Genomic DNA, 143885 nt, shown 5'->3' on the forward strand with positions numbered 1-143885 from the left:
AGGATGCTATTAAAATAGTACAGCAAATTCTCTTTCTAGTAAGAGTCAGGTGATTTAGGGGTCTGTTTGCACATCCTGAGCTTGGCCGGGCACATGAAAAGAGGAAGGTTTGCTTTCTCTCAGAGCATTATGTAGAGGCAGAGAAAACCTTCCCACATATACAGGAACACATAAAACAGGTCCAAAAAATAGATTCAGAAAGAAAAAGTCAGCAGTAATGCAAATTAAAGAAATCTGTATTAAATTGTATATATTTAAACATTTTCCTTAAAGAGATCTTTACTTGCAATAACATTTTAATATCTAAATTTACATTTGCAGTCAGCAGAAATATCTTTATCTAGAACAGCATTTGCAGTATCACAAGAAAGTATCTGTAAGATTGGACGAGTGATATATTACATGTCATATTTTACAAAGCAGTCATATTACAATCCTGTGGTAATCATAAGATGTCATAAAGATCTTCATCAACCAGGAGGCTTTATTTTAGACAGCATTAGCCCAAATGCTCTTTGTTCCCTGGTTCCAGTACTATTCTTCAGAAACCTGTCTCAGATGGTCTCTTTGCCTGCCTGATACCGTTGCTCTGGGAACTGGCTTCTCCAATGTGGCATTGAAAGAATGACAATTTGTTATGTTGCTTTAGCAATAATCTGATAAAAAATAGAGATCACGAATAATTGGAGAGTCCTGTCTAACTTAAGGCCTAAGCCAGATTTCTAGGGCAGCAATAAATCTAGATCTCTTTGAAAAGTCAGATATCTAGTCAAATAACTGGTACAGATCACAGCTCGCTGAAGCCTCACAAGGAAAGACTGTAATTAATCCTTGTAATGCAGCTCCTATCCACATGTGACTCCTCTGAAAAGCTCTTCTCTGGTACATGTGGCCACATCGTGTGCCATCCACAATCCTTTATTCTCTAATAGACCAGCTGAGAGGGGCAGCTGGCCCCAGTGACGTCCTGCTGAGCAGGGAGGAGCTGCTCTGGCTTGTACTGTCCTTGTCCCTCAGCAGAGCAAGAGACGATAGGCTGTGGTGAGTAGCAAGTTGGCCTTTTGTCAGTGCCCTTGTCCTAGTCAGTCTTATGCACGGAAGAGGAGAGTGACTTTTTAATTCATTATTGTAACTAAGTTCATGATCATAACTAAAGTTAAAAGCTTATTCCAGCTTTGAGAAAGTGAAAGGACACTGCAGACACCTGTCAAAATCAAACCTTGTGTGCAGGTGGCCTGAAACAGCCTGGGCACTGAGATGGAAATGTTTGGGCACATCCCTACCTGTCCTGCCTTGAACTGATCTGTCCGTCCTGGAAGGAATTTGGACTGAAGCTGGAGGAGCTGAGTGCTGCTGGGGCAAGTGCACAAGTGATTAAGAACAAAGGGGTGTGCCATTCTGTGCCCACAATGTACAGTGGGCTGTGCAATGGTTGTGCAGCTGCAAGAGGGCTGCCCACCAGCCAGGGAGAAGGGACCCACTGGAAACCTCACCCAGATGCACCCCGGGAAGCAGAGGGTTTGCACAGCCAGGGTAAAAATAAGTGTGGTACCTGGCATGTAGGGAGGGACTGAGGTGTCTGCAATCATTGGTGCAGGAGGCTGGGGCTTGTTCTCTTGGGTTTCGTTCCCTTTAGCTGAAATTATCTGGCAGCTGAAAATAAACCCGAGATGATGCTCTGTTCCCTTATTAGAGGCTGCACACCACAGCAAACTCTTTCCATATTTTATTCCAACTTGGTGTATGAGAACAGGATCCTCCAGCTATGACAGTATGTTTGGAGAGATGCAGCATATGCAAAATGTGTCTTTCTTTTGATTTAAAAGATATAATGAGGATCTCACTATCACTGATAAAGAAAAGTAAAATTTGCACATTGGGGATTGATTTAAAATTAGTTTTCCCTGGACTGAAATGTTGAAGCTTGATGTACTGGTGGATGAATGGTTTCCATTTACTAGGTTCCTAGAAAACATTTAAAGTCTGAGTTCTAAGTGGCCTGTCTGGTTTTGAGTTTATCTTTTTCTTGCCTTAAAAATAGTTGGGCTTGAATATTCTGGAGCAAGTTATGAGATAACATACTCTGCAAAAGGTGCAGAGTAACCATAACTGGCATATGCTCATAGCCTGGATTCCACCCACTACAAATGAATCTTCTAAGCTTCTGTGAAGAATTTAAACACAAGGTAAAACGTAATTCTACAACACGTGCACTCAAGACATACAGCCTGCAAAAAAACCCTGAGAAACGAACCCCATCAATCTTACCTGAATGTTGTTTTTATGATGCTTGGCTGCTTCATTAAATTACAATTTTTGCTTGGTACATAAATTCTCAGCATAAGTTTGTATTTTGTTCTATGTACATCTTAAGAATACAGCAGAAAATACCATTGCTTAGCACATTAACAAAAATCACATATGAGAGGTTTGTCAAAATACCTGTATACTAAGTTATATACAATTCTGGAAATCCTTCTTTCTTCGAATTCTATCATGTTACTCTCCAGAAACCCAATCTGTTTGTCTTTAAAAGCTGAAGTACAGAAAGTATGCTGATGAAACAACTCGAGCAAAAAATATTAACATTTCAAATTCCACTTTTAATTTCAAAATAAGATGGAATGGATCACTGCGTGATGGCAGCAATCTTTTTTTTTTTTTCACTTTTTTTTCTTAAACTAACTGTCTCTGATAAGGGAACATGTGAATATTGCAAGTCCTAGTTGGGGTCATATGCCCAAAAAGATATGGATGTGGTGTACTCACATTGTGGATAAGTGTTTTATCCCAAGGTGCACTATATTGTATGCTCCCATGTGCAAAAGTGAACATGAGTAGAAATGTGTGTTCTGGTGGTTGATACATAGCTTTTAGAACGTAGATATATTCACAATTCTCAGTTTGTGTTATTTTTCTCTGAGAAAAAGTCCACCTCAATGAGCAGCTCAACTGACCGTTGTGATGGCTGGCGTCTTCCCACCTTCCTCTCCTTCGGCCCCTTCGGCTCCTGCTTCCACCTGGTTGAACTTACCCAGCTTTTTCAAATTCTCCAGCGCGGATTTGAAAGTGTCCTTCAGGCTGTTCTCCAGGACCCACCCTTCGCTTTCACACTCGGGGTCTTCGGGATTGCTGATGCTTTCCAGGGAGGTGTGGAGAAGGCGCAAGCCAACCATCACCGACATCTGTGCCAGGCAATGGGAAAGGCAGAGAGCGTCAGCCACACCTGATACTCCCGTCCCATCCTCACTGTGCCCTGCTCTGGGCTGCTGGTGTGAGCAGCAGCTCTGAGGGGCTGTGTGCCCCAGGGGCCTCTCCACCTGCTCTGGCAGAGTTGGTGCCTCCTGGGAGGTTTAATGCAACCCTGGCTGCTGTGCACGAGGTGTGCACAAAGCAGTTTGTACATGCAATGACCTTGGCCACCATCCACTTAGTTTTAACTAAATATTTTTACTTTGCCTTGACCTTAATATGTTTGGTGAGCATATTAAGCTAATCAAGGAGATATTAATGAATCAGTGTCTCTGCAGAATGGAGCAGCATTAGGATTTGAGCCATCAGTTTGTCTACTTCAGATTCTGATTTTGTTTTAACACAGGTGTGTGCAAATAAGGAAACCAAGGCAGCAGGTGATCTCTCCCTGGTTCCATCTAAAACAAATTTATATTTCTGATCAAATATTACCTAGTCCCAGCAGCCCTGACTGAGACTTTTTCTACCATGTAACGCCCCTGACACTGGAAACACCCTGCACTTGCCTCCAGTGAGAAAGTGTGTTTTTAACCAGTCTCCTGCCTTCTAACACCATTCAGAACAATCTGACGTCACTGTTGTGGTGCTTATGAAGAAAAATGATAGATGAGTGAAGTGGAGAAAGAAAGAAAAGGCATCTCCCAGAAGAGGCAGCCTGGTGAGGTGGTAGAGTGTCCATTACCCTACCCAGTCTCCCAAGGAACTGATTACCTTTGGTCCTCCTAAACCCTAATGGCTAAAGAGGCTGGCAGATTGGAGGTTGGGATTCAGCCATACAGCATGGCCAAAGGCAGAATTCACATCTGGCTTTTGGACTGGAGGGACTGCTCAGGCATGTGCTTCCATGGGCCATCCATCAGCCTGTCCATTTTGGTTGTCCTTCTTGTGTGTGATCAGTGGCTTCAGACTCTTGGAAGACTAAAGCTGCATTTGGCTACTCTTAAAACTTGCAGATGTTCATAATACTCTGCCTTCACTCAAGATCAGAAAGGGAAAAACATTGGTCAAACAAACAAGCTTCATCAAATACTTACATATCCAAAGACAAATTTTCATACTGCTTAACACAGGAATGTATGACTAGCCCCACTTTGGTCACTAAGGAAGTTTCTAGTGGCTCTGAGTCTGGAAATAGTCTCATCTAGCCATGACTATGATGACTTAAACCAGTTGAAGCACTATTCTATAAAAGTCACAAGAAGTGACAAATCCCATCACATTAGTCTTGGGATTTAAAGCCTTTGACATCTTCCTTCCACTGTGAGCCCAGTTTTCCTGCTCTCACTCATGAGACTGTTGTCTTTGAAATCAGTGGCTGTTGCAAGTGCAGGTTAACAGGGCTGAGTGCAGGAAAAGGCCTCCATGTTGCTCTCTACTTATGCTGCCTTGCTGTCAGCAGATTTGTTTGGTGATTGACCCTCCAAGTGCCACTATTTGACAGCCAGTGTAAGTGGCCTGGCTTCCTGGATGGCTCTAAGTCACTAAATATGAGCATGCTTTAATAAAGGAAGGTGCTTGTGCAGCACTGAGCATCTGACCTGTCCTTGAATAAGAGTTTGGGACATTTTCTCTCAGTTTAAGGCTTTGTTTTCTTAAAAACCTTTCTAAGCAAGATTTTGAGTCCTTGAAGTTGAGATTCCTTAAAAGCAATGCAAAATGTCTGGCCTCTTATCACCTCCACTGACCTGAGCCTGCCTTCTCTGCCAGATGAGAAAAGAGTCCAGAAGGATGAGACAAGTATCTGGTAAATTAGTCCGTCTCCTATATGATCACAGAGAGTCTTGGGCCACCAGTTTAGCTGAAGTCTTGCACTAGGGAAGGCATAATGCCATGCACCAGGACATGCTGGGGGTGACTGGCTGACAGCAGCTTGGCAGCAAAGGGCCTTGGGGCTCTGGATGACACCAAGTTGTCCATGAGCCACCAACGTGCCCTTCTGGCAAAGTGGGAAAATGGTATCCTGGGCTGCATTAGATGAAGAATTGTCAGCTTGTTGAGGAATGTGATCTTTCTTCCCCTCTGCTCAGCCCTGGTGAGGCCACAGCTAAACCTCCAACCTTAACCAGTCTGTGAGTTGTGTATTTGGGGTGTCAGGGCCCCAGGGCGAGACCAGTCGTGCTGAGTGATGACTCCCCTGTCTGGAAACTCATGTCATTTTACAGCAACTTTAAATCACCAGAAGAGCATGGCCACAGTGTTTCTCCAGGGCTGCCCAGGCTGTATCCCCTGCACCACAGCATGCTCAGCCTCTCCATCTGGAGCAAACTGTGTCCATCTGGAGGGTCCCTCCTGCCTGTGGGCTGCGTTTGGAGATTACCAGGAGTTCACTCCTACTGTTCAATGCATCAGAGAGCTTACTCTCCACCTCAGGATATGCACTGTGCCTCTTGTGCGTGTCTCAGTGCTCTCCTGGAGCTCAGTGCCTGTGGCACATGTGGGGGGAATCCCAGGATCTCAGCTGTTGCAGCAGCTGTGACCCATTGAGACCCATGTGTTTGCACAGGTGGAGGACCTGGAGCATCTCAGGAACCAGCCCTCTATTCCTTTTGAAATGCTCTATTCAGGGCACCCTAGGACCTCTTTTTTCCTCTTTGCTGGCTGAGGCAGGTCAAGAAGACATCCAGGCTTGCTCTTCTTGACCTTCTGCAGCGCAGCCCATCTGTTTGCCAGGGTTTAGCCTGAGGCGGCTTAGCCAGAGCAGGGTGTGATCTTTTTTTGTCGCCCTCATGACCGGTTATCACTCATGGGAAGCCTAAAGCTTTTGTTAGGAAAAGCAGCTTCTAGATAATATATTAGCATTCTTTTCAAGTAGAAGTTTTGATATTTCAAAATATGTTCATTCTTCCTTGTGCCTAATATAGAAAGGTGAAACATAAATGGCTTTCCCTGAGGTTCCCACACCTGTTTGATACATTACCTTTTTCTGCATCTCCAAATAACAGCTGTGATTAGTATTTCCCTCCATGTTCTCTCCCCCTTCCAACACCTCAATTCCACCAACCCAGCTGGAAGAGTCCTCCACAGCCCCCAGAAGGGCTTTGCTGGAGAAATAAGCAAAGTCCACGGTGAGTCCACAGTGGCTGCAGGTGTAAAGCAACCCAGGATTTTGCTTTTGCATTTTTCTGTGACTTCCCAGGAAGTCAGAGGGGAAACAAAAAGCACAGAACCAGCACTGCCCACTGGGCTCACCCTGCTCAGACCCACATTTACCTTGGCTAGGAGTTGGGACCTCTGCTGCCCTCCTACTCGGCATAAAATTGTTTCCTATCCTGACCAGAATTTAAAGGAAGTGGTTATATTTCAAAAGTGGTTATTTTTCAAGGGAGACTAAATTAATGTCTGTTTCCTGCTTTGCTTCCTCCCTTCAAAGTTTGCCTTAAAAGCAAAGGGAATTTTAGACCCAAATTTGGGCCCTTAATGGTAGAATATCAGGCAAGTCATAAATATTCAGGAGGGCAAGTTACTGTAACCCAGGATCGTGTTGTTTCTTTAAAGCTTTGCCCTAGAAGTCCTCTGATTGCCCAAAAAAAGTCTCACCTTCTATTTTGAAAAAGACAAAGAAGGGAAGATCTTATTCTCATTATGCCACAGGCTGAAAAAAATCCAGATGTACTTTGAAGAGTTAGACATAAAGCATTTTTATCACTGCTATTAATGTTAACATATCACTGTCATTAATCCCTTGCAAGTTAGCAGAGGTATGTTACAGTTTCCTAGTCATGATTTTTTGCAGCTGGCATTAGTATTTTTGTGCAGTTTTCCCCTGAGTTTTTGAATTTCTTCATGACTTTCAAATACAATTGAAATTCCCCTTTCTTCAAGAACTTTGCATCTGAATCTGGGCAAAAATAAAGAGCTTCTCTTTCTTTTCTTACCAGAATAACAGTGCAAAGAGGTAGTACATTTCTCTGCAGTTCGGAGCAGTTATTTTTAAAACAACGCAACATGGAATAACTTTATGATTTTTTTTTTCAGTTCACAGATTTAGGTAGGTGTTTATTTTCTAAAAAGCATCTTCATTCCTGGAAAGCTGTAGGCCAGTGCTTGTATCAAAATGTAATTCATCTTTTTTTAATTTGCATGTATCTAAATTTTTAAAAAGGCAGCTTGAATAATTTAAAATAGGCAGTGCCATTTGCAGCAGCCATTTCAAGGGTTGGAAAGGATCTGCTGCACCCCAGGGAGCTGCACCCTCCCTGTTTTCCAGCAGGACCAGCCTGATATCCTCATCCAGCACCTCACGTTCCAGCCCCCGTGCCACTGCCAGCCCACGCTCCCTGAGCATTAGTTAAACACCCTGGCTAGAGAACTGGCCATCTCCCAGAGGCAGGAGGATGTGTTTGCCTCACATTGGATGAGTGGAATTTTATCAGCCAAGCTGCACTTCAGGTTATGCACTTCAGGTGCCCACAGACACTTGCGCTGGACAGTGTTGGCACCTGTTTGCATTTTCATCGTGGTTTTGGGAAGCAGAGTAAAATAAATTTAATCCACCTGCTTTACCTAAGCCAGTTTTTCTGACCAAAAACCTTGGTGGAGCTGATGAACGACCAAATGCTGCCCTGAAATCATTCCAATGTGCATGGCTTAAAGTCTTGCTTTCTTGGGCACATAACCCCTTTAACTGCCCTTTCTGTCCCCCTAATTATTGTCATATCTTTCTGATGTGCTGCTTTTTCGTATTTCTCATTCCCCACAAATGGTGACACATGAAATTAATGCATGTGGACAGCAGAGCCCTCGCACTCTGTTCCCTGCTCAGCACCTTGCCTTTGACAGAAAATCCCTCCCTTTTTCCCTCTTGCTGTGGGATACTCGAGGCTCTGGTCCCTTGCTCTGCCAGAGGAGCCTGTGATTGTCAGGCCTTACTCAGATTGTCTGGGACCTGTCAGGCCTTACTCAGACGTTAGCTATCAGATAATTTCTCAGCCAAGCAACGGGGAAATTTCTTTTAAATAGATCAGATTTTCACTCAGAAGTCCACGCTGGAAAATGCCACTCTCCTGCAGAGCTGGCACTTCCCTGGAGTGTGCCTGAGGGGAGAGGGTTACCTCAAAGAGCCAGACGAGGAGGATGACGGCGCCCATGGAGCTCATCATGCCGCTGTAGTAGTTGAGCAGAGCTTCCCGGCAGCCGCGGCGCCACAGGTTGAGCTCCTCGGTTTGGTAGTCGTAGCTGTAGTGGGCAGAGTTGTTGGTGACCTGGTACTGGATGCAGGGCCTGGGCGAGCTGGGGTTGCAGCAGCTGAAGGGGACGCCATCCACCAGGTACCTCCCGTCCACGTTGCTTTTGATCCGGCTGCGGGCGAGGGCAGAAGGAAGCGTGAGTGAGCACACAGACATGGAGCAAATTTGCACCAGGAAGGAAGCAAAGGCAAGGAGGAGTTTCCACCGTGCCTTTTCTCTGCGTCCCCTGTTCATACAGCAGTCTTTGTCCAGGATCTCCTTCCTCTCTGAAATCCTTTTCTATGTCAAGGCTACACTGAAGCTGTCATTAGCTCTTCCTGGTAAATGCGTGCTCTTGGGTCGCTTCTCCAAAGAAATTGATTTTTAACAAAAGTAAAGGGAAGAGACAGTTCAGGAGGGGCAGTCAGGAAACAGATCACAGCATAGTTAGGGTGGAAGGGAGGTGCTGGAGCTCACCTGAGCTTGAAAAAGAACCCAGAACAGCCTTAGGAGCCACCATATCCAGCTAGACCACCGATCCAGCAAACCTAACAGCTTCTTTTTGATGGTAATAGCTCCAGGGAGGGGTTGTGCATTTATTCTTGGCTTGGGAAGGTAGCCAGTATTGAAAACATAAAATGTGCTTCAGCAACAGGATGTTGCAAAATTTCCAAAGTCCTTGCAGGAGCTCCCAACTATTGTTCATCTGACACTGTGGTTGTTCTCCATAAATAGTCATTTAGCCTGGTGTCTTAGGAGATGTTTAGATGAGAGATAACTTAGAAGACAAATAATTCCACTGTCTCTCCAAATAAAGCTATAATAAAAGGACTGCAGTTCTAAACCAGGCCATTTGGTTAGAAAATGACAGCATGGGGAGCTCCAGTGGTCTAGAGAGGCAAAAAAAATCTGAGTGTCACTTGTAGCTCACTATATGTATGGATATTTTAAAACTGTGTCGTAGAGAGAGAGGTGATTCCAACTATCTGGTGAAGGAAAATTCCACTTTGCAATCATGACCTAAATATATCTAAACAGCAAACACAGTTGAGGTTTTCTCTCTAAATGTAAAGTGTGGTCTGGATTGGGTCAAATTCCCATTAATGTATAAATTCTCCACTAGTTTCAGAGAGACTGGATCAAGCCTTTGCTTTACAAATAATATAAAAATCCCATTGAGTGGGACAGACTCCCACCTTCCCTGGAATTAAAGAGAACTTTACTATTGACTTCAAAGGTGCCAGACTATCCCACCAGGAATGGGAGCCAGGATTGTGCACCACCACAGAGTACAAACCTTGAATTTGCTAACACCCATTTGTAGATTTTTAATGCCCTATTTCCTGCCTCAGTAGTACAAAGAAATTACCTTGAGTCTCAGTCCCAAACAAGGCATCAGTTATTAAGGACAGTATAACCTTGTTTTCCCTCTGTGCATTGCCCTTCCACTGCTGCTGGATTAAGTTACAGCTCTCAAATCTCCATATAATGCCGGCAAGGTTTTTTCAAGTAGTTATTTATACCCATGGGCATACCTTCGCAATGGAAACACCCCCTTGTTAAATAGTGAGTGTATTTGTAATAACCCTGCAGTGCAATAGGCTAAATCTGTAACAGTTTTCACTAAAAAGTCCTCCTTCAGAATTGCAAAACCAACCAGACCACCCAACAAGTCAAAAGAACATGCAGAGAGAGACACACAAGTGAAATACCATTTACACAGTCAGGCAGGGTTCCCAAGAGATCCCAAGAGATACACAAAGCTTTTTTTCAAAATTACTTCAGACATTTTTAATGCAGGCAGTATATTTAAAAGGCAGATTGCTTCCAGTTTACAGGACCCATTATACAACCACAGAGTATGAACATTAATGAATGATGTTCCCAAAGAACTCTGAATAACCATCTCTTTGCCCAGTGCTTAATTTTTTAAAAGGTTGTGGGTATTTATGCCCAATGCTGTTTTCTTAATTTCAACGGTTCATTTTGTTCTCATGTTTATTTTCTGCTTGAGCTTACTGCACCTAACCTGATTTTGGGATTACTGCCTCTTTGGGCACTGACATCAAAGCCATTAAGGTGTTTCTGGTCAACAGCCTGGTCTGGTTTGTATAGAAACAATAAATGAGTGCTGCTTTCATCCGAGGTTTTAAAAAATTAGGCACAGGAGAGAACTTAAAATCCATATGGCTACAAGGGCCAGTGTGTAAAGCTAGGAACATCAATGACTGTTGATGCTCAGTATTATCACAGCAGTGAAGCAATCCACTGCGTGAATACAAAAATAAAATTCTAAATCATAAGGATCTAAAACACATGAGTTATTGGCAAAGTGTTACTGCCTCTATTTATTTCCATGCAGCTGATTAGCTGCCAATATCTATGTGGAGTTTTAAAAGTGCTATCAACAGTATATCTCCAGGGAATTCTTTTTTTAGGAAATTAATAAATCACATTGACATCTGCCTTAGGATTAGTAAAGTTCTGATACTTTCCTGTTGATTTTGGGAATGTTGCTCAAGGTAATGGCTGAGTAATAAAGAGGTAAAAGATGGTGAAAAATATTAGGTCTACTTACATCACACAGAGTAAGAGTGAGAATTGTATTTTGGTGCTTTATATTTTATGTTATGGGTGACTTTAGAGGAATTTTTCCGGGGAGGAAGCAATCTAGCTGATTGTTGGGGATGCTTTATTCCACAAGACCTCATTTCATACAAACCCCCCTCCAGTCAGTGCCTGTCAGCACTTGAGGATAATATCGATCAAGTATCAATACCACCTGATACAAACCCCACTAAGTCACTTACTCTTTCACTTCTTTGGAGCTGAAGTCCAGATATCTGTTGCTGATCCACTGGATTTCAAACCAATCTTTGTAGCCGTTGTTGCCACAGCACTTGAACTCAATCTGGAGCATGTCGATGGTCTTCTTCATGAAGCATCTTCCGGGGGTGTCTGTGTCCCGGTAGAACTTCATGCCGTTCTTGAGCCCCTGGGCCAGGGTGCTGTCCAGGGAGCCCCGCATGAGAAAGCAAAGCAGAGCAACGAAGAAAATGAGGATGTTAAAGACGCAGCACAGGGCCAGGTAAGGTTTCAGCAAAGGCTTCCACTTGGCAAATTTAGTGGGATCCAGAGAATCGTAACAAATTTTCCCAGCAAAACCATTGAAGGCGCAGGATAATATACCCATCAATATCAAAGAATTGGGCACAAAGTGGCTTTCATTATTGTCCATCACTTCGCTTCGCTTCCGGAGCTCAATTTTGAGGAACAATCCCATGCTAAAAACAAGGATTCCAGCAAACACCGAAAACCAGTTCATGAGCCATAGTCCCTGCGCTAGTTTTACCCGTTTCTTCTGATTGAATTTGACTTTCAGCAGTGCCATCTTTGTAGTGGGAGATGTTGGAGGATTTCACAGCCTGGACCCCTATTCTCAGCGTAAGCAACTCGAGGAAGAACCATTCAGGCGTCGGAAGAGATCCCGAACGGCACATCGGGAAGCGAGCCGCTGCACAGTCCTTCCATCTTGAAGTCCCCTGGTTAGGATTCCAGCAAGTAAAATATTCGAAGGTCCCACTTAGCAATTTCACATTAGTGAGAATAAAGGGCAATTAGCACCTACAACTATTTCTGGTGGTTTCTTCCAAGCAAAGGAGAAACACTCTCAAGGTTTCAAATGATTTGATCTGGATCTGCAAGACGTCATTCTAATACCTTTAATCATTTGATCCAATTTGGAGAAATGTCTGTCAACAGATGAGTGGAAGTAATCCCTCATTTTACTATTTAGTAGATTTGTGCTCTCTTATGATAGGCTGCTGGGCAGAATATGAAACCCCAGAGATATAAAAAGATCTTTGTTGCCAGAAGAATATGGAACCTTTGAGGAAAAAGGAAGAGGGCTCTGGATTAAAAAAAGTGCTTGTATACAAACATACACTTCCCCACCATGATCCTGATATATTCCTATCAACAGCCAAACACACATTCTAGTCCTTATACTTCTGCGCTGACTTGAGATGACATCCTGTGGCTTATGTGTTCTGCAAGCAGATAAGTGTGTAGTTCACAGTGACCTAAAAAAACTAAGCTTGGCATTTTCTCTTTAGTTCCAGGGCTTGCACCATCTCTGGGTCTTGGCAGGAGAGGAGGAGAAAGGAAAAGTGCAGAGAAACTCAAGAAGTAAAACTTGGGCTGAAATCTAGAGATGCTTTTATAAAAAGTGAGCTGGCATGAGCAGCTTACTGGATAATCACCAGGCCAGGCAGGGGAGCAGGGCTGCCCAAGGAGACCGACCTGTGAGCTTACAGCAGGGAGGAATTCAACTCAGCAGCGGAGAGGGACCCTGGGGATGTTGTATCTGAGTGCACAGGAGGCACCCCGGGGATCCTTGGGCTCTCCTGAAGGACCTGCAGCCGGCTCTGCTTTCAGGCTGAAGTGGGCAGAAGGGAGGGTACAACCCTCTCCTGTGGCAGTGGTCTCTTCCTTTCACCACGGAGCTGCTTCAGGCAGGCAGAGAAGCTGGGCTTTCACTCATTCTGCTGCTTGAGGAGTCTTACTCACTTTGAAATATCATCTCCCACTCGCCCCACACAGGTTTGGAGCTACTGGGAAATGCCTGCACTGGCTCACCCCTGCCACCACAATGCACAGTGAACCTCAGGCAACCTCCAGCAATGGAAAATTATCCTGCAGGGGTGTGAGGGCATGGGTGCTAACGCTGCAGGGGAGAAAGGAGGAGCCCCAGAAGAGGGACTGGGAGGCTTCTCTCCTGCCTGCCAGCCAGACCTGCTGCTGCCACCACCCAAACACCCTGGGGGCATCCTCTAGTGGCTGCCAGCAGCATGGCCAGCAGCCCTCAGGGACAGAGAGGGGAAGGGATCTGCCAGGGGGAAGGCGAGTGTGAAAAATAATAATGACAAGAATTAAAAAGCCCAAGCACTGAAAAATAGCGTTTTGGTGGTCTGCTGCTCTGTGGTACCATGGATGCTGCTTAGTTACCATTTGAGATCCTGGAATGCTGACTGTTCCTTCAGGAAGGATAGAGGCTGGCAACTCACTTCTTCCTCCTGCCCTAATAGAAGGGGTTTTTTGCTGGACCTTTCCCAGCCTATGCTGGTGCTATTGCAGCGAGCTGCAGAGCAGCTGGTAACTGGGATTTTTCTAAAGCAAGCCTGGTTGTTTGCACTGCTGTTGCCCTTGCCGTGAAGAGCGAGTGTGTAAGAGGAGAGAAGGAAGGTGATTATCCATCAGGGGCTATTCTCTCCTCTTGCCGTGAAGTGGATGAGAAGTGCCGTTTCTTGAGAGAGATTATTCATGTTTTTGTGCAGTAAGTCATGGTGCTGAAATGACATCTCTCCTGGCAAAATATACTACTACCAATGCAGAACATGTTGCATCTCACTGACTCTTTCAGGGCTCAGCTAAGAAACTTGAATTTGGAAAATGTATTTATCTGACAGCCTGGAGTTAATTCTAGATAAAGGACCTTGAAACCATTTTCTTTCTTGTCTTGACAGTGACACTGTAGTTAAAGTGGAAAAGAATTCTCCATCAAGTCTGTGGGTCATGAGGCTATTTAGTGAAATATTTCCTGCAGGACAAAAATTAGTAAACTTGCCCACAGCAGATGTAAGCCTGGTGCTGCTCTGGATATGAGTAATTTCGTATTCAGGAGCACAGATGAGTCTAAATACCTGTCATCTTAATAATTTAACATTTAGATACCCATGATAAATCTGATGCAGCAAAATCATGTAAGTGTATAAAATACAGTGTTTCCTCTAAGTCAGGAATGTAAGTATTGAAGTAGAACATGCAGAACATGCTTCAGGGCTCACTGATCCCTCCACGTTGACTCTTCTGCCTACAAACAAAGGAAATGGGAGGGGTCCCCATAAATCATTGCTAAATTGCTAGTGTTAGCTGGGAGATGAGCAGTAATTCACCTGATGTTCAGGAAGGGAGACTCAAGTACTAATTAGACCTTTGAGACTTCGAGTGGTACCTTTAAAGTCATCACAGAGAGCAATTAGCACTACCAAAACAACCCAGATTAGGAAAAGTGCTGTTTATTTAAGTAGTTTCAATAGTTCAATGCCAGCTGGGGACTTCGAGTGGCAAAACCTGCCCCACCCATCAATTTAACTCGTCCTGTTAAAGTGGGAATTAATGCTTCCCCGTTATCCCAGACACGGACAAAACCTGTGAAAGCATCGGCGCAAGCCGGCCAGCCGAGGGCTGTCTCTAGCAGAGCAACCTGAGCGAGAGGAAGGTGATAATCGAGAAGCGTTTTGGGGTGTAGACAGGTTAAAAAAGAAAACTCTTTTTGCCTGGTATCTGCTTTTCTTAAAAAGGTTTTTCTTGGCTGCAATTCGTCGTAAGTTTGGCACTTACTACCGCTTTCTACTTCAAATAGAAAATGCTGAAACTTATCCATAGCAGGTAAAAGCTAATTGCTGCAAGAATGTTTGAGTTAATGGTTTCCTCAGAGGTTGTCTATTAAATTCAAATGTATAATTCATATGCCAATATTGGAGAAAAAAAAGTAGAATAAAATATTCAATTATTGATCTCACTATGAGTCTGTTCAAATTCAAAATCTAGTTAAAAAGTATAATGTGTATGTGTAACAATACAATATCGATACCTTACCTAAAAGCTATGCCTGCTAACCTGCATCTAAGCTACAAATTTATCAGTTAAGAGAGAGGAATGTAAACAATTTAATCTGGTATTTGTTAAACAGTCTGGTACTCAGCCCAGGACCGATCTTAATCTTTCCATCTTCAGGAGCATAAAACATAAAACACATAAATGCCTGAACTATGGAAGTGTCCTCAGTTGGTAAAAAGAATAATCTCCCGGCCCAATCTTTCTTTCACACTGTGATATGAAATGTGTGCCTTTCTGAGGCTTTTTTTCTTTCCTTTCCCTAGAAGTGGTTATGTTTCACTGCAAGAATAATGATGTCTGGTTTTACCTTTGATGGGAAGCTGTTGTGTAGAGAGGTTTGCTCATGTACCCTCGCTTATGGTTTTGCTTTCATGTGTAACTCACTGGTGTGTACAGGGACACTCCTGAGGAACAATGCGATAAAAACGCCATACCACACTGTACAATTGATTATCAGGTGCAGAAAAGTCTGATTTATGACTTGTTTTTTCCTCCTTGCACAGGTAACTTGGTAGGCTGTTATTTTTGTGGCATGTGAGGTGACTGCAGGTTCTGAGGCTGGGAACAGAGGCAAGTTCTAAATTCACTGCTGGGATTGTTGTAAATCCTGGGAAGGGTGATTTGACCTGGTGGATCCTGTGGCTCCTGAATTTGCTGGGGCACTCTGGGAGAGCTTTGGTGTGGTTTTGTTCTGGGTAGTTCCCAATATTTCAGTCATCATCCACGCGGTGTGTAGCATCTTCAGAAAACACAGTTTTTTTCTGACCCCCAAGATATTCATTACGAGTATTTATTTGTATTATTGTGATGCCTGGGGTGTAACATTCACTGCTCAAAAAATAAGAGAAATCAAAATTTATACTTGCAGAAGCAGGAAAGAAGTATGTTGGGAATTAAAAGAAGCTTACAAGAAGCTCACGATAGTCATTACCACTGGAAAACTTCTCAGCACAACAGGTGCATCCTCAAGTCAGTCAGATAGATCAGATCATGATGTGAATGGAAATGCTGAAATTTCCCCAAGATGCATAGATGCTTTTTCTTGCTATTCCCGTCTTTCCTTATGTGTGATGAAATTGGCTGTTTAGTAAAATCTGAAGCAATTCCAGGTAAAGCCACTGAGATTTGAACCTTGTCTTCATGCAGCTATTGCTTAATAAGAAACTCTGGGAAAAAAATATCCAAGGCTTCAAAACCACAATGCATAAAGTGTGTAGGAAATTGTCCTACCTGAAAGGACAGGTAGGACCTGAAATACCTAGGTATTTCCTACCTGTTTTTTCACACAAGCATTCTACTACGGCTCACATCAGAATCCATTTAAATGAAAGAGGGCTGGATAAAGAGAGAATGCAAGGAACTCCATTTCTGTTCCTGCTATTCAGAGAAGGAGGGGCAGACAGAGGGAAACGCCTGGATGACAGAGGGAAATGCTTGGACCACAAAGGGAACAGAGAGGGGGGCTGATCCCTCTCGGGACAGACCTCCAGGTGAGCTGATAGCCCCACGAGAAGCAGCAGCAAAGCTCCTGACTGCTTCTCTGGAGACAAGTTTTGGTCTGTGCTACCCCTCAGGGCCTCAACAAATGCCAGTGCTTAAAGCTCTGCTGTGGGCTGGAAAATGGTCTCAGTTTTCTCCCACGGGTTCAATGTTGTGTATCTTTGCACAGGAGTTTTTTATTTCCTCCACAGACATGAACTTTAAAATGCTGAATAACAGCCCTGTGGTGAGCTGAGGAACTTTCACTGGCTTTAAAGCTTTTGGTGTCAGCAAAACTATTCCCTTGCTTCCACACTTACAGCACGTTTTTGGCCTCTGGAACAAACATCTTGAGACAGGAAGTGATTTATCTGATGCTTTGTCAGTTGAGGAAAAACCTAACGTCATGGTGAAGCTACAAATACTGTGAACTAGACTTTTAGGCTTTTCATGTTCAGTAGTTACTTTGTAATTCGTTTGAGCAAAATAATCTAGACTCTATAGTATAAACCTCCCAAAATAGATGCTAAGAAATGCCATGAAACTAGTTTTAAGCAATAGCTGAGGAATTAAAAATACAGATTATATCTATCCAACTATTCTGTAAAACAGATATACATATAGTTACTCCTAGCATGCTTTCAAATACTTAAAAATTAATAAGAATTTAATTCTCAATACATCTGATTTGCCACTTTCCACTAGATTTGAGTGGAAAATGGACCCCCAAACAACTGTAATTTGGGGTTATCAAGCAGCATTCTCTCACTCACATGGCATTTTACCTCTTTCCTACCTAGAAGGGCTTGCAGAGTGCTGGGGGTTATGGTATTGCACTGTCTGCAGTGGTGGTATGAGATTGGAATGTTCTGGGACACACAAATGGCAGCCTGATAGTGCTTGCACTAATAGTGACTTTCTTTTCCATATTAGTTTAAAAAATTAAAATATTAGTGTTGCTATCTAGTTAGAAATACTTAAGCATTTGGTTTTTCTTCTGTACAGATCCCCAGAAGTTGAAATTTTTATACTAAATAGCCCATGAATGTGCTAGCAAACTTTTACTGGTGCTTAAGTTCTCATACTGCACTAACATCTGTTTAGAAATAGTTTTGTATTTCTGTTATGGTTCTACATTAGGAGAGTATAATTTAAAAAGGATGCATGAAAACATGTGCAACTCTGTGTGTATATACATATGAAGGTATATATTCAGAACTATAAATCCCATTTAGGTTATTTGCCTGACCAAACTTTTTTGGACTTGCTGTTCTCAAACTGAACTTCCTTGTTTCATGCCATGCCTGAGACCAAGAGTCAGTTACCTGTTTTGTATTACAAAGGTAATCTTTGTGCAAAATCTTTAAGGGAAAGTAATTGTCTGGCACTATGTTCCTGAAGAGTCTTACTTGCTGATTTTGGTTTGACGTAAGTATTTGAAGGAAAGAAAACATTAGGAACTGGGATGTCAATAACTGACTTGTGAAAACTGACTTGTCACCAAGGAAGCAATTTCAGAGTGAAACTGAAGCCTAAACTTTGGGCAAGTGGAACAAAGGCATTACTGTAGCTCCTATAGGCTGAACGATTTGTAGCCTCAAGGCTAGAGGATGGTAACAGCAGTGATCTGTCATTACCAGGACCTGTGGAGAACAAAATCAAGTTCTGTACTAAGATGGGTATGTTAAAAGATTTTTGAGAGCCTCAACTGATCACACCTATCATAATTTATAACAAATTGTAAATTATGTACATTAAAGCAAGACTGACGGTGTATTCTTTAAATAATTTTTGATATTGTCAGTGCAAAGAAGAATGGTTAATAAAGGGACAACTGTAACAATTCAAAACAAATATATTTGAAATGCAAAATCCAATTCAGTCCAAAATATACATTAACAGAAGTAAACAAAACTGAAAGTTGTCAGGAATATAAAAAAAAAATCCCTTTTCCCCATCCCTTTTAAATTAAATATGCTGAAAACAACTTATATAAAAAAAATTTTAGCTCAAAACCAGTCAAGCACCTAAGTGAAGTTTCAGGTACTTCTGCAGTGGGGCAGTTTTTGATGGTTCAGCTAGGATTTAGTGTCTGTTAGAGGCACATAGATGATGGCTGCACAGCATAAATACTTTGCAGTTTTAAAATAAAGCTTTATGCTAAGGCAAGATAAGTAATTATTTCTCGCAAAATGTCACAAGTTAAGGGGTTTTAGAAACGTAGAACTGCTGTGTATACTTTATGTATGGCCAGTGGTCACTTCTGCACCACTAACAGGGCACTGTAAGGACACTGCATTCCACAGTGCTGCTACTTTTTTATAATTTAGCAGGAATGAAGAGACTTATGCAAGATGACATGCAATTTTAGAACTGGAATATAGCACCTCATCTTTCTGTTTTACTGACTACCTCTGTCAACACTGCCCTTATGCAGTAGCAGAGTGCTGCAAATTAGGGTCACAGCACACAGAGCCTGCTGTCTGGTGAACTAGTGGGACATTCCTAAACACCTCTCCCCTGAGCTTCAGACTGCAGAGGAACAGTTAACCCAATTCTCTGCTGTTCACCTGCACTTGCTGCATGCCTCCGAGCTGCTCACAGAAGAACATCCTATCATGTAACGTTTACAGACTGTGAAGCTTTAGTATTTATATAGACTCTGAAAGATTGTTAATTTTGAGCAATCATTAATATATTAGGAAAGCATCATATGTTTATTAGAGCACTTTTTTCCTTTAGACTTATGTCACTTGAAATAAAAACCTAAGGACAACTTACAGATTTAACCTCTACCAACAGAAACTGGATCATCATTGCATCACAGCCCAGGATGAATTTCAGTCGGCTACGTGGTGCAGTTACAAACTCTTCCTTTAAATTAACCTTTTCTCCCTCATTACCTCACAGCAGTACTGTCCTGCACTCCCCATAAGATATAGTGTACTGCTGTCAGTGAGAACCACAAAAATATGAAAAATTGTGTATCTGATCTTTTCATTCCAATAGAATTCACACTACTTGCAGCTAATTCAGATTCTGCCTGGGTGAGTGAAAGCAGCACGACATCTTTAACAGAGGCTCACTGTTGTTTGTGTATCAGTGGCCTTTGCCTCACCTTAGGTAAAACTCTCAATGAGGTACTTCAGAAGTTGGCAAATCCCACAGTGATACATAAAGACTTTAGCAGCAACCTGTGTAAGAACAGTAAACTCTATTTGACTGGTATTCTTCAACTAAGAAATCCAGCCATTCACAATTTAAATACTCAATGGAATCATTTAATGGCATATCGGAGATTAAGTCCCACAGTTTGTGGATCAATGCGTTTACACCGAGATCTCTCGCACAGCAGAGCTGCCTCCACATTCAGTCCCAGGAAGTGATTCTCTCCTGCTCGGGGATCAGGCTCCAGTTGGGTGAAGGCTTGTCCGTCGCCAGCCAGTCAAAGTCATCCACCAGGTTCCAGTTGTTACTGTTTCTGTCCAGCCCAGACGACTCGAAATCTCCCTCGATACCTGGGTAGCTCCAGGAGTAGGGGGCGAAGGAGACCGCAGTGCAGGCCTCGATCACGGCGCGGCTGGTCACCTGCACGTAGACGCGGCAGTCGCGGGTGCGGTGGGTGCGGAGCTGCTGGCAGGCCAGCGCCAGCAGGCAGTCGCTGCAGCCGTCCACCAGCACGGAGGTGGAGACGGGCCCGCAGAGCACGGTGCAGCCGCGGCAGTCGCGCACCCGCAGCGTGTTGGGGTTGCCGCGGAGCCGCACCCGGCAGCCGCGCAGCTCCGACAGCAGCACGTCCCGCTGCAGCAGCTCCGCGGGGCCGAGCTCCAGCTCCTGGTCCTGGGCGCCGCTGAACCCGCACAGCGCCGGCCCGCCCGATTCGCCCTCGGCGAGGCCGGGGCCGGGCGCGGCGGGGGCCTCCGGGGCGGGCTCGGCGGGGCGCGGGGCGCTGCCCGGGGCCGCTTCTTTCTTGAGGGCGCGGAAGGCGAATTTCTTCTTGGGCTGCAGCTGCTGCCGCCGCGCCGCCAGGTCCCCCTGCAGCCGCGCCACGGTCTCCTGCCCCTGCCGCACCTCGTAGGGCGCCAGGAACCGCACGCTGCCCGTCAGCAGCTTCTGCAGCGCCTGCAGGCGGGTGGCAGCCTCCTCCAGCGTCCCCGCCGCCAGCAGCGCCTCCACGGCCTCCCGCTCCCGGGCGAAGGTGGCCAGGAAGAACTCGCTCTGTTCCTCCTTCACTACCTGCGCCTCCTTCTTCTGCCGCTGCCGCTCCACGCCCTGCTGCCGCTCCGCTTCCCGCCGCTGCAGGCGCTCCGGCAGCACCACGGCGGAGGCGGCCGAGCCCGCGGCCACCTCGGGCTGTGCGGGAGCCACCGCCGCCGCCGCCTCTCCCGGCGCCGCCATCTTGACACTCGCCTCCCCTGCGGTCACTAAGCGGCGCGCCGATTGGCTGCCCGCAGCCCCGGCTGCGTCGCCACCGCCGATTGGCGGCCCGGGAGGCGCGCGGCGGGGGAGGGCGGGAGGGCCGGAGGGAGGGGTCTCCCGCGGTCTTAAAGGGGCCGCCGCCTCTCCGCGGGATGGGGTGAGTGCTGGCGGCAGGTGCCGCGCGGGGCGGTTATCCCGCTTCCCAAATTAGCGCCCGGGATATAAATAACCCCCCGCCCCGCTCCCCCCGTGCCTGTGCGGAGCTGCCTGCTCCTTCCCGCTGCTGTTTACACTCCCCCACCCCGCCCGCGCCGCTCTCGGGCCGCGCCCGTCGCCGCTGGCCCTGGGCGCGGGGCTGCGGCGGGCGGCGGAGCCGGGGCGGCTGAGGCAAGGGGCGGCTCGGCTCGGCTCGGCTCGGCTCGGCTCGGTGCGGGGCCCGGGCGGGAGGCGGCGGGGCCGCAGCGCAGAGCTCCACCTGCCCTCCCGAGCGGGGCCGGGCCGCCCCCGTGGTGCGGAGGTGCCGGGCGGTCAGGCCCTGCCCGGGTGGGGTCCCTGGCAGCCTCAGCGCGCCGCAGCTCTCGGGAGGCTCCGTGCGCGCCTCTGTGTTAATAAACCTTCCCCGCTGCTTTCCTCTCCCGCAGTGAAATGGCTCTGGGAAAGGCTGCTGCTCCTTGCAGGTAACTGCAAAGGTGCTGCCAGGGGGATCGATTGCTTCCTAGCTGCTGATGTGGTTTGTGGAGTGTTTTGTTCCAGACGAGAGCTCGGTTCTGGAGGGGAAAGGTGGGAGAGTGCCGGTGGGTTGCTGTGCCCCGGAGGGAGGGCTGTGCGAACAACCCGCAGAGGCCTGTATGGAAACATGGCAAGGAAGGCTTTTCTCAGTAGGAGATGTGCTAGAAGTAAATTTGCAGCAGGAACCAGAATTTGAGTACCCTCACTACAAAGTAGAAAAGCGTCTGTCGTTCTGCTATATTAATTTGAGGATTGTTTTTCTATTCACTGGACTTTAATTTTTTGCAAGGAAAGTTAACACTAAGCACTCTTTTAGAAACAAGAAAACAAATTCAACTCCTGTCCATTTCTACGAATACCATCTCCTTTCCCTTGTCATTTCGACCTTGCTTGTAACAAATTAGCACAGGACCTAAGATTATCCATTAAAACAAAATGGTGGTAAAACCAAAGCAGATAATCTGAATTTTCTGCCCTCATTTTGGTAACAGCACGAGTTTTTTGCCTGATGTTCCTGTTTGGAAGTATAGGTTGTTATGCCCCTTAAGGTTAGCATTTGAAAGTACCTTTAGCTTGAAAGTAGCTGCTGTTTTCTGTTTCCTGAGAAATGTGGTTTAATTTCTATGTTAGAAATGATACAATGTTAAAATGTGTGGAGTACCTGAACCTTATATGTGATAATGTCAGCCCAGTTGGGATGACAGAAGAAAGGCACAGAAATGCCTTTAATCCTTGCAATGTATAGAGGACTTGCACTAAAATAGAGAATATTCTTTCCTTAACAGTGTTAACATATAAACTAAGGGGATTACAAGGGATTGTTATGGAACAGCAGCACTTTGGAGCAGGTTGGATGGACAGTAGGATAGGTAAAGTGTTTGATGCATTACAATTCTTAACATACCATTGCATCTGTTGCAATACTGCAATGTCCAGAATTTTGCTTCTGCAAAATTGGATTGAGTCTTAAAAAATTAAAACCTCTTACTCTGTAGAGAAGGGGAGTGTGGTCAGTCATGAAAAAGGAAGGGTATTGAAATATTCTCATTTGGTATTTTTTCCAACCAAAGTGTTTAAATGATGCATTTGGTAAGTCTTAGCCATTTTTTCTAATAAATAGTCAAATCCACTCCTGCAGTTATTGAAGCAATGTCCCATTATGCAGGAATATGGTGCAATTAATTCTCTGTAAGAAAAAAAAAAAAATCATTATTTCCCTGTTGTTGAAAGGTGTGAAAGTTTTATTTTAGCCAGCGGGATCTTTTTGCCTTATGTTCTCATGAGTGTAGCTAATACAGGTGGTAACAGTGATGGAAGTGCTTATTCCATACGTGAGAATATTGGCAGAAAAAGGTTTTTGCTGTTTTCAGTATGCACAAATGTTCCTGGAGTATGGCTTTGATACTGTTACACAGATGTGTGCCAGCAGATGGGTAAAACAACTTTATATATGGAAAGATCGCAGCAAACACTAGTGTACACAGCACAGAATAAATATGAAGTATTTTATGCTGTAGTATAATTATTGCTCATTATATTGGGGCACTTAGAATACTAGGTATTCGGAATTGTTTTTTCTGTAGGTGATTGGAGATTTACATTAATGAGGACCAAATACCCCTATGAACAGGAGCTTCTTGGAGAGACTGGAATCTTTTCACCTTGTTAATGTGCACAATTGGGTTTTTTTTTCTGGTTAAAAGCAAGAAAACCACAGGCACAAGAAGGTGAAATATATGACCATAATGAAAAATTAAAAAGGGAGCTGTAAAATTCTTCCAACTGTTTCATCTTGATGTTCCAAAATTACTTTCCACACTTACAATTTGAGGTTTTGGTATAATTGATATTGGCATGGGTAAATTTTTTCTTTGTGGTCATACGAAGACTGAATTTTCTTCCTGAGTTTGCTGGCAGCAACTTCTGTTTTCAGGCTGCTTACTGTGCCAAACAGTAACCACCTGAATAAAATGTAAGCCTTCTAGCTCAGGCTTGGACTCATTTGGGTAAGCTGCAATAAGGATTTTGGCTGTTTGAGGGTATGAGAAAAAAGTAAGGTACATAATTTTCTGTGTTGTATTTTTTTCCTATTTTGTCCCTCTTGAATGTGCTTTTGTTCCTCTCTGGTTTCTAAGTAGATAATAGTAATTTCAGTAAGACCTTTTGCCATTGTTTGCACTGTATAGTGTCATTTGTTTTATGTGAAGTTGGAGATTTCACTTGCTTACTTTGATCTAGTGCTGTGAAACTCTGAAACATGAGCTCTGTGCACGCTTCCAGGTTTAAATCTGTGTCCCATGGTTATCAGTCATGAATGTTATCTACCTGAAATATTTCATACTGATTTGATATAGCACAACAGCATTAACTCATAGCCTTTTAAGTGAGATGAATTGCGTAGTTCAGCTGAAAGTTCAAGATCCTGTCTTGTTTCATCATTATTTTAAGAAGAGTGGGGAGTAAAAGCAAGATCCACAAAGGCAACTGGGTGTTGTAATAGTGGATTCTTATATCTGAGGTTCCTGTGCTTGCAAAAGTCAGGAACCTCATAGTTGTGGTGTGATCTTGAGATGTAGATTTCAGTCTTTCAAGCAGAGGAAGGAAGGAAGGAAGTAGAGTTATTCCTTATTATCAGTATGTGTTCCCAACACTGACAATTTTTATTCCAAAGGGCGTAATGCATGTATGTTGCACCGTCACACGCAAGATGCTGTTTGTTTTCAAGAAAAGCAGCAGCCTCTGTGCCTTGCATGGAGCTCTTATCTCATAGATGTGATCTCTGCCTGTTAGATTGAGTTTCTGCAGAAGAGATTAGCAGAGCAACGTAATTACTTCTGGCTACAAAGTAGGTACTTCAGCGGCTCGTGCAACTAGCGTATTCTACTGATGGTTTTAGTAAGGGCTCTTTGAACTCCTCTGGCACTGTGATCAGGCATTAAAGATGTAAGCCATATTACGATTCATTTAAGATACTGTAGGCTGCACATTTTTCACGGTGCAGTGGGGCTTCATTAAAAGTGGATGTCGAGTCACTGTATCTCGGTTCATTTGGAAAAAAGAAATTCTTTGAACATTACGTTTGGCACAGTGATTGTTTTTTGAAAAGCTTTTGTTTGCACTAAAATGTTGTGCTTTATGTATCTGGCCATATGGAAAGGTAGGACAATGTAAAATACATGTGTTTTTAAATCACTAATTAGAGAGTTAGAGTTAAAACTATGAAACTTATTTGGTGCAACTTAATTGCTGTGAGTAATGCAAAAGCTTTGAAATGTAATCCTTGGGAATGCTTAAGATTCTAATTATATTCCAACCAGTCAAGGTGCACTTGTTTTGAAACTAGTCTGAGCTGGTCCCTTCTGAGAACCTGGTATTTCCAGTGCCAAAGGTGCAGAAACAGATTAATTTCTACAAAAATGAGTTAATGTGCAAAACCAGGGACAGACTTCAAAGCATAACATTTTATTAGAAGAGGTACTTCCAGATTAACAAAGCGAGCCCCAAATATGTTAAATACAAGCTCAAGAGCAGAAAATCACTTCGGTTTGGCCCAGCCCTAGCTGCTGACTGCTATTTAGAACCCTAACTTGCTAATTGACTGTAGTTAAATTCTGAAGAGCTGGCATGTAAGCTACAGTTGCTGCTTTATGGTCTCTCCCTTTGAGGCAATTATTCTATTAGTTACGGAGTTTTGGAGAGTTTTTTTTCAGTGTGTTGCTTTACACTTCAGATGCTTTTACAATTATTTTTTAAAATGAATTTCAGAAAGCTATGGTTATTGGACTAGCCAGTTCAATGGACCACCTAGGTTCAATGGCATATCGAAGTTTTCTGGTTTGGAATTGCAAATCTTGCAAACATATTCCATTTAACTTTCTGAGTAACTGAAATGGAATTAACTTCAAGTCATTATATCCAAGTTTTTCCTATTAACTCTCCTGTAGTGTATTCCCTAGTGGATAAAACTATACTTGTATTCTTTTTGCCATTTATTCATCTTATGAAAAAGTCTGTCAGCTATCATTTTGAATGAGGGTTTCCTCCTCCTTTTATTAGCATTTATTCTTCAGTCTAAATCTGAGAATAAATTCCATTCATATTGGTACACTTTCTAGTGATAATATGAAGACTTCTTTTACAGCAGTCTTCATTCATATCCAAATCTTACCCAGTTGGTTTTCTAGTAGGAACTCAGAAATTTCTAGGTAAAACTATTCTGTCTCAAAAGTTGTGACTTAGGTGGTGTTTTATGCATAATGTCCCTTCTGTTCCTGCATTTTGTCTTGTCTTTATACAAGTATAGCTTAGCATGTCTGTGTTTCTTTCAAGAACACAAATGCTTTTGGTATAACTTACTATTCCTCTGTGTTTCAATATCCCTATAACACCTCATTTTATGTTGTAGGCCTCCTTTTTTAGCTTAAATTCCTCCTATTACTTGTTTGATTTTTGGTTCTTTGGGGTTTTTTTTTTGTTTTTGTTTTGTTTTTTTTGTTTTGTTTTTTTGCATACAACACCTCAGTTGTGTTAGGTATGGTTCTTTTGTTAGTTTCATTGCCTGGCTGCTGTTTTTAATTGCTACTACTTAAAAAAAAAAAAAACCAACAACAAAAAAGCCCCCAAACCCTTGTATCCATCTATTCATTGCCATACTCATCGGTATTTCTGTATCCTTACTTACCTGATCTTTTCCCCTTTCATCTCTGCTAGCCAAATTAACAATTAACTGTGAATATGATAGAAGCTTGTCACAATTTCTGCCATCATTTTAAGTTTAAATTTTTCTATAAATTTTGGCAGTGTTAGTTGTGGAAGATTACTTCTCCATTATTTCTGTAGTAAGGTTCTGTCTCCAGAGGTGAGGGTTTTTTTCTGACACATTTCGGTGGTTGAATATCTTAAGATTATTCTAACTTAGAAGTGAGAGCTATTAATCTTTCAAACTTAATTCTCCTTTTTAAGGTCCTCTAAGCTGAAGAATACGAGACTATATTTAAATAGCTTAGAGAATGATACAGTTATTCTTGATCTGTTCCAGTAATAATTTTGAATTGCCATTTGTTTCAATGGGAGCTCCAGTCACCATGTTTTCTTTGGCTTTACTTGTCTGCTGTATGTCAGATCTCCATCCCAAAGAAGCACAGTTCTCTAAAATCTACTCTTTAGATTCACCACAGACCAGCCTTGCTGGCTTTCACACAATCTCCAGTGACAAAAACCTGTCTGTCTTCTGGTATTGGTGTAAATCTCTTGTTCTGAGGTTCACTCTTCATTACCTCCTCTTACTAGGTATGTCCTTACCAACCACCCCTTAAGATACCTTTGGTTAGGTAGTCCTGTGTTTGGTATGATGATTGATACTGGAGTCATACAGCTTTACAAATTCCATCATGCAATTATGACCCAGGTTTTGTAAGTACTGTTTTGTGTAAGGAAGGCATGGTATCAAGCTGAACATTGTAATGTTTAGGTAATTTTTACTGGTGAGTCATGAAAAGTTTGGTGGCAATTATTCAAAATTTGGTGGTTAATATGGTTATTGAACTGATTTTTTTCATGTGGTATGTCACATATTCCAAGTTAAAGTTCTTGTCTTCATGCCACTGTATTTGGGTGCCCTACTTTTCAAGTGACCTCTACCTCTCTATTGCTTGTACCCTTTAACGATGACCTATTTGTTTCTGTGCCTTCAAGCTTGAAGTTATTTATTCTTAATTAATTAATTAATAAAGCAGTGTGTAGATGGATAAACAGTTGACTGGTGATGAGCTGACACAAGGAACATGTTAAGGGATGGAGAAAGAAAGAAGCATGGGAGGAAGAAATGCCATCAATAGACCTGAAGCATTTAGTCTAAGGAAGTAAGGCTGCAGTGGAGTAAATGGCATTCTTTCCCATCCAACGCACCTCTAAAAGGATGCAGTGAGTTGAGGTTACAAACCATCTATTAATGCAAGAATCTTGGGATGGCTGTGGAATTAATTCCTCTAATGTACTAGCTTAGTCCTTAAATTCTTCATTACGAATCTACTGCTGCTTTATCGTCTTTTGGGGTACTAATTTATGATTGCACAGGAATTGGAATGCATGTGATGCAGACGTGGAAAAATAGGCTGAGAAACAAAGTGACTTGATATAGGAGAAACCTGGAGACAGAATAAAAGAGGGTGTTCTGTACCCCCTTATTTTCTCCCTCTCACTATCTAAACATAGTTTTCAGTCCTTCACAGTTTGTCATTTCAGGGCCGTGCATCTCAGATCACTCCAAATGTCACTTTGTGTCTTCACACACCTTTGAGAATGGTATTTGTTAAATAGCATGGTCACAGTTTGACAGCTGGTGTCAAAATAAAGCCAAGTGGTTTGTTGTGTGATGGGCGCACATGATGTTCTCAGTAGCTGCTCTTACACCACAACTGTCTCCTAAAGATTTCTCTTATTCCTTTTGACACTGGTCTTGCCTTTCTTCTCATGCTTATTTCCCCTTGCTCTGTATGAAGCTGCTACAGGAAAATGTATTAATGTGATTGTAAAAGCTTAAGAAAGACAGCAACTGATTATGCATTGTACGTCATTTGGAGAATAGGACTCTGGTTGAAGATGACAGCTCTGAGCAGGTGACCTTGAGGTAGAAGAATGTTGACATGTAAGAGTCTTTTGTATTAATGCAGTAAGGCAGTGAGAAGAGGGGCAACCTCTTGGGGCAATGACACCTTGTTCTGAAACACCACGTGATGCTCTTAAAAAAGCATGAGTACCTGCCAGCAAAAAGCAGTATTTCTTGACAAACATGATCTGGAAAATTCTGCAGAAAATGGTAACATTACAGCTGATGATTGCATTCAGATCTCTTAGTACTGAAGGTAACATTAAGGGTGCACTTCAGTATGACCTATAAAGTTACGTCCAACTCTTGGTTTTTTTTGGTAACCATTTCCTCCTGAGCCAGTTTTGTTTGTGAACAAATACAGCACACGTGTGTAGATACGGAAAAATCTAGTTGCTGCAGGGTGCTTCATTGTATAGAGGATGTTAGCTCTCCTTCTGTTTTTGTACTGTACCTGCTTAGTAATGCTTTTGTCAATGCTGCTTTGAAACATCCTTCAGGGAAAGTAAGTGTAAGTTATAGTAACATGATAGAAAATTTATGTGTTTCTTATGATAACAGAATCCATTCAAAATCATTTGTCTTCCTTTCTCCAGTTCCTTCTTTGCATCGTATTGCCTACTTCCTGTTTGTGGTTTCTGTTGGACTGGGAGAGTAATAATAATAACATACTGATCAGATGTTCTGCCTTGTAACCTCTGAAGCAAAGTTCCTTCCTGTTAACCAAATCAGAAGAATGCTTGTGGTGTCCCTCCATACAAGTCCTCACTTGAGCAATACTCTCTAAAGCCAGTGATGCTGAGAAGGCTTCAATTTAGGACACAGTTTGGCCTTGAAGAATTTACTGAAGTTAGGGATCTTGAATTTTGGTGCTTTGGATTTTCTAATGCTGGTGTCAGGGGTACAGGCTTACAGCTCTTCCAGAGCTCTTTGGCATGTAGTGTTTCTGTCCATCCTGTGGCTGTTGAGGTCCTTGCTGTACTCACAAAATGTGCAGTGAATGTTCTGGCTGATGGCCGAGGCGCTGCCATGGGAGTGTTCAGTGTGCCTGGGCTGCACAAAGGAGCTGCTGGACTCGTGCTAAGGCTTGTTTGCTTGGGCCCAACCCTTCCACTTAGGGAGTGATTTGCAGCTTCGCCTCAGTTTCTACTGAGGGCATGCATGTAAACAAGATTTGTAGGTCATCTTGGCTTTGGCAGAAGTTTAGAACTGGCAAGTTACTGAAAGAAATAATATAACCAGATTCTAATTGAAACACAACGCTGAGGTGCTGAGGTTTTTTCTTTTAAGATTAGAAACCTGGCCCACTGCTTTGAGAAGGTCCATTTAGTACGCTGCCCATAACCATTTTGATATAGTTGTATTTAAAAACTAAAACCTTTAAAGAGTTTTTTTGAGCTGTGTAAAGCTAATAAAGAAGGATGTGCTACTAAATAAAGTCTTCAAATCCTTGTCTCTCAGGAGTTTTAACAAAGTTACTTAGGAATAAAATAGAAAAGTCCTTGGGAATTACCATTACTAGCAGAAAAAGGGTCTTAAAAGAGATTTTTTTGGGTTGTTTTAAAAGTATTAGCATACATATCTCTGCTTGTGAAGAAACTTTTCAATCAAAACACTTTTTTTTTTTAAATAAACCAGGCTTCGCTGAATTATTGGCAAAAATAATTAGTTTTTTATAATTATTTAAATTGTTTTCAATGAATGGTGTAAGTTGGATTAATTTTCTATAACGAACAAGTGGTGAATAAAGTTATTAATGCTTTTAGCTGAAGTGAACTGTAGAATAGCGTCAATGAACTCTCAGTGCTATAACCTTTGACTTCCAATTAACATTTTTTAGGTTACCCCACACTTTCTTTTTTTAAAAAATAGTTGAAATACATGTAATTTGTTTCCAGCAAGGCTGATAAGAACAGATCTAAAAATACTTAAAATATTGTAGCTTGTCAGGGGATCAAATCTTATCTTTTTCAAGGTGACCTTGTATTTATTTTATGGGGAGCCCCTTGCCCTTGCATTTATTTTTCTGGGGAGCCCTCCCACCCACGAACCTTATAGTGGTTTAGAGCTTTAATATGAAGGAGACCAACCAAATTGTTGAAATTAACGTTGATTTTAATAGGATAAAAACTTTGTTTTACTTTCCTGTAACCCCAAACACACCCCAGTTTTAACCCAAAGCCAGCAGCTCAGGCTAGGTCCCCAGATCTCCGGCTTTCTCAAAAACACCCCCCGTTAAAAAGAAGGTAAAGTTTTTAAAGGGCCTGGCTCTACAATCGCGGAGCGAGGCTGGCGCTGGGGCTGGGGACTCATCATGCCAGGGCGGCGGTGCGTGTGCCCGGGCGCCGGGCTGCGGCGTTGTGTCCCGGCGGAGCTGCGCGGCCGCGCCGGGCCCGGCGGTGCGGTGCGGTGCCGGTGCCGGTGCCGGTGGCGGTGCGGGCGCGGAGCGGAGCCGAGCGGAGCCGCGCTCTCCTCCCGCTCGCTTTCTCTTTCCCCCTCTCTCGCTCGCTCCCTCTCCCGCTCGCTCTCCCCCCTCCCTCCCTCGCTCTCTCGCTCTCCCTCTCTCTCTCCTACACTGCCAGCCCCTGATGTGATGGCGAAGAAACCCCGTTGACAAGGCACTGCTTTTTCATGACGGTGAGTTTCCCTTTGAGTGTATTATAATTTTGTGATAAAAATTTCAAGGAAAAAAAAACACACAACCTCCTTCCTCCCTTCCTTCGGGGAGGGAAAAGAGAGGGGGGAAATCTATCTCCAGACAGACAGAAAAGAAAGAGGAGCAAATTAACAACCAGGAGTTGCCAAAACCAGGATATTAGGTTTCAGCCCAGAGAGCTATTGGCTCTGGGGCTATGTATATAAATATATATCTAGAGAGAGAGCGAGCGAGAGGGGAGACGAGGAGGAAGAAGAGGGATATTTTGTGGGTGGCTGTTGTTTGGGCAGATGTGGATTCACATGGAAATGAACTATATATATTAATTTTTTTTTTTCGCGAGGCTGGTGGTGGTGGCTGCTGAGGGCACTTAAAAAAAAAGTTGTTTCTTAAAATAAAGGCGCGGGGGGGGGTTGAAGGGAGAGATAAGGTTTCAGGTCCAGGCTGATAGCTGCAGAGAGGGGAGAGGTTTGGGGTGGGTTTTTTTTTTTTTTTTTCCCTTGCTGATGCCATGCAAATTCAGGAGAGGAGGGAAGAAAAATCTCTTTTAATGACTCATTGATTGAGCCGGTTTAAAATTAGTTGTTGTTGTTGTCTTTTTTTTTTTTTTTTATTTTCCGCCCCCTTGATGGCCATCAAGAGAGGGATGGAAAGAGGAGAGGAGGGAGAGAGTGTTGTGTGTGTGTATGTGTGAGTGTGAGAGAGAGAGTGAGAGGGAGAGAGGGGGATAGAGAGAGTGTGTGAGGGAGAAAGAAAAATAATCTTTTCAAATCTCCTCCCTCTTTTTTTTCCCCCCTCGTTTCTTTGCTTTTCTCTAAAGCTCTGTGGTCTGTGAAACACTCTTTTCTTCCTCCTCGTCGGGAAAATGGAGACACTTCGTCTCTCTCCTGGCTGTGCAGCTGGGAAGGATTTTTCTTTTCTTTTTTCCTTTTTCGCTCATGGCTCGATTTTTCCCTTTACCCCGTTCACTCGCCGCCACCCTAATTTTGTATTTTCTTTGAGCTCGTGTCTCAGATTTGTACCTTCTGGAGATTTATTTTTCATTTGTTTCCTCGTTTTCGGTGTCGCCACTCGATTTTATTTGATTTGTTTGGTTCTTTCTTTTCAATTTGCTCCGAATCGCTCCGTGCCTCCTGCTTTTTCCCGAGGAATGGAAACGGTGCCGCTTTTTGTGGGTGCGCGAAGTGCTCGGGCGGTAGGTTTGGGCTAATGCGCTTTTTTTCGCCTTTTCGGGACCGAGTTTTTCCATGTGCCTTTTGTTTTATTTATTTAAATTTTTCGTTTTCTTTTGGATAGAGAAGATATTTAACTGTAACGCCTCTTTAACACAACAATAAAGCGTCTCTTTCTGGAGTGATCCGTTTGGCTTCGCTGTAGAGTGGATATGAATCTAATCCTTTGTGCTGCCGGGATTATTTTCCGTAAAAGAAACAATGTTTTGTAAATAGATTTTTAATTTGTGGTTTAAAACAGTAATCAGTCTTGGAGGGGGTTTTTCTGCAATGCTCGCTGTTCACATTTATTGAGTCATGGGTGGTATTCAGCATGTAAATTATACTTTGCTTTTGGTATTAATTGCACAATTCAGTTACGAACTATGGCAGAAAACAGGTATAGAGATGTTAAAAACCGGGCAAAACCGAACGAGGTGCAGGAGGCACGTTTCTATTTCCTTAGAGCTGTTCCTAATCACTGCGGGGAGGAAGGAGACGTGGCGGCCTGTGCCTGTCGCCATTGCTGCTCCCCGCTCCGCTCCGCTCCTGTCCTCCCCGGGCTCGGCAGCGCGGGGTGGCCGAGGGACTGCAGGGGAGAGCGGAGAGCTGCTCCGGCGGCTGCCCCTGCCGTGCCCGGGCTCGGCGGGCCGGCTGCGCGGGGGAGCGGGAAGATGGCGCTGCCTGGCTCCCTGCCAGCGTTTGTTGCGCAGTTTCACCCGCTCTCCTCCCCCACGGGCGCCATTTTAAGGTCCTTTCTGCTGTCGCCGCGCAGCAGCGCGTGGGGCGGTGCCGTCGCGCCCAGCTCGGGCCGTGTTTCTGTGTCTCGTCCGGGCAGCGATCCTGTGTGGGGCTTTGGGAGCCTCTCCGCGAAATCCTAAAATCCTTGCTTCCCTCCCGCACCCCTCACTCCCTTCCTCGTCCTTGGTCACCGTCTGGAGGGGGAAGGGGGTGTTAAACAGGCTTGGCGCACAGGGGCCTGTGCTCGCAGCTTCAAGCCTGCCAAGCCTTACAAGCTTGTTTTCTTACTTCTAAAATACGTGTTTCTTGTCATTCAGAGTACAGGAATTAAAAAAAAATACTTGAACGTCTTCTGAACGATGACCAAAAAATAAAACGTGACATCAAAAAAGAAATCCACCTTTAAAATATGATCTGGTGTCGTGCATAGGGCAAGGTATTCCTCACTGAAGAGGCTTCATACCTTTAAAAGTGCTTGCAAAAAGAAAAGCGTAGGTAACTTTTTGGTGGGTAGGTTGCTCATTTTGTTGCTGTTACTCTCCTTGAAATTTATTTTTAAGGGATTAGCATGTTTTCAAGTTTTTATCACTCCTTATGTGTTACAGGAAGCTGTCTTTTCGAAATTAGTTGAATTACTTCATTTGGCAGCTCTACCTTAATGTATTTTTAAAGTATTGTTTTGGTGCTGTTTTTAGGAAGAACACTGAAAATACATTTCTTTCCTCCCCCCCCCAACCACCTTTTGTTTAATATTTTTGTATGATCTGCCCAAACCTCATGAGGCTTGAGTTTAATACCAACATCAGCTGTACCTGGGAAGAGCAAGGTGTGCTGCCAGATCCACTTACGCTGTGCCCACTAAGGAGTGTAGAATGCTTGTTATGTAGTTCTTTGGTTTATGTTTCTTGGCACATCAGAGGAGGGTTTCCCCATTCCCAATGCTCATTCCTGATGGCAGTGAGAGATTTTTTAAAATTCAGGAATATTTTAAGCCTGTTTAAATTTTTCGCCTGTTGAAGAGTTTTGAACAACATTTCTGTGAAGGACACACGCTTATTGACTGGAATATACTAAAAAATTGTCTGGATATAAACTGTCTTTTTAAAAGACTTTCATGGGGACAAACTTGTTAACATTTTAGCTTTGAAAGAACCACACTAGCTATAAAACTTTAATTGTTTACAAATACTTTTGAGTGTGGAGTACAGTACTTGTTCACATATTTCAGAAATGTTACCTCATTAAAGTCACTATTTTTTAAAGTGATTATATCTTTGTTAACAGGAATCTTGGGATTAAGATAGTGAATTCTTTTTTTTAATGGTAGTGTACTTTTTATAATAAAATTTCTCTAATATGCCTTAATGTCTGGAAGATTGTGTGTGGTTTTTTCATTAATTTGTGAAAATAGTGAAGAAATGACAGAGGTGGGATAAAAATGACCAGTTTATATTCTTTCTGGGCATAATACTTGCCAAATGACTGTATATAATCTGCACACTGGCTACTTGCATTAAAGCACAGTATATTCTCATCTTGAGTTGGTGTCTTTGTTGGGTAGTACTTAAATATTCCAGACCTGTTCTTTTTACATGTAGTTTTATCTTAAAAAACTTAAGACCTTAAAAGTTCATTCTTCTTGATGTTGCAAGTAGCACTTTGCATTGAGTATGTTGCTTGGAGGAGTGGGAAGCTCACCATATTGCTGCAGTAGCCTAGTTTTACTTCCATTGATACACATTGGCTTATTCACTGGTGTGATACTTGTTTAGGTTTGAGTGCTTATTTTGTGTACGATAAACCTGTATTCTCAAGCTGAAAATGCTCTCAGTGAGTGTGTGGATTCAGTTGAGGTCAGTGCTACAGAGATGGCTCTCCTGCAGCTAGGTATTTTACATCACCTTAGGGATGTGCAGTTTTCATCCCCCAGCTCTTTTTCCAGTGCAGTTTATAAATTTAGCTTAATGTACTGCGAGGAAAGCCCCAAAGTTCTGCTGTTAAGAGCTGCATTTCCAGTTTCCTCTAAAGACCCTGTCTGTATTTCTGAAGTTTTACAGCAGAGATAAGTCCATAGTCTAGAGCTGAAGACCTTTGCAGCCATGGATGTCTGGGTATGCCGCTTGGTGTCTTTTCAGAGTTTTGTACTTCCACATGGGTTCCAGAAAAGTTGTATCTGCATAACTACAGTTCGGTTTCACAGTGAGGCTCTAATGGTCAACGATTGTTCCTTTTCATGCTGCATTAGGCTTGTGGTAAATCTAATGGTTGGTGCTTTTTAGCGTAGACGTAGCAGCGAGAGCGTGAAAGAGTGTCACTTCTGTCTAAGAAGTCACTGCCGAGCAGGCCTAAGAGCCTCTTTGATAATGTAGTCACTCTGTTCAGAAAGCTGGCAGCATTTCTTACAGTAGTTCCGCTGGAATAAGCTGCATCTGTGCTTCAAAGGTTTTTTATTGTTGTATAACCGCCCAGCTTAGACATGGGGATTGTCTACAAAAACAAGTGTGTTTTTCTTTGTTATGGAAGAGGAAAAGCAGCAACAATAAGAAACTATTCTAACATTCATCGTGACTTGCCACTGTTTTAGTGTGAAAGTCAGAGTGAGCAGTTTTGGGAAGGCCCTTGTTACACCAACAAAAATGCATAAGAACCAACCTGAACTGGGGTTTTTTTCAAGGTCACCACATAGTTAAATTAATATATGTATTTTTATTTTCAAGTGTCCATTTGCTTTTGCATTCCTTGTTAAGAAAACCCCCAACTACTCTGTCAGTGTTATTTTTGCTTTCTTTGAAAATTGTTGAGGTTTTAGACAAAATAAAAATTACTGACATTAACTAGCACAAAGAGACTACCAAGTTTTTTTATTCGTTTGTTTTCTTGTACTAGTTTTAAAATTTTCTAGTGCTAACAGATTCCTTACCAAAAGAAAGCAGACAAACTCACTGTAAAAATGTAGTACAGTAACCTTTTTCTCATTGAAGGTATTAAGAAAGGGTGGTGAAGTGAAGAAGAGGGTAGGTCTGGGGAGAAAGATTTAACTTCATTGCAAGAGACTGATTGATTATTTTTGTAGAGTCTGATGTTACGCCTTGTCTCAGGTGGAACTTGCAGTAGTTTTACTGTGAACTAGATCTGGGCATAGAATTTCAAGATCTATGTTGCAGCTTGAATTTACCAAGATAAGTCAACTGGAGAAATTATCTTGGCCCCACTGAAATAGGTGCCAAAATCTCCATTGGACTTTAGCAAGGTATTGGCTTCAAGAAGGACAGGATGAGTGGCATGGAGGATTTTCAGCCTGGATTTGGGGGTGTTGATATGGACTGCGCTGCTGAAGTAATTCTGTCAATTTATCCTATTCAATTTTCAGTAGATTTCCCAAACATATTCACTGAAAGGCATATAAATGGCTGTTCAGCTAATTATTGCTAGTTGTTAGCATATACTAGCTTGTGTGACCCATGCTTGTGGCAAGATTTGGTTTTAAAATTAGGATGGACTAGGGTGGCAATGAAAAGATACTAGTCGGGCATTGGTTTATAAATCAACTGAAAAATGCTCAGTTCATAAAGAAGTTAAATTATGGGACTGCAGAATCTTTGAAAACTATATGCACAGAATGAGAAGTATGATGTATGAGTACTCTCAAGTAGAAACAAGGTAATAGCATGTGAGGGAGTGACTCAACATTCCTTGAAGTATTGTTTTACACAAATAGCATATGCTAAAGGTCTGCAGTATTGCATACAGTAGTTTGTAGAAATGCTTAACAGCAGCTAATATCCTTTGGGCAGGTGAATGTTTCCTTCCTAAGGAACTGTTGAGATCACGCCTCCTTTGCCTCTTTTGGGATGAAACCAGGACCTTTCAAAATGGTTTATGAATATTGAAATTCCTGAAGAATTGTGTATGTGCTGGAGCAGCTTGGAAGACAGAGCCCAGCACAGGCTGTAGCATAGTGATGAAGTTAGTCACTGCTGGGGGAAAGGTCTGAGCCCAGCCTTTAGCCTGAGGGATCCCATGGGATAGGGAAGCATCCTGACCCCCAGGCTGAGGTTACCCTGGATTTTCTCTATGTGGTTTAAAAAAATCTGTTCCTGATGAAAATCTTATCAAGATTTTGGTGTTGCCAAGAGCTGCTCTGGATGCAGCAGGAAAAAAGTGGTGTTGAATAAATTAAAAATTCTGTGCTGAACATGTGTGTCTGAGGGAAACCAGACTGTAGACGGTGACGCTGGGGTTCACATGTGTACTTGGTGTTTTGACTGTAGCTGGATTAGCCTTTACTGTCATACATGCTGTTAGTTTAACTGCACATTTCCTTTTTTTTTCTTGACATGCTAAAATACCACTGTAGTTTTTGGAGGTTTGATAAGTTACCACATTTGGCAAGCTCAAATCAATCTTTTTTAAATGGCATACTAAAGGCAAATAAAATGTAGGAGTTGGATAAAGAGCCTATTGTAGGTTGTGTTTTAGCATGTTGTTTTTCTTTTCCTTTCAGTGTGTGGAGCTGGTATTTCACAACTGTGTAAGGATCATCCTGCCTGTCCTCTTAGCTGTTCATCTGCCAGATCTTAAAAACCATGAAGAGGCATAATGTTGTGCCTATCAGTTCATGAGAGGAAGCACTTTTCTGTTCCTTTTCTTGTTGCTATTTTTCTGATTCCTGAATAGTTCCTTCATTTTGGAGTGGTTTTTTTATCATTCTTCTGAATTTTTAAAATTACCAATTACTTCTCATACTCTGTTGCATACAGATGTCTTTGAAATATTGATGATTAAATTCAGTTCCACAGCTAATTTTAAGCATTGTAAAATCATCTTAAAAGTACTACTCAGATTTAGATTCTTGGAACAAAACCACATTTTTATATATTTAGAAAGTTAATGCTTGCATAGTGCACTGCATTACTAGGTTAGAATTCCAAATTTCTTTGTTAGGTCTTTTTTAGAGCACAGTTCCTGGTAGATTTTGCAACAGTGTAGTAGTTGCTTTTTTGGATTACTCTGGAAAAGAAGGTATTCATAAGGAGTAATTTCATATTGTAGAATATAAGTACGGCATAGTTTGTAAGTGAATGAAGTCCTTGTGTTTTACAAAGCACATTTTAAAATTAATTTTGTTTCCATGCTCCTGTTGTCCTGTAATAACAGTTTTTGGATAATTATGACTTTCTTTTTCTCCTGACTGAAATTGAGAGTGAGATTTTAGTTTGCAGTGAATTTTTCAATGTTTACCTCTTTTCCATTGAGTACTGTGTCATTATTGTGCAGCATTAATTTTTTTTTTACAGTAGTGAGAGGGGGAAGTGGAAATACCTCTTAATATCAATTTTTTGTGTATTACATGAATGAAAAAATCAATTTCTTGAAAACAGGGCTTGACATAGTGAGCAGTTTTAAAGTTGGTTATAAGACACAAGCTTGGTTACTTAGAAGAATCTGAAATTCACTTTGCAAGATATTAGATTGCTCAAAAATATTATTGACTTGAAATTTAAGAGTAAACTATATCCTGATAAGTTAAACTCCTTTCTTACACTTCTGTGTTGCAGAGAATGCAAATGAGGTCTGGGTGTTCCTGTGTAGGAGTTTCCTTCAATGAATCCGGGGCTGCCTGTTGGATAGGAACCTGAGAGAGAACTGACAGGGTAAGGCAGGCAGTGGTTACAGCACCTTAGCAACCTGAAGTGCACACTGCTAAGAGGATACGTTACCCAGTGGGTGATAAAATGGCTCAGGTGTTGTCTCCCTAGTTCAGAGGCAAGCTGACCAAAATATTATCACTGCGAAAATTAATGAGAGTTGTGGTGGAAATTTGTGTGTGAGAAGGACTTCAGTTCTGGGTGTTTGACCTCTGCAGTCAGTGTGGAGTCACTTAATGCTGCTGCAATCCTTTTATGTAATTTAGCAAGAGATGGATTGGGTTAATAGAGTAATCTTACATCCGTGCTCAGAAGGGTTGTGAGGGATGAAAATGCCACCAATTTGATGTAGCATACTCAGTTCGCAGCAGTACCATTCTCTGCAGTGACTGTTAGAGTAACTGATTCATTCTGGTTTTGTTGTTCTGATGATTGTTGTTCCAGTGGCAATGTATTTCTTCAGATATTCCATAGTGAAGTTACTGTTGGGATTGTAGATTAAAATTCTGAATGGAGAACAGTAGAGCAACAGAACAATTTAGAAGATTTGATAGGACAGGTTTGTTACAAAGCATGAGAGAGATCTTGTCAAAATTGCTGCTGACAGGATGTGTACAAAGTCATACAGAAGTTGTGAGGATTAGTGGGTGTATGTCATAACTCCAGCAGTAGTTGCTTCAGGTGCTACATATATTACTGTGTGCAGATTTGATTGTCTCCCACTGTAAAGGTTTAGCTACAGCAGTCATTACCTTACTCTAAAGCATTGATTTCCAAAGGTCAGTGTTCACTCTCAGGAGTCATGCTGATAGTCAGGGATTGATCCCATGTATTTGCACAAAACTTTTAAGTTGAGGTTTTTCCAGCAATTTTGCAGATAAATTTATTTACTTGTGACGTGCTAAGTTTTGATGCTGATCATAGCACACTTTCTGGAAATAACTGCTCTAAATATTGTTCTTCTAAGCTATCCATTAGTTTGTGCTTTTTACAGAAAGTGAAAATAGTGGTTTATTGCTTTGTATCTGAAGTGATCTATTAAGGCTGTATGAAATTATAAGTTACTTTGAGAAAGGAAAATAGTGCTTTTCTGGCAAGCTTGAATATAACTTGAGTAAATTTTAAATCCAGTGTTTTCAGCTCTTAGAATACAGATAGTATATGAAGCATATGTGAGTAGTTGGACTGCTTCTGGGCAAATCTAGTTTTAATGACGTGGGAGGTTGTAGATGCTGCATGTGTTATGTGATACTGTAGCATGTTGATGAAAAATTTAGGCTGGTAAGGACCACTAGGGGTTACTTGGCCCTGCCTCCTCCTGTAAGCAGAGCAAGCATCACAATTAGGACAGGCTGGTCAGGGCCATTTTAGTTTTGAAGATTTCCAAAGAGGGAGATTCCACCCTTTTGGCTGGAACATTCTTGTTTGTGAACATTTTTCCTTGCATCTGGTTGGGATTTCCGGTGTTACATGTTTTGGCTGTTGCTTTGTGTCTTGCTGTGTGTTGATGAGACAAGACCTGCTTGGCTCATTTCAGTGCCCCTTTTAGCAGGCTGCAGGTAGCACCTGGGTTTGCCTTCTGTTGTCCGGACTGAACAAAGGCAGTTCCTTCATGTGACCACCGGATTTTGCTTGCACTCTGTTGGACTCCTTCACTTTGTTTTGTATTTCTTTCAAGCCCTGCGTGTGTGTGGAAAAACCAAACACAGATTTCAGCTGGGAGCTCACAAGTGATGATAAAAAGGGAATAATCGCTCCATTGGACTGCTGCATGCACTGTGCTAATGTGAGGGTGGTGGTTGTATTCTCATGTGTTTCAAGCTCACTGAAGCACTTCTGCCTTCTTTCCCCTGTGTTTAACTAGCCATCCACCTTTCTTATTCCCTCTCTTGCACTGGCACTAGCACTGCTGTAGCCCTGTGGCAAGCCAGAACCAATCATGAGGCTCATCCTAAATTGAAACAGATCAATGTATTTTATCATATCAGTTTTTTGTTCCAGATGACTGTTCAAAGCCTTTAGCTGACCCTAGGAAAGTGGATGAGAGGAGGGCAGACTGCTCTATTCATCTTTTGTTGCTCTTTGCTCTCTAGTAGGTCAGAGTGTTGAAATGAAAGCAGAGGCTTTAAGGCCAAGTAATAAGAGCCTCCCAGAGGATTGGCTGGCATAGCTGGGATTTCCTTGTCAGTTTTATTACTTTCAGCTTCTCTTATATTCTGTTTGGGAGCATATGATAAAGGGCATTCTGGTTATTTCCCAGAAGGGATAGGCAGGGCTTCTTGCACAAGTACATGTGATCCAAGTTGAAATACATGGTATATTCACCAGTGTGGTAGCAGAGATATGAAATAAAACAGTAGGAGCTTTGCTAGTAAGCTACAGGGAATATCTGTGCTGGGTTGTGACTAATTAGTGAGGATTGCCCTTTGTAAATTAGTTGGATGCACCAGCAGGGCTGAGTTTGGCCTACTTCTTATAAGAAGATTTTTTGAGGCTTTTTTTTAAAGACACTGTAGACCAGTATTGATAATTACATATTTGCTAGGCTACATTGTAACAGTGCTCCAGCAGGTTGTGTGAATCTTCCCAAGGTGTATTTTTGCCGGCTGTCTCTAGGATGGGCTCTTGGCAGTGCCCTGGATGCATCCATGGGCCCCAATGGCCCAGCCAAGCCACACCTGGAACCTCCACCCACACCCCTTACCCACTGGATGAAGTCTCCAGAGACTGATCCAAATATAGAAATGAGTCAATGTTTAAGGGTCTAGGCCAGTGGTCTCCAAGTGTTTTTGATTGCATACCCCTATTGGTAAGTTTTTTGAGCATGCACCCCCAATATATGTAAATTTATTTACATATGCAGGTATATGCATGTACTACTGAAGTTTTAATACTTTCTTCTTGCCCCCCATTGGATTGTCTTGCACACACCCCACTTTGAAGACCACTGGTCTAGGCTTCATAACTCTTACTTCTACTCATTGTGGCAAGTTTTATTTTCAGATGCTCCTGGCTTAATATGGTTTATACCCATTTCATACATCACTCCTTGCTTTGGCTCACTGTATGTTAACAAAGAGTGAGGAGGACAGAAAACCAGAAGATAACTGACAAGGAAAGTGACAAATTTTTCTATCATTTGTGCCGTAGAAAATGCTTTAGGAAAATTCCACAGGACACGCTTGCTTTTATTAACACACTTTTAAATGATCATCTATGTCAAGGTCATGTGTTGCTCAAATTTCTCTTTTCTAAGAAGACTGAATGACTAGTTTTGGGTGAATTTGCTTTTGGGTGTGCAAGTATTCCATCTGATTGTCTGCCTCCTCCTGAAATTAACAGGGCACTAATCATTTGATAATCCTTGTTGAAAATAGGCATCAGTTGAAAAGATTTAAACCTGCAGTGCCCTGGTTTCAGCAGGGATACAGTTGATTTTCTTCCTAATGGCTGATCCAGTGCTGTGTTTCGGCTTTACAATGACAATAACACATAATAAGGCCTTTTCAGCTTCTGCCACTGCCCCTCCAGTGATTGGGCTGATTTGTATTTGTGAGTAGTAACAAATACCGTGACCAGGACTAGAGAGGCTCTGCCTCCAGCTGGGTGGAGGAAGGGGACTGCCAGGTTTGACTATCAGGTTTATTGTACTGTGGATTTGGCACATCAAAGCCACAGGAGAGATGCAGGATTTATTTCTACAACAACTTCATAGACACTTAGGCCAAAGAGTTGGATATATCATCTTCCCTATTGTGCATCAGCCTCTGGGAAAACCAGACAATACTATGGACTGTTAAAGGCCACACTGGGAACAAGGGGTACTGGGACAGTCAGACATTAGGATACACATTTAGCAAAAGCCATCTGATTAGTTATCTCTAAGGGATTTGCTAAATGGTCTGTCCCTGCCCAATCAAAACTTTCACATACTGTAAAAGTGGATGAAGTTCGTACAGTGCACATAGAAAATGATGTGGAAGGCAATCTGGGTTGTTCCTGTCTCGGGCAAAGGCAAACCTATCCATGAGATTGCATTTGCTCAAGGACCTAATGCAGACGGATGGGGAAATCCAATATGTACTCAAGGGGGATTTGATTTTGGGTGAGAACAACCAATGATGGTGTTAATTGCTGTGTAATACCATATTTCATCACTACTCTGGTTGCTTTATGCCACATCAATGGTATTGCAGTAAGAATTGCCCAGGTTAAGGAGAACAAGTGCTGATGAAACCGAGCAAAGTGCATCAATGATAGAACCAGACAGACTTCAGCATGTAATAATTCCAACACCACTTACCATCTCCTTCACTTTGAAGGACTGATATGACAATGGAGCCCAAAGTCCTGGATTGCATGAGCTCAGTGGACATCTTAGAGGGATGGCCCATAGGCTAAGGGCCTATATGTCTGCATATATATCAAAAGACAGGAAAGATGGTTGTGATTATTTGGGATGCGCTGGAAGGTGTGGGACCTAAAATAAGAGGTAGATATTGTCCTGGTTTTGACTGGGGTAGAGTTAATTTTCTTTTTAGTAGCTGTGTTTTGGCTTTAGGATGAGAATAACATTGATAACACACTGATGTTGCTGAGCAGTGTTTGCACCAAGTCAGGGACTTAGCTTCTCACAGCACCCCACCAGTGAGGAGACTGGAGGTGTGAAAGAAGCTGGGAGGGGAAACAGCCAGCAGAGCTGACCTCAGCTGACCAAAGGGATATCCCATACATATGGCATCATGTGGAACAGTAAAACTGGAGGGAATTGGCCGGATGGTGATGGCACATTGCTTGGATTAAGCTGGTCATCAGTCAGCAGGTGGTGAGCAGTTGGATCGTGCATCACTTCTTTTGACCATTCTTTTATCATTGATATTACTTTCCCTTTATTTTTCTGTTGCATTAAGTTGTCTTTATCTCATGTTTTACCCTTTTTATCATGAGTCTCTCCCCTGTTCCACTTGGGGGATCGAGCAAGTGACTTTGTGGTGCTCAGCTGCCTGTCAGGCACATTAAACCACAGCATGCGGTTACCTGGTTATGTCAGTCTTGGGTATGTGTGGTGAAATAGGAACTCAGAATTTTGTCTAAGTAGGTAGCTTTATGGCTTGGCTGTGATCTTGATAGTTCTTTCACAGACCATACCCCTGTGAGTCTGTTTAAATTGCATGTTGCTGCAGTGGTATTTCACAAAAGCACTGCCATGCTGCATGTTGTTAGTGCAGTGCTGCTTACACATATCTGGGGGGATATTGAGATGGTAGTGATCTGTCTGTATTTTTGCAGTTTTTAAGGTGTGGGAGCATGGAGCCCCTTAGGCAGTGAATGCTGGTTGAAACAGCTTTTGAATGTAGTGAGAGCTGTGCATGGTTAAGTGGCTCTGTGGTGGAGCACTGATCGGCTGTATAAAAGCTTGGTGTTGGTTTTATACAGGTGAGCTCTTTGGTAAACCAGACTTTAAAAATGAAACAGTGACATACTTCTTTTTCATGTGTTACAGAATTCTGCCAGTGATGACAAAAATGTTAAAACTTTTTAAGAAGGTGCACTTCTGAAGGGAACTCGTTATGATTTTTGTTGTTTATAAAAAAATGCAGCAGTTTTGTTTGGGGTTTATCATCTGTTATGAACTGGTAGGAGTTTACAGTATAGATTTTTCTTATATCGTGTTTATCTGGTAAAGCTAAGTGTATGGTCTACTAAAGGGTGTAATGGTAAAGGTTGTGTGTTACTCTAAGATTTTCTCTCATCAGTGTTTTGATGCATTTTGTTTTCCTTCTGATCATCATATGCAGGTTTTGAAGATTCCGTGAACTTAGAAATTTGTCTAAATTTGCATCAGTTGTCTTAATACCTCCAGGAGTATTGATTGAACAGTTCTGTGTTGTCACTTCTGCTATGGTGGACCCTTACTATAATCACAGAGAATATTTGGTCGTGTAAAGCAAAGACATTTTACTGAGTTTAAATAATGCTGTCAGTATTGCAAATAGACACATGGGATGGGATATTCAAAAGTTGGTTTGCAGTGTGAAAACAAAGATAATTTTGACTTTTGATAGATTTTTACTTTTGGTTAGCTAGGAGGCTTTGGAATGTGCTCTTGAGACATGGATATGCTTTCAGCAGTTAGAGGAAGTAAGAGCTTTCTGTAAGTAGTACTATCAGTACAGTTAAAGCAGAATGCTAATTGCTTATTAATTTGTTCTTGGTAATACACATTTACATTTAAATTTCATGACATCATACAATGTCATGCCATTTGCTTAGCATTAAATTACAATAGCAGTGCTCAAGCTGGTGGCTCCATGCAAGAGTAAGCAGATGGAATACTGAATCATGGGAGAAATTGCTTTTCTTAAGATGCATAATCACCTTATGAATGCTGATTTTTGTCAGCATTGAGGTAGTTCTCTGTTGCTGTGCTTTGTTTTTCTGTTCTCCCACAGATGTGATACTGAATGATCCTTACACTGACATATGCTCCATTTCTGTTTCACCCGCACTGTAAGTTAAGGCACAGAGAAAGAAAAAATCTGAATAAGGCTATGCAAGATAGAGGACACGGTATCCTCTGCTAGTCTACAGTATAAGCTATTTTCAGAATCAGTGGAATACAGAAGAATTTCAGGAAAGAGGTTACAGAATCACAGGACAGCCGAGGTGGGAATGGATGTCTGGAGATTATGTTATCCCCTGTCCTGCTCACAGCAGGCTCAGCTAGAGCAGGCAGGTCAGGGCCAGAGCAGGCAGGTCAGGGCTCTGGTCCAGCTGGGTTCTAGGTATCTCCAAGGAGGGAGATACTTCACTGAAAACCTTGTACCAGTATTTTGCTACCCTCAGAATTTTAAAAAATAAAATTGTGGGCTTTTTATTCCCCCCCTACATAGAGTTTTTGGTTTATTTTGTTTTGATTTCTGCCCCTTGCCTTTTGTTCATTCACTGGATACCACTTAGAAACATTTTGTGTGTCTCAGTATTCTTAACACCCTCCTACCAGGTATTTATGCACAAGTTAAGGATTCCCTCATAGTTTTCTCTTCCTCAGGCAGAACAGTCCTGGTGCTCTCAGCTTCTTGTATAGCAGGTGCTTCAGTTCCTTCACTGTTTTAATCATTATGGAGATCAGGATGAGGAGTGATTCACGTGGATCTCTGGTCAGGGAGAGTAGTTTTTATTTGGCAAGAAGTAAGAGAGAGAGCAGTGTTAAAACATTTGAATGATAAGTATGACAGCATGCTTTTTAAGGGAAGTTGAGAAAAAAACAAGCATGGAACAAGTGGCCACATTGTTATTTAGCTATTGCTAAGAAAGGTCTGTTAGAAAATAGTATTCTTTTTAATGCTTAGTCATGTCTTGGCTATAGTTTTGGTTCTAGACTGTAGCAGCATCCTCATGGCACTGGCCTAAGTTTATTTACCTTTTTGACTGCTCAAAAAATACTGAGATATTCTAAATAGGTTTTGTTGTTGAAAACCAACTTTTGTGTGATACATATCAAATATCCATCCTCTCCTTCTTTATTCTAGTTGTCATGGATGATGACGATGATGAATCCTGTCTCCTTGATCTTATTGGGTAAGTTTTCCATAAGCAATTACTGCAGAAAAGTTGGGAATAATTTGCAAAATAATCTTCTAGAAGATGATTCTTAGTATTTTCTAAAGACAAGGTGACTTGCAAGGAAATGAGCAGACATGCTTTACTTCTTCCATGTGGAGATGTGTAGATTGCAGAGCTTTCAATCCCAGTGGGTACTACCTGGCAGTCAACACTTGCTGACATTGTCCTCAGGAGAGGCTAAGGAGTGTGTGTTCATGGAGGATGGATTCTCTTTTCAGGTAGTGGCAAGATCAGATCAGATCAGTGTTGATGCATGTTACTAGGGATGTTACTACAAACTTCACTGCAAATAACTTGTTTTAAATTAAAAACCCAAAGATGACCATTTTTTAGAGAAGTGGAACTAGATAATTTATTAATACTATTTTAAGGGAAAAGTATTTTATTTTTTTAGCTTGTATTTTAAGGGAAAAGTAAAATGATAAATATTTAAACATTTAATGTCTACTGAAAATACACACTTGAATCTAAATGTTGGAAAAAAAGAATAGCTCTCTGTACTGTTTTGTATTCACAACAAAGAAGAATTTACCAACATTTTTGTCAAAGATACTTGATTTTAATAAAATGGGGGATTTTGAACAGTGATATGGGTTGTTGGGTGGTTTGTTGAATGGTCATGTGGGTTACTGGGTCCTCCTTATTTCCATAACGGATTTATATTGGGTTATATAATTCTGTATGGCAATCTCCAAAAATAATTAGGATAGCTGAAGCATGAGCAAGTTTTTTATGGATTGTATATGTGACAGTTTACCTTTCTTTGGCTATTCATGTCAGTATTCATGTCAGTATTCAAGAACAGATAATATGTTAAAAATGCATATAAAACACAAGAAGAGAATTGAGCTTTTCGTGCACAATACTTTGTTCAAACTCTGCTAGAAGTTAGTCTGACATCAGTCTCATGGCAGCAGCTAAAAGATAATTTCTAGTTTGTACAAGAATTTTTTTCTGTCTTAAGTGTAGTAAATAAATAGGCATTTTATGTTTCTCACACACCTGAAAACTGCCAGCAAAACCAGTGACAAGTTAAACTTTAGAAAAATCAAAACACCACCACAATGGTTGCTGTAGTTTGAGGGTTGCTTTGGACGCTGTAGCAAAAGCAGTGCCATTAAACGGTCACAGATACATTCTGTGAAGTATCTGTTGTACAAGGTTAATGATTGTGGCCATATGAAAACACTTCCTGCTTGGAACATAAAGATGATCATGGGACAATTAAGTGCTCTGTCATGAGCATGTATCATGAGGATCTTGGTGAAAGATCACAGGTGGTCCAGAAAATGAAGTGCTCTCTATACGGAGGAGTGTTTGTGTGGAAAATTAGTGTTCTTCCTGCTGCTGGCAGCAATTATTGTCTTAAGCATCTAGAAGAATGGAAAACAATTTTTTTTCATCCGATCTGTGATTTGGTAAGTGCCTTTTAGAATTCCTTCCTTATTAAAGACAATATTTAAGGTGATGAAGTGTTTCTTAATTTTTAATTGCATTTTTCATGATTGAAAGACAGTGAGGGTAATTAGTATTAAATGGCCTGGTTATTTTACTGATAAAATCCATGAGCACAATAGAACCCTGTATGAGATCCCAAGTTCTGTGCTCCTTATTTTTTGAAATTCGGTGACATCTACTATGAAAATGACGTTCTTATTTTAAAATATATGTAACCACTTCAATATTGTAAGCATAATAGTACCATAAAGTCCCTGCCAAGTACTGTCTAACGTCTTTTGTAAACACATAAACACAGTTTAAAAAAAAAGAAAAGGAATAGAGGTGTGTTTGTCCTTTTATAAGAGTAGTTGTGAACCTGAAAGATCTTTAACTTTATGCTTCTTTATTTTCTAGGACCATCAAGCAAGAAGGAGACATTTTTAATTGCTGCTTTTTTACATGAGAATTTCCTGCTTCTAAAAAATGTTTTATTATTACTTGTTAATCAATAAACATGTTCAAAAATCAAAGAAATCCATGTCAGTTTACTCTTTATGCTAAGGGAAATGTTGTATAATTGTTGAATTAGAATAATCCCATGTAACACAGACTTCTTTTTACTTGGTCTATATGTACAATTAAATTAATGTATTTGTATTTGTCTGAATTTCTGGCACTCCTTCTGTCAGACTACATTTTCAATACGAGTTTTATTTAGTGCTAGTGCTAAGTTAATTAAATACACTGAAATTCATAATACTTAGTCAATTATTTCTATGGTTGATTTCATTTGGAAAAGGTGCCAGTTTTTCTTCATGAGGGGATTGTTACTCTGACAATCATAAATTTTTATTAACTTGTGTTAAAGGTGACAGAAAACATGTCAAAGAATCAGGTTTGTAAATACCCTATTATTGGATGCTAGCTAAACAAGGCATTGTAGTTTAGCTGTAGAAGAGGTGGTACCTGTTTTAGTTCTCACATTATTTGGTGGTAGTACATTCCTTAGGTTTTGTACTGTGTGCTGTCATAAAATACCACGTGTTTTAAGAGAATATGAGTAACACCCTCGTAGAGGGAAATAGAGTGTAACTAAAATTTTGTGATCAACGTAGTTTGTTGCTTGAAACGCCTTGTTACAATGTCAGCAGATAGGATCAATGTCTGGAAGTTGTTCTGATACAGAAACACAGATCCCCAGATGATATAAACTTTCAGCTTTGCATTGGATTCAATGAAAGATGCATTTTTACTAGAAACCTGATTTGTATATGAGTACAAGTGTGTGGCTTAGTTAAATTAGGCTTGTTAGTAGAAAGGACTTCCAAAAAGTGGTAACTACTTTTTTTTTTTGTCTTTTCAGGGACCCACAAGCACTGAACTATTTTCTACATGGACCTAGTAGTAAATCTGTAAGTAGCAGATTGCTCTGTGTATCAGATATACTTAAGCTTCGCTAAGTGTACTATGTCTAAACACGATTTTTGTCTTTTACCAGAGCAATGAAGACTTGACTAATGCAGAATATTCTGTAGCCAACTCAAATTCAATTTTCGCCAACTCCAATGTAAGTGGTCAGGAGTTAAATGATACTAGTATTGAGATTGCATGCTTCTGTATGGCTTCACTTGTCTTTTGTAAAACTGAATGAAGTATGTGTGGGTTTCAACTTTTTTAATGTGAGGGTTCTGAATACTATCTTATGCTGTTAGTATTTTAAGTATTTCAGTGGGGAATTAATTGGAAAAATACTGCACTGTTGGGATATGTTTTTTAAATATGTAAACTAGCTTGCTGAGTAGTGAAAGTGCTCTGTGGTGTAACTTTCTCCAGTAAACTGTACTCATGGCTTTAGTGACTGTAGGTGTAGCAGTGCTTGAAGACCTTGAAGGTTAGTCATTCATATGTTTCCTGTGTATGTTAGGATGGCTTTTTGTTTCTTTTTTTATGTACATTCTGAGCTGGCAGCTTTTTTAAAAATTAATGAATAGGCTGGTTTTTCTCTTTTTGTATTTTTTTCTTTAAACTCGGGGTAGTTTGGGATATGTCCTTCCTGTAACTTCAGTGTTAGGGAAGTCACTTTAAATTCATTAGGTGTTGCAAGAAGTCTTCAATGTTCCTTCGTATCAGTGTATTGCAGCCCTGGACCACATTTCACACAACGAGGTTGTGGAATCCCAGTCGTTGGTGATAAATTCAAGGCTAATCTGCTCTAGTGTGGGTGGTAGTCATGCTTTCAGTGGAACGTTGGACTGGATGACATAGAGATCCCTTCAGACTCATGTTTCTGTGGTTTCATTGGTGTGTTTTTTAAAACAACTGAATTGTTAATCTCACAATCAAGTTACTTGAATACATAGAACAGGATTTTCTTGGTAGTTCTTTCTGTTGTCTTGTTATCTTGACTGTTGTCTGCTTGTCCCATGTTTATAACAGATACCTGGATATACTTGTAGGTGTGTAGGGCCCTTAAATAATGGCATGAAGAAATTCTGAAAACTGTTAACCTATGTGTGGAGAACTAGGTGACTTTCCTGTGGGCAAAGTAGTGTAATGGGAAGTGCTTGTCCTGTCCTTCCCCTCTCAGGATCACTGTTAAATACTGTAGAAGAAACAGACAAGCTGAGATAATGGTGAGGGAGTAGGGTGCCAACAGTAACAGGATATGTCCAATTTTCTGCTGATGAGAAACAGTGCTTTCAACTTGGTAGCAGGCTGGCCAATAGCAGACAGCAGCTTCCTGTACACAGCACTGGCAGAGGGGTTTGAGGACTCATTCGGAGGAAAAACCGGATTTGGTGGAAAAGGGTGACGTATGACATGCATTTGTCATAGCTTAGACTTCCTACTTGTTCTTTGTGGACATCTTTCTGATAAGAATCACTAGGTGAGCAGGAGTCAGGTGTTTCTGGTGTATTTTCAGAAAGTGAGTTTGAGTAATTTTCAGAGGCAGTGGGAGATTCTGGATAAGGTGGGTTTTTTGCATAGGGAGTAGTGGTTGGAAGAAACAAAAATATTTGGTGGAAGCTAAGAGCTTTCTGGTATCTGAGATTGGGGTGGTAGGTAATCTGGAAGGCAGGTGGTCAGAGGAGCAGGATTTCCTAGTGTGTGTTCCTGGGATTATATACTACAGTTTAATTCTCAGCACTTGTTCCTCTCATGCTCTGTTCTCATCCATTATGTTTGAATGAGGAACACCAATGCCTTCTTCTCTTCCCTCCTCCCTCCCATGAGAGCCCTGTGCTGATGTAAGTGAAGAATGACTTGATTACAAATACAGATTCTTCCAGTGCATTGGGAAGGAGCAAGTGTTACCTTAAACAGATGGTTTCACAGTCCCTGCTTATAAAATGGGAAACCTGAAAAGTAAAGACTTCTGAGGTTTTTGTCATTAAAGTTTCTGCAGATACTGAAAGTTCTGCCTTTGTATGTGTTCAGAATTGCTGCCATGAAGTAGGATTGACTGTCTTGCTGCCCATCTCATGCCTTTCAGTGGCAGAGTGTACAAATTCAGTGTTGAGGGCTCAGTGCCTCAGCCGGTAAGCATGCTCAGCCAACACCTAAAGGAAGATTAAGTTCCTGCTGACTGAAGGAAAAGAAAGCACTCTCCACTCTTCCCACTCCCTTACATTGCCCCCATCCACCATCCCCACCTCCCCTGAGTTGATTGAGTCTATACCACCTCTGCTGATTCCTGGTTGGTTTCCTGTGGCAGTTGTCATGAGAGGGTTCCCTAGCCACTGCCCTGTTACCTGGCTTGTACTGGGTGGCTGCTTCCATTATCCTATTACAGTATAATAGGACAGTGTAAGAGAGCAGAATATTCACGGAATCAGTGAGAATAAGACTTGTCTTGTTGGTCAGCAGATTCACGAAGCTGCAGAGGTTTTGATTTCTTGAAATTAGCATGGAGTTCTGCATGGCTCTTCTGAATCTGGACAGTAGTGATTCAGATGTTAACTTGGAAGGTTCCTCATTCCAGTTTTTCCATATAAAATAGTTTTTTGATGTTCACTAGTCCTGGGAGCAGAGAATGAAACTTGGGATTCTCTGTTCCAGTGGGAGAATTTCAAGCTATTAATCTTGATTGCATGTAATATTATTTGCTAAGTGTTTCTATTGGTAGTAGTAATGGTTGTATTGTTAGTACTGACTGGAGCTGTTCAAGTTACACAGTTGTAAAAGATTTCAGTTTGGTCATTGTCCTTGGAGACAAGTTACAGATGCAGTAGGGAATTCTCCTCAAGAACCTGACAGTTAAGAATCCTAATTATGGCCTAATTACTGATTCCTTTTTGCTTTGCTCGATGGTAGCTAGGGACAGTTGAGAACCTGATATGTAGCTTTAGGTGTTCTTGAGGTTCAGACATTGAGATATTTAAGCAGTGGTTTAATTCCTCTGGTAACATAAATGTTAAAAAGACTGCTGTAGTTTTATCATTGTAACTTAAAAAGTATTTTATCTTAAGAAGATTTTAAAAATATTTTAAAACGTGACTGAAGTTTCAGAAAATACTCCTGTTGTTTCAGAAGCAAAATGGGGTAAAATTCTGAATAAATATGCTTGAGGAACTGAAGTTAGGGTGGGGACATGATTGCATGTGATAATTATGGCTTGCAGCATCTTCACACTGTTTACATGAGGTGAAAACAAGCGTCTATGACCTTCAAGGAGTGAAGGCTCAGAGTATGAATGTGGCTGATAATTGCACACCCAACAGTTTCCATTTATCCTGACCTAAAAAGAAACTGGTTGTTGCTGCTGAATAGCTGAGATATGATTATGCAATTTAAAAAGGTGTACTTTGCCTAACTTAAAACTATCGCAAGTATTACTGTGCATTTAAATTTGTCATTCTATCTGTAGAAGCCATCTGATGCTTGTGTTGTTCAGAGTTTCTGGACAGAACTTTGTTTTAGGAAAATCTTGACAGTAGGCCAGAGTAAATAGGTTTTGATTTTACTTATTACGGTGTTTATGGATGTGGATTTGAAGGATTTTTTAATGAATGGTACCACTTAATATTCGTGGTAATTCCAGTGTTTATAGTTCTCAGTAATCTTTTTATGAACATAAACCACAAAGTCGGTAACATTTTCTTTTCTTACCTCCTTGTTTCTAAATTTTTTTTTTCAAACAAGGAATTACCATAATGCCTTAACTCTGTGAAATTTTCACTAATTTACACTAAGTGATTATAGAAATGCTGATAGGATTTTGGAGACGAATCTCATTTGGTAGAAGTCAGTGAAAGGAAGGCTTTCTCCTGCCTTTCCCCTGCTTTATTGTTGCTACTGAGGCCTTGCCCCAAATTGAATTACAGTGGAGGTGTTTTCGCTCCACCTTTCTTTTATCCTTTTGTCAGTAGAGTGCTCAGCTTGAGGAAGGGAAAATGGTGCTTAGCATTTCATGTCCTCTTGAAACAGTGCAGCTGCAGGGCTAAGTGGTGTGTATTGAGAGATTTGAGAAGGGAAAGGAGAATGGCATCTCCAGCAGTGTGTTTGAAGGTGTGAGCAGGATGTCTGTGACCTGTTTGTGCTGGCTCACTGTGTGGGGTCCACATCACCCTATGGGAAGAGTGTAATTCCGTGTAGAAAGTTTGCTTGCATGGAAAAATAATGAGGAAAAAAGGTAGATACTGGAATTTCTGAGAGTGATTTCTTTTTTTGCCTTTCAGAACACTGATCCTAAGTCGTCTGTAAAAGGTGTAAGTGGTCAGCTTGGAGAGGGGCCTAGTGATGGACTGCAGCTGTCCAGTAGCCTTCAGTTTCTTGAAGATGAACTTGTGTCTTCTCCTTTACCTGATCTTACTGAGGATCAGCCTTTTGATATTCTTCAGAAGTCCTTGCAGGAGGCCAATATTACTGAACAGACTTTGGCTGAAGAGGCATATTTGGATGCCAGTGTAGGTTCTAGCCAACAGTTTGCACAAGCTCAGCTTCATCCTTCTTCATCAGCATCCTTTACTCAGGCTTCTAATGTTTCTAATTACTCAGGTCAGACGTTGCAACCTATAGGAGTTACTCAAGTGGTACAGCAACCTGTTGGAGCATCTTTTGCAAGCAATACAGTCGGTGTGCAACATGGCTTTATGCAACATGTCGGAATTAGTGTTCCCGGCCAGCATTTGTCTAATAGCAGCCAGATTAGTGGTTCTGGGCAGATACAGCTGATTGGTTCATTTAGTAATCAACCTTCCATGATGACCATCAATAACCTCGATGGATCTCAGATAATACTGAAAGGCAATGGTCAGCAAACACCTGCAAACATGAGCAGTGGCCTCTTGGTTCATAGACAAACTCCAAATGGGAATTCGCTGTTCGGTAACTCAAATTCAAGTCCAGTAGCACAACCTGTAACTGTTCCATTTAACAGCACAAATTTTCAGACTTCGTTGCCTGTTCATAATATCATCATTCAAAGGGGTTTGGCACCAAACTCTAACAAAGTTCCTATTAATATCCAACCAAAGCCTATTCAGATGGGTCAGCAGACTGCTTACAATGTGAATAACTTGGGAATACAGCAACATCATGTACAGCAAGGGATTCCATTTGCTTCTGCAAACTCACCTCAGAGTTCAGTAGTTGGTCCTCATATGTCTGTTAATATTGTTAACCAACAAAATACACGGAAATCAGTTACACCTCAGACAGTTAGCAATGCTGGAGGTAGTATTGTTATCCATTCTCCTATGGGACAGCCTCATGCACCTCAAAACCAGTTTCTCATACCTACAAGTTTGTCTGTTAATTCTAATTCAGTTCATCATGTCCAGGCCATAAATGGACAACTTCTTCAGACTCAGCCTTCCCAGCTGGTTCCTGGCCAAGTGTCTGCTGAGCATGTAATGCTCAACAGGAACTCCGCAAACATGCTAAGAGCCAACCAGTCGTATTCAGGACAGATGCTGAATAATCAGAACACAGCTGTTCAGCTTGTTTCTGGCCAGACATTCACAGCTCCTGGAAACCAAGTTATAGTAAATCATGGAACTTCCCAAATTGTTGGTGGACAGGTGCCACTGCAGCAGGCGTCACCGACGGTGTTGCATTTGTCACCCAGCCAAGCTAATGTTTCTCAAGGCAGATCGAGTTTTACTACCATGTCACCTGGACAGTCCACAGTCTCAAATATGTCAGCTTCTAATCGATTTACTGCTGCGAGTTCTTCTGGTTCAGTACATCCCAGCTTGGGAGCATCAGTTCAGTCTGTCGCATCAGGAGGGAACTTTACAGGAGATCAGCTGGTCCAGAACAGAGCTCAAGTTGCCGTCAGCGCATCGCATCGTCTTCCAGCATCCTCCTCCAAATCTGTCAGCACCTTTAGTCACACGTCTGTTGGAGTAACACAACAACAGTTTGCCTTCGGTCAGGTATGAAAGCTGCCTGAGAATGTAGCCAAAGAAAGGCTTCTAAGCTGTGTTAGAATGTGGTTAGCAAAGTTTAAAGTTGCTGTTAATACACAGAATGTTAATTTTGGTGGTTTCTATTGTTACAAATACTGTGGAACTGCTGAAAATTACTATAACCCAGAGACATCATTTCACTTGGTATTTTCTAAATCTGTCACTGAGTGAACAACTGTGTCACTTTGATTATTTCCAAAGATTTTGTTGATGATTTGTAGTGTTACTTTCAGAAGTGCTTAGCACTGATCTGTTTCTGCTCCTGTTTAAAGGAATGGGCATTGTAAGGTTATACAACTGTGAGCTCTCCTGAAAACTTTACCATAGGCTAGATGTAAAGGCTGAGGTACATTTTTAGCACTTAAAAGTCTTTTGACCTCACTAAAACCTATTCATTTTCTAGGTCTGTCTTACTGAAATTAGAGATGGCAAGATTTCTTGGGCTTCCTTTTGTTATTTACCATATTGGTGCTTTCGTTATGCATGTCTGGAGCAGTTAGAAGCTTTCAAATTTGAAGGAAAGACAAGAGGTGTTTCTTAGAATCTTTAAAAAGGAATTGCTTTTAAAGCAGTTTGTAAAAGCATAACATTTAAAAAAATCATTCTCTAAGAAGTCAAGCTAGCTGTAGTTAAAAAAATACCTGAATTTACTTTTAAGGTAAGATGTGGTCTTTTTCGTCCAGTAGATACACTTGCAGTATATATTCACTCAGATTTTTCTGTTTTCATTAGTGAACTTACAAACAGTCAAAAGTTTAAAAGAAAAAAAATTCATAAAGTTCCAGAGTGAACTGCCAATTTTAACTCAGTGACTTTTCACAGAATTAGCAACAAGCTGTTCAATTTCTATCCTTATTTTTAACTTTTGGTTAGTTTTTTTTTTTTTTGTCATTTTAAAGTACTGGTAACTCTCTCAGAATGCATTTGCACTAATTACCGTAGATCTTTCTCCTTTTCAAGGACCTGATGGATTTTTTTTTAACCAAAACAAAAATCTGCAGCAAAATAATGTCTTAGAAAATAACATGTGTATAAAAATTCAGTACGAAGATGTTGTAGAAACACATTTGTAGCCTTTGCCAAAACTGCTGGCACAGGTTGTAACATTTTGTTTGCAGATGAGTCATTTGAGGCTTGTCTTCATCTTCCTTTTTGCAGATTATGTTCTGGGTCAGTGAGTTTCAGCAGTTATAAAAGCATAGTCTTTCTTGTTGCTGTGAAAGATAATTTTGTTTTTGTGCTGAAATTTCAGAGCGGTAAATAGGAATTTACAGACAACAAATGCCACTATTTGCCAGAATCTTTTTAGTTCGTTTGTACTTGCATTTTAAACACTGTACTTAATACTAAATCATGTGTCATTTAGTTGCTAAACAGTGGATGGTTTGTTCCACTGGGGTTTTTTTGTCGTGAAAGCAACTTCATAATCTTGCAGTTTTGGGACTCTAGAAGCGGAGCTTTCTGAGGGCCACTTGTAGTGGTAAATCAGGGGTCTTGTAGAGTGCAACTGCTATGTATTTGTGCTTTTAGTGTAATTTCTATTCCACTCTGATTTACTTTATAAAATTCTTGAACTTGGAAGGATTGAGATGGGTGAAATTTCACCACTGATGAGTTTGAAGTTCAAAAAAGTATACATAGAGATGAATTTGAGATGCCTTTTCCATTTGTTTGCTAAAGCTTTCAGTAAATACCAGTGATCTAATTTTTTTTTTTTTATTTTATGTATGTGGCACAGAAAAAGGCTGTGAATCAGACATCACCAGTTTCTGCATCGAAGACACAAGATAATTTGAGGCAGCCTCAGCTATCAAGTCTTCTGAGCAACACACTATCAGGTCAACTAAGGTCTTTTTAACATAATTTTCTTAATTTTCTCCAGCAACAGAGATTCGTTCTTCTTCACTGTGTCAAATTTATATTGATGGCTCATGCTCATAGGGTTCTACAGGTTGTTGGAATTTTATTTTTAGAAGAATGCAAGCTGGTTTTTTCCCCAGTATTGAATGTGTGCTTTGACTTTTCCCAACCAAGGTACTTCATTAGAGAGAAAAGTTGAATCTTCACAATTAGTAATTATTTTTGCCCTCTATAAAATCCAAAATTGTACCTTCTTTCATTTTTCTTTTTTTTTTCCAGCTTAGGAAAATAGAAATAAGTAATTCTCAAAATGCAGACATCTGCTAAAATTCCATGAAACTTTAGATTCTTGAATGTGGTGGCTGCTTCAGATACAGAGGGAAGATAAATAGCAATTACAAGGTTATGTGCAGGCTGTCATCACTCACTTTGTTCTTGAATGTGTCACTTTCAGTTAAAAAGTCACTTTCAGTTCAGTTTTATTTCAGTTAAAATAGTTCATGCATTGTTCGTGGCAAAATAGCAGCTTTTCAAGCAGCACCATGCTACTAAAAGAACAAAACCCATACATTCAATGCAAACAGATAAATGCAGTGGCTTCCCTGTTCTCTTTGTACATTAGTAACCCTTTTGAATAAGGTCCAGTACTCTACCTTGCCTTTTTTTTCTTGTGTACTGTTATGTGTAAGCTGTCCAAGCAATTCTTTACAATCAGCACAGTATGCTGAGTGTCTTTGGGGGAAAAAAACCTGAATAAATTCTTACTTGTTTTGGTTGTAACATAGCATGACTGATAAGATGCTGTTTGAATTATGGAGCAAGGTATTTGGAGGAAGTCTGCCTATCTGAAAAATATAGGGGAAAAATATGCTTGCTGGCTCTAGAAAAATTTGATATGCTTGAGGGAGAGTTAGTATTGAAAAGCTTTATAAAATTTACTGTATGATTTTAGGTAAATTAACTAAACTTTCAATATTTGAATTTCTTCTAATATTGCAGTACTCTGGTGGAATGTGATTTATATCTGAGGATTTTTGTGGTTTGCAGGACAAAATATCAGTCCTGTTTAATTTTCATGAGCTGGTTTCTCCACAGGATACTTGCATTAATGCTTTTGTAGGCATAAGCTATATCTAAAAAGTCAAGTGAAATTATCAGGATAGGTACACAAAATCATTGTCTTCTCGCTTAGGATGACAAGAGTCTTTTAAATATTTTTTTATAGGACAGGACTCTGGAGGAAAAATCATACAACAATCTCTAGGAACAGCACAGCCACAAGAAAAAGTGATAGGATCATCATCAGTTCAGCAGAATATACAGGTAGAGAATACTCTTATTTATATGTTTCTCTGTCTGTCCTGGTTTTGGCTGGGGTAGAATGAATTTTTTTCTTAGCAGGTGGAACAGTGCTGTGTTTTGGGTTTAGGGTGAGAATAGTGTTGATAATGCACCAGTGTTTAGTTATTGAGCAGTGCTAACTGTGTAAGTCAAGGCCTTTCCAGTGCCCCATGCTGTGCCAGTGAGGAGGTGCACAAGAAGGGAGGGTGCATGGCCAGGACAGTTGGCCCAGACTGGCCAAAGGAATATTCCATGCTATGGAACATCATTGTCTGTATATAAATGGGGGAATTGGCTGTGAGCCACTGATCACTGGCTGGGACAGGGTGGGCATTGATCAGATGGTGCTCAGCAATTGCATTGTGCATCACTTGTTTCTCCTGGGTTTAATTCCCACTTTTTCTCTTTTTCATAACAACTTTATAATAACTATCATTACTATGTTACTTTATTTTTTCCCTAATTTCAAACGGTTCTTATCAACCTAAAAGGTTTACTTTTTTTCTTGTTCTCATCTCCACTGGGGTGGGGGGAGGGAGTGAGCAAACAAGCTAGGAATCCTTGCAGGTTTTTTTAGAGTATATGAACTCACTCAAACTTGCCAAATTCTACCTTGACATAATAAATGTTGGATTATTTTGCAAATTGATACCCTGAATGCTGCTTTGAGATTCATTTCACTAAGTGGAGTCTGATCGTACTGTTCCCTGAAGATAATTTTGTATGAAATAGCATTTCCTCATTGAGTTGGCCGTAAGTTAGATCTACTCTTACTATTACTTCTTGCAGACTCAGCTGTTCTCTAGCTGATGGGGAGAGAGTGATTAGTGAGAAGTAGCAGAAAAATTCCATCTGGTCTTTGTTTTGTTCTTTGCCTTTTTTTTTTTTCCATCAGAGGTTCTCCTACATATCACAAGTGCGTACAAAAATATTGTCCAGATTTTTTGGAGAGGATCTGACTAAGAATTTTTGTTTTTAAATGTATTTGTCAGTGTAGTAGGACAGGAATGTTTTTCTGTGTCTTATGGATGTGCAAGTAGAGCAAGTAGAGCAGAAGGTACAATAGCGCTCAGGAGTTCAGCCTGGTTGTGTAATGGTTGGTCAGATGGTCATTCTGCTTGGTGGTGACTACTTTGTCTGAAGTTGGAGGCTCTGAAGTGGGAGGCTTTTTGAGGCAAGTACCATTACAGTGGACCTGCCATCAGTCTTTACCCCTTCAGAGAACCTCAGGTCTTAGGACAGTGTTCCCAGGAAAAATCTTGGTTTCATAACTGTCTGAGCAAAGGAGAAAATGAGTTAGAACTCTGCCTGATCGGCATATCTGTAGCATTGACACTGAAGTAGATTTCCTAGAGTGGCTTTTACCACCTCCCCAGCCACTGTGGCTTTTGAGAACTTAAGTGCACAACCTTAGCTTGCTTTCCTCACAGGTACTCTTAATTCATTAACATCAGGCAAGATGACATCTTCTGAGAAATACAGAGGCAGTTTGTAAGAGCAGATTTATTTGGAAATGTTTTTAATTGTACCTTTCCTTCTTTGCACCTGCTAAATTTGATGATCTCTTTCCTAGTGAAATAGGTACCAAGCACAGCAGTGTTTTATACTGAATTTGCCTACAAACAGCATTTCAGACCTTTGGTTTATGTCACTTCCCTATTTTGTTGATAGAGTGCCCTGTGAAAGTAGGAGATAGTTGAAAGTGTTTGTACTTATGCAGTGGTTACAGTTAGTGTTGGTGATGTACTTAATTGACAGAAACAAATACAGAAACACAGGCTTTACAAATGTGGGGATGTATTGTAATTTTTCTTTTATTTTGAACTTAGGTGGATGGTCATTTAGTTGGACAGAAAAGGCCTGCTGCTAAACAGTTAACTAAAGGAGCTTTGTAAGTCATTCTTCCTTTGTAATTTTGTTCCAGAAACCTTAATTTTTTAGTTTTGTCAATGTGACAGCCCTGTACAGTATGTGTTAATTATATATCATTAATTTGTGTTGTAGTATTCTACAGCAATTGCAGAAGGATCAGGTACATGCTGTGACGCCAGATAAAAGTCGGTTCAGATCCTTAAATGATGCAGTTCAGAGACTCCTTTCATACCATGTGTGCCAGGGATCCCTGCCAACAGAAGAAGATTTAAGAAAAGGTAATTTACTTTTTAAAAATTGGCAGTAAGAGTGCAATTAGTGTATTGAGAGAATTCTTAATGTAAGTTAGAGCAGTAAGAAAAGGAACATTTTAAAATTTGTGCAGGTTATTGAAGAGCAGTGTTTGAAAGTGTACTTTGTCTTTCTAGTGGACAGTGAATTTGAATCTGTAGCTACACAGCTTTTGAAGAGGACGCAGGCTATGCTGAACAAATACAGATGTTTGCTTATAGAAGATGCAATGGTAAGGTGTATAACCCAGGTACACTTTGTTTATGGGATGGGATTCAGTTTGTTAAAAAAGTGCACACTTACAGAACAGGCACATGAACTTCAATGCTTCTACTTTGCTCTTACACTAAACAGGCTGTGATAGTCAGGAATGTGATTTCTATATATTTCTGTGACTAATGGAACCTGAAATAGTGTTGATAATGTCCATTCAAAGGCCTCCAGCCATATTATAATTGGAGCCAAATCATATTACAATTTAGGAAATCATTGTTTGCCCTTAAAAGATGGGTGGAACTTCTTGTTCTCATTAGAAGTGCTTCTGATTTAAGTGCTTTCACAGCCCCAGGTACGAAGTAAAATAAAACTGACAAAGTTACTTTAAGAGTGTATTTTACAAGGATCAGGAAATTCCATTGTGACTTCAGACATGCTAGTTTTCAGGCCTGGAACAGTTTTGAATTTGAGTATAATAGCCATTTAGATATTTAGAGACAGGAATACATAATATAATTGTTAGCATTAATATGGTTTTGAAAACTAGCAGTTCCATTGTAAAAGATCCTAGCCATCAAATATTTGCATGTATTTGCAGGTGCAAAGAGAGGATGGAGGTTGTGATTTGTTCTTTTAGCATCTGGTGTGTTGTATGGCAAATCCCATTTAGTAATTTTGAAGGGTTTATTTGACATAGCATTCAATTTTGAAACTAGTTGCTTGTTTTGTGGCCTAGTGCAGTGAACTTTTTCTGTGGTGGATGGATCCAACTTGCTTGAAGGCATTGTCAGCAAAATTCAGCTCTGTACCAGCTGGTTACGAGGATGGGAGAGAAGTGCAGGGAAGATGATAGGGTTGGTCCCATTTCAAGATTTTTGGTGGTTGTTCCTCTAAAAGAGAAATATGTGAAAAAAAATTGTGATATATGGTAGTAAACCTACTCAGTCCTGAAAAAGTACAATTCGTACAATTGGAAGTACTTCCCTATTTTAAAATCTTTACCAAATAAAATTTGCCATACAATGTAATATTTCATGATTGGGTTTCAGTAGTGGTTGGGTCACAGTCAAGAATTTTGAATTGTGAGTATTCTTCACAAATATGTAAGAAAATATTTTCTCTGAAGAGTAACAAAGCTATAAATGTTTTGATTTGCTACCAACATATGAATCACTACAGAGATTGATTCTCTTTTCCATTTCCTACAGCGGATAAATCCCTCTGCAGAAATGGTTATGATTGATAGGATGTTTAACCAGGAGGAAAGAGCATCTCTGACCCGGGATAAGCGTCTTGCACTTGTGGATCCTGGTAAATAATGCTTAACTTCTAATTTGAGTGTGGAGTGTTTAAAAATAGTTGTGGCCACAGTGAGGCACTGATTGCTATGGATTCCAGTAATTGAAATACCGAGTAAGCAGTTGCAAGATAACTTCTCATAACTCCAAAATTCAGCAATCCAGAGACACTCTAAGGTTGAAGCAGTTATTTGTGGGGGAAAAAAATATTTGGCAGAGAAATGTTTGAGTTTCTTTTAACAACAGTAATGACTCCTGCAGTGTCTCCATTCTAGCAGGGAAGAATCTGTGAATTTGCTTGCAGCCAGCAAGGACACCACTGTTTGAAGCATGAATGCTCTTGTTCATCTTAATGAAGTGTTGCTTTTGGGGTGTCATGGCCATTTAAATGGCACCATTTTTAACTGGAATGTTGTTGAACATAGCACCTGGAACCACATTATTTGTGTAAGATTACAGCTACTATTTGTTTAAAGGTTCTGCATGATCTGCATATTTTAAAAGCTATTCATTGGTTGTTTTGTAGAAAGTGTTAGTCTTCAGAGACCATATTTTCATATTTAGAGTGCTGGGAAGTGCCCTTAATCTGGTTTTACTGTGCACATACGTGTGTAGTGTGCTGATTAATTTAGTGATAATCTCTTGCACTGTACACAGCAGAACATTTAAGCATATGAGCAACTCTTAAAGACCCAGATCTGTAAGCTGTGGATGTTATTTGAATTTCAGTACTCACAAGCTGTGTTGGAGTGTCAGTTATTTTGGTGTATAGATAATTTTAATAAAATGTTGGTACTTAATTTTCAGATGGTTATCAGGCCGATTTTTGTTGTTCTGCCAAACAATTTGAGAAAACAGCTGAAGAAGCACAGTCCAGCAAAAGTGACCATCAATCTAGCAAAACATTACCTTCTCGAAGTCAGACTACCAAAACCCAGGCCAGAGACCGACCAAAATTCAGCTCAGCAGAGTCCACAAATCACAGTAAACTTCCTCTAGTGCCTAACAACATTCTGACGCCACAAGAAGGAAAAGCTTCTACTAAAAAATCCGAGAGTCTCACAAAAGCTTTAAAGTTTGAAAAAGCTAATTGTTCTTCTGAGAGCCAATATGTGGCCCTTTCTGAAGAAAGGATGACTGGGAAAGATCTTGCCAAGTCCACTGAGAATTCTTCGAGTTCTGAAGACTTGTCAAAAATAGTTTCAAGAGGCAGTCATGGAACACACAATAAAATATCAAGGAACACAGTTCAATCTTTCTCAAAGGTAACGTGTAATAATTCACTTCAAGACAAAACTCTGAGGAGCTCTCCAAAGAATGAGGTTTTGCATCTTGATAACAGGAAAGGCTCTGGTGAACCCCAGCAAGACTTACTGCTCAGTAAGAGTTTAGAAACTACATTTAAAAACATCTTGGAACTTAAAAAAGCTGGGAGACAGCCGCAAAATGAGGCAACAAGTAGTGGCTCGGTTGAATTAGAGTTTCCTACTTTTTCACCTATTGCTTCACAAGAGAACTGCCTGGAAAAATTTATTCCAGACCACAGTGAAAGTGTTGTAGAAACTGACTCTATTTTAGAAGCAGCTGTAAATAGTATCTTAGAGTGTTAATAGATACAGTACCATGGACAAGTTATGTTTCTCTTAGCAGAAGCAAATGTGAATGACACCACAGGTACAGCCTGACATGCATTTAAGGTTAATCTTTCTAAATTAGATTCTGTTCTGTGTTTGAGAGCAATACTCATTGTGGTTACAGTGAGATATCCAAGTAAAGTTAATCCTTGTTAGAATGCAGTCTGTTAGGGCCTTACTGTTTCAAGTATTATTATGATAGTGCTTTTGCTAATTGAGCAGTACTGCAACATAACAAGGTTGCAGGTTGTTAGGCCCTATATAATATGGTAATATACTGACAATCACAGTCATTTGAAAGGATATATTTATTAAGAAAATGTTTTTAAAGAGTGATGGAAGCAACAATTCTCCCCTACCCTTCTCTTCCACAAATCATCAAATTTTTAGTTTTTCTGGAAAACCCACTGTACCTCTATTCAGAAATGATTATTTGCTTTGTTAATGAATCTGTATTCTAGGATTCTTAAGTTGGAAGGAAATCATCAGTGTGTTTACAAGGCTTCATAATTTAAACTTTAAGTGCTTTTCTATTGCTTTCTGAGCAGAAACTAGTACTTGATGATATATTTGTAGTGGGTAACTTTAGTCTGTGGGATGATATTATATGATCTTAGTCACAGTGGCATGATATGAAGTAATAAATGCTTGACTAAGGAAGGTAGAATGGAAGCCAGTAAATAGCAAAGTGTACAGGATGAGGCCATGATAGAGCCATGAATTTATATATATAATACATATATATGTTATCTCTTGAGGAAAAGATTTTGCATTTTATAATTGGATGTAGTCAGCCTTGAGTCTTTCTGAAGTGGTATAAATGTTTTCTTTGATTTGTTGTTTGGTTTTTTTTTTTTTTAGACCAGTTGTCAGAAGCACTTTTATTTGAAAACTGTATTTGTAGCTTATATTTTAAGAGGACGTTAGCCTTACTCTGATTAAATTTAAAGGCCAGTGTTTATTTTTGATTTTTTTTATTTTTGCTATCAGAGAATGTTAAATCATCCACCGTAGCAGTCATAATTATCAAGATATGTACAGACCAAAGTTGATCAGCAATCCCATTGTTTAAACATATCAAAAATGTGTTATTATTAATTCATATTGTAAAGCCAAGTGAAACCATTGCATGGTTTGCATTTGGCTTGCTGTCATGTTGTTAAGATAGAATCTTATTATTTTATTTATTTATTTTAATCTATAACTTTTTTTTTTGCTGCCCATGCTGCTTTGTTGTAGTTTACTTTGGTCATGAGTGCTTTTATGCACATAAGCGCGCTGACGTTCGTCACGTGTGTGTAGTACATATGTCTGCTCAGGAGGATACAGCTTTTGTGGTTTCTAAGGTATGCTCATGTTCTCCCCCAGAACTTCTCCACTTTTTCTCAGAAACATTACCAGCCATTTTCCAGACTTGCTGATTATGATTTTCGTGATAGAGAGGCTCATTGTGACAAGCTGTGGTTGTCAGTCAGATTGCCAGGAGAGAAGCCAAAGGGTTTTGCTGGTGTGTAATTCAGTCCATCTGAATGGCACAGAAGGAAGCAGAATTAGCTCCTTGGGATAGTAGAACATTACAGCTCAACTCAGTGTTGAGCTGCAGTCCACTGTCTGACCACTAAAGGAAACCAAATCTAGAAAGCAGTGTGAGAAAGATGAACTTCCTTAAAATTCATCTCCCCTTCAACGTGAATGGAAGTACTGGTTTTGTATGTTAATAATTGCCATTTAAAAAAATTGTGCCAATTTTAAAGTACATGTTTGTAAAAACCCAACATTCCCAAGTGTTGTATAAAATATTAATAAGTATTGCCAGTTTTAAATTTTTAGTTGGGTGTCCACAGAATAGACTCTCAGGCAGTTAGTTGTTTTCTTATTGGCAAAACTGACAAGATAGTCTTCACCTATTGCCTTTTTAGATTTAATAATATTCTCATGGCTGTGTATCCTGATGCATATTTTATTTTACCATTTTGGAAATTTAACCATTCTAAACTATTTAGGAAAAAGAGCATTAAGTTACACAGCTGTATGTTAAGTAGTTAAATTTTTTTTTATTGAGAAAGAAAAGTGAAGTTGCACGTTCATCAATCCCCTTGCTTTTTGTACCACCTTGAAATGGGTATGGGGTTTTCAGCCTCTCTACAGCAATTACATGACTGAAGTATCAGGCTATGTGTCTTCTATTGGGTCACATTTGGGGAGAGGGGGCAATGGCATATAAAAAAAGACATTATAAAAAGTAATTGTGGCTGATTTGGTCAGACACATTTCTCTGAACTGCTGATGAGAGGAACCCATTGAACAATCCTACTAAGATTGGTCCTAGATTGTTAATGTTCTGTTCACTCCTTTGAATTCAATTCTAAAGGAATTCTGGTACGTGGTGAAGCAGTAAATGGAAGAATTGTATTTTTGTGGTGCTTAAAAAAGAGTTTATTAATCATATGGGCTCAAGTCCAGCAAAGTATTGTGAATGTGCATGACTTTAAACATGTTTTCATTATTTTGCTGGATCAGCATTGTGATTTCAATGTTATTTAATACTGCCTAATATTAAAACAAATTTTAAACTGGCAATTAAGAAAACTATGTTCATTTTGAAGATTTTAGTATAATTTATCTGTTAGAGTAGGGAGGCCTTACAGACTGACTTCACTTAAAGAGGATGTGTCACTTATTGTCAGTGTGGTATGGACTTTATTTGCTTAAATACCTTCATTTGTAAAGTATGTCTCACTTGAAATTGCTTTGTATACATTTTGTAAAAATATTTATAAAATGTTTTGTAAAAAAAAAAAGTATAACAAATTGCAGTTTATTTTGTTATGTTGGATAAATACTGTTAAAAGACACAAGTCAGTAAATATATTGTTAATCCATGGATAGGAAATGTTTAGTTGGAGATTACAAATTGAAACAACCATTGCAATACAGCCAAAGATTTGGGAAAAAATGTCTATCTGTGATTGTCTTGATTTAACCAAGTTGAATATTTACATTTCCAAAAGAGTATTGATCTCAGTTTTAAGTAATATGACTACAGAATATTCTTACTCCTCTGCTTTTCATGATGCAGCTCTGTTGTACTATACTTAGTAGGCCAACTTTCCATACTCTTTATGCATATTTCTGAACGTACACGATTAGATTTGGTTCATGTGGCATTATAACAATGTACAATAATATTAATCTCCAAATTACAAGAAAGTCAATGGTCCTGCCTTGTTGGTATTAGAAGTCTCACCGCAGCAAGGTCCTTGAGACATGCTCTCCTTCTGTGATGTATTTTCACAAGGTAGAGGAATCATCTTCCTGATGCCTTCAGGAGATGGAAGATAAGAGGGCTTTTGTCAGTCAAGTGGCCATGGCATCCACTCTGCAGGTTTGGCTCATATCAGCTGCATTTGGTTATAGATGCCTGTGTTTGGGTATTTCCCATTCCTTCCTTCTGGCTGTGAGAAGTTACTGCAAGTGCAGGTGATACAGCAAACCTTGCTACTTTTACTAGAGAGGTGATGGACGTTTTTCTACTGTGATTGAATTTTTCAGAAAGTATGCTGAGACTCTGATCTAGTAAAGCTCTTAAGCCTGGAACTTCCTCACTTTATTTTTGGAGGCTATGGAAGTGGAGCATTGGTGAAGGGCACTGCCTCTCAACTTGGAGTAGGGCCTGCACTGTTGAAAGGTAGAAGTCTTCATGGTTAGTATTTGTTATTTTGTCAATCAGGCAAAATAAACACGCCTTTTTAATGCTTCCTACATACATTCAGACAGTAACAAAATGAATAAAATCAGTTATATATTATTTAAATCTCTGTTTGGGTTAGGATGGCTAAGCATCTTGTTGGGGTTTTTTTTTGTTTGTTTGTTTGTTTTTTTTGTTATGATTTTTTTTCTTTTTGTCATATCCCTGTAGACTCATAAGGCAAACCTTTTGCATTGCTAAACATTTTGTGTAAGGTTTAGCGTGCAGCTGCCTTCACCTGAGAATATGTTATGGGAACATGGTGGGTTTTTTATTGCCTTTTAATAGCGTTTTTATGCTGGGGCTTATGTTTAGTCCAACTTAAGGGTCAGAATTTCTGAAGATTTGGGCATGTGTGTCAATGCATAGCTTATTTAAGAAAGTTAGAACACCATTCATTTTGAGGATCTGAATGAAGAAAAAAAAAAAAAAGCCAGAATAAGCTTGGCACAAGGAAAGGTAAGTAAATAATTTCAAAACTTTTGGAATTCCTCTCTTCTTCAGGAAATGTTTTTTTATATAAGCCTTTGAACTTTTCCTCTAAAACCATACATGCATTTCCTTGGAGTTTTCACAACAATGTGTTTGTCAGACAGCTTCAAGAAATGGGAGAAATTGTGACTGGGGGTCAGCTCTTACTTTGGTTAAAGGAAGTCCCTGCAGAAAATAAGTTCTGGTGAAGATCTGATCATAGCACCTCTGGTGCACAGATGCAGTGCATGTACAGATTTCAGACTGCAGTAGTGGTGGGTGTCCTGAGTTACTTGTTTGTGATTTATGGATTGGCATTTGTGTTTGCTGCTAATCTTGCAACTGGTCGTTGTATTGGGTGTGGGAAAAATACATAATAACAAGTTGCAAGAGGTAAATACCAAGCAAACTTGAGGGAGCTTCCTGTAGTAGGGAAGAAAACCATTAAAGGACTCAAAGTGTCCAGCTAAACCAGTATTTCTGTTGTAAAGGCAAAAAAACATTTAAAGTCACCCTGCTGTGTGCTGAAGTTAAACCCCATTTTATATTTTTTTAGAGATTATATCTTACTTTGTGGGGGAAAAGTATTTTATAAATGGAGGAACTAGCTACATCAGAATTTAAGGCTCTTTTGGATTTGATTTTATTTATTTATGTATGTACACACACACACACACACACACACATGTGTCTGTGTGTATATATATATATATATATATATATATGTATGTATGCAAGGCGGGGATGGACCTCCCAGACAGCTAGTGACAAGACAAAAAGACTCAAGATGTGCCAGGGGAGGTTCAGGCTGGATATAGGAGGAATTTCTTCACTGAAAGGGTTGTTCCTCACTGGAATGGACTGCCAAGGGAGTGGAGTTATCACCCCTGGAAACCTACTGTAGCTCATTTCACAGCGTGGCATTGTTGGGCGTATCTGGGGCTGACAAATGGCCAACAGGATAAAAAAGCATGTAAAAAAGCTTAACATTGAGGTTGAACAATTTTCCCTTGCTTTCATGGTAAAATTAATCAAGGATTTTGAAGGCATCTGTTAGCAAGGGCAAATGGCAGATACAGAGCGGTCAGGAGCAGGGATGTGGAAACCTTTGTGTACAGAGAAGGAAATTCAGATGGGGCTGAAGGAGAAGAGGCTCCAGGGTTTGGAAGAAATGAGCAGGAAGGTGAGTAGGTGTGTGTGGGATGGAGTTTTTGGGACCTTTGAGATCTTAATGACTTGATTTAAAAAACACAGGATGTGTTGTAGACACGGGAAGTTGTACAGTATTGTATCTGTTTATGTATTAGATAACATAATTAACATACTTAAACATACTGCTCTTTTTTCCCTTTGCACCTGGGTGAAGAATGAATTTAGTGAATATTTACTCAGATGAGAATTTGTGTGTCATAACACAAATTGCAAGCATAGGCTCACACACAGTTTGAAAGCTGTTTGTGAAAGAACATACCTACTATGCAAGGTTTGATGTTAATTTGAGCAAGAGCATTGGTAAAAACTGTGAGTCAGTTCCAAAGTGGTGTGGAATGGGGGATGTATTCTCATGCTACTGAATGAGTATCATTGACAGCACAAGTCTTTACTAAGAGGCAAGGAAGCTATAGCATCTATTTGCTACTAGACTTGGTTTTTTTTTCTGAGGTTGCATTTCCACCATTGATTTGAATATTTTTGAGCTTTTAGTGAAAACAATATACAACCTTAAGATATCTGTAGTAATTAGAATTCCCTTTATGAAAATGGATTATGTTACTCTAATCTATTAAGGGCAGTTTTAATTCTGTGAAACCAGTCTGAGAGTTAAAACTTACTTCCCAGAGAGTTAAAGACTTGCTTTTTTTTTTTTGGATGAAATTACACCACATTTGATTTTGTTAAAGCCAAAAGGGAGATACCACCCCACTATGATTTTGTTTTGTTTTGTCCTTTGGCAAGCGAATTTTAGTCTAAGTAAGTAGTAAAGCATTTTTGGGTACTTCTAAGACACTTAGACCTGTGTCTGTGGCAGTGTTCTGTTAGAGGCTGTGTGGTTTGTTTCAGAGCCATTGTTATCAAGCAGGATCCCACCAAAAAATGGTCAAATTTTACCTGTACTCCCATTTTCCATAAATTTTCCATAACTTTTGGGGGAACTCATGTTTCTATCTTCAATTTGTTAACTCTAGCTAAGAAACCCCCTGTGCTATTTGCATGCAGATGTGTTTAGCATCTACCCCACACAGAAGGTATTTTCTTCCTTACCTGGCTGGTTTGGTAGAAATAAATACCAGGGCGAGATTATTGATGACAGAGAAAAAGGAATTTATATAACTTTTTTTTTTCATCTGCCATGCTCTTCCAGACTTGAAGGTGTTACTAGCAGTTTTATGGCTCTGATACCAGGGCCCAGGCATTGAAAGTATTTGAGACTGAAGACTAGAGTAAATCGTGCCACGAATGGTGTGACCAGGAGCCTCAAAACCTTATACTCAAATACAGACCTGTTTGTTTGTACTGCAATCCAAAAGCAGGATTTATCTTGAAATCTAGTTTTCTTGTATGTATGGAGAGGAAGAGGAGACGGAGCAGACGTAAATTGTTAAAGGTCCATTTTTATAAAAACAGAAAAAAAGAGGATTTTCACTTGCTTCTTCCTTCCCCTCATTTACTTAACAAGGTTGCAGGAGCTTTGACATTGGTGAGTTAACAATCTTCTGTAAAAGGTTTAAAAAAGAGAAGCAGGGTGGAAAGCAGAGTATGCAGCTCTATTTGTCCATTCCAGAGGTAGCTTAGTAACATCAGGTTCTGTGCAAATAAACAGTAGGTTTCAATTATCTGCTGCTAATTATCACCCAAATTTGATTTGCATGCTCTTCAAAGGGACTCATATCTTTCCATTTAGTTATTTGTTTCAATGCAATGAATCTTTAATTCAAACCAAATGTGGGCTAATCTCCTACTGGGAAAAAAAAAAGGCGAGGAATGTATTTATCCGCAGTCATATCAGTTTAATTTTAGTTTAATGTATGTGGTGATTCATGGCCTCGGTGGGGAGGTGAATTTGTGTCAATCTGTGAATTGGCTTTGCCTGTTTGGCAAGTTTGTAAAGGGTTTGGTCAGTTGTAGAAGGTCTTAAATAATTGTGCCAAATGAGGTGGTTCTGGTGGGCTTTGAGTAATGAGAGGAAGTTTTAACATTATACAGATGTAACCAGATCTCATTGCGAAGACTTTTCCCCCCAGATATTATTTTCCTTACACAACATCAGGTCAGTTGGTCTTTCACATAGACATTTTTTGTACTGCAGTAATTATCCTTTTAATCTTTATAGGCAGACTATTTATTCCTCTGTCTGTAGTGATGCAGCAAACAGTCTCTGAGTGCATTGAAATAATGGTCTCATGCCTTTCCTTCTCCAAAAGCATCTACGAAAATCTACAGGCCTGTAGGGAGGAAATTAAGCAATTTAAGACATGTCTGATGGAGTGATTGACTAATATGTCAAGCAGCACCCTTGCAGGGAATCCTGCAATACTGTGTCATGTGGACATTGTCCTGGGAAACATGCTGTAGGTGACGCTGCTTGAACAGGGGCCTTAGACAAGGTGATCTCTAATTGTCCCGTTCATCCTTTATGACTCTATGCTAATAATATTCAGTAAATATTGTGTGGAAAGGTTATTTAAATGTGCAGTCATAAATGTAACTTTGGTTTCACTGACTGCATTTCTGAGTTGAACTTTATGGGGTCACACAGGAGATGAGGTGTACTGAAAAATATATCGGTTTCAGCTTTTTATGACTTAGAAAAAGAATATACTGTCAGAAACATGATAAAAGATTGTTACCAGTCAAATGGTTAGTATTTCAGAGAGAAAAAGAATTGCAGGTGTGATAGCCTGTATGACTATTTATCCTGCTCAAGGGAACGTATTTTTAATTTAAAAATTTTTAATTTTGAAAAAAAGCCAAATCTCCTCCTCTGACTGCTGGGAAGGGAGCGCCCATCTCCCAGACTCCTGGGTGCTCTCAGTAGCAGCCTTTGTGAAGCTAAAATAACAAATAGTAAAATAAAGTAGGTGTCATCTTTAGCAGAGCTGTCTCGCGAATATTCACCAAATGCCAGCAGCTACTGATCCTCTGTTGGACAATCTCCTACATTTCATAAAGTGTTCACTGGATGCAGTGAATGCCCTTCATTTTAACATGTCTTGTCTCTTTTCAGCATTAAAAATATTCTATGTCCGTCCTCATCCGAAATCTCTTTTACCTGGTCTGTTAACCACTGCTGCAGAAGCTGCCAGCTCCCTGCTTGAGACCAGTCCTGATCTCTTCCTTCAGCTCGTGGTGAAAGCAGTGCTGGCAGCTGCTCTCTGAGCACAGATGGCAAACTTAGACAGTCCTTGTTCAGACACTTGAGCCTCTGCGTTTTGTGTCCCATGGAATCCGTCTTTGTGATAAAAACATCATTACTTATTCAGTGCTTTTGTGCTGTAAGGGATCCAGCCTGGGGGCAATCTGCCATGCAGCTGGCTAGGCATGGAACAGCCACAGCAGGGAAAAGGGTAAATCCAATTGGGGAGTGCTGCTTGTAAAGGTGGCAGTGAAAGTGTTAGCTAGCCCTGGTAACTGGTAACAGCCATTCACAATGATGGGCAGTTTGGGTACACATTCTTGCTAAAAATTGTGTTGCAGATTGTGCATCCCTGTTGTCTGTCCTGCATGTAGGAGTTTATAGAACCTCCAGGGTGAATGCCCTCACAAACCAGGGCCATGAAAGCACAGGTACCTCTGGATAAAGAGTTTTTAGGAGCGTGTGGGTTTTTTTGTTTGTTTTTTTGTTTTTGTTTGTTTTTGGTTTTGTGTATTTTTTTTTTTTGGTTGTCTATTTTAACTTTCTATTTTTTTTACCCAGGAGAAGGAAGAAGAAATTGGGGGCAGGTAAACTCTACAATCTGGGTAAAAGCTGAAATATGCTCTGCAGAGCCTTTTTATCCTACATTTTGAGTACCTTTCAGAAAGAATAGCATGTATAGATTCTGTAGGCAGACAGACACAATAGCACTGCAAAGTGTGAATTTGTTCCAGCTGTCTTAATGGAGTGTTGGTTTTAAAACCGAATTTCACTGCTGCTTGCTATGCAATTAGCACACAGTGAATACATTTGGTTAGCTCAGCTGTGTGTACCATACTTAGCTTTGGGGTGGATATCAGTATGGACATTTCAATCAAAACATCTTTGTGAGCAGTCAAAGAGCAAACAAAATTTAAGGCAATGAAAGCAAGAACACAACAGGAAAAGCTGGTAATATTTCTATCAAAATTTATTTGAATGAAGTGTTAATTTCTGTTATACAAGAAAAGAACTCAAAGTAACCAAAAAACATAACAAAAAGAGTTGAAATGCAGGAAATTCTAAACCCACATTTTTAAATGGTATCATGTAAAGTAGAACCTGACAAGCAGTGGATGATCAAGAGAAGGTGAATCTGATACTATCATGTAAACTTGAAATACAGGAGAACGAGACAGCTGATGAAACAAAGATAAGCATCAATGAGGTAAACCCACTTTTATTAAAAATATAACTGTTCCAGAATAGTAGTAATAGAATTACTGTCTTGTGTAATAACAATGGTATTTACTGGTACAAACTTTTGAGGCCTAGAGCATAGTGAGATGAAAAAACCCACCCTGATTGAGGAGATTCTCCCCACTTTCTAAGGATAAAACAATTAATGTATGTTATAACTTCCAAGATAGCTTAAGATCTTATTACACCTCCTCAGTAGTGATCTCTAAGTTGCTTTTCTGAATCTCTTGTTCGTTTCATGATGTTCTACACTACTAAAAAATTAGGAAGTTTTTAAGCACTTACGATAGATCAGAAGGAACAGGAAACTATTTCCAAAAATTCTGGAACATTCTGGGTCAGGGAAGGGATCTTTTTCCAGACTTAAATATAGTGTATTTTATCAATTTCTGGTGGCTGTGGTTTGTGGATCATTCTCATGATTCTCCACGAGGTGGAGGAAGCAGCTTATGATTTGGGCTGTGGTGTGGGAAGGGGCTGTGCAGGGCTCCTGCTGCCCTCCTTTCCCACTGTCAGCACCCACACCCACCCACTCCATGGGGGAGGATCAAAGGATGGGCTTTGAAGCATTTCTTGCTGCTTTGCTGTTTTTTAAGAATGACAGTGGGGATTTCAATATTGTGATTTTTCAGGAGGTCTCTAAGGGCTGCACAGAATCATAGAATATGCTGAGTTGGAAGGGACCCACAAGCATCATTGAAATCCAACTCCTGGCCCTGCACAGGACATCCCCAAGAATCACACCGTGTGCCTGAGAGCACTGTCCAAGCAAGAAGGATGCTGATGTGACTGTGATGGGAGAAGCTCAGTCCCACAGCTGGGTGCTGCATGTCTGTGGCCATGCAGCCAGGGGGTGGCTGGGCTGGCAGATTTACCTGGTGCTCTGAGATTTGGTGTGCTGCAGTGCACTCAGTCCTGGAGGGCTGTTTCAATATAAAACTGCTGTTCTCTAGGGGTAAAGTACAAGTGGGAAAAAGAACAGCTGATGTCTGTAATTAAAAATATTGTAATTTACACTAGATTTCTGCTGAGGGCTCTGGTTTGTGAACAGTGTTTCAGGTTTTCTGTTGACTATGGTGGGATTCTGAAGGACTTAGCTTGCGCAATTATACCCAAACTTGTCTGTTGCAGAGTCCTGTGTTTTCAGTCTTTGCAGCTCCTAAAAATCAAACTCCATTTCATTTGTAATTTCCTTTCCTTGTCTGAAACCCTCACCCTATTGTTTTTTATTTATTGCTGTGGTGAAACATGTCAAAATAGAAATATTAATTTTAAAATTAGATTCAGTGTATTTCTGTTGAAAAAAAGAAACAAACTCTGTTAATACTCCTATATGAATGCTGCTTCTGTTTTAGCAGTTCATCTTATGGCAGATCACTTGGCTTACTTTTCAAGGCATTAAAGTGTGCTTGCAGCCATGATGAGGTTGTTTCAGCTTTTTACAGCTAACTCAATTGCATCGAGACAAAAAGTCACTGGAAGGGGGTGTTATTAAGGTGATTTGCAGTACGTGAGCACAGCAGTAGAACTGCAGACTGAGATAGTGAATTTCTTGGGAAGAAGGCTGGAAAGGGGCCTTGAGGAGCCATTTCTTCCTCCATATGTGCCAATCCTGTGCCTATTCTGCTCTTGGCAGAAGTCTGTTGAAGGTTGCCATTGTGAGTTTACATAAAAGGTAGTTTTGCTTCCTTTTGCCCCAAACATTTTCTTGGAGCTGCTTGTTTTTGTGTTCCCAGAAGCATTGTGTTGCCATAAATAAAGCATTGGAGAGCTGCAGTGTGAGCTTAAAAAGAAGTGGGATGTGAGGAAGGTGTGGAGTTCATAAATAGTGTTGTGTCAGGGAAAATATCCATGAAGGTGTTCTTAAATGTAGGATGGAGTGTATTCTGCTATGTCCCAAAGCTTTTATTTTCTGGGGGGAAGGGCAAATTGTTGTTTGGTTTAGTTGATACTTGGTTTATTTGCTTTTTTTTTTTTTTTTTCCCTTTACTGGTACTATTTGTGCCACTTCCTTAAAAGCAATAAGCAACAACTTTTTTTTTGCCAAAATACATGAGCACTTCTTCCAGGACGGCTTTGCTAGATAGAGCCATAATTTCTTCTTGCTTCTGACTGATGCACCTATGACAGTAACTCATCTCACTCATAGTCAGGACTTTGACATTTCTAACAGCTTGGATATATGATCTGTACTTCAGGTGAGATTTGGTCTCTCCTCCTTCCCATATGTTAACCTTCTGATAAGCTAAATAATGTTAACATAAACTTTTCTGAAAAAGGTTTACAGGAGTCGAGCTTTGCCAGCTTCTGTGCCAGCTAAACCAATGTTACTGAAGACTCATTTAGTAGCAATCTGTTAGTGGGGTAAATCCGTCAGATGACCAGGCCCCAATTCCTCTTGAGAGGCTTAAAATTCAGGTGGCCATAGTTATGATTAATAGAATCTTAGCTTTAACAGAAAACATTCTGCATTGGTAATAATGGAAATTTAATGGTAATGTGCTTTCTCTGGGTGGAGGGGTAAGTATATGGGAACACCCTACAGATTACTTGAAGAAAAACCACATTTATTCTGAAGTACATAACCTTGGCCAGAGATAGCTGATCTCTGGAGCTGTGCTAAATTATGTGAGTTATCTGTCCCCAGAGAGGCAAAACCTATCTCCAGAGTCCTGAAAACATATGTTGCCGTTGCTATTTTATTTTTGATACAGGACTCAGTTTGGGCAATACCTATATGTGAAGCAGGTCACACTTAGCAGGTTGGGACAGCAGTCTCCTTAAAGCTTAACTCTTTAAATGAAGAGTTTTCTCTCTGTGTGATGAGGAGAGAGACTGCCTTAAGTTCTCTAGCAAGAGCAGATTCAGAGCAAAACCCCATGAGGAGCTTCGGAGAAAGCTCTGTGGCTTCCCTGCAGGGTCAGGCTGGAACAAGGACCAGACCAAGGGACTCTTTGACAAGGGATGGACCCTTGCTGAGCCATACCCAGGGCTGGGAAAACTCAGCAGGTGCCCCTGGAGCTTCTTAAAATGACCCAGCAGTCTCAAGCATGCACAGCCTGGGATGCTGCTCTTGCTCCCTTGCTGCAGGACCTGGATGGGAGAGTTGTTCCCCTCTCTGCCCACCCATGGCCATCCCTCCACCCCTGTTGCAGTGGAAGATTGCTATACAATGAGGAATTAACAATCTATACGAATGAAATTTTACTGTCATGGGTGCTAACTCCAGCAGATAGAAGTGAGTGTGAAATGAGCATAGTCTCTTACTTTTGGAGTGAAGGCTTTAGTAGCTTAAACTGGAGCCAGTCTCCTGAGACGGGGAGATGTGTGTCTTAAGGCTTGCAATCATTTTTCCAGTGGAATTTATTAATCTGATTGCTATTTCCCTTTATCACAAAGACTCTGTAATTTCTAATATTTTAAAAATCTTTATGATCATTCTGTTTGCTGGTGGCTCAGGCTGACTGGAAAAAAACAATCCATAAAACACGTGGTGAAGTGAAAAATACCCTGAAATTTCACTTCAATGCTCTGGCCAAATCTATCTTATGGGAGTTGCTACTCTAGCCTGCTCTGTGCTGGAGAGACATTTTTCTCATCTTCACTTGTGCTGCAAAACTGTGCTTCCTCTTATGCTGAGGCCAAGCACATCCTGAGAAAAACTGCTTGGTTTGCCAAACATGCAGCTGATGACATGTGTATTTATGCTCCCTGGCAAACTAAGTTAAACAAACAGGGACTAAGCTGGGCAGACGTTATAGGAGGTAATACTTCATTATAACTTGACTATGAGCTGCTTATTCTTCTTCCCAATTATGGCATCCCTGTGCATCACTTTGCCAAGAGATGAGTATTCTGGGGAAAACCAAATTATGGCACATAAAACCTTGGAAGCACAGTAACTGTACAGGAAGGGACAGTAGCAGGAGTGAAGGGTCTGAGCACATGTAAATTTGTCTCATTTTGTTCCAAGCATGGTTGTTTCTACCTCAGATATTCAACTGTTAAATTAATTCCTGAAAACTCAGTCATTCGGTTCACAGTGTGCCTGAATTCAAGCCGTGTTTCAGTAACATCAGGTTCTGTGCAAATAAACAGTAGGTTTCAATTGTCTGCTGCTAATTATCACCTAAATTTGATTTGCACGCTCTTCAAAGGGACTCATATCTTTCCATTTAGTTATTTGTTTCAGTGCAATGAATCTTTAATTCAAACCAAACGTGGGTCAATTTCCAACTGGAAAAAAAAAATGTGAGGAATGTGTTTATCCATGGTCATATCAGTGTCTCTCTTCAGTATAATATATGTGGTGATTCATGGCCTTGGTGGGGAGGTGAATTTGTGTCAATCTGTGAATTGGCTTTGCCTGTTTGGCAAGTTTGTAAAGTCAGTTGTAGAAGGTCTTAAATAATTGCTCCTAACGGGATGGTTCTGGTGGGCTTTAGAAAAAGGAGCACTGCAAGTCCTGAAGTTACACAGGCACAGAAAAATCTTGTTAGACTTCAATTCCCATCCTACCTATAAAAAGATATCTGTGTGAGGATGAAATGGAGAGATAGGATAACAGGATCTAGACTCTTTTCTACTGCTTTGAATCTTACCTTGAAAACGTGTGTGTTATATTTTACACAGGCTCCTTGGTTGTTGCTGTAACCCTCTGGCATGTGCACCACCATAAAATTTCAGTCACAGAACTGAAGGAATTCTGGACATTTTTCTTTTTAAAATAAACAGAAAGCACCAAATGCAAGCAAGAGGGCTACAGCAACAAGAAAATTTCATAGTAATAAATACCACATGTGAACACGATTTATGAAGCAGACAATAAGGACTAATTTAAAAAGAGAAATCCTTCCATTCTCTTTCATGTGGCTAAAGGCAGCATAATTTCTGGCTGTCTTTACTGGAGATTTATTCAAAGATTTAACACCCCCTTCTGTTTTTCTTCTCCTGGAAGCTCAGAGGAGGATACTTTATTAACTTGCTATTCTTTAGATTCACATCTGACCTCTGATTTCTTTTAACATGGAGATAGTTGGTAGGAGGTTTGATTTTTTTTTTATTTAAAGAATACTTTCAAGATATTTCAGTACTTTCAGTAATGCATTTCCTGCTCTTTTTTAGTTTCTTTCTAGTGACTGGAGTAAATACCAATATTTTTGATAAGTCCATGGATACTGAAAAACCCCTTCTCAAATTCCATATGTTGCCTTTTGATACTTCAAAATAGGTTCTTCTTCTGCAGAGATGTTACATAACCTATCTTTAATTTGGTGTGCTAACAGTCAGCTAAGCGTAAAGTAGTGACCTAATGTAAAAATGTTTGCTGTTGGCAGTGGAAGAAAGATTTCAACTTTATAGCAAGTATTTCTTGCTTATTTAAAAAGCCCCAAAGTAAAAATAAACTAGGAAGTACTTGCCTGTCACAATAGAAGTGGGATATATCTTAGGGATGTTCAGATTCATGGATATATTTAATGTAAATTCTCCGTGTGTTTTGTAAGGTTTGGTTGTGATGCATTTAGTCACTTCTTGTTTCCTAATATCTGTGTCTATTCTGCCTTGGTGAGGAACAGCAACATGAAAAAGGCTTTGCTTTTCTATATTCTTAGGGTTTTCAGACAATGTATTAAAATGAATTGTCTCTCTGAGAGTGAAGCCCTAAAGAAATAGTCACCACTGTGCAGAGATTTTGAGTGTGGATGGTGGTGGGCTTTTTTAAGTTCTTCACTGCTTTCACTATAATTTTCGTAGAGCTGGAGCTCACTTTAGTAGAATCTGAGCATTCACCTTTTAAAGGATGATCTGTCTGCAGATTTCCTGCCTGGAATAACGTTTACACCATGTGAAGAATGATACCTTTGCTAAAATATCCTTGAATGGTGCTTTTTGTAGGAGTTTCTCTGTTCCTGCTCTCATTCCTCTAAAGCCTCTGAGTTGAGAGTATGGGAACTCGTGAATATGATTGATACTGTTTGAAATTACCAGTTCTGAATGAACATATCAGCTTTCTTGTATCGGTTGCATAGTAATAACTGGAAATTCCTTAAGGATTTGCCTTGTACACTCTTGTTTTGCAGTTCTCCGTTTCTCTTCAAAGAGAAAAAGAATTTCTCTTTGAATTGAAAATTCAGAGAAAACAGGGGCTTGAAAATAGGCTTCACCTCATGCCTTTCCAGGCAAGGGAAAAAACAAGGGAAAAAACACCCTAATCACATATTTTTCTGACATTCAGATAATCTCCTTGTTGTATATTGAGCTGTAAGTGCAGCCATTTCTGTGGGAACAATTTGGAATTTTGGTTCTTAATTTTTCTTCTTTCCAAGAGGAGGAGAGTGACCTGAAGTTCCCTTCTAGCAAAGTAGTGTAGAGTAAATGGCTTTTAAAGATATTTTTTGGAAGATATGATTGCTTTAAAATTCTTTTGCTTCAGAAACAAGTTGGTTTGTTGTTTCTTAAAGGTACCAAAGTGCTAGAATTTCCCTTAATAGTTGCTGTTTGTAATATTGTGGAGAGGAAATCTTTCCCACCCGTTAATCTTCCATTCACTCTTTCTGTCAGTCTGCCTCCCTAGATAGCTCCTGTGACCCCTTTCTCTTAGAAAGCTTTTTCACTGAAGTGGTCTTTTGATGTCTAGTTTTTAGCCAGCTTTGTTACCCAGCCCAGGAGCCTTATGCTGTTGACTCATCACTTAGAGGAAGACACTTCACTGCAAACACCCTGATGCATTCCTGGTAATTCAGCACAGAGCCTGTAACTAGAATGTGCTGTATCTGTTCAATCATAGAGGAAATGGTTATAGATTTCCAGTCTGGGCAAAAAATGAAAATAATTCTTTGCTTTGCCTATCTAGTAACTTAATTTCATTGATTAGTTTGCTCCAGAGTAATTCGCACCCCTACTGCTCATAAATCAGTTACAGAGACAGTCTGTGTGTGTCAGAGCTTGTGTCCCCAGCTCTGTGCTGGACATTTGTGGCTGTACTATCTGGGATTCAAATTGCCACTATGTGTGTAGGAATCTACTCAGCAGTGTTTATTTCTGCTCTTGGTCCAGCAATTCTGTTGGAACCACAGGAAGTATTTAGATTCTTCTCCAGTGCTAAAGGACTTTGAATTGTTTGCGTAATTACAGTCAGAAAGCAAGTAGCAAAATAAAGAATGTGGAGAAAATCAGCTCAACTATACATGGCTTTAAATAGATTAAGAAAATAAAAAAATTACTTGTTAATACAGCTCAGTCCTGAATTGAGAATGTGGGGAAATTAACTGACTAAACCCTCCGTAGGGCACAGCAGAAATAAGCTCCTGGAGAACAGAGACAGACATTCTATCCACTAAAATTTCCGAAGTATATCCTAGTTAATCTTCACACCTGAGGAGTTTTGGGGCTGCTGTGACCCCACATGTTGCTTTCACACATAGGTAACTTCATAAATTTCATCAGGGTGAGGTCAGGAAATTCTCAAAGCACAGACCACGTCGATAATCAATCTTTTATAAGGGCTCCAAGATTAGTGGTGTCCAGGGCATAAAAACACTCTGAGAAAAGTCTTTGACAAAATATCCATGTCTTTCCACCCTTATGCTAGTATTAAGAAAAATGGGTCTTTTATGTCCAGTGGAGAAACCTTGTCACAGTTCTCCATGCCTTTGACACCTTGACACTGGATTATGTTATCGCCATGCACTCCATATGGAGCTCAGTGCTGAGACCTATGGAAATTGGAGCTGGTGCACAGTGTGGAGCTCCATGCCAGGAACACTTGAGATCAGTTTTCCTTGTTGTTAATAAGTTCCTAGGCAGAATTCAAGGTGTTAGTTTGAACCTATAAAGCCCCCAAAGGTTACTTAGGGCGCTGCTTCCCTTCCTGCAGCACAGCACTTGTATCTGGGATCAGCCAGAGACACCCAGCCTTGGCTCTGGAATTCACTTCCCACATCCACCCACCTGGGCTGGGGTCTGTCAAAAGTTAGTGTGTGCTGCAAGCTCAGCCTCTCGTGCCCCATGACCTGGTAGGGGCTGGTGTGAAGTACTGGGAATTTTCTTTATCCTGGTGGTGGTGTGTAATATTACCTACTGGTGAGTAGTTTGTTTTGGGTTTTTTGGGTTGGTTGGTTGGTTTGTTTGTTTGTTCCCCCCCTTCTCTTTGTGCTAGAAAGAACAGTATATTGCTTTCTGAAGTGAAACCACAGCTACAGTTTATACCTGCAGCCATGTGTGGCTGGAACCGAGGCATTGCCAACTGCTTTTCAATTAATTACGTTTCTGGTTCCATCAAAATCAGTGGGTGTATGCAACTCATACCTGGTGTGGTAGGATTTATTCCCCTGAGAAAAGCATTTGAGGTCAGATAGGAATCTGTAAAGTTCTACATGAAGATGGATGAGATGAGGAAACCCTGATAAATACTTCTCTTTGAGAGCAACAATGAGCCATTATGGAGCAGCAATGTCGGCTGGAGAGAGCAGAGCAAAGACAGGCAACAGCATAAGGAGAGGCAAAATCCTTGTTGCTGTTTGTTATGGGATGTTTTATTCTCAGCTTGTTAAACGAGGTGCAGAAGAGAGGAAGCTGCAAGGGGATGGGATGTGTTTGACCTTGATTTCTGGTGAAGAGAGGCAGGATGTGCAGCTACAGCTCTGCAGTGCAGAAAACACAACGTGCAAGCTTAGCTGGCTCTTCCTCAGTGCAGATAGCATGAGGTGCCATGATAGGGTCTCACAGAGCACATCAGGGAAATTAAAATGGGAAATCAAACCTGGGATATTTGGGTATCTAATTTTGCGTGGCTGTGCTGTGCCCTTTGAGAAAGCGCCTGTAACAACATTTTTGCTGTAATTTTATAATAATGAAATTCAGGGACAGGAAAAAATTATGACAATTTTTTTAGCAGTATAAATAATAATACAAATAATAATAATAGATACTAATAACATATAACTGTTTTAAGTGGAGAATCCAATGACTTAATGAGAGAAAGATCTGTTGCTTCTCTATTTCACCAGGAACTGTCAAGAGAGGGAGGATAAAGTGTTAGAAAGCTAAGAGTATATATAAATCCAGAGGCTGGAGTGTTTTATTCACCAGTGGCTCATCCCTAATGTTGTTTGGCTGTAGACCAAAGTTCCTATCTGACAAGACAGGATGTAAAGCTGTGACTAATCCATCCACCAAACAGCACAGGCCAGATTTTTCTGGTTTCATGTGTATAAACAGTTTTTCCCTGCATTTTTATTCCCATTTGTTTAGACAGATCCCAAATTTAGGTGTTGCACTCTGTGGTTGTCCACAGGTGAGAGGTACTGCATCCCCAGTGACCTCCATGAACCTCCCACCCACAGACCCCTGAAAGCTTCAGGTCCCAGTGCAGCTCATTCCTTCATAGAGAAAATATGTCAGCTGCTTGATCAGCCCAAACTTCGTCTTTTTCTGCTTTCAGCCTCCCCACTATGGGGATATAGCTCTTTTAGGCAACCTGGAAATCTGCCTCTCCTTCTTAAAGCCCCTAAATCTTTGCACAGTGAACAAGCCCCACAAGTCTGTCATGGCAAAAGGCTTTTCTTCAGAGGTTGAACCATCTCGATGTAATTGTGATTTTTCTGAACTCTTCACTCATTGCCAGTAAAGAACTCTTTTTTTCCCTAGGAAAATACCATGTCCCAGCTCTAGTAAGTTTATTTGTAAGTCTGATTGACATATGATGGGACGAAGTTAGACTGACAGTGAGTGTTTCATTGATGTGAAATTTTACACCATATCTGGACATAGTATATACTTGGTTTATGATCCAGCTGGGCATGCTTGTTAGTTATTGTTGAGGTCAATCAAAGTGTAATTGTAACATAGGGAAAGACGGTCCCAGGGCTACAAAGATTTGCTTCCAACAGCTGCTATTCATTATTCATTAAACTCTACCTTCTGTTTTTGAAATTAATAACCCTTGGCTTTCTAACAAGGTATCAGACGTGCAGAATATAGATTTAAAAATCAAAGATGCACTGGTTTCATCCCCAAACAAGAGAGACCACAAAGCACTTTAGCTAGCAATAGTAGTTGGCAGCAGAACATAGTATTTCTGTTTGTGGAAAACCAGATGTGAGTTAATTAACCTGAAATTTTTGTGCACTTTATGCTGCGTGTGAGAGAGCCGACTGGTGTACAATAAACCCAAACTTATGGAAGTCAGGGGGAACACTCAAAACTTCAGTTAAATAAAATTTCATAAAAATTAAGGCAAAGTACAGTACCACAAGTCTACAGTGGGGGAATATCAGATGAAACAGTTCATTCAAATTGGCACTTGCACCTCCATTAAAGCAGTGATTTTCCAACATCCATTCACCAGTTTGTTTGAAGTGTAGCCCAGGCTTTAGTTCAGGATGATGGCCAAAGGAGGCACATGATGTTTCTGTCCCATGAATCCCATTCCTGTGTCCTGTGAATGTTGTCTGACTGAGATGGCACATGGAAAAGTCTCAGGAGAACTTTGGAGCAAAACTGGGGACAGGGTCTATCCCAGGCAGGTCCAAGCACAATTTTCCCATTTCATCATTTTGTCATCACAAAGGGCTAACATACTGTGGCAAAAAATGTGTTAAAGATACTGTTCTGAGGCTGAGTGTCTCAGTGCAGGCTATCTGTGAGAAATACGATTAACTATGGTGTATGACCATAAGGCAAGTAACTATGGTAGTATATATAAAGGTAATTGAAATTGGTCTGAGTGTTAACACAGACATCGGTCTACTCTCTGAATCAGGTCTTTGTCCTTTTCTTTCCTGTGTAGATTCCACTACTTATTCATGTGGGGTGCTTTAAACCATCACTAAATGTAACATTTATGCCATGTTTCTAAGCAAACATTGCATATCCATTGCACATGAGCATGTTTCCTCAGCTCTGCTGGCCTTGTTGGGCAGCTTATCTACTGTTCTCCCTGAGTCTGACCTTTCATGTTTAGCTACTTTAAAGACACTAGAAAACCAAGTATCTACTCAATTTCCTTGTAGCTTGGGGGTAAGGTTAAAACATCATGTAGCTACCTTATGTTTGACATTATACAGCAACAACTGATAAGCAAATATTTTCTTTTTAAATACACAGTACATTTTGCAAGAGTATATAACAAGTATTCTCATTTTCACTCTTTGTCCTGGAGAAGGCCTGATGTTGTTAAATATAAAAAGTTGTCATTGGTGTTTATCTAACAAAATCTGCTCACATCAATTGGTTCTGCCTACCCCATATTTCAAAGCAAAATGATGGAGAAAGGTCGTATAGATTGCCCTTCACTTCTCAGCTTAAGGGTGTTCTGTTTGTAATTAAGGAACAATTTCTTTTGTGATGGTAGTCAAGACATTTTTCTTTCGTTTCCCACTTTCTCATTTTTTCACATAATGTTTGGAAAGGCACATGAAAGCCAGAGAACAGTTAATGCAGTTGGAAGATTTCTTATTCCAGGGGTAATTTGTTTTATTTAAAAAAAAATCTGAAACAGCTTCTGTGTATTCATATTTAAATTCAACTCCATAGACTATCAGCAGTGAATTTGGAGGTGACAGGCTGAATGCATAGGTTTTGATTGCAAGGCCATATGGCATTGTTATAAGAAAAGTTCTTGAATGCTTAAAAGAAACCAAAACCACATTGCTCAGTAGGTGCTGACTCCAATGAAATTGAACCATCTTAGTGCAGGTTTGCTGTCTGACTTGCTGGAGAGACTGTGGGAAAATCAGCTATTTCTATATTGATGAAGTGGCTGTGGCTGAGAATCGTGATTTTACAGGAAAAAATGTGAAGTGGAACGCTTGGCATGTTGAAACAAAATGTTTTAAAATTGTAACTTTTTTTTTTTTTTAAAGCTTCCTGAAAGATTCATGCAAGATGTACCTTTTTGGAAGGCCAGAAAGAGGTAATGAATACTTTGTTGCTTCAGTCTGGTCTTAGAGAGAGAGAGAGAGAGAGAGAGGGAGAGACTGAAGAAACATAAAATCTATTTACTGTCACAGAATGGTCTGAAAGTGAGCAATACAGAGAAGTATTATTTTGGAGAGTATGGAGAGTTTTACTGGGGTTGATTTCCTGAAGTCTGAGTTTTTAGGTTTCTGTGAAACTTGATTTGTTTGCCTGCTTTTCTTAAAGATCGTATGCTGTGGATGGAACCGAAGGGATTAGAGATGGGATGTAAGAGCTTTTCAATCTAGGTCAGATTGGATTTAGCACTGAGTGAAAATGACACCGGTTGTTCGGTGTTCTGGATCAAATGTACAGTGGCCAGATTCATAGCAGGCTGGGTCATCTGAGGTCATAGTGCAGCTAAAGTTGAGAAAACACAGCCTCAGCTGAAGCAGCATTTTCAGCCTGCTAAGCAGGGCAGAAGAGCACTGACTATTCCCACACAAGATTTAATTTGTATGTATTTCCCCTTCCTTTTTGAAGCTGAGCACTTTATTCCTAGATGCCACATGTAATACATTTATGAGCTAGGAAAGCACGCATCGGGCCAGGCAAAAATCTGATACGTTATTTTTAGTTGCTCAGCAGAGAAAGGAATGGGAATGGGAAAGAAAAAGGAACTGGTTTCTGCTCTGGCACTGAGGACCTGCCTGCACTGCAGTCTGGCGGCTTGTGAAAGGCAAATGTTATTTGCCTGTGTCTCCTTTTATCCAAGCTGGATTACTTGTGTCATGCCTGTGGAAGAAGTTTCAAGCTGGAATGCCCTGGGTGACAGCAAACAGCCCAAAATCAAAAGAATGGGGATTTAAATTTTGTTACCTCCTTTCTGCATACCAAGCCAGCTGTATGTACTGTGGTCTCTAAGAACTACAATTCATTTATTGTTTGCAATAGTGGAACCCTGGTTCAAGGCCCTAGTTTTGTATGGGTGAAGCATCTCAGCCTTGCAAAATTTAAACTTCTAAGATTGATAAAGTTGGCAAAGTGTGGGATCCTCTCTGTAACCAAGATCTTTCTCATGTCAGTGGACAGTGAGCTCCAATGACTTTGCAGTTGCAGACACGCTGAGCTGTGTTGGTAGATTCTTGTTTCAGGCTGAAAAGATGTAAATCTTCATTCTCTCTGTGATAAATTGTGTGTTAATGAAGGTAGACCTTGCTTTGATATGAAACCATGTTAAAAGAAGAATTCTTCTGATGAGACAAATCCAGAGACCGTGAAAACAGCAAATTAGGATACAGGAGTAATGGTGGATTCTGAAGAGCAATTTTTGTGTAGACAATGTCAAGTTATGTGCAGCTATACTCAAATATTTTAAATATTTGAGTTAAGATCTAAAGGGTGCATTTGCAAGCTACTAGTACAGATAATTACTGATGAATTTGGTGCTGAGTTTTGGCACAAGATGTATTTTGCTATGAGCACACCTCTTCTGTTCCCATAAAACACAGCCTGTCTGTATGTGTAATTTGTCTTTCCTTATTCCACAAAAGGGGTTTGCAAATGGGTAACTGAATGTCAGAAGGGATAGTTCACCCAAAATGCTGTCTGGAGGGTTTGCTTTGAAGCTCTCCTGTATCTCACGTGAAGCGTGTCAGGAAGTGAGCCCTCGCATTGGTTGATTGGTTTGTCTTTGGTTTGACTCACTGCTGCATTATTCCACTTTTATATTGATGTATCCCCATGGGAGTGAGTGACCTCTGAGCTTTTCATCTCTGTGCCTCATCAGGGCAGTTTTTGAGCATCCAGGTGTCTCAGCAACTGAGTGCCTTTCAGTCCTGTGCTGGCAACACTGAGGAAGGCTGGGCGTGTGTTGCTACTCTATATCCACTCCATCTTCAGGACCAAATAATTCCGAATACAGAAAATCTCTTGATACCAGCAGATTGGTCACATATGTCCTGGCACAAAGCATGCTGAAATTACCTGGGACTTACTACAGACTGAACTTTGTACTTCAATAACAATTATTCCCTTTCTGCAGCTCACCTTCAGTCACAATCAGGCTGCACATTTTGGTGTTGCTGTTGTTTCTCCCACCGAAATAGAATCTTTTAAGGAGGGAAACAACTCTGATTTCATCTATCATTCTGTCAGATGCTGAACATCAGACCTGTACTTGAATTATCAGTTGCAGGAGGATCATGTTACCTGTCTGTGTTCTGATCTATTTCTGTTTCCCATATGATACAGCTGGTGTAGGGTTTTCTATCATATAAAAACTATAACCTGGAAGAACCAATGTCAATTTCCTCTGGAGCCTTATGAAAAGTATCAGGGGTGTGCCTGACTTGTGGTGACAGAGCTTTTCAGCATACCCTGAGAAAGAACTGCTTCTGGGCACACATGGCAGCCAGACATGACTTACACGCACAGAATACCAGTTCATTAACTTTCCATCCATGAATATGCTAACCAGATACTTTAATAGCACTTTTAATGTACCATCACATGTCTGGGGTCACACGCTGCTAACACCCAGCTGCAGATCAGGCTGAGGTTCCATAAGACCACAGACAGTAGTGATAAGGTGAAAGCTTAATACCTTTAGTCTTATGAACCCTCTGTCTCAGATATTACATCAGGCATTCATGAAAGAACAGACAGAATAAATTAGTCAATGTAAAATGCATCTGAAAGCCTGAGATAATCCTGTAATTCCCAGTGTTATCCCTAATAACATGACTGTAGAACCAGTGATGAAATGGAGCAAAGAGGTCATTGAATGTCAGGGTTCAGATAAGATCTTCTGTGGATTCTTTCCTGTAAGATCTAACCAAAGAAGTTGAAAGTAATTTGAAAAGAACTCTTTAAAGTAGTCTTTAGTCTGAAGGGATTAGGAGCCCACAGATGAATTTGATGTTCTTCAATCTCCCTGGAAAAAAACCCAAAGCTTTGCTGGGACAGCCTTAAATCAGGGCAAAAAAACCCCATTAGAATTCACAACTCAATTCCCAGGCACAGTGCAGCACATATATGGTGTGACCAAGGAATGGTACAAGGAGACTTTAAATGGACCCTACATGGATATCTGATTGCAAAAATCTTCTGGAAGGGTCATGCATCTGAGTCAGGTTTCTGGGAGAAGGAAAGCAGCTTTTAAGAGTTATCTTGTTCCCAGAGTGGCAGCAGAGGGGGTGAAGGTGTGCTGTGGCTCTCAGAGAAGGGATCCCAGCATGGTCCTTGGCTGAAGTGCGCTGTGGCCTGAGGAGCCACCTGCTTGTGGCTCCTGTGTTCTCTGGCCCATGTGGTGGCCTCTTTGTGACCACACTACTGTTTTGGTTTTGTGTTGGATAGATCCCACCAGCAGGATCTGATGAATGAAAGTGGATTGAAGGAAGTGGTTGATGTGCAGGCTCAGCTGATCTTCAGCTGGTCCTGTGCCCACAGCTGTGTGCTAGGATATGGGTGCCTGTGGCCCTCTGGTTCTTGGGATGCTGGGATGGCTGTGACAGAGGGGCCAGCAGCTGGGACAAGAGCATCAGATGGACAGGTCACTAAAAGTGACATGATACATGTCCTGAGCTGAGAGGGGAGCCTGAAACCAAGAAAAACTAGTGTTTTCCTTTCCTTTTGCAGAGGGAAGGTAGCAGAGTGTAACTGATTTCAAGGCATCTGCCTATAAATTAGTGGTGCTGGTGATGTCTGGAGCTTTCCTCCTTGAAACCACTCCCTGTTCATTCTTCCCACAGGATCCCAGGAGAAAGGGTAAGCAAGAATTTCTGGTTCCCACTGGAGTAGACTATGAATGCAGGAGGCCTTTCTATGATTTTCCCTGGAAAGGAACTGTGGTTGGGACATATGGTCTTCTAATTTGGAAAAATCTTATATTTTCCAGGGTGCTTGCCATAAGTCAGGGAGAGTTTGGGCTCACAGGAAAGATGGGTGGGCGGAAAATATCTTTTTTTTTTTTTTTTTTTTTTTTAAATTTCTCCAGTTTGGGCTCTGACACATACTGTTTCACTCTGCTGTTTGAGATTTTGCCACTAAAACCTTGGGAAGAAAGGAGCCTTCTTCCCCATTGCAAAGCTGGTATTGTTTGGGATACCCTGCTGGGCTTCTGAAGAGAAGTGATGACAGACACCCTGTGACAGACGTAAAAACCAGCTCTGGAATCCGAACAGCAAATCAAGCGTGTGAGCAAAAGCTGCTCTGACTTGTGTGTGTCTTCATCGTCGCCTGCCGCTTTCCAGCCAGGCTGTGTCAGTGGAGCACTTGAAATGCTTCTCAGGAGAGCTGGCTGCTCCGAATGACTGAAACGTGGAACATGACTTACAACTCTGAAAGGTTCAGTGCAGTTTCTGGAGAAACAATGAGACACAGGGATGTGGAGAGCTGAGTTGTAAAAGCCTGTAAGGCAGATAAGCCACCAGGGATTTGCTTGTACCGTGTTGGGAAGATTCCTAGTCCTCAATGCAGATGTGAGACATCTACACTCAGTGAGAAAGAACTGAGCCCCTCAGACAATTATAATTAGGTCATTAAAGTTAAATGCCAGACTGTATCTTTATATTGCAGTAGTAAAAGAATAGTGAGAACCTCCAGTAAAAGTGTCAGATGATGTGCTATTCCCAACTTGTGATTCCTATGGATTATGAGCAAAGTCACAGTCAACGCACAGCATATTTCCTGTGTGAACAGATCTAGTTTCAAAATCACCACTGTGAAATAAACACAAGACTCTCAGACAAGTGAGCTCTAGTCCAGTTTGGTTTGACAGCACAGAGTGATTCCTGAACGGAAACATTTCCAGTGCTGTGGGGCCCAAAGGGTCCTTGTGTGCTGACCTCACCCCACTGGGAGCAAAAGGATGGAGATGGACTGCAAGAGAAAAGTGGGAGAAACCACGCAGATCTAATGTGGTTAACCAGGCTTGGTTAGCCAAGGGCTGTCTGGGCATAGGGACAGCCTCAGGGCAGGGATCGTGGCAATAACAGCTATCACTCTCCGTAGCAAGTGTATATTTGTGTGCTGAATGTATCCATCCTGAAGGAGGAGGAACCCCAGGCTAGTGCACCTCTTCAGATCAAGCAGCAAAATCAGTCACTTGGCACACCTGAAATTGCTTGTTGAAATCTTTTCTTCCTGTTTCTCTGTTACTATCTTGATAACCATTTATCTTTGCATTCTTATAAGTTCTACAGGGGTTAATTCATTGGGACTACCTTCGGGGTAGAAATACTTGGAAGCACTGGAATTCCTGTTTCCCCAAGTGTGAGTGGATGTTATCTGTTCATGTCTGACTGTGTCTTTGATATCTTCAGATGGAAGGTGATGGTGATGCCCCAAGCCCTTTGTGCCAGCCATATATCACCCTTCTGGCACCAGAACTCCTCTGACATCTGACCTGAGTCCTATCAGTTGCAGCACATTCAGTTGCCTACAAAAGCCAGCTTTTTGCTGTAGGGAATACCATTTCCTCTAGCTCCTGGCAGACCTGAGGGGCCAAACAAATCATGTGCAGGGCTCTCTCCTCGAGACTGTCCAAAACACCTTTTTCCACTGTAGAAGAGGCCCTCTCTACCTGTACATACCTTGTACCTTGAGGGACTGCTCAGCCTTGCACAGGGGACTGGATGGATAGCACTGCATGAATGAACAACTATTCAGAATCTCACTTCATTATTCCATGTTTTTTGCCAACTCTTTTGGGTCATATATGTTTCCAAAGCAACCTTTACTTATAAAACTCTCTCTTTTTGTGGAGTTTCTATGGTGCTGATTGTGAAGTTACCCGAGACTTTCATATCAGTGCATTAATTTTTCCTTTGCCCCTGAGTGGGCTGGAAATGACCCAAACCAGTGGTAGAGGGGATTTTAGACTGCAGCAGGGATGCTGAGAGCTTCCAATAACTTCAGCTGCTTTTGTGAGAATTTAGCACTGTAGAAAAATGCACTTCACACTCTCAGCTCCAGGTGAGACTCCCAGAACTGGTGATGTGCAGGGAGCTAGCAGTGCCTGAGCTGCCTGGGGCTGCCTGAAAGCACTGCCCTTTGCAAGAGTAAACCTGAGTTGTTTAGGGCAGCATTTGTGTGTAAGAGCCAGGAAAGTGCACGCACTTCTCACCTTCTGGTTTTCCCAGAAAATAAAAGGAGGAATGAGGAAAAAAGCAACAGAGGTGTAAATATCTGTGAAGGGTAAATAGGTAGTTGATCACTGTGAGTTTTGTTTGTTTGTTTTAAATCCTCCCCAGCACTGCTGATGTTCAACAGGGATTCTATTCTGCCCCACTTATGATAGTACAAGTATTTCCCCCCCCCCGGTTTCAGCTGCAACTTTGCCAAACCTACTGGCCATATCCAAATAGTTTTGTGCACTGAAACCCTCTGAGTTCTCCAGTTGAGAGATGTAGTGCTCTATCTTTATTTTTAACAATTTTTCTTTTTAGTGCGTTTCCTGGGAAACTTTGCACAAAGCCCTTCTCCCTAAGGATTTTTGTGTAAGATTCCCATGGCATCAGTCAGCAGGTCTGAACTGCTGGAGCCTGGCTCGTGTGAGACAATGTGCTGTCCGACTAAAGATGCCACAGCCTTTCTGAAAACTTTGGAGAAACTCCCTAAGAGCATCAAACTGGGAGGAAAGACAGTGCAGGAGATTTCATCAGTAGCTGTAGCTGAAAATTTCCTTTTGCCAGTGGGCTTTCCAGTTGAATCAAAACAGAAAAGGGCTTGTGATTCCTGGCTGAGGTTTAGTGGCATAGAAGAGGACATTTCTTTCAATATGGTCCTGACAATAACATCTGCTAAGCTCCATTTGACAACGCTCAGAAAATGACCTCTGCCAGTTGATACCACCTGGATCACTGAATTTTTTCCATCTAAATTTTAAAATTAACTATTTATGGTATTTTTTTTCTTTTTGAAAATTGCAGAATTATTGTATTTTTTTTCATACTGAGGAATATAAAGACATAAGGAAAATCTTTACATTTTCCCCCAAGCCCCATTATTTAATACAAATGGTTTTGTCCATCTGAGAACAACTCTTCCACCAAGGTCTAGTAACTGAGTTCTGACTTTGTTTTTTAGCCATATTTCATCTGATGTTGGGAGGGAGTGCATTTCTTTCCTCCTCTGTAACTTAGAGTTCATCAACAGAGTCCAGTTTTTCTTGCTGACAGAGTACTTTGGAAATTTAGGTTTGGAGGTTTATATTTTTAATATTACCATACCTTGAAAATGAATAGATGATTGGGACTTTTTTTTTTTCCAGGGGAAGAAATGGCAAGGGAAGATGAGAGAGAGGTCCAGATCTCAGGCTGACAACATCAGTCTCTCGAAACCAGCACTTTGGAGGGCAGTTTCAGTCTGGTGATTTGTTTGATCTATTATAAAATCCTCTCTACCAGTGTGTAGCTACCACCCACTTATATTTATTATGCAGTTTTATTTTTGCTTGGTAATATTTTTCTTGTGTTTATTTTAAAAGGCCTACATTTTGTGGTGACAGTCTCCCATTTTCCAAATTAACTGCTAGCAGATGTTGCTGTGTGGTGTGAAGCACACACAGCAGCTGAAACCTCCAAGGTCTGGATACTGGCTTAGGAAGAAAAAATCCTTGTGTTATTCAAACAAGTTTCAGGAGTGTCTATAAAGTGCTTATGTAGAATCTTATTCAGAAAATAAATTACTGTTGTTTTTATAGCTTTTAGCTGGTTTTACTGTTTGGAATTACTGCTGAAACCTCACAAGTCTGTACCATGTTTTAAGAAATGAAATATCATTCGGGCAGTGTTATTTAGGAAAGGGTTAGCTGCTGATACATTATGTACAGGCAAATGCAGGTAACTCCTACTTAGAGCTACAGCTGCCTGGTTTTGTTCCTTCTAAAACCACTGCTACTGTTGCATGTGTGCTAAACTTTTGCTTAAGCAGAGCACTTTGAAGAGGCTATTTTTGAAACTATTGCTGAAAATGAGAAATGAGGGGTTGTGCTTTTCCTTTTGGAATGAAGTATTGCAGTTTGGTTGGGTCATTAGGTATGCCCTTTTTCTTTGTTTGTTTTTTGCATCTGTGAATTTTTACCCAGTTTTGGACAAACCATGGCACATTTGTGAGAAAGGGAGAATGTGTGTGTTGCAGAGTTGACTGGCTAGGCACATAACCAACCTGTCTGGACCATTTACATATCCTGCTACTGCAATTGCTCATCCAGGTAACTGGGTAAATTATAAGCACTCACTTCTCCATGTCTGTTGTGAGTAGGACAAGAGGGGAAAGAAAGAGTGTCACAGTGCAGCAAGTAATTCACTGCCCAGCTTGTTGCTGGAGTGCTCAGGAGGAAGTGTGGTCAGTGTAGCTGTGACTACATCACAGAAAGGTTTTAAGATCTGTTTGCATGAGTTTTTGTTAAGAGAAAAGCAAGTATTAGGGAATTGTAGAATAGCCTGGGTTGAAAGGGACCTTAAAGATCATCTGGTTCCAACACTCTGCCATGGGCAGGGACACCTTCCACTAGATCAGGTTGCTCAAAGCCCCGTCCAGCCTGGCCTTGAACATGTCCAGGGATGGGCAACCTGTTCCAGTGTCTTGCTATACTCACAGTGATGAGCTTCTTCCTAATATCTAATCAAAACCTACCCTCTTTCAATTTAAAGCCAATACTCCTTGACTTATCACTGTCTCATGCTGTAGTTGGTTCTGCATTAGAGCAGGGAGAAGGACTAGAAAAACTTTAAAGTTTCCTTTTAAATCTACCATTCTCTGTCTGAGCCTTGCTCTGTAGCCTCCCTCACAGAAACTGGAACGTTAACGGAATTTGCCCCATTAGACGCACGACTGTAGGAAAGCTGCCCACTAGATGTCACTGGTACTTCACTGAAATAAGATTCAAAAAGCCTTTTCTGGTGGGTGGTTAAAAAGAGATGGAATGCAAGTGGGCATCATCCCTGTGCTTGCACCCCTCCCGGCCCCACTCCTGCGCCAAGGCTCGTGCTGCCTCTCACTCCACAGGACATCCTGTGCCTTCCCAAGGAACAGTGCCATCCTGGGCTTGGGTGTGCTGGCTAATTCCTCCCTCAAGTTTAAGGCTCAAAAATTGGACTGTGTTAGATGCTGAGGTTTTGGAGAGCCTGTGGATAGGTACAGGAATGCTTTTGGGATTAGCACTGTGCACTCACTTTTGGACAAATGCCTCTCTCTTTGTGAAAGTATTTCAACAGTGCTCTATTCACCAGGACTGCTAAGGGTTTAATTTTCATTATATTTCAAAGGCAACAGCTAACTCTGTATTTGATTTTAAGACAAAACTCCACGATTATATGGAATATGCAGACTTTTGTCTGTAGAGGACCTGAATGTCCAATAATCTCGCTAAAGAAATGCTATCACAAAGATGGCAGATACACAGAAGCTGGTCTTCAACAGTATTTTTAATGCAGAAGTTGGACAAATTATATCTGCTTTATTTCACTTGACCTACCAGAGGTCCCTCCAGTTAAATCACCTGCAGTTGGCCTACAGTTGACCCTTTTTTGACTTATTTAATCATCTGCCTAGTTTTCAGAACAGGTTATGAGCATTCAGGCTTAAATCAGTCCTTGGAAAGGTCCTGTCACTGGGCAGTGAGCCTCATACCTGATAATCTGCCCGTCACACAATATGAGCACAGATGACAATCACTTACCTCTTTTATGTCATGATATAAGGCCAAAATTGTCTAAAATGAGGAAGAAAGCCATTATTTAATCAATAGAATTGCGTCAATTGAGTAAAATTTGTCTCTAGTGTAAACAAATGGAATGTCTTTGCGCTCTGTGAAAACAAGACTAAATTACTTGCAGATCTTGCAGATAGAAAAACATAGGAAGTGGACTTGCAGGCTGACACATTCGGGGGTTTGGAGTATGCATTTAAAATAATTATCCAGATTACACTGGATTACTTAATACAGTTTTTGCATCATGTGTATGCATGTTTAGTTTTAAAGCAATAAAAGCAACATTGGTTTTTTTTGCAGTCATGTTTGATTATTTGAGAAATTTCTTGGAACAATTCGAGACTATTACCAATGAATGTACTACTTAGACATAAAAGTGGCAAAAAACAATTTGAACTTTTGCAGGTGAGTTGAAGAACAGTCAGTCCTCAGTGTGTCCCAGGACAGAGAAAGTTTTGGTGCATGTATGTATAACGGACTTGATGTGAGAAAATGATCTTTCATTAAAAAGATAAAATAAACCTAATTGTCCCCCTTTGTAGCCCCATATCTATATGAAGAACAGAACACAGTAAAGAAGTTAACAATTTCTAGAGTCAAGCTTTTTACCAGTTACCCAGATTTTGGTACTTTGAACACTTAATTTTAGTGATTACAGCCTGATAGTCAATCTGAATGTGGAAAAACCAGGAGCTGGGTGGGCTATTGGTATATCAGCCTGCAGGTATTTTACATATCCCTAAGTTTTCCACAGGTTTAAGGGAAGAGAATGTGAGTGTGTTAAAACTGTGTGTTTCTAACCTGTAGAAATTCTTACTTGTTCAAATAAATTTTATTGGTGCTTTTGTAACTGGTCTAAAGTGATCAGCTGGAGTAAGATCAGCCATATGCTTGACCTGATGCCCCTAGAATGCAAGATATACCTCTGTAAGTCTTCCTCACTGATTCAGAAATTGGGATTGCTCTGCAGAGAAATTTGTCGGAAGAAGCTTGTCTTGGAACCAGGTATTTAATATTTTCTTTTTATTTTAAAGCTCCTGTTGTGGCCTTTTGGAGACAATGTTGGATGATTCAAAGAAATGCTGTGGGAAAGGCAATGAACTGTGTGTTTAGATCTTGATTCAAGAGGCTTCCAGCACAGGCCCTTTACTCAATAAATGCCTGATGAACCAAGCTGAAAGGTATTTAATAATCTCAGCACTTCACAGGGTTGGTCCTTGACTGTGACAGGTGATACCCAAGATGCAAAAGGTGGAGGGGTGGGCAAAATTTCCACACCAAAGATTACAGAAATGGCACAATACGCAATATTTAGAGACTTCCTCCACAGCAGCTCTCATGCTCTCTCCCTGTGCCATGGAAGCAAACCCTCCATTGAGGGAAATGAAATTGAAGCTCCTTTGGTTAATTTGAACGCAAGACATCTACAGCTCTGTCTTCACCACCAGTCCTAAAGTCCCAACCTGACTAAACTCAGTCAGCAGGTTTGCTGCCACTGGGCTTCCTGTGCAGCATTTCCATGGTGGCAATTTTACCTGGACCAGACCTCAGGTTCCACAGTGGCCTCTTGCAATGGGGTGTGCTTCCCACTTTGTGGTGCTGGTCCTTTCTGCAGGAAAATTCTATGGGAAAGGGTGTGAGTGGGCAGGCTTTGGGGAGGGGGGGTCTGTAAATCCTGTGGGTTCATATTTTGGATTTTGAGAAATTAGTAGGAAGGCAATTGCCAGCTCCAGTTTCATCAGGGTGATGCTCCCTGGAACACCCTTGGCAGCTGGCTTTGTTTACAGGTCAGTGTAATGATAAAGTTCATTTCCTTTCATTGCAGGTGTTGCTTTGGGTATCTGAATATATTTATTCAGAAGTGCCTGACATAGCTGATAAAGAAAAGACTATGCTAGATTTTAGTAAAATAAATGAATCTAATAGTCATTAAGCAGAGTGACATCTCTGCATTTGCCTGAGAACCTGATTCCTACAACTTCTAATTTCATGGTTTAGGGTCTTGTTTCTCTTCTTTTGTCATTTAAGATCATTTGTTACCTTTTAACTGAATTTTAAAAAAGCTCTTTATTGTTATGCTCTGCATAGTAAAGAATACTTAAGCAGCAAGGTAGAGAAATCTGCACCTTGAGAGAGTATCATGTTGTGCTGAGACTTCTGAGAGATTAGCTTTTGAAGAACCTCTTTGTTTTTATTCTGAATATGATCCAGTCCTGGGAATTTAATTTGCTTCTCCACATCATTATGTTTGCATGTTTTCTTATCAAAGGAGGCATAAGTTTAGGGCATGAGCCTGTAAATCTGTTTTCACATAATTTATTAAAAGTCACATCGTACTGGTGCTGTTGAAGGGAAGATTCTGTTTATCTTGTAATTCTGCAGTGACATTTAGTCCTTTCAACATGGTTTTAATCTTTAGAGGTCAGTGCATTATTCTGTCTTGCTACACTGTGATTTTCCAGGGATTGGTGGATTTGTGAATAAAACTCAGGTAAATTTTGTTTTCTTTCTGCTCAGTTTCTCTCTGCTTGCATCTCCATACAGTGCCCATCATCCAATGAAGTCCAGTTGCCTGTAGCAATGGAGGATTGGCTTTTTGATGGGTAATCTTGGCTGAACAGAGGAGCAGAAGTTTAGCAGCATCTTTAAGTTGGTTGGTTTTCTCTCAAGTCAGCCAGCCTCCCATGTTCTGAGGCCACATTATTATGCTTTTGTTCAAAAGACTGTTCTCATCCATTTTTCACAAAGAACTCTGAAGGGTTTATTGTTTCTGTGTTGTGATTCCTTAACAGTTGATGAGGTTTGTGAGTGATTTTTTTCTATAATTTCTGAAAATCCTGTGGAATACTTTGTGGGTCATGCAGACAAAAGTTTCTGATTTCCTTCTCCTTCCTCCCATTAACACTGAATATCCCAGGGAATGAGTTCATCTGTGTTCAGAGCCACAGCCTGTAAGAAAGGATTGTGTGCTGGTGTGTTGTGGCAGCCAGAGCAGACTACTCATGTTTAGGGCTGATACTATCCCTGTGGGAATGGACAAAGAGCCTAATTCTGCTTGTGCAAGCTGAAGCCATTTTTGACTTTAAAGGGGATGGAGGGAACAGGACCAGTCAGATTTGAAAGTGCATTTGGAAGCTATGTCTAGTTAATTTAGATGCCCTTCTGTTTGGATCTTTGAGCCTTAAGAGATGAGAAGTAGTGTGATTCCCTAAGGTCTTCAGCTTCCACGTCCATCTCCTGCTGATATTAATGGGGAATGAGCTCACAAGACAAAACCAGTAAATGTGGCCTCTGAGGCTGAGTATAGCTGTGATTTCCTAAGCATTTATATTCTACTGGGAAACTTTCAGACAAAAAGGCTAAAAAGGCTTCCTATTGCCAAAGGTTCCAATACTGTATTTAAAAGGGACTTCCTCCAGGTTCTTAAAGGCAGCTGATCAAAGCATGGCTTTGTGCAGAGAGCACAGTGCAGTTCCCACGTTCCCAAATGAAGTTGCTCCCCTGTGGCAGCAGTGGCATGGCTGACTGCAGGGCTGTGCCTCCCAGTGAGCCTTCTGGCCACACTGCTCCTCTTGCCTGGACAAGCTGCTCCCTGGGCAGGCTGCTTTTGGGCAAGTTTGGTATTGAGGCTGGGATCACATTATGGCTCTGTGCATTGAAGTGCCAAGAGTTTTGAGTGTTTGTAAAGCTAAGTTGTAAACTCAGTTGTAGCAGGCTTGAGACAGAAGTTGAGGCCCATCAGTCTGGGGGTTGGGGCTCCTTTGAACATTGTCTACTCAGCTCTGACATAAATGTGCAAATTTCTGGCTTGGAGCAGAGGGGCTGTGCTCCACTGGCAGCTTTTGGCCTGGGTCTGAAACCCAAATTTTCATGGATTTGAAGCAGTCACAGCTCCTGCTAGAACTGACAGGAGATGCAGGTGCCAGTGTTGCTCAAGAGCAAGACCTAATTCAAGTTGGATACTCTTGGTTTCAACTTGCAGTTGAAAGTGTTGCTTCTGGTGTCTTTGAATGTCTCTTGAAAGTGTGGGATGCTGTCAGGCCTGGCTGGCTGATATTTGCCAGCATTATTAAGACCCCTCAGAAGTTTAAACAACTGTACATTACTGTTGTTATTAACAATCATAAGGCATTTATTTTATTATGACTTGGGCAGTATTTCATTCAGAGAAGCTCAACCCGTCTTCTAATATTTATGACTTATGGTTTGGTTCCCTGCCAGTCAGTTCTCCAAAAACTTGTTTTTCTTCATTGTGCTCAGTGAGAGAGTCTGAGCTCTTCTGGCCTTAGGACCAGTGGATGTAAACATGTGGCATTTCATCTCACAAATGGCATCATGTTTACAGTGCCAGGGTCTGGTTTATCTCTGTGTTTCAGTTTATGCTGCCATAACCCCATTTGTTTCAGCATAGCTGATCTGCAGTGATGCAGCTGAAAGTCAGAAAAGTTGACAAAAATGGCTATAGGCCACTAAAAATGGTTAAAAGTAATACAGAAATCTGACTCAGCCTCTCAGATGACAGAAATTCCTTCACTGCATTAAAGTTATGTGGCTGGGATACATCTTCATTTCTTGCATATTTTATGTGTTTAAAATGATGATTAAGGGTGAGTTGGAGAGTAAGGTAGAAAATGCAGAATGGTTGAATCATTAAGAGAGAGAAGAGAATCGTTAAAATGTGCTTTGCGGTCCCAAACCCATTTCTTACCCATTCTGCAGAAACACAAGCTGCAGTTTCTTTAAAATCCACTGCCAAGAGAACAAAATGTTGCTTTCTTTCACTTTTTTACCACCCCATACTTTCACTCTCTGATTAGTCCTGTTTCTTTTTGAATAAACCTGACTGCATGTCCATCCTCAACACTTTTGTGCCTCATCCACTGAACAGATTATATCTGATTTCTTCTGGTTTCTTTTTCTGGTGAACCTCTTTATTGTCTGTATTGTTACAGACAGAATTCAGTTCAAGCTTATTTCCTGGTTTCTTTTCAAAATAGAATCAGGACAATGATTTATTACTTGTATGACGTTAGGCCTAAAAGCCCTTTCCTGGACTCTTACTCAGTTGTTCCAGGAGCTATATAAAACCAGAACGAAGGCAATGTGTGTGCTATTGCATGCTTTTAAATTGATTATTCTAGAAAGGCAGAATTTCTTCTTAACTATGAGACAAATTATCTTCTCCTCAACTCCATTAGCTGTATACCAGGATTGAAAAATACGACCAGTATAATTTAATGGAAGATGCTCTTCTTGCTGTGTTTGATAACTGCAGCAGGGAGAAGGAATTAAATAGAGCTTGCCTGTTGCAAGAGGTTGCTTTTCAGAGGATAACTTGATATTTAATTTTTCATGAAAAGGACACTATGACTTGTTTATTTCCCTTGTGGGAAATCTGGGTTCATCAAAGCCTGATGTGCTGCTTAGGTAAGTTTGTGATTCACAGGAGAACAAAAGACTGGGCATTGGGGTGTCACAAGAAGATTTTTCAGGGGCTTAAGCATAAGCCAATTTAGCAAATATTATTTGTATTTTTCACATCTAGCTTTCTAGGGCATGATTAATTTTTAACCTAGCCGTTCTTGCTCTCACAGAACTTCCCAGTTATTTGGAAGCCTTTTCTACCAATAATCTTTCTTGCCAATATGTAAAAAAAAATACTAGAATGCAGCAGAGCTCCTAGAGAGCTATCTTGCTTATATAGCTGCTCCTTCCCTGGGCATCTGCCGCTGCCTCCAGGGAGCAGGATGCAATGAAACTGTAGACGCTCCTTTGAGGGAGTCTCACTGAGCTGTTGACAAGTTCTTCATGGGCTGTGGACAATATACCACTATGCACTTGTGTCACACCACAGGGCCTCCCATTGACGCTTATCCTTTTCGTTTGGCCTCTGACCTCCACTGCTTGCCACTTAGGGAAGCAGCAGTTCAGAAAAGAAAGCAAAAGTCAGACCAAAGTAGCTTTCATCTACCTTGCATAGCCTCCCTTGTGCTTTTTGCTGGTTTTCAGATTGCTCACAATTAATGCAGATCCTGTATGTTTTCCCCTATTTTTAAATAAAATCCATTCTTGAGTATAAACGGACAAAACAGCATTGTTTCACTGCTACCCACATGTGGGAATTTTCACCCTGACATCATTATTCTTTTCATATATATATATTTTTTACATATCGGAAGTAATCCAGAACTAACCCTGGAGAGTTAAAAAAATGTACAAATGCAAATTTACAGGTTTGGTCCCTCTGCAGTGTCTGGCTCTCACGTGTTAGTGATCTGTGCTTGGGTTTACTGAACTGAAGGCAAAGTGTCATGTTTAAGTACAGGTTAGACAATCTGTGCAGCAACGATTTTGAATGAGAGCATCTCATTCATCTGGGTAATTAAAACATTCCATTAAGACTGGTCACTATATCAATGCCAATATTTGAAGTCTGGAATGGAAATAATGGTATTGCTCTGGAACTGTGACTATAGAGCTACAGCCCCCCAAATCCTCACATGATGATGCCAAAAAATAACTTCAGTGGCCTCCAAGTCTCTTAATTGAATTACAGCAGCGCTGAAAAACCCTGTCTTTATCCAGGGTTCTGTGGTGTTGAGGTGTTGTACAAAATCAGAATGAAAAACCACCTTTTATGACATGTGGGCTGGGAAACAACCCGCGAAGCCTCCTCCATTCCTCTGCTCTATCCCCAGTAGCTGCCTTCCCCCTCCCACTGGTTCTGGAAGTGGTCTTCAAATGAAAGGGTAGAGCTTTCATTTGGAAGGGAAGACGGTGATTTAATTAGAGATCTAAGGGGTCATTTTTCTCCCCCAGCATGTAGTATTGTTGTAAGTCAGCACTTATTGACGTGTGGTGATTACAGACAGCCAAGAAACTGGCCTACACACACTCTTCTGGGCTCAGGATGGCAGACACAGGAGCCTTTGATTTTAAGAATGAACAGTTCGACCTCTTTGTTTACAGTTAAACTCATCTAGAGGAACAATTCAGTGAAAATAATTACATATATAGGAAGTATAGTCTGAAAAGAAAAGCAAATGTTAAAAATTGACAGTGGTCATTTACAAAATGGACAAAGCTTTGTTGAAAATATGCTTAAGAGATTTAGGAGCATAAACTTTATGAAAAGTGAGCAGGATTTGCATTCTAAGCCCCATACAGAGTTTGGAGTGTTTTCTCTGGTATTTGTACTTCAGTTTAGCAAAGATAAAAATAATTTATAATGTTTAGTTTTGAATTTTATGATGCTGAACTTTGGGAAATGACTGATTTATTTTCAAAGATGTTTACTTACTAAATCTTCAGTTTTGATCTGAGGTTTTGCAGTTTTAGCTGGTGCTGTGGTCTCCAGATATTACTTGCAAAACTATGCCTTCCTTCAAGAAAGAAAGAAAATAAGATTCTGACCCTTAATAGGCTGAAAGAGCCCATGATTTAGAAAAGCTATCTAGTAAATGAGAACGGAGGGATTCATCAGTGATTAATGTATAATCAATGATAATATGAATGTATTTTAATATTTGCTTTTGGCAGGAGCAATACAATAAGTAAGAATCAAACCTAAAGTTTCTGAGTGAGGATTAAACATCAAGACACTGGTGGCAAAAGGAAGCTGCTGGATATCCTAACAATTTCAGTCACTGCTGCAATCAAGTTACCTTCTTTTGCTCCTTCAGTTCTTGAGCATAGAAACAGCAGCCCATGGCTGAGCGTTTAATGCTTTTCCCTGCCTCACAATGAATTAGGAAGGTGGTCCCTGCTTAAAACAGACAATTATCAGACCACTGAAGCAGCCAGTTGTAGCTTCATTCACACTGGTTCTCCATGGATGCCAAGGCTGTGCAGGACTGAGGCCAGTATTTATAGCTCCAATCTACTGCACAGCTCTTTTTCAGCTCTTGATTCTTAACAGGTGCTCTCCCCCTGCCCAGTCTCTGCTGACTGTGAAAGCAATTGAAGGTATTATGGTTAGACACTAAATATATCATGAAGATTAACTTGATAAATGATCAATTCTGGCCTCACGCTTGAAATTTAAGTCAATTGTCTGGATGAAACGTGTAAATCCCTGTATAATAGACATTTATCTCTCTCCAGACTTTTCAGTGCTCTGCACAAGATGAAAGCCAGTGAGTGGATAATCTTTTCTGGAGGTGATGCTGTATTTTTTTCTTCCACTAGGAATAATTTCCTGGGATGTGGTGTCCAGCTCTGTGCATGTGTGATATACTGAAAATAAGGGATGTGGGTACTTTGGACAGTGTTTCCAGTGGTGAAGCTCTGAATGGCCTGGGATCTGATAGACATCCCAGGTAGAAAATGGGACTTTGCCTTCCCAGCATTGTCCCCAGTGTCCAACTGGTGACACCCCTGTTCTTAGGGCTTGCCCCTAACAAGAGTGATGGGAGTATTTATTCTTTGTAATAGCCTGCAGGCTACATGTGCTTTAGTGGGAATATTTTCTTTTTCTCTTACCTCTTTCCCTTCCTTTCTCTCCTGATCTTAGCTTCTCTCTTTCTTTTACCTTTTCTGGATGGACTGCACATTTTTAGAGTTTAAAGCTTTGTTTTTTCTCCATTATTCCCTAAATGGCAGGACTGAAGTGTTACAGACCGGTCATCAAAGTGCCTTTAAGAAAGAGAATTGACAGGAACTAACATATGTTTGAACTATATGTCTTTGCACAGTGATTTTCAAGGGTTATCAGAGGAAACTATGAGTTGCTTTGACAGTGGTCCCATCACAAGCTCTTACCTTCAGGAATTCAACCTCCTACTTTTATGGCCTATTCATAGTCCCTTTGGAAATTTTAAACACAGCATGTTAGGATGTTGGTTAACAGCAAATAAACCTGTGTGCTGACCTGCCCATGTGCTAATAATAAGTCATGAGTCTGTTTTTTAAGAAACTCTGTCACAAATGGTGGTTGAAAAAATAAATGAAAGGCCAGATTCCTACAGATAAGACCATCCAGATGGAACTGCTGGGGGATAGGTTAATGAATTGGCTCTGTAGCCTTGACAGTCTTCTTTCAAAAAAAAAGGGCACGTGTTGTTCAGACAAGCCCATGGCCTCTGTTTTCCAAAGGTGACATTTACCATGGAGTGAAGGGCCAGCAAAAGGTCTCTGCCTTGAGCTCAAATGGGATTGGAAGAAGAGATAAGTTTTGTGCTGGTGAGACTAATTTTTAGGGAGTAAACTGACCCTTTTGGGGAGTTCCTGAACAGTAATCAAACCTAGGCATGAACATTTTGTACAGGCTTTTGATACACTCCTGGCCCTTAAGGATTTGCAAAGAAACCTGCATTTATGGGTTAGGGAGATTCATGGTTATCTGAGTTGCATAAAGGCTGCATATGTGGGAAATATGACATTATTTTTCACAGGAATTGGATGGCTTTAATTTTTCTTTTTTTCTTTTTTTTTTGTTTGTTATATCACTAGAGTAATTAGTTCCACTTTTCCATAATACTAATCAGTTCAGCATTTTCTGAAAGGACTTTTTGTATTGCAGAAATTACTTCCATTTGCATGGAATGTTGGATTTGCTTAAAGTAAGAAATTACGGGTTTTGCCAGCAGACACCCCAGATATTGGGTATCTTTTTGGGGGGATTGAGAGGTGGTTAAAGAGTAACACCAACAGAAAAAAACAATGATATGGAGCTATTATATCTTTTGCAACAACATTTCAGTTTTTGGTATGTGATGACTGTTGCTTTATTTTTGGACAAAACCAGAGCACGAATAGCAACAACTAAACTCCTTGGTCTTGGGAGTTGCTTCCTCTTTTGGCTGACGGACAATTTGCAGAGGTAGTTCCATGATTTTTAGTGTCTCAAGAGTGCATTAGAGTTTCACAGCAGGAGATTTGTAAAAGGGAAAGGAATGGTGTACAGGGAATTAAAAGGTCTGTAAAACTAGAGGCTCGCTCTCCTGTGAGGAGTGATCTTGTCTAAATCAATAAACGTCCATGGTCTGTGTTTTTCAGTTGTGATTGTTAGGATTGTGTGTTCAGTCAGTGCATGCTGAGCAGAGCCAATATTGACTTAATAACGCAAAAAATGTATTTACAGCTATTTGTCCAAATTCTGAATAAGTGTTCCTTTTGTTCTCTGTCCTTTGCTACTCCCAAACCATAATGCAAACAGATTTTGGCTCTGAGTCCACTGAAGTATTTCTAAGCATGCTTAACTCCAGGCACATGACCACTCCAGTTAACTTTTGTAAGACTTTCTACAGGCTTAAAGGTAAGCACACACTGTAAGGGTTTGCTAAGGTCTGCAAGCCTCATTTTTCCTGAGTATTTAGGGGAACAATACTTTTAATGACTGTGCCATGCACAATGAAAGATCCTCTTGGATAAAGATCAGTATTACCTCTCATTCATTTTCCATTATTTTATATTCATCATTACCTGTGTTTCTGCTGAACTGTTTATCTTGAATGAAAAATTGTAGTAAAGGGGCATCCATGAAAAGTTGCATTTTGATATACAAGTGGTCAAAACCAATGACTGAGCAAAAAATCTTAGACATCCAAGATTTATTTTGCAGAAATGCTATGTAAACACATTGGGAAAAAAAAAGGAAATGTTGCTAATGAATAAGAAAGGAGGAATGAAATGGCTATGTGTATATTTTTACTGCAAAAGGGTACATTTTTTAGTGCAGCTCAATTGGTGCCTGCTAATTCTTATCCTGCAAGGTCCTACAGGCACTGCAGACACTACATGGAAGCTGAGCAGGTTTAACTCTCTCACACTCAGCAGAGACTGCCTTTGCCTACTCTCATCTCTTGGAAAAACTGTGGTGCTCAGCTTCTGCTAAAGGGGAATAGCTAACATTTAACACTGTGAACTTTATGCAACTACCACAGCAACAACCAGAGCAGCATTGACAGTGAACGAAAAAGACCTATTTGCATTTATAATAATTAAATCAGTTCTAATTCCAGGGTAGCAGTTAGGGAAATGAAATTCCATAGAGGCATTACACAAAGATATGGTCACAGCTGAATTTTTAATTTTTAAAAGTTAGAACATGAACTCAAAACCAACCAACTGGTTATGAGGAGGACATGTTCTTTATGAGCTGTTCGCTTACATTTTCTGGTGATTCATCTGCTTGTGGAAATCCTTTGCCATCCCTTATAGACTAAAATATCATTCTGGAGATAGAGGCAGGATTCAAGCAGTACCATTCTCCCCAGATAACTTCTGATGAGGTGTCAGCTTCCTTTTGGCAGAGTCTGGAGGATAGATAAGGGACTGTGGCTACAGGCACAAAGGGCTTTTATGACAAGGTGAGAAAGAGAAAGTTTCAGATTAGCAGGAGTTTGTATCTTTATTGTGCTTTTAACTTCAGTTTCAAATCTTAAAACAGATTTTTGCTGGTACGTGAACTCAGTGAACTAATGTCCTATTGCATTTTAATTTCATCATTCTGAGTCTCTGACTTGAAAGCCTGCTCTGAGTCTAGAAAAAGGTTTTCAATCTGCTTGATTTGGCTACAGAAATGTGAGTTTCTTATATGTGGTCACAAAACATGGGAAGCTCTTGAAATTCACCAGCCATGACTAAAACCGTCTACTACCTATTTTGGAAGATCTATTGTATTTGCACCTGGATGAAAAATAATTTTAACCAGCCCTTTACAGTTAAAGTAAGGATTACTATTTTTTAAGGAAACAGATAGAATAAGCCTCAGAGGTAGACTATCTGAAAATAAAGAGAAGTACAACAGTAAAACAAATTAAAAAAATATGCAGGATGTATTTCTTTCTTCTCCCTGCCTCTCTTCCATAGTTGTCTTATTCTCTGGTTTTGTTCATGCACAAATTTTTTAGATTTGCAAATCTCTCCCACAAATTCATGTTCTGGAGTTTTAAAATTATGACCTGTCAGAGTTCACTCTAAGCCTGAGGGATATATCACATTCCATAAAATTTTCAAGACTGTCCATCAGATCAGATGGAAATCTAATGAGTGCAGTAGTATCTCACCACTTAGGAATCACGCTTAGCATTTTGTGTGGCCATCCTCTGAGATAAAAGTCAGTGGTGTGTGAATTCAATTATTTTACGTACATAAAACTTTCCAAATCTCTCCTGAGTTCACATGTTTTAGATATAACCATATCTGTTATGTTACTTCAGGGAGTGTCAACTGTACTTTCACTTTGGGGGAAATGAGATCAAAAAGAAATAAGATTTGGTTCACTGGAAAAGGACAGTTAGAAGGAGTAGCTGGTGAAAATTAAGGAGAGTGGGTTTTAAATTCTCTAGGTTGTTGAAATAATCCATGTAGACTGAGAAAATGGTGTTATTTCTGCCACTGCATTGTATAGAAACTGCAGAGCAGGAATCGGCAAAGGATATTAAGACCTGAGGTTTTGGCCTGAACATTTCTCAGAAGTCATACAAAACTCAGGTCACGTTCATCTTCACTAGAAACTGGATGTGTCCAAATGTAGCACCTGATTCAAGTAATAAACCAGGTGCAAATATTATTCTTGTGGTGGCCCATCAGATCTATCAGTCCATTCTCATTTACCCTGAGGTTCTCTGTGCAGTAACCATGTTGTGACCTCTGGTGCTCTGGGAGGACTTTCACAACAAGGCAGGTACTGGCCAAGACTGGACATTCTTGAGCTCTGGTTCTGGATGTGTACACCTGTCCACAGTCCCATCTCCACTGCAATCCACAAAGGTACATCAGTGACTGGGTGCTGATAGTTGACACTTCTATCTGTGCTCCAGGGGAACTGCTGGGTACTTAAATGCTTTTTCAAAGTAAGACATTTTAAAAGCACAAAAATAAATGCAGTACCTAACTTTAGGAGCTTATCTCAAAACTCCTGGTGGTCCATACTTGGACAAAGAAAATATCAAGTTCTTTGCTGATTTCATGATGTGAAGGCTGCTGGATTGTCATGTGGCTGTTTTCCCCTTACTCAACAGCAATTTGTTTATGTCTGCTCTATCTTACTGCACAACATTGTCACTCAATGGCAGATTAGTATATAAACAATCCTAGGTTGGTCTAAATCAGCAGTATCTATCAAGAGTCTGGCCCTGCCTGCTCACTGGTGCTATCTGAATTTCTCTAACTTTTCCTTTTCTGTGTACTGCATGAAGTCTCTTCTCATATCTGTGCAAGGAGATTTATTTGGCAGTAAAAATGTCCACTTAAATTGAAAGTTCACTTATTTACTTTATAGAAGTGAATAGTCTTCAATAAATCAGTCTTTCTTTCTCTTTCCTATTATTATTCATTGTTTACATCCCTGTAACAGACATATCTCCTGTAAAGCCTTTCAGCTTTAATCCACCAAAGCAGGGAAAACGTGATGTTGAAGTGCAGCTGAAGCAAAGGAGCAGCCAGACCTCTGAATTTTATTCCCCACTGATGGACGAGGGGCTGCCCTATACAATGTCAAGTGTCAGAAAAAAGAAGTTTTCCCTTGCTTTTTGAGGCAAGAATTATTGTCTCCTTCAAGGGGTTCTGAGGGCCTGGAAGAGAAGGTTGAGAGTCTCTGAGAGGGATGTGTGGCTGCTGCCACTGAGGGAAGAGCAGAAAGTGGGCAGTGTGCTGCAGTAAAAGTGCTGTATAAGCCTCCTAGACAGCTATGAACATCTTGTGTAAAAACCCTGTTGCCCAACTGTAACCCAGACACCTTTGTGTTTTAAAATCATGAAGTGTCTTCTAGGAGGAAGATTTAAGTCCTCAGCCACAGCTGAGCAGCCTGTCCCTCGGAGCGCTCTGTCATGGTGAGGGGATGATGAGTCCCATGAACTCAGTGAGGATTTGTGGCTCTCAGGTAGAAGGTAAATTACATTTATTTTGTATGATTTCTGATTTGTATATTGGAGGTGGTAACTCTGCACCAATGCAGACATTTACGATGTGATTACAGTGCCTTCTTATTTAATCCTGTTGATGTCTTGGGTGACTTTGTCCCTTCTGTAGCTGTTTCACCTCCTTGCCTACACTTATTTACTGCTTCTTCTGCTGAGAATCATTCAAGTGCACCACTGACTGAAAGAGCCTGACTAAACATTTTCTAAAGAAAAGCAGGATAAGTCTGTAAAATTGGTTGCAAAATGTACTTATCAGTGTGTCTGGTGGCATGGTAGGTACCCTATGTCACATGTGGCAAGAATCCCTGCTCTGCCCCTACAGCTCTTATGTTGAAATTGCTTTCAACTCTGGTGCTATTTGTCTTTACTTTTGGCAGCAGGGTTGGCAAGTTTAAATTTCGAAAGTTGTTGAATGAGAGAGCTACAGAACTGCTTAGAGAAGGAGTCAGAAAGGACAGGCTAGCTGGAAGCAGGAGGGACAGCTCGTGGGGCAGAGGAAGGTGAAATCCTCCATGGAGCCCAGATGTCCCTCCTGCACACTTTCATCTCCCCCACCCTGTAAGCTTCGTGTCAAAGCCGACCTCTTCCTGCTGGAGGACGACTGGCTGCGATTCCTTTCAGGGCTGTCAGCGCTTCTCCTCTGACTGCCCTGTGGAGATGCTGTTGAGTGACGCAAAACACTTTTTCTCCTGACAGGATTAGTGAGCCATCTCTCCACACTGCCCAGCTTCCCCCTCTGCCTCCACCAGCTCTCTCTATGCGGCCTAAGAGGTATGCTTGTGTCTTGGATAACAAAATAGAACTGGGTCACTTCTCCCACGTTTGCTACTGACAGGAGAACTTAGTTGTTACAGAAAAATTTGTCTCCTCACACAGTTCCATTTTTGGAATTGTTAGTCTATGGCCATTTCTTTTATGCCTCTCCATTTCTATGTTGTGGAAGCATAGGGATTGTCTAATGTCATGCCCAGCCTGCAGCCCTTTCACATGCATTCCTGCTCTGTCCACAGTCTTCTCATCAGGTGTTCTGTAGGAGGGAAAAGATGACAGTGGTAGTTAGCCTATCCCAGTGGAAATACCATGACTAATCTCTGATAATTGAAAACTTTCCTCTTTTGAGGAAGACGTATGATAAAACTTTTCCAAAGAAACTTCCAGAATGAGGATTTTCATCCTGGGTGTTCATTTTGACTCCCCAAGTAATAATGTGAGACAGTCAGGGAGCTGTTTTTCAGCCACTCCTGTGGGTGATGAGTCTCCATTTGCTGGGGGTGGAATCAAGAAACCAGTATTGACTTGCTTCCCCCAGGCTGATGCTTGGTGGTTATCCTGTTCCTTTCTTCACTGTCTCCTGACTGATCTATGTAGGGTGACTCACGCAGATCTCTTTGATTTGACTGCTTTCCTTTTGTCAAAAACATTACTGTGCCTCTTTTGGAATGACTGTGCTTTTGTTAACTCATGTTAACTAAAGCATGCCAGCCAGGTCTTCTTAACAGCTAATCTTGCCTTGCATTTAAATGTATACTTCCCTTCTTGCAAACATATAGATGCAAATGTGTATGAAAAAATAATTTTTTCCCCTGATTGCATATCATACAGAGAAAAAAGGAGCACAATTTTTCTTCATTCCACATATAGTGCTGTTAGTATGTATTCAGCTAAGTATGTATTCAAATAATTCATTCAGATTGCAGCAAGCATGTGTATTGAAATCAGTGTTGGGTCTCCTTATGGGTTGAATCTGGCTCTGCAAATTTACTATATTATATTACCACATTACAATATTCTGTCATGTTCAGATATTTGAATTTATTAAGCAAGATGTAATGTGCCAGATCGTTACAAATTTCTCAGTGTTTTGATACTGGTTGTTGGCAGTATTATCATTAACATAGCAAGCCAAACGACCCTTGCACTAGATTTTCCAAGCAGATGTCAATGCAAGAAACTAATCTCAGTTTATCTCAAATTATTCTCCTTTCAGATGGTTATTCAATCCGTGAAGTATGGGATGATCCATATTCACATTATCCCAAGGGAATCTCTTTGAAAGAACTGTGACCTCTTTGCACTTGAAGGTTAGAGGAAAGCATTTTCTCCCAGCTCTTTACAATTCCATATGTTGCCAACTCTGCTAATCTTTTTGCCAAGAAAAAACAGCCCTTTTACTTTCTCCACTATTCCACCTCTAATTTGTCTTGCTCAGAGCTCTTCCTAGGGAAGAGGACTTATTCCTTCTCTAAAGCAATCTTTTCTGAAAACAGCCACTCAGGTATTATGGTCTTACCATGATTTGATCCTTTTGGAAACACTGAAATGTGAAAAGGGGCACTTGGATCCCATGGTGATGTGCAGGCTTAAAAACACTTAGGTTGATCAAAAACACTGAGTTGCTGAGTTTTGTGGCTTCTGTTTGGATTTTTTGTTTCATTTAACCTGCAGTGTCAACAGAGCCAAAACTCTGAAAGGCATTCCAGACAGGAAAAGCCAGTGGGGAAATGACCTGAAACTGTTGTTGGCACCACTCTTTAAAAGGGAGTCTTTTTATTGTCTGCAAGGCAGTGGCTGCAGACAACTATAGCTGTGTTGTTATTAGCTGGTGCAGTGCTGAGGATACCTACTGAATAGTGGCATTTCATGTAAAACTAGAAAATCCAAGAAAGCTCTTATTTCAGACTTAGAGTTTTGGTTTTCCTATGGCAGGAATTTTTCTCTGATTTTGAAGCTGAAGGAAAACTGTGTCACAGGACCTGACTTTTCATCAGACTTGAAATCAATTATGAGGCGTGCTGGAAGGACTTTGAGTACTTTAGAGAGTCCTGATTATTCTCCTGACACAAGCTTCCTATATTGTATAACCAGCATCACTAAGAAAAATGGAATAGTTGTCTGGTATGCAACAATAATGCCATAAAGAGAAAAGGAAAAAGGAATGAGAAAGGAAAACCATTATAAACCAACAAAGAAAACCCCATACAGAGTAACCTCTCGATCTTTTCTATCAAGGCACCAAGTATTGTGTCTTAATGTCCAAATCTAGCTAAATTTAGTCTATACACTGTCTACCATATTCCCTCTAGGGAATGCAATGCCAAACGAGCACACAGTGTTCTCACATTAAAATCTTCCATCAGCATTGCTGTGGGTTGTGGGGGATATTAAGTCAGGCAGTCTCCTTGCTGCTCTAGCCTGAAAAGGAGGCCAGAGTTCAAGAGTTTCATTAATTCATTCAGGAAGAGAGGAAAGTAAAAACAAACCAAGTTTTTTTGTTGATTGTCCATGTTTCATTGATTGTCCAGACATCCAACTCACTTGGTTGTCTCTTTCTTTTTCCTCTTCCCCCCTTTTCCCCTTCTAGAAATCAAGGGTTTGTAGAACTTTAATATCAGAAATGAAGGTACTTAAACAAATCATTCCATAGTCAAGTTTTTGCTTTAAACTTCTTTTCCTTCATTAGTTTATCTGATAGTAATTTTTAAGCATAACACCTTTATTTTCTTTTCCTACTAGCCACTGGACAAAGACCGTGTTTCAGGTATGCTGGCTGCTTTGCAGAGCCCTGGCTGCACAAGATAGCTCCTTCTCTCTCAGAAAATGCAACCTCACGTAGCATAGAGCAATTAAACTGCTGGGAAATCTGAGAAACTCTGTGGTCACAGGAGATGCAATCCTACATCGACTGCAAAACTCCCTGCCAGATGAAATAAAAATAGCTATTAATTTCACCGTGTTACGAGCTAAGAGCGCATACGGGAGCCAAGCTCCAAAGCCATCCCTTTGTACAGGCTTTCCCCAAAATGTAAATGCAGTCATGCTGTCAAATAAAAACAGAGGCAGCGATATTAATACTAGACATTGCTGTCACACTTGTAAAATCTGGAAAAAATGCTTCGTCTGACGCTGATGTGTACCAGCCTGAGAACCCCACTGGAAACTCCGAGATCACATTCACTGTGCTAATGCATTGCTCAGCCTTACAAATGCACACAAGTTACAGCATCGAGGCCAAAGAGATGAAAGAAGGGCTGGGCTAGAAGTATGGAGAAGAGCAGTAGATTACCTTGGTTAACTTGGTAGTTCAGGAGTTCATGAGAAGTTTGTGACTGCTGTTCTTTGTTTTTCTTCTGCAGAGCAATTTCCCCTGTCCTCTTCCGCCTCTTTCATGTTATTTATTTTCTAATAACACCGACCTTCTGCACTGAAAAATAAAAGGAGTTTCCTTCTCAAAGAAGGACTCTTCTATGTGAAACGATTTTCTTGAGCTCACATTTTGTAAGTACATTTTCTTGCAGGTTTTTCTGGCTTGTGTGTAAAACTTTGTTTTACTTTTTAAATAAATTATTTAAAAGTGCATGACTTGAAAACCTGCATTCCCTGGTTTTCATTACTATCTGAATTAGTCTCTTAAGTCAGATTCAAAAATAAAGCTCAGGCTCATAAGTCACTTAGGTTCTGTTCAGACTTACTTTTAGGGTAAATCCTGATAGCAATTTTTTCCCTGTGTATTGTTTACAACGATAATCTAATGTTTAGCCAATGCTTGGCTGTGGAACAACAGAGAGTTGTGAGATGACCAAGCTCATTTCCTGAGCTGCATCTTTTTGTTTTCATAAGAACTCTTTATTTAACATTTCATTTAATAAGCCTTGTGGACTATCTCTTGATTAGATTCTGCGTGTTTCCTGCCACTTGCATGAACTGAGAAATGTAACCTTAAAGCCAGAGCCAATATAAATATTTTTTCACTGAGTGATGCAACAACCAGCTTTCTGTCTCATGAAATTCAGACTCATTAGAAACTCTGAAATTTTCCTTCATTTTTGGTCTGTCCTGAAAAATCATTTCAGTTGGTCGCTCATCTAAGTGAAGCAGTTGAGGATTTAGCACTGTAGGAAACTACCGCAGAGTTATTATCTGAAAAAAGTGGTGAAATGTTCCAAAGGAAGATTGCAATATCAGTATTCTTAGCATTATGTTAAAAACTAGCCTGTGTGGGCTTCACTCACGTCTGTAAGGTGGGAGTGCCCTTGTATTATTTGTTCACTCTTTTGTATATTCATTGCTAGGCAGACAAGTTATAAAAACCTTCATCTAATTTGCCTTACAGTCAAAAGCAACTAAAATCTTTTTCTCCCTGAATAATTCCTGGAATTAATTGCTGATTTGTGGGACCAGCTTTATAGGCCATGCTCTGGGCTTAGGCTTCATGGTGGAAACCTGCACTGACTTCAGCTGAGTGAGGTTACTCTGCAAATGTCCTTGTGTGAGACCAGCAGCGAGTCCAGAACTAGAGTGTCACAGTAGGTATTTCTGGAGAATATGAGTTAGAGATTGGGGATCATAGTAAACATCTAGACCACGAGAAAATGGAAATTTGTGTTATAGGCATAGTTTTGGGGAAGAGGCCAGCTGAGATAGTCAAGACTAACTAGTCAAGATTGTCACCATGGGATATGCCCCTGAGAGGTTCAGCCAAAGGACTTGAATGTTGGAAGTTTTTCAGGTTTTTTTTTCTCTCTCAACCAGTGTAAGATTAATTTATAGTATTTGGGCAGGGGGGAAGTTGGGAGATGGGGTCAAATTGATGGCAAGCTGCCAAAATCTGCTTAACTTCTTTATCAAAAGAAAAATAAACTTTAATCTGCTTTTCTGATGTCTTTGAGTGTGAAAATGGGTGTGTTGCAAAACGAATGCATAAGCTGTTCTGCAGAAATGAATTTCAAATTCTTTAAGTTTATGGGACATTATTAAACCTGTAGTTACGGTGGTATGTTAACAATTGCCAAGTTTTACTAGCTTTGCTTGAGTTCACTTAAAAAAAAAAAAAAAAGAAAAATCTCAGAGACTTGCTGCTATTCTTTGTTTCCAATGGTCAATGTTCAAATGCTGCTTGAATTTCTCTGCTGATTGTTTTGATTTGTTTCTCAAAGGCCAACCAACATGTAACTCACTCAGCCTGGTTTCTGAGTCTGATTATGGTTTTTATAGTGCCATCTCCCCGTCTCAGTCTTTATAGGTTTTTCAATTGGTATAGGGCCATTGCAGCTTGGTTTTCTCTTGTGAACTTCCAGTGAGATGTGCCAGGTCTGCAGGATGGTAATACTTTTTTCCCCTTCTCTCTGATTGTTGGGAAACTGCACTTATTCAAGGATGCCAAAGCTCCCAAAATATTCTGATTTACTCTGTGGTATCCCAATTGATCACGGTCCTAGTAAGTTCCCCAGTTATTGAATTTGCCTGTCTCTTCTCTCCATTTTCATAAAACTGTTCTTCTAAGACACCATAAAATAAGACTCTCTTTCTAGTCACTTTGGCTTTGCCAGACTTTAAATGTTAGCTTTAAATTTTGTAAGGTCTCTGCATCAAGCAGAATGTGTTTGCTTCAACAAAAAAAATACAGCACCATATTCTACCATTTTTCAGAGTAATGAAAAGGAACAAAAGTACCCTGTTTCATTTATATTTTAAATCTTAAGTATTAAAAAGATTAAAAAGTATTTGTAGCCACACGCTTTGAAACAGACACCTGACAAAGCCAGAGGCTTGAGAATTTGGGCCAGAAATACATCTTTTGACATCCACCCTGAAGAATCTTACCTTATTTGATAAAATTATCACATTTTTAAGAAATCTGAATTTAATTTTTTTGGAAATGTTTTAGTTCATGAAGTCTCAACTATATGATGCATTGACATTTCCTGGGTGCTGAAAATGTGAGTTTTTCTGAGCTGCTACCAAGGTAATGTCTTCTTTGATACTATGTGGTAAAACGCTTTTGGATATCATATTTTGAAGCTACAAGTACCATTGAAAATACTAAGAAATCAACTCCCAGTTTTGATATCTGGAAGATTTTAAGAAATGTTGGTAAGAAAGAAAAAAAAAAGCCCTTAGTCACATGAAGACACTTTCTCTTCAGGCATGGCTAAATTACTCATGGTGGGTGTGGCAGGGTTCAGTGGTGAAGGATGTCTGCAGCCATGCAGCTGAAGGTCCTGTCATGTAACAAGTACCCTGGAAAGGCTCAAGGAAAGCACTGGAAAAGGACAGACAAGGATTTTCCTAAGCATTAAATTTGTCATGGGTAAAATAGCTTGACTTGGGGAATTTTGCTCATATTGATTTAGTGCCAATTAACACAAAATTGTAGTTACTGATTCAATTATGGAACTCTACCAATGAGCTTCAGTTTTGAGGTGCTCAACTGCAGTGTTGGAGTCAGCAGGACCTTGTGGTGACCTGGACCTCCTCCACCCAGAGTCCCTGCATTCCCTGGCCACCCACACCCTGCCATTTAGGTCCAGTAGAAATTTAGGAACATTTCCTAACTTAGAGTGCAGGTGAGCCTACCTGGACATTCAAGTCTTGCAGAAGTCATTCAGATTTGGTCCATTGGGTAGAGAGGTGACTCTTGTGGTCCCCTGCTCCAGGGAATTCTGCTTTACTGAATTTTCAATGCTTTTCTGCAAAAGCTGCAATTAAAGTTTTGAGGAGAAAAAGAGACATCAGATATGTTTTCCAATATTTTCTGGTTCAGGAACTGAAAAGCTTCTGCACCTAATTTATGCCTCTAAACACTAGGCACTGCTAAAGAAAACATGTGGGGAGAAGTAGAATGGAAGTGTCCAATAAAAACATGGGTTTAATGGAAGATTTCAGAATACAAAACTTGCGGAAACAATGTTGAATATTATAATGTTCTCATCCTACAACATTGTTATGTTGATTTTTAAATGCAGTTCTAATGAAAATAGTATTCCAGCTTATAGCTGAACTGGAGTCAGCTCCCTTTGTGCAAAACACCAGTTGATATGGATGAGTTATGCCAGCAAGAAATAAAGATAGAATATGTTATTTGAAAGCCATGCTTGTCAGATAAAAGGGGGAATAAATTATTATGTACCTTTGAAAAAAATACATTAAAGATACAAACAGTGAAGAGGAAAGCATTGGGTGAAGAAATACAGTTAAAAGAGCACATCTGTTTCAAATTCTTATTTGGGGCAAAAGATCCCCACATATGTTTTTATTTTAAATTTGCATGTGTGTTGTTATCCTTGTGTTAACTATTAGGTAAATAAACATATTGAGAATCCATTTTTCAGTGAAGTTTGGTTAGGAGTACTTGTACACACTGTGTGAGAGATAATTTGAAACCTAATTGAAGCTTTGTGAGGAACCAATTTCCCGCATGTCCCTTAATTTTAAATACCTGCTTTTCATGTATTAGTACCGATCAAAGGCATTTATTTATTTTGGAAATGAAATAATTTTCCCTTTTGGTTTGTGTTTTTGACATGCCTTACTAGAGCAGAGCATAACATAGAACCACGTCACAGCTACAGCTGTAGCAAGAATTGAACTGTAGAGGAAACTTGATGGTTTTGGTTAATGAGAATCATGTATTCAGCTGGGATTGGCTTAGAGAGTGATTTTAGATGCACTAAAAGTGAAGTTAGTAAGTGTTGTGGTGAATAGATGGGGGGGGGTCTCTAATAAACCTAGCTGTTTGGGCACAAGTAGGAGAAATTCCAGTGCCATTGAAAGCTTAGGTAAAAACTCTATCAGTTTCCTTTGGTGGAACTTGAGTTTTACACTGCAGCCCTAGTATGGGTCTCTCAGTCTCAGTCTGCACTTACATAAAGATTTGTGGTGAAAACGTATTCACTTTATGTTGCAAGTTCCATGTCATTAGAAAAACTACTTGTGTGAGCAGAAAATACCTAAAATAGGAGCCTTGACCCTTTCCAGGGTGAGTGAAGAGAGAGGGGGCAATTTATCCCCCCTGGGACCTGCTTCACCCCCTGGATGTGATTCAGGAGGGACCTACCTGCCTTGTACTTGCACAGGTGGGAGAAGCCAGATTGTGGAGCTGCCCATTTCTGCTGCCCTTCCCTTGAGACCATGAGAGCCTTGGGTGTCCAGGGAGCATTGATAGGCTCTGCCTCAGGCACTCTGAGGAGCAGTTACAGGAATATAATTAAATAAAAGTCAAGGGGACATTTGCAGTTACTGCCCAAATATCTGGGAAGCATGAGTTCACATCCTGATGTTGACTAGGGGAGCACACAGGTGAGAAAGGATTTTTACTGTGTTTTGTGGGAGCTAGAAATGCATTGGGTCTTTGAATGAAAATAGCTTTATGGACTAATTATGCTCTCTTCTTCACTGCAGAAAAGGTAGTGATTCAATTGCCTCATTGCCTCTGCCAATTTATTGCTCCAAGAAATAGTCATAAAAAGTAGCAATAGAGAAATTTCAGAACTCTATTAAAACCATCACTGTGCCTCTAGCTGCTGCAAGTAAAGAAAAAGGCTTCTGGGCCAAAGTTTTCTATCCAAGATTTTTGCCCTCTGTAGAGACGAAGGAGACTAAAAATGAAATCCCTGTCTGTAGCTCTTGCCAAATAGGCATGGCTTCAGTGTTTGGAGAGTCCCTCTTGGGAGATCAGGAATGATTCAATGTAGAGAGATTTACAGAGACTTAAAACTTATAATGAAACTATTATCTTTGCTCTCTCTCCTCTTTCTAAATCATATGAAGTCAGGTGGTATGTTCTCACAGCAGTATTAATAACTGTCAAGTCAGATATAATGCAAAAAATATTCCTGACTTAGGTAAAAGTTAGAGTTGAGGACAAAAATGTTAGTGGAGAAGTGATTTTTGTGTTGTCTCCAATAGCAAGTAAGGTGTTGCTCTTGCAAATCATTCTCCATGAGATGATCTTGTGCCAAGTCTCATTAATTTCAGCAGGAGCTTCGTGAGAGCCTGGGGATTTTGCCTTTCAGAGCAATTTATGTGACTGAGGCTGAGATGGAGAAAGAGCTTTGTGTGCTGGAGGACAAGGTGGGGAGCTGCTGGCAGAGGGAACTAAGCAGGGAGGGAGCTCAGGGGAAACTAGAGAGGTAGCAATGCCATTACAATCAGAAGAGTTTTCTTGAGTTAAAATCCAGCTGAAATACATTCTCTGTTCTGCTTAAAAAAATACAGCCTTAATAATCGTGGATTGCCAGGGATCAATCCTGCCTCCACTGAGAGCACTGAAGTCTGTTGGCTGGTTTTAGGAGCCATGGGTTTCAGCCCCTGTCAGATCATTCACACACGGACGTTTCTGATTTGCACAAGGTTGCCAGAGCACTGCAGGGTTGGTTTATACCCTCCCTTATTTTCATGCTAAGATGGAAACATCTTGAAACCCAACTGGGGAAAGTGAAATTCTCAAAGAAAACACCGAAGTCCCTATTAAGTTCTCTGGAGCTCACGTAGCATTATAAAATTATCCAAAGCTGGCTTAATAAATGTGGGAGATTGAGAATGCATCACCCTATCTGTCTTTAGACTTTCCTCCCCTTTAGCCATCGAAAAATTGGTGCTGTGGTAATCATTGCAGCTGATGCTGTTAGGAGGAGAAATCCAGAGAAAGATAGTGAGAATATACATTGAAATACACACTTTTCCTTTTCTCCATGTATTTTCCTGTGGAGGGTTTTGTTTGTTTGGTTGGTTTTTATTTTTTTTTCTTACTCTGTTTAAGATCCTCAATTAAAAAGTTTATTTGCATACTGTAGGGACTGGCCTGTTAACCTCCTCCCCAGCCCAATCCTATGGTCTGTTTCACAGAGGTCAGCAGAATCCATGCCAGAGAAGGTTTTGGGAGTCACTGAGATATGTGTTGCTGAAATGCCTGTCTGTACGGTAAGTTTCTCCTTTCCTCTCACCCTCTTCAATAAAGGTTTTGGTGATGTGGTGAAGTCTGAGCACTTGTCATTAATAATAATTGAAAAAAAAAATAGTGTCTACAGGTTTGAAAAGACAGATTAAAACGAGTATATGTGATTTTTGTGCATTCAGAGTAAATACCTAATCTATTTGTGCTGTATCAATATACATTCGTTCCAAATAACTTTGTTGCTTTCAGAGACTAGCTATTTAAACTTTTTCCCCCCAGTCTGTAACACTTTAAACCCTCCTTTTCTAAATCCTCTTCTATGCTCCACATGTATGAGATCTCATTTTGAACATTTATTGTTAATTTTTATGATTGGTGTAAAAGGGGAGCATGAAATCCAGGTCAGTTGGATTGAATCCATGGGAAAATGCCCCTAAAAATTAATTTATGATGGATGAGATTGATGCTGAAAAGGCTGACTTAATTTGTTTCATTATGTTTGGAAAATGAAGCTTAAGTCTTGACAGCACCAAACTGAGGTGGGCACAGCAAAGCCCATTTCTTGGCAATCTTCACTCATAGCTTTGTCTCTGTATCCCTTTAATGATAAGTAATATGCTGATCTTTGGCAGCTCCTGAACAAAATTCTGAATTAATTTTGCATGCAGGGGAGAGTACAAATCATCAGTGTGATGCTGTTCATGGTGTTTACTTTTCAGAAACTTCAGTAGTGCAAAGAAATGGTTCTGAAACAAAGATTGGTGAAGGAAGAGCAGGAGAAACAGGGTAGTCAGAGTAGGAAAAGAGGGTATTTCTTACCCCTGTGTTCAAGGAAAATTGGAGATGGAGTCTTAACCTTTGGAAAGCACAGGTCCTTAGCAGGGATTTGTACTTCCACATACACCATAACTGTTTAGGGCTTCATGAGCAGTGGTCTGCTGGTGACAAAAGGATGTCACACATCAACTTCTGTTTGGGAATGGAACCATCTCAAAGCTTCCAAGATGACATCATTTCTCTTCTTTGCCTTGATTGAATCAGATTAAATGCAGAGCACATTCTTTTAACTTTAATGTCAGAGTAGCTCTAAAATATGTTATTGTGAGAACTCCTGTCATGAGCAGAAGCATTAACTGCTGCCCCTTCTCATTTGACTAATGACTGGAATGACTAATGAAGCGAGAGTGCAAGAGTTCACGCGTAATTTCATTCTATTTGAATTTGAAAATGCTGGGTTACAAAAGTGTTATGAATTTCCATTTGTGGAAGAAAGATAACTATTAAAACAGACCTCCTACTTCAAGCTTCCTGCAGTGATTTTCTTTGGAGTTGTTTCTGTTGTAGGGAAATATAGAGATTCTGTAAATATTTTTCCATTTTTAAAAAAGGGAGCTGGGTTTCTGGGTTAGCCAATGCTGGTGCTGTCTGTGCCCTTCATATGTGGTCTTGATTAGTCTGGATCTATCACAAGAAAATCTGAGGGTTTGGAATATGATTAACAATGATGGGAATCCACCTTTTTTGTCATCAAAACTCAATTTGGGGAAAATTAAATTTTCCTTTCAAATACTATGTTTAAGCTCATTTGTAGATCAGGCCAAATTTGAGAAATAAAGGTACCTGCTGGCACCTTGTGGTGCATCCTACAGTGATGCTGTAAGCTGATGTTGCCCATGAAAATAGGGCTTCCATATGCAAACACAGAGAAGCCTTTGGACACTTGGGCGTCTACAAGAACACAGTGTGTGCATGTTTATGGCCGTGCAACTGGACACGGACTTTAGCCACGGAAATGTTGTCCATAAAGTGCAAAACCATGGCTGTATAAGTGCATTCCCTGCTGATTAGCAACCTGTTGCTAATGATAACATAAACCCCTGTTGACACAGCCATTGGTTGTGCGTAATCATCGTGCGCGTTTTTAGCCGTCGCGTTAAGATTCCCAGTTTCTTGTAAAATCAAGCACTGCAGTATTTTCTTTTTTTATTAATACCTGTGTGTATGAGGTGTCTGACAGAGTTATTATCCACTTAGGTGATGAAAAACTCCTGCTGAGGTCCGGGGGAACAGGATTGCAAAGACCAGCACGATGTCTGTCTCATAAAGCGCTCATTCTTCTGCCTGACCATCTGTGTGTGAAAAAGGACTGCTCTTACGCAGCAGTAGTTTTGTTGAGTTTGGCCTTGATTTCTTTTTTCCAGATTCTGCCTAGCAGAAAGGGAGGGAGAGAAGGGAAAAAAGCAAATTTCACTGGGGAATGGAGGAGGCGGGGGTGGAGGGAAGGAGAGCTGAAAGCTTAAAAAATGAGTGACTAGTAGAAGAGTACAGTAAAGTCAGTGAATAATTTTACTGTCCTGGTCTAGCAACTTGGGAATGTGCCATGTTAAACAATAACATCTTCCAAGTGAGAAAGGCAGAGAGGGAGGGGAAAGTTGGGGCAAAGTGAGAGAAGGGGACTGGAGGGAAGAGCGGGACTGAATCCTTGAGTACAGTCGCTGCCAGTCCTTGGATCAGCTACTTTTTATTATTCTTGGGTTTTTTTCATTAAATATTTGACACTGAGTCAATGCCCAGGATATAAAAATCTGTACTACTCTGTTACCATTGCTTGACAAATAACATTACAGGTAGGCTGCTGGCTTCAGGTTTTACCTGAATAAATTAAATCATTATTGCTTCTTTGGAGCTTTATGGACTTCTCTAAAATCATTGTGTTGTACTGAAGGCAATCCAGAGGCAAAGATGTAGGGCTGCCATGAAACTTAGCCTGGGTCTGTTTTCATTTCTCTCCATTCACCTACTGAAAATGCTGTCCAGAGGCTTTTGAAGGCTTCACAGATTTATTCATGTTTTCCAAATGCCCAGTAGGCTTATTCATTGAGACACCTGCTCCCAGTTTGCTCTTAGCCAGGTGCACCTCTGGGATTTCAGCACATAGGATATCTTGGTCAGTGTGATGATCTGCTAGGAAAGGTTAAGGTACCTGGGTGCTTTGGGAAGCTTTGAGTAGACCCTACAGACAATTTCCTGCTCTGTTTCAGGCTGTTTTCTATACCTGGTTAGCAATGGTGCTGTGCTGCAGGAGCACTGGTTTCAGGTTTGCTGTGCAGAATACAGGGGGCTTTCAGGGCATGGTGGATCAGAACAAAGGGGCTGCCAGGAGAAAACTTCTTGTGCTGACAGAGTTGGTCCATGAGGCTTGGGCAGTGGCCACCTTCAGCCTGGGTTTGGGCTTGCACTGAATGCAATTTTTGTGGTGTCTCGCCGACATCTGGTTTGGCGGAAACTGATGCTGTGACTGAATGTGGCCCTTAGTTTAATTAAGAGCTAAGCTCCAGCAGGTCTGATGCACCATCTGGTGGGAAGATGTCCCGTGTGTGCCTGGCTATTCATGTGCAATGTGCCCCTCCTCTTCCCCCAGGATCAGCACACCGGGACAGCGACTCCGACCTGCTGCCACAGCCACAGGGGATTTCATGCTTAAACCTGCTGCTTTCATCAGTGGCTGCACAGACCCCATGAGACATTTCTCTGGAATGGTGCAGCAAACGTGAGCTTCAGCTGCTGATTGACTGGCAGGTTTTTTCAGGAGGGTGTGTAATTGTAACAGGCTCTAGGTTTGTTGTGCAGGAGTAGAGACAGGACCAAAAATCTGAGAAAATTTCTGGGATATTGGATAATTTCAGGCATTTGAGCCAGTGTTGGTAGGAGGCAAGCCTTGGATCAACACTGAACTGGTTTGAAAAAATACTCACGGAAACCAAACCCAAACCCAAACAAAACAAACAAACAAACAAACAAATATATATATAGGAAGTTGAGCTTCCTGTATCAGGCCCCTTTTAAAAGAGCTAATGTATCATAGCATTGATGGACACCCAGGGAGAGGAAAGAAGGAGAAAGGTGTTGCTTTTCTAACTCATTACTCATGCCAGTTAAGAGGTATTTCATGCTTTTATGAGGATGGATGTGGAATGCATCCAAGAAATGGGTGAAAACAATGTAGAAAACATTTCCCCAATTATCTAGAACATCACAATGATGTAATAGAAGGAATGGCAACTACAGGAGTGGAAGGTTATTGACAAAAATCTGTTCCATGTTATGCAAATTATTCCTGATCTAAAAGTGGGGATAAGCTGTAAAATGACACAAAACTATTCAGGAAAACCTAAACCCAAATCAACCCTGGAGAACTGTAGATACTGTTAGGATGCTGAATGACTGAATATCTTTTCTCAGGTTATTTTCTAATCTTAACAAATGAAGAGTGGTGAAACTAGCATAAACTACATATGTGCCATGACTAGCAGGAAATAGCTACTCACACCTGGGGGGAAACACCTCAGGTGTCATTATGGCTATCTTGGAGAACGTCACCTCAAAATGATGGCAGGGTCATCCAGAGTGCTAGGGTTTGGTAGAAGGGGAACGGAAATCAAAGTGCAGAACAAGAGCATCCTGCCACTGACTATCCACACCCAATCTTCTGTGTGAAACTCTGAAGACATTTAATTTAAAAATCCTAAGGATTTTAAGAAAAAAAGTCAAAGAGATGGATCATAAGGATTATATGAAATGACTTCTACCTGACAAAGGGCTTAATGGATTTCCTAGGCTAGAAAAGAGTGACTGTTGGGAAAAATGATTTTTGTATTTAAAAGCTGGAAGGGTGGATGAAGGATAGAGAAAGAAAATAAGGAACTATTTCTGTATTAATTGTTTCTCACTAAACAAGGACTATGAACAAGCAAAAGGAAGTGCAATGAAGTTGTGGATCTCACTGGCACATCTTGTCCTGGACAAAAGCATGAGCAGGTTCAGAAAGGGATCAGGCAAATTACAGGAGGATGGGTTTGTGATAACTACCAAACATGATAGTGCAGGTGCAAACCCTCAGGTCAGGAAGTCTCTAAGCTGGTACCTTCCTGGGAGCTGCATGGATACAGCAAGGAAAGAATTACTCTGTATGTACTCCTTTTCTTATAGCTTTTTCTAGACTGAGCTCTTTGATAGGCCTTTGATAGGCTCAGATGGTGGTTTCAGATTATGAAATATGTTTTCTCCCTGCTTGGTAGCTTAAGAAATTGCTTCTTATTGGCTTGATACAAATGGCAAGCTCACCACTGAGTGAACAGGGAAGGTGTTTTGTGATGAGGAAGCTCTGCACAGCCGGTCAGGACATCCAGGCTTGTGGCAAGGGTGCCCATGTTCCTCCCTGGCTTTACAAGTGGAGGAGATGATGGAAAGTACAACAAAGCAATGTGCTCTTCATTCGATACAGATCATCTGTCTTAAGTGACTGAAACCACATTTTTACACCAGAGAAAATGACTGGCCACAGTTAATTTGGGAGATGGAAGTCTGCTCTGGGAAAGTGAACCACAGCTGATCAGAGGGTCGTGTTCCTGCTGATAGTGTGGCTGCTGATGTTTTTTCCATATCAGTGTCAAAGAGGGAAACCAGCAGCTCATGTACCAGTGGGAGAGATATCTGTTACCAATGTCAGTACTTTGTAAACTACTTCACTGTACTCCCTGTCTCTTCTCTTTACCTCTTAGCTTTAATAACTGCTTTAGATGGAGAGGTATTCTCGGCAAGACCTAAATGTGATGTGTAGGTGTACCTTAGATGTGTAGGAGAACAGAGCCTCCCTTTGTCACCTGCTCTGGGTTCCACTCACAAAAATCTGATGGTAAAAATTAGTATAATAGACTGAGAGAAGTCAGGTGAAAAAGTAAATATGCTCTGATTCAGCCATAAAAGATGATATTAAAAAAAGATCAGCAAAACACTTGATAAATCTACATGAGTAGATGATTACTTTCAGAGTGTAAGCTAATTGAATTGTGCTGAGGTTCTGCAATATTTAGTTCATGTTGTGGGTTTATTTTTTCCATTTCTGATTTTTGTCCAAAACTGGAAGTGCAGGAAATCCTTCAAGAAAGGCAGTTCTGGAGATTTCCAGCTTGTTTTGGGGCTCTAGAGATTCAGATAGTTTGGGTAAACCTGTGAACTTTTGGATGTTTATCTGAACTGAACCTGAACTCTAAATCTTCCAGCATTCACCCAGCTAAGTCAGAGGGAGGAAGGCCTATAATGATAATTTTAATGTTATTTTCTCATTCAGCCATGGGTATGACCCTTCTCAGCCTCCTGAGAATTTCTTTGTGCTGCATGGAACAAAGAGAAAGCTAAATAGTGTGTATCACATATGCACAATTTAACATTGTATGCACCATTACGGTTTCAGCTGCTATACATCCCAGTTGCTGGTTGCTGTCTTTGTAGGAGGATTTAGCTAGAAAACAGATGACTATTTCCAGCCTGGCATTGTCTTTAGTGATATCTTCCATGTCACATGAAGATAACTTGGGGGAAAAGCATTAGAAACAAATTTACTGAACTACAATGGGCAAAGCACTAAAAAGGAGATAAAAGCTCATAAAAAACCCCACATACTTGAATGTGCAGCATTCATTCTGTCAAGTTTTAAGAAGTGACTATAGTAACATTTTCCTTGTCTGTATAATCACAGCATCTGAGTTTTTGATGTTTATCTATGGAGACCTCTGGGAAGCAGGGGAGCATTTTATAATCTCTATTCTACAGAAAAGAATTTTCTATAATACCAAAGATAACATCATACCTTTCCTCATGTCAAAGGCAAGGCACTAGCTGATTTTTCTTGCTGCAGGATTTTCCTAAAATAAGTTAATATAGGAAACCCACAGCAGAGTGAGGAATGGAGTCATGATTTCCCTCTACTTTATCAAACTATCTACACATATCCCATCATCCTCAACCATTATCACTGGGTCAGATTTGTACTCTTGTATTACTTGTCCAGTCTGAAAAGACACAGAAGTGCCACACTGGTTTAGCTCTCATGTCCTCTGTCCCTTTGAGACTGTTCCAGGAACAACTGTGCTCTTGCCCACACTGACACACAGGTATGGTGAAAACAGAGTGTGGATAGTATTACAGTGTCCTTCCAGATGCAAGAAAACAAATTGCTAGAAGACTGCATAGCTAAATTTCATTTGGGGAGCTGGCAGAGAAGTGCTCTGGTAGGAAGCCTGGAGAGGCAGTGTGCTTTGTGCTAAAGCTTACTTCCTAAATGCCTTCCCAAGCCATGCTTCTAATGTTTATGAAATTGCTGTGAATTTCTTACCACATCAGCAATCATTTATGGTTTTGGAGCTGCCTGTCACTGCAGGGGAAATTCAGAAGAGCTCATTTTATTTTTCAAAGGAATTTGGAAACCATCAATACTGTGTTTGAGCTCCTGGGTTTTCCACAGGACTTGGCGTTCAGCAGGGCTAAGCTGCTCTTGTCAGCTTCTCTCTATGGAGCAGCTGCATGTTGAGACATTTTCAAAACTTTAAGGACTGCTGTTAGGTCCTTCAGGCATATGAAGTGTCTCTTGCTAAATTCGGACTAGGCTTGTTCACAGATTTTTGACAGGACTCTCAAACAAATTGCAGTTACTTTATCCTTTTGAACAGAAACTATGTGGGATTCAGTAATTTTATGGGATTTCCAGATTTTTGAAATATGCCTAGCTTTCTGTTTTTCTCTGAGTATGGATCCATGCAGGCATGAAGTTCATAGTTATAAAGCTCTGAAAACTGTACTGAAGGACTGATTTTCATCAGTCCTTGTCAATGGAGTCTTCCAGCCTGGCATACATTTCACACCTTGCACACCTTGCTTCACACTGCACTCAGTCTTCCTAAAATATCACCTCCTGGAGTGTATGCTTGAAAAAAACCACTGTCTAAACTCATTCAGCTTCTAGGCACATCCTATCAGAAAAGTCTGGGTTTTTTTTCTCTTGGTGAAGCCAATGCAGTGAAGACTAAGTGAGAGAAAAGTATTAATGAACAAATCCTCTGTAGGGAATGGCTTAGAAATGTCCATCCCAGCAGGATGCAGGAATTCCTCCTAGATGCATTTAACCCCATGTGTGCAACCGTGTTTATATAGCAGATCAAAGAAAATGAACTTCTATCCACAAGGTCCAAGGAGATCTGAACCAGGGGAATTATACTTACTTGAAGGATATAGGGCAGGGAATTTTTTATGATCAAAGATTGCTTTGGGGCTTTTCCCACTGATAGAACTCTTAGCTTTAGCTTGTGCTGTAGGTATAAGAATGATTCAAATGTCCACTGTTTGAAGCCTTTCTGGTTTATCTAAATATGCATTGTTCCTCTGCTTCTGTCTTAATATTGGTATTGATTTTTTAATCCAAAAATGGTTATGACTTTCTTTTGAAACCAGAATAGAGAGAGAAAAAACAGGCAATAACATTGTATGAGTAGTGGAAATGAAAATATTCAAAGGAATGAAGCATAAGAGTAAGCAATCTCTTTCACATGCCCTCAAAAGAGATTTTTCAGCTGGGGCTTCAGATAAGGAAATATTTCCAGTAGAAGTGCAATTAGGAGAAATAATTGGGTTGGTTAAACTCTGAGCAAGTTGACCCTTAACCTCATTGTGACTCTGGTCTGATACTCTCTGTGAAGAATAGATTCTTCCCTGAGTCCCAATGCCACAAGTTGAAGCACTGACTCTTAATAATGCCATCCAGTGGGGCAGCTGAGATCCTGATCTGAATGGGGATCTGTGCAGCATGGTTTGGATCCCCTTTATCCCCAGGGCACTGCAGCATGCTGTGACACTTGATTTCCCATGGTGCACTAACTGATTTGTGAGTCCTAAAATTCTGGCAGCTCACAGCCCAGTTCCTTCTCTCCTGATGAAATCTGAGAATGGTGATTAATATCTTATGTTTTGTTGTGCCATGAGTTGCCATGGAAATGAGCTTGAGGTTGCAAATCTAATGAAGTATCCCATATTGTGGAACAAAGAAGAGCAGGAAGTGGTGACACTGTGGCAAGAAGCCTGATGTGAAAGTCTGTTGTCTGACATCAGTATAGGTCAGCCTGGCAGCCCTGGTGCTGCCTATCTTGTCTTTCAGCACATCAGGAAATCTTATTAGAATTACCTCGGATTAGGAGTCATTCATTACAGAAACATGGATTTTAGAACCTCATTTCCCAAATGCTTTTAAAAATAACAGCTGTGAAATTCTTGTTGCTTGCTGGCTGAAAATTTTTTACTTGCAGGAAAAGGAAGAAAATATGACAAAAAGCAAATATATGTGGGGCAAAAATTCAAGAACGGCTGAGAAAAATGCCAACACCCTCCATTCTGGTCCAAGATGCAGTGCTCTGTAGTAGATGGGCAGAGAAGATATGTAAAATCAGAGCACTGTTAGAGCAATGCTTTAATTGTTAAACTGTCAAAAAAGTTGTAAATCTGTAGTGGAGGGACTTCCCAGGGCAGAGGTTGTGTCTTGACCTTTGTGTTTTATAGTCAGTGGTCCTCACTTCCTTCACCTCTAATATGCTTCAGAATTATACATCATTTTGCAGACTGAAAGAAACACAAAGTTATTAGGAGGGGTGGTGCAATCTCTGAACAGCTACTATTATTGTTTCCTAGTCAGTGACACTGCCAAATGTGTAGGAAGCTGAATTCTTCCTGTACAAGTATTTCCCATAATCTGTACCTTAATTTTTACTATGCTAACTAAAATCACTTCCTTTCCTGGGGTGGGCTTTTTTCTCTTTGGGCATATGAAAAGGCTGGAAAACTGTATGGATAACGCAGTTGTTCAGTGCTGTCCTTTTCCAGACCTGTGGTGTGTGCAGTGTGCAGGATTGTGCTGGGAATTTCCCCCCTTGTGCTTGAGCCCTGCCTACGATTTATAGGAGAAGGATGGAAGTCTTGACATTTGGAACACAGCAATGCCTCTTGCTTATTTCCCAGTAGAACTTTCATCTTAAAAGATTTAGATGCTTTTCTTTATTAAATGGAGTGAATACTTCAGTGTTTTCAACTGAAAGCCCATCAGCATATCTCCATATTTTGTCAAGGGGCCCAGCTGCCAATTCTCAGTGGAAGTGCTGTTAGCAGTGGTGGTAATCCAGCTTGGTGGTCTAAGAAAAGGATAGGAGCCAGAAATTTGTGCTCAGGCTCCAGTTTTCTCTCTTGTATTTGGCTACAGTCACCGAAACCAAAGCTTTGAAAAAAAAAGTCTCTGCTTTGTGATAAACGAGTTGGTCACCCCAGAGCCAGGACCTGCCCCCTTGCTTTTGAAAATATTATCCCATACCTTTGTACCTCTGTTTCTTGATCCATCAGCTCTCAATGATGCTATATTTCTTAAAACAGACTGGGCTGCTTGCAGTGCAGTGGTGAAATCCAAAAAACGTAAATGTGCAGATGGTAGGCTAGGTTGTTAATTTTGGTCTGTAATAGCAAACTGAGAATAAAGTAGGAAAATTCATGCAAAACAGGAGAATATATTTGAGACTTTGATGTCTGCCTTTAAATTTCCACCTCTGCATGTCTCTTTCTCTCCCTCTCTTATGTACACATATCCCCAGGCCTCGGACTCTGGCATCCAGCTCATCCCTGCTGTCACCGCAGTGGCATTTGGCAGTCCCTGAGGTGAGAGAGGGAGCTGAAAATTTGCTGTACGGTGTCCTGCAGTTCTGCCCTGATGCAAAACACATTTCCCACCACTAGGATGCTTTTCCATGTCTCCCCTTTCTGAGTGTTCCCTCTTCCCCTACTCCCGCAGGTCAGCACTCCCTTTCCTTCAAACAAAGCTTTATATTCAGATTACTGATTTTAACCTGATTATTGTTTGCAAAACCAATAATTGGAAGAAGTCAGTCATTGCTTAACAGCTTCAGTGGTAAATGAGTTCCAGCAGCTTGCTGGGCTGCTGCTAGCATGAATCCACGTGCTTCTCAGCTAGACGCTCTCGTCTCTCTCTCCTCCTCTCTCTCTCTCTCTCTCTGAGATCCTTTGCTGGGTCCATATGGGGCTGGGGATGTAAGCACTTCAGAGAAGTGTTTCAATAGATGGTTATGATTCTAATTTTTGGCATCAGCTTTTTATTACAAGCTGTTGACTGGCTGGAGGCGTGAGAGAGTGGGAGCAGGGAGGGTTCTCGACCATGTGTGAAGCGAGGAGAGAGCAGTAGCAGAAACAGTACAATAACTCTTCTCTGGAGCATGAAAATGGGGTCTGGAGCAATCCCCTTGGCCCCTAATCTCTTGCTAGCTCTGGGGTTTATAGCATGGACAGTGACAGTTTTGCTGCAAGGAAGGGTCAGGATTTCAACCACAATAAAAGTTGTAGCTCAAGTTAGTAGCATGTAAACTATTTTGGTCTGGCAAAAAAAGGGCACTTAAAGTATGAAATCCAAACCTCTGTTTTAAAATGATACCTATCCTATGTGCTGGTGCTCATTTATTGTATTGCTTTGAGTTTGATTTTCTTGTGGGTCTAAAAATGTAATAAAAATGTAAGCAGATGTGTTTCTATGATAATACAAAAGAAAAGCTCCTGAAATGCAGCGATTTATTTTGTATTTTATATTAGGCAGAAGTTGATACTTAATAAATAAGTAAAGGCAACCATATTTCCAAAGAAAACCAGTAATAATTGTGAGAGATTGTACAAAATTATTAGTAAACCGCAAGATGCAGAGTAATATCCTCTGATTAGCAATTCCAAAACCTGGAGATGAAAAGCTAAAACTGAACTCACTAAGGAATGAGAGCACTTCAGGGGCAGAATGTTCAGGTTCAGGCTCTGTCTCAGAGTGATCCTGTGTAGTAGCTTAGCAGCACCAGCCATTATTTCTGTGTGTGCAGCACCACACACAGCTCTCCCTAACAAAGCACTGATGTACCATGGCTGATGGGAAAACCAGAATGAAAGAGATTCCCTGTGGCACAAGGGGAACAAAAGCATTGGGCTAACGTAGCATGGAGCCAGGTCTGATAGAGCTGAAACTCTGAACTCTTGCCCAACACGAGCCCTGCTAAGCATCACCTGGTCACTTTGTGCTTGTGAGGTTCCCTGCATCCCATATTTCCTCGTGCTCTGCCTTGTGCTGGTGTTATAAAATAATAATAACCTGAGCAGCCTTTTTGGGCACCCAAGGGCTGGATTTGCTGGGCTCTAGCATGCTGGAGCAGCTGGATGAAAGCTCCCAGGGGGTAATACTGGAGATCAGAGGATTCCAGAGAGGTCCTAGGCATTTGTGTCTTACTCTCAGGTGCTTTTACCTCCTCACAAACTACACAGATAGCTAAGGTACCTAAAAGAGTATTAGAAATCCCACTTAAGAGTCAGCATTGAGGTAGACCCTGTGATCCCACATACAGCACTTGCCTGTGAGAGAAAGTTTTGTGGTCTGTTAAATTCTGGATGAGTTTTGGGCCTTACTGAAAGTAGTTAGGGAACACATGAGTGTGCAGAGTCCTTCTGAAGGAGAAAAGGATGAGAGTATTCCATGGAGGCATATTAAAGTCAATCCAAAGTGAACTGATGACTTTACAACCCTCAAGCAAATTACCCCAGATCATTTGTTTTGTGCAACGGGATCGTGTATGAAATATGAAAATGTGTACATGACCTTCTTTTAAACTGCTGTGATTTATTACTGCCAGAGCCACGAGGGAATCAAAATGAGTTTATGAAGAAATCAATGTTATGGGGGATTGCAAAATGATGCTGGGTCTGACGAATCCTTTCTGAAACCCTTCAACCACAAGAAATCTGCTTCTTTACTCAGAGGTTGCAGAGTGGATAAGTCATCCCCTCTGATTCCAAAAAGCCTTAGGTCTCTAAATGATTTTCCGGATGGTGATGTTTGCTTTTTTTTTATTGTTCTGTGCAATCTTCTGCATGCACTTAATATTTTATTGTCATCATGTCTCTTAATTGATGAGAAATTTGAATGATTCTGGTTTTACTTTTTTTGGCTGCATAAAACAACCCAAATTACCTTTTTCAGGCTTTTCAGCAACCTTTATTTTCCTTGCTCTGCTAAACCTGCTTTAGTTTAAAAGCTACTATATACTTTCATGTTTTTAACTTGATGTATGCTCTTCCCATTTTCCCATCCTTCTCTGTGCCTTCCTTCTGCAGCTGGTCTCTTCAGGTGAGAGTTCTGAAGCAGGCAGAATAATAACAGGGAGAACAAAAAACTTTTGTTTCCTTCAGAAGATATTCTCTGAAGAAAAAAAATAATTTTGAGCTGAAAAATGGGAGAGCACAGCCTTCAAAGCGTAATATGACTACTTGTGTTTGGGAAGGTACCACAGACTGCTGATATTCATTGCCTATCAGTGTTTTCTTCAGTATAGGAGAAATCTATTTGATGCTCTGAACTAGGTTTTTGTTCTTTTCTGTGTGTGCTTTTGTGAACAACTAGTGAATGCTAGAAACCTTGAGGAACATCAAGCTGGTGTTTTCAAAAATACTGAGGTCTCAAGCTCAAGCCTGCTGGGCAATTCCAAGCAGGAGCTCAGAATTGCAGATTACTTTAAAATGTCTTCAGTAGGTTTTGATCTAGCTAATGTTTTGACCTCCCTAAGAACAATCTTACAAAGGCATTGCAGTACTAGAGCCATCAAGTTTATCCAATGCTATCTGAAAGCCTTTGCTAATGAAACCATCTTTGATAACATTTTTCCTTTCCAGAAGAGGAGGAGAATGACACTGCTTTCCTGGAAGCTTCTGGACATACAGCCTAGAATAGGCAGAATTCCCTCTGCTTCTGGTAGAAATTTGTCTAGAGCATGCATGATAGGGCTGTGTCCCTTATGGGCTGTGTTAACTCTGCATGTGTCTCATCTTGAGGTAAGTCTGGCTTCACTCACCGTTACTTTGGGGATGAAAGAATAAGACTTCTTTTCCTCAAAAAAACCCAAACAAACAACAAAAAAGAACCCAAAGAAAAACAAACAAAAAAGGGAAAAAAACCCAAAGCAGAACAACAAAAACCCCCAAAACCAACAAAAACGAACCAAAGAAGCAAAAAGAAACCCCAAAACCCCCACAAAAAACAAACAAACAAACAAATTACAAAAGCTTTGTGCTCAGACAAGATTAGCCATTTTTGTCAATGTTTCCAATATTTTGAGGAAAAATCATATCCTGTAATATTTATTTTATTATTATTGCTGTGCATTGTTGCTAGTGCCATGGTTTCAGTCAAATCTGTGAGTTTGTTTAGGATTTGTTTTCAGAAGTGTGTTTTTGACTTGGGACGATAATTTGAAATTGATTTTTTTTCTTGGGTCTGATGGGGGCATTTACTTCCAAAGCTTGGTCCTGATTTGAAGCAGAAAGTTAGTGGAACCACGCTTGATTTCTTGTGCTCAGTGATATCTGACACATTGGCCTCTTTGTGAATATCCCTTCCATGGCTGAATCTTCAGATATGTAGCTGCAATCTCATGCAAACTTAAGCATTTTGGATCTTTACAAAGGTAAAACCAACCAAACAAACTGACCCAAAGAATCAAAACCCAAGTACCGTAAAAATTAATGTGAAATGTGTATTAAAACTGTGTGAATTGCAGTCCACCCCATGTTTCAGATCACATATAGGTCATCTGCAGTAAGTATTTTGTGTGCAGTTTAAAATGTGGACTTAGTTTTCCATATTAAGTAGCCTTCAGCAATAGTTTTTCAAAGCCACATGCTATCTACAATGTCAGCTACCCTTTTTACTTGGCCTGGATTCTGTTCCACTTGTATACACTCTAGATTTTCCCTGATTTTCCTTATCACCTGTAAAATATCCACTTATCTTCTGAGACGAAAGCACGGTTGATAACAGGGTGATGTGTCTATCCACCCAGGCCCAACTAAAATTTGGGAGCATAAGGGATTCTACAAAATTCAGGATTACCTTAATCTACCAGCCTCTGATGTAAGTAGAGCTACAAGTCCAAAGAATGTGATTCTATATTAGCAGTATTTTCCTACATCTCTGTGTTTGTAAGAAAACTATAGTCTAATGTGCTTGATGTTTCTAGCGTGTTAAATATATACAACAAACAACCATTAACGAGTTTGAAAACTGTGATGCTTATTTAGTCCACTCAGTGCTCTTGAATGTGAGCCAACATTAATTCAAGCTCAGTTGATCCTAATAAGTAACTAAGACCCCATTTCATAAACATGCAATTCTAGCTTGTTATTTCTGGCACTGCCGTTAAGCAAAAGTCTCTACCCTCAGAATGACAGAATTAAGGGATTAGGGATAAACTGAAAATCGTGAATAATTCACAATTTCTTCCCTCCTCTCCTCCACACCAAAGGCAGCTCTAGAGGGGCTCAATAACTGCTCTCAGTTATGCACCTTTGCTCACACAAGAGTGTGCATATGAGATTTGCTCATATGAGTGGAGTCTCTAGGAACGGATGTAATATCTTGTCATCATAGGTTCACTAGAACAAAACACCAATGCCTTCACTAAAAAGTGCTTCTTACTGTCACCCGTCCTGAAGGGGAACTTTAGAGCCTCCTTAAAGTGTGTTGTCTCAAAAATATCTATGTCTTTAAAAAGAAAACAACTATGATACTTCTAAATAAATCTATGACGATCTTTACTAAGATGCAATCAGGGTCACTTCTTACCATGGCCCTTCAGGTAATGGAGACATGTGTGATACTTGTTCCTGAAACAGATTTTCTCTTCAACTTCCCTGATTTTGCGGAAAGATATTTTATAAAGACCCTGTCAAATATGAGAAACTTTGCAGCAAATGATCAGGAGATACATTTTACTGCATAAAATCCAGTAAAGTAGGAGTTCACATTAAAGCAACATAGATTGCACAACAATTGTATTTCCCAGTGCAGACATTTCTTACTCAACCTTTATCTCTGCCATGCCACTGGATTTCAAGCAGCTGTTGAAGGTTTAGAATAGTCCTTTCATGTGCTTGTACAGTGCCCAGTTATAAGTTCAGTCATTCTCTGAACTTGAAGGATTTATGGTGATATGGAAGGGAGTAAGAGGTAAGGAGACACTTTGCCTCTCTCCTACAGTGAGAATTACTTGGATTCATGACGCTTAACACACTCCTTTGCCCAAAGGCTGAGCTTTCTTGCTGATGCTAAAATATTTGCATAATGCTACTGTATTGTTGCAGTGTTGTGCCAAAATAATAATAGAAAAAATATAGTTAAATTAAAAATTGGGAAATTAATGGCCTTATAGACTTGCTGTCTTTATTCAGCACCAGTGAATGGCTGTGCTGTTGGCAACACTCATCAATATTCCTCAAGTGGTTGCTGATGTCGTTATTATTATGGGCTTTCTTTTTCTTCATGTGCAATTATTATTTTTAACAAAGCATGCAGGGAAAATGCTGTGCACACAGCTGTGAATTCAGAAAAGGCCAAATCAGCTTGTAAGAGAAATCAGGTGTGTTGCCATCAAGTTTTGGGTCAGTAGCAGGGCACCAAGTGACTTGGCTTTCTTAAAAAACAGCCAGGCTTTTAATTTCTGAACAGAATGGGGGAATGCGTGCAACCCACAGAGACTGGAGTCTCTCCAGGCCTATCTAACATAATGAGAGAATTCTTTGTGAAATGCATAAAATGATGACATTTTAGTGGTGAGTGAAATACTTGATTACTTTTTCCATAACCTAAAATAATTGGAATGTTCTTATGCAATTCCATTCCCGGTGAGGATTAGGAATGTGTAACCTCACCATATATTCCTGAGAGACATCTCCAGGGCAGCATGTGGTAATATGGAAAAATAGGTTGGAAAGAGTTTTTTAAGCCCCAGAAAAAAGTTACAGGAATTTGTGTCTGAGAAAACATCCAGAAGATTAGTTCAGAGTCATGGTCACAAATCTGAGGAGAGAAAGGTTGGTCTGGGCAAGGTCTGCTGAGCTCTGGTGGCTGCTGAGACAAAGGTGAGTGCCTGACTTAGTCTGTCTTGTCCCCTGGCTGTTTGCAGAAGGGGAGAAGGCACCCAATGCCTGCTGGCACCTGGGGACATGGGGACACAACCCTGGTCCAAGGGAGTGAGGTTTGGTGCCAGCCTGGATGGACTGACTGTCAAAAGGACCACTGAGCCCTAGGCTGCCTCTTTGTCCTCTCTCAGCACACCCTGCACTCTGCCACCATCCTGAGGGGGTGCACATCCATGCTGAGCTCTCCTGGGGCTGCTGTAATTTCTCCTCAAGTTTGGACATGGAGGATTAAGTGAATCATCCTGAAGGGATTTTGGTATTTTGCAGCACAGGGGAGACTTTTAACATTGTGTAATATTTCTGACTAGCAAGGGTTAGCATGATCTTTCCCAAAAGATCTTATCTTGTATATTGAGAAGCAGGATTTAGCATTTCAGAGGAACAAAGACATATTAACATCTATTAAAATGGCATTGAGGAGATGTGTGCTCCTGCAGCAATAGGAGTACTCCTGCATACTGTGTTAGGGCTAGCATTTGATGCAGGGACACTGAACAGCTCTGTCACAGTTCAGCATCACAGTGATGCAAGCCATAGCCAACCACAGAAGAAATGGATAGTCTCTGCCCTAAGGAAATGGCAGCTGGACATTCAGGAGGAATCTCCTGGGTTGAGATTCCCGGTACACAGGGAACTGAAATGGCATATGGAACAGGAATGGAGAGGCATTGGGACATATCTGTTTGAACAGCCTGGGGATGCTTTAAAGGTAGACCCAGTCTTCCTCCTCCCTGTAACATCATACTCCTGCTAGTAGAGGACTGTGTGTACTTAGTCACTGAGGACAGAGTAGGCATTGCACAGCATGGCTTTTTTATCACACTCAGTGGATAGTTCTTTCATATTTTGTACTGTCTAAGTACAGAAAGTTTATTAAAGACTAGTTTGCAAGTGGACTGTGTTGACACAGCATTTTGTGGGGACACACAATACCCAGAATGGCTGTTTCTAATGTAAAAACATTGAAATATTTAAAGGTGGACAAGTTTCATTGAGGAGTTAGACCACGAATAGTGTGATGCAAAGGAGCTAATATCTATAAGAGATAGAAATACTAGAAAGGGCTGGTAGAAGTTATACATTGAGTGAAGATGAGCCAGGCTACATCATGCCTGTTCACCAAATTAATTATTTGTTTCAATATTTATAAAAGTGAATAGTGAACAGATGGTAGAACTGGAGATGCCTGTTAGGTTTCTGTAATGGAGAAAGGAGAAAGAGAGAGAGGAAATCAGAATCCCACCATAAGAGAGGAACAGGAAATTAAAATGTCAGACAACTGAAAAAACTGCAGGACCACCCACAAATATAAAGAGTTTTCTCATAGGATCTCCAAAGCATTTTAAATTTAAGCCTTTTCTCTTTTGCCACCCAGGAATCAGAATTTTTTTTTTTAAGAGGAAACTCTAAAGACCCCCCCTTCAACCCAGTTGTCAGAATACAGTATTTTGAAAATTTATTTGGAACATGTCTGAGTAGTTTGGAAAAGTCCTTCTGTGGTATCTAGTGAGAAAACAAAACAGCAGAGATGGGAGTTGCTGATTTGTGTATTGAGTATCCACATCCTTGTCCATGGAGGTAAGAATTAATGGTCTTTATTCTTCAAAGACCAGTGGTGTGGCTGGCAAAGGTATTGTAGATTGGGGTTGTCAGGGAGATGAGGGCTGTGTTTGTCCTCTGCAGTTATTCAGGTCACCTGGGACTTGTGATCTGTCCTTGCATTTGGCTGCATTGAAGTTAATTTCCCCTGAGGTGCAAGATGTGGGCAAGGGAGCACTGCTGGCTTGAGGGGCAGCCTTACAGTGTATGTTCCACCTAGTATGTCAGAATGGGGGAGGATGAAACCAAGGGGGTAAAGAGACAGGGAGCTGTCATATTGAATAGATTTGGTAGAATTGTGCCAGTTGTGTTAACTGCAGGTCAGGGATCCTGAATTCATGTGGGATTCTGATAGTCCACCTGCAGCCAACACACAGCCATGTATTCTCCATGCATGTCTGTAGAAGGCAGATCTGGAAAAGCCAAGTTGCACTTCACAGAAACCTGTTTGTGCTGCATCATTACATGAACCAGATGGATTTGGAAAGAGGTTGAGAATATAGATCGAGTTACTGATCTCTTCCCCTCTCAGCATTGCTTCTAGTTTTTAGTATCCCTGGGAACACAGGGAGAGATGTGCTTTGTCCAGTACCCTTCCCAGATGGAAGGGTTTGCTGTCACTCTTACAATTTCTGCTTCTTTAGCTGCCCCTTCCTTATGTCTCTTCATATTCAGCAGTCATCACTGAGTAAGGGCTGTCTGCTGACCTTTCCTTCAACAGTAAATTCTGAGCCAACCATGCTGCTCTGCTGAGATATGGATGTTTTTCTTTCTGTCTGTCTTTTTTTCTGTCTTGTGGTAGGGTTTTCCATGTCTCGCTTTGACTTTGGCCAAGTGCCTTGCGAGCTATGGACTCTGAATGTCTGCCTTATTTGGAGAAGAACATAGGCTTTTCAGTTGGCTTGACCTCCCAGTAAGTTTCCTACTCTCCTTTGACCTGCTTCTGCATTGCCAGTCTTTGTATTAAGCTTTTCCCCTTTCTTTCATTGTAGAAGTTCACTCATCCTTCTTTCTTCCCCCCAAAATAGGACAAAAAAATTTTAGTAGCTGCTGCTGTTGCCCAGTTCTTCTGCTGATGTTTGATCCTCACCCCAGGAATAAGGAATTTGCAAGTTCACATTCATACCAGGTCAGCAGATGCTGCTGCTGAGGATTATCCTGTAACTTGTAACATAGCTTACTTGAATTGTGAATATGGACAGGTCTGCCTCAGAGAGCTGTTGCCCACTGCATTATATTATTACTGAATATAACTATAATTTTAGAGGTAAATGCTGGTCCTTCAGTTGGTTCAATGAGATCAAGGTTAAGCCTTTCATATCAACTGCAGACCACAGTCTACCAGAAAAATGACTTTGTCTGCAGCCAGCTCTTCCTCCAGTTAGCAGCTGGTAAACCACAGGAACAATGTGAGGAGCAGAATTTCACACGGTGGACTCAATGGTCAATGACAATAAGATACCTGGAAAGAAGATGGATTTTGTGATTTCCCCTGTATTTGCTTTCAAAAGAGGAGCATTGGAAGGAGAGGTGAAATAATGCAAATCAATGGTGCAGCAGTTCAGGAACAAGCAGAGTGGCAGATGGATTCATTCTTTATTTGTCTAGTAATTTTAAATGGGAATTTTCCATAAAGACATGGCTTTTTATGGCACTTTTTATACACAGGTACTGTGGGAGCAGCAAATAGATTTGGTTTTAGCTAAGTGCCAAAAGGAGGAGTTAGCACTTTGCCTTTTGCATTTCTGCCTTCCTCCAAACACTGGGAGTTTTACCATGCGCTTCCTTTGGTGGGTAGGTATTCCAGGATTCTGGTGCATCCCAAAGATCTGAATAGAGCTTGTCTGACTTGTCAACTTGTCTGAAGTTACCATTTACTGGGCATGTGACAAAATCAGCAATGTTCAGGAGAGGGACACTAAGAACCAGTGACTTTGCTGTTCCCTGAGTCAGAGGAGACTCACCTGTGAAGCAGGGTAAAAAGGAGTTTTATTGTACAATTTTCATCTACTTCTCTTCTGACACTGCTTCTGACAAAGCCAGATCTAAATTCATCCCAGGGGCTGCTCCAAAGATGAGTTGTATTTGGTCCAATGGATTTGTGATTTGAAGGCTAAAAGAAGACATACATGTTACAGAAGTGTTGCCTGTCAGTGACTGAAGAGTAAAAAAAATCCATCTCTGCCAGAGAATTACAGAATGGGTAAGGTTGGAGGGAACCTCCTTGGGTCATCTGGTCCAACTTCTCTGCTCAAGCAGGGCCATCATAATGCACAGTGCACAAAACTACATCCAAATTAATTTTTCCAAGGATGTGGCTAAAGCAGATGGACAGCCTGGAATAAATCTTAGAGATATTTTCTTCCTTTCCTCTCCACTTTACTGAATCCTGACGTTTCCCCACCATTATTCCTGCCTGTCCCCCCACCATTGTGCTGTTGTTACTCACAGAGAATTGTCACTGTGATGGACAGGATGGGAACAGGAGTGACTTGGTGAGTCTCAGTCAGGTGGAGGAGAAACACAGTGGAAAACAGGGAAGGAGAAAGATCAGCATCAGCACAAAATCCAAGGAACTGATGCCTTTTTCAGAGTTATGCTTATCCGTACTCTCAAAGGAAGCCTTTCATAGTGCTTCCTTCACCTGCAAGCCTTGCAAACCCCAGCCTCTGGTGGGCTGCCTCCCTTTGCATCAATCCCCCTGTTACCACACAGCGCTGCTGTCTGTGTGGTCTTTGGAATTCACACGGCTTGGTGGCAACTGGTAGGGAGGGAAAATAACGTGTTTTATTTATTTAGAGTCAAGCACAGTTTAAAGCCCATTCTAAATAAATAAAAACTCTTAGCCAGATTTATATAAATAAAAAAGCAGATTTTCCTCTCTCTTTTGGCTGCTGTGGAACAGCATCAGTTTCAAGACCACACAAGGAGCTGTGTCGACAGCTCAGAAATGTGCAGTAGAGGCAGAGGTAGGAGGGTAGGAAGGTCCTTGATAACTTGCTTCGGGTTTCTAACACGTGGAGGTTCCCTGTGCATGTTAGGGAGTTGCCCTGGCACTGTGGTGAGTGAAAAAGTTAGGAGAAAACTGTGACTATCTTAGGTCCTTAACAGAGGAATATTTCTATGAAAGACCAGTTTTTCTTCAGGTGGTTTGTCCACTCTACCAAGGCATCTGTGCAAATGGTGGGATTAGTGAGCACAGGTGAGCACTACTTTCTCTGTCTCTAAGTATAGTTTAGCGGTGACAGAGCACCCACAAAAAGCAGTGATTTGAAGAAGAAACATTTTATTCTTAGGAGGCTGATCCCATTTGGCTTTTGGGGCTTAGGTCTGCCTTACACAAAGGTTCTCAGGTTCCATCAAATGGTGCTCCCACACGGGTGCTGACAGTGCTGTGTCTCCTGTTACAACCATCATTTAGGGAAACTCCAAGCACAGTTTCATTTTCTTGGGAATGAAATGTATTATGTCTGCGCAAGGTTTCAGATCTCTCCTCACTTGCAGACCTGCCAAGATATCAGGAAGGGTGACAAGCAGCTGCTCTGTGGAACACCTGGGTTTTTTTACTCCAGATGAGAGATCATAACAGGCCTTAAATAGATTTCTGCTATTAGTGGGTTCTCCTTGAGGCAGCATTCACTGCGTTGGATGAGGATGGGCTGGAGAACATGATTCTGCTCATTGCAAGATTAGGCTGAGAACAAAAAGAACCCAATTAATGATGGTTATTTTGTGACTGGTCAGAGGCCACTACAATTCTGACAGAGAAAATCAAAGAAACACTCTAGCAAAGCAGCGCTTTTCTCACAGTTCATTACCTCTTTCATATTCTGAACTTCCTTGGGCTGGCAGACGAAACGACCAACAGATGTTAGTCACATTGAGGAAAAATTTCAAAGAATAATTTTTTAAACATGTCCTTTTATAGCTTACTTTGCCCACTTTATATATTTTATTTAAAGTTATGTATGGTCATATATCCCACAATACATCGGGTTGTCTTGTTTTGTTAGTAAAACATCAACTCACTTTTCTCTTCCCACTTAATGACACAGCTGGGGTCCCAGCTTGTCAAAGGCAATGGTGTCAGAACTCCTAAACATCTTCCCTAAACCCTGATCCCGAAGGTAGTTAGTCTGTCTCAGGGCTGTATTGCTCTCTGGTCCAGTTAGCAGTAAAATGCCTTTTTTTTTTTTTTTGCACAGATGAAGTCATTATACAACTTCTGCCATGCCAACTTACAGATGGTTGCTTCAACTACCAGAAATCTCAGATATAGCAAATGGTCTTTGTCCCAGTCCACTCAAGCCAGACACTCAAAGAGTTTCCCTCCTGGCTCAGTGACTCCTCCTCCTTGAGAAAACTCCTCACTTCACTATAAAGAGCATACATTTTGAAAATGCTACTTAGGAATGATTTTTCTATTTAGTCCTGATTATTTATATCAGTTAAGCAGCAATTCTCCCTGATTCTTAGCTGCTTTGAAGGTATCCAAAGTGGGCACTCGGTGGTGGACTTGGCAGCGCTGGGTTAATGCTGGATCTTGAAGATCTTGAAGGTCTTTTCCAATCTAAATGGTTCTATGATTCTCTGATGCAGGAACATAGTGTGGCACAGGCTCACATTGCCTGCCTGCATGAATTTCAGGGCCCCACAAGTTGTTCTATGCATAGGAAAGTGAATTCCTTTTTTATGTGTGTATATTATTATTTCAGAAAATTACACTGCATTTTGAAAACCTGAGTGTAGGAGAGCTAGGACAGATAGCACAAAATACTTTCAGTCCTGAATTGTATTGGTTTTTTTTTTATACTTCTTTTAAAAAAGTTATTTGATGTTTTCCACCATGAGTATATAACATCAATGGCAATGGACTGTAGGTGCAATAAACAGCTTTTTGTGCTTTTTAAATGCCCTAGCCTTGCCTTGCAATTTAACCAGCCATAAGGTCATTTTTTGCATTGTATGCTGAGTTGCCATGAAGGATATCACCTACTTATCACAGTAGTCTAAGTAATCACACCAGAGAGTATTAATTTTCAGAACAGAGAATAAAAATTATTTATCTGTTTTTTTTAAGTCTTAATAGTAACAAGAGGTGTTTAAAGCCTTAAATATAATTTATTTTGTGAATTTTGATTATTTTCTAAAAATGAGAGCTGAGCTATTAGAACTTAGCCAGAAAACAGATGGTTCTACACCTCTTTTATTGGTGACCATGAGCTATCATACTACCTGGCAAGAATGGGCTCCTGGAGAAATTCTGTGCACGTTTACATAGAACAACAACAAATCTCAGCCTTGGGATTCTCAGAGAGATGGAGCCGCTCTTCTATTTTAGTTATTTTACTGGAATTCAGTGTAAATATTAGTTCTGAAATATCAGAAAAATTCTAAGGAATAAAAAAAAAATCCAATGTGCTACTATGTTTAAGAAGAATAATCATAATAATCTCTGTAACTGTAGGCAGGCTAATCTGGTACTGATTCTGAACAAAAAAAATAAAATCTTCTTAGGACATATAATTAGCTAGAGATTAAAAAGTAATTGCTGTCAATGAAGATAGTTTTAATTAAATCTAATTTCAAATATTGTGGCCAAAGTTAAATGTGATGACAAGCTGCTCGCTTAATAAATTAGATTAAGATAATTAGTAGGAGATAAAAGCACTCCATATTGCAAGGATTAAAATTATTTTGTAGGAAGTATCTATAAAAATTTTATCATCATTACAAGGGTAGAAAAGGGTTTTTTTAATCAGGAAATCAGTCTGGTTGATTACTAGTCCAGTGCTATTTAATTGACTATTTTTTCCCAATTATTTGTAAATAGTTATGAAGTTATTGCTAAAAAAATATTTT

At 40.6% G+C, this 143885-nt stretch overlaps 3 protein-coding genes and 2 long non-coding RNA genes across 10 annotated transcripts; 3 read left to right on the plus strand and 2 right to left on the minus strand.

Annotated features, from left to right (window-relative positions):
• Nucleotides 1-244: 244 nt before the first annotated feature.
• PRPH2 (peripherin 2) lies at nt 245-12316 on the minus strand. Its single transcript, XM_085054935.1, has 3 exons — nt 11228-12316; nt 8304-8550; nt 245-3185 (listed from the first exon to the last, which is right to left on the minus strand). The coding sequence occupies exons 1-3, from the start codon at nt 11806-11808 to the stop codon at nt 2949-2951; spliced, it is 1065 nt and encodes a 354-aa protein (XP_084911061.1). The 5' UTR covers nt 11809-12316; the 3' UTR covers nt 245-2948.
• Nucleotides 12317-18414: 6098 nt separating this feature from the next.
• TBCC (tubulin folding cofactor C) lies at nt 18415-21085 on the minus strand. The gene has a single exon (XM_085054942.1). The coding sequence runs from the start codon at nt 20973-20975 to the stop codon at nt 19947-19949; it is 1029 nt and encodes a 342-aa protein (XP_084911068.1). The 5' UTR covers nt 20976-21085; the 3' UTR covers nt 18415-19946.
• A 10-nt stretch (nt 21086-21095) lies between these two features.
• BICRAL (BICRA like chromatin remodeling complex associated protein) lies at nt 21096-66460 on the plus strand. 5 transcript variants are annotated; one of them, XM_085054938.1, is made up of 13 exons: nt 30061-30969; nt 38499-38594; nt 46121-46169; nt 49018-49066; nt 49153-49221; nt 53333-55033; nt 56805-56904; nt 58152-58249; nt 60097-60158; nt 60272-60417; nt 60568-60662; nt 61855-61957; nt 62752-66460. In XM_085054938.1, the coding sequence occupies exons 3-13, from the start codon at nt 46126-46128 to the stop codon at nt 63552-63554; spliced, it is 3270 nt and encodes a 1089-aa protein (XP_084911064.1). In that variant the 5' UTR covers nt 30061-30969; nt 38499-38594; nt 46121-46125; the 3' UTR covers nt 63555-66460. The 5 variants fall into 5 exon arrangements, with proteins under 5 accessions (XP_084911066.1, XP_084911064.1, XP_084911063.1 ...); XM_085054939.1 differs by lacking the exon at nt 30061-30969 and adding an exon at nt 31502-32183; XM_085054940.1 differs by lacking the exons at nt 30061-30969; nt 38499-38594 and adding an exon at nt 21096-21153.
• An 18607-nt stretch (nt 66461-85067) lies between these two features.
• Nucleotides 85068-90539, plus strand: LOC146439279 (uncharacterized). Its single transcript, XR_014851233.1, has 3 exons — nt 85068-85304; nt 88928-89056; nt 89286-90539. It is a non-coding gene; the product is annotated as an uncharacterized LOC146439279 (long non-coding RNA).
• An 18188-nt stretch (nt 90540-108727) lies between these two features.
• On the plus strand, nt 108728-133274 carry LOC146439280 (uncharacterized). 2 transcript variants are annotated; one of them, XR_014851234.1, is made up of 8 exons: nt 108728-108838; nt 109568-109642; nt 110859-110952; nt 112385-112409; nt 113005-113146; nt 113982-114174; nt 119443-119569; nt 133122-133274. It is a non-coding gene; the product is annotated as an uncharacterized LOC146439280 (long non-coding RNA). The 2 variants fall into 2 exon arrangements; XR_014851235.1 differs by lacking the exon at nt 112385-112409.
• Nucleotides 133275-143885: the final 10611 nt, after the last annotated feature.

This window comes from Lichenostomus cassidix, chromosome 3 (genome assembly GCF_008360975.1).
Source record: "Lichenostomus cassidix isolate B80296 chromosome 3, HeHo_3.0, whole genome shotgun sequence".
Lineage (NCBI taxonomy): Eukaryota > Metazoa > Chordata > Aves > Passeriformes > Meliphagidae > Lichenostomus > Lichenostomus cassidix.

Bases quoted from the DNA above. Each gene is read 5' to 3' on its own strand.
- PRPH2 (XM_085054935.1), bottom strand. From the start codon at position 11,808: ATGGCACTGCTGAAAGTCAAATTCAATCAGAAGAAACGGGTAAAACTA. The intron at 8,551-11,227 runs GTAAGTGACTTA...CCTCGCCCGCAG, and splicing joins AGCTCCAAAGAAGTGAAAGA to CCGGATCAAAAGCAACGTGG. The intron at 3,186-8,303 runs GTAACCCTCTCC...TGCCTGGCACAG, and splicing joins TCCTCGTCTGGCTCTTTGAG to ATGTCGGTGATGGTTGGCTT.
- TBCC (XM_085054942.1), bottom strand. From the start codon at position 20,975: ATGGCGGCGCCGGGAGAGGCGGCGGCGGCGGTGGCTCCCGCACAGCCC.
- BICRAL (XM_085054940.1), top strand. From the start codon at position 46,126: ATGGATGATGACGATGATGAATCCTGTCTCCTTGATCTTATTGG. The intron at 49,067-49,152 runs GTAAGTAGCAGA...GTCTTTTACCAG, and splicing joins ATGGACCTAGTAGTAAATCT to AGCAATGAAGACTTGACTAA. The intron at 60,663-61,854 runs GTAAGGTGTATA...CATTTCCTACAG, and splicing joins TGCTTATAGAAGATGCAATG to CGGATAAATCCCTCTGCAGA.